The following is a 140,526-nucleotide window of genomic DNA, read 5'->3' as shown; positions in this document are numbered from 1 at the left end:
TCTCAGACTCAGTGTCCTCTTCTGCACATTGAGGGTACTAATGCTGACCTTACAGGATAGCAGGTGGCTTCCACGAAACGCTGGAGCGCGCAAGGCCCATCACGATCCTGGCACACGGTAGGTGCCCAGTTCATGAACCTGTCCCTCCAGTTCCTGGGCCACCCCTTGGGCCAGGCCCAGAGTGTGAATCATGAGCTTCAGTCACTGTATTCCACGGCTCCAAATTCATTCTCCGCCTCACAGTTGCCTTTAAAACAAAGCTTCCTTCCTCCTTGTCCCCCTAGGATGTACGGCTGTGGCCGAGATGGGCTTGCCTTTTAAACCTTGGTCTCAAGGTCTGTCCTTGGGACTGTAGGATTTCAGCCTGCTGTGGCAGGTGGGGACGGACCTGCCCATCTCGGGGTGCTGGAGCCCCTGACTGGAACAAGGGCAGAGCCTGGCCAGCATCTAACCCTCTGTGGGCGACCTTCAGCAAGTCACCACTTTTCTCAGGGTTCAGCGTTGTTGGTTGTGAAATGGATCAGAGAGGCCGACCCCCATCCACCCTGCCCCCATGTGATCGCAATGGTCTCAATAAGGGAAGCTTGGGGGAGGAGGGCAGGGCTCGGGAGCAGGGCCTGGGGGCCAGGATCACTCACGCAATCATTCCCTTCCATTTCTTGCTTATCTGGTCTTTCTGCCAGGATTTCCTTACAGAGTTCTTGGCTGCGAGCAACACAAAGCGACTCTGTCCGCCATAAGTAAAGGGGGGCATTTCTTGGCTCAGTCTCAGGGCTTACAGAGCGGACAAGAGAACTTTCAGGGGCTAAGGGGGCTACAGGGGCCTGGGCATCAAGGCCAATATGGTCAGGACTCCCGTGTCGCCATTGCCCCAGATATTAAGCTTCAAAGTCCCAGGCAGGAGTGGCCTCCTGACCAGACCAAAGTCTGGCCCTTTCAGCTTCTGCAGTGGGAAATAGGACCCTGCCCACTGGGGGCTGTACACAGAAGGATCCCTCCCAGCTAAGAAGGGGTTTGGGTGCTGGAGAGCCACCCCACCCCAACACACATATCCCCTACACCCCCGTTTTTTGCTGGTGAACTCCGACTCATCCCTCAAAACTCACTTCCACAGGTACTGGTCACCTCCTTTGCAGCGTTCCCCCCAGCCCCCTGCTTCCCTCCATCCAGCCCCAGTCACACAGGTGGCCATGTCCATGTCCGAGTCTGCTTCCCACACCGGATCTGCTGCCTTGAACCAGAGGTTGGTCAGCATGTTTCCAGCACTCGTTCTGTGCCAGGCTCATCCCCAACCCATGCTCTTTGCAGGAGTTATGCATTGAACCCCTAGGAGGTGGCTTCTGTTACCTTTCCCATTTTACAGATGGAGAAACCAAAGCACAGAGAAGCTAGGCAACTGTCCAAGATCACACAGCTGGTAGGGGGAAGACCTGGGATCCAAATCCAGCAAGCCTGGCCCGAAGGGCAGGGGAGTGAGGGGCTGTCCAGTCCCCCAGGGCTGACTCCATCCGGGTGGGATCTGGCACTTTGCTGCTCCTCCCCTCTCAGGTGTTTGAAGACAGTGACCTTCCTCCCCCAGAGTGGGTTAATCAAGTGAGTAGATAAAATGCCAATGTCCAAATGAAAAGCTCTACGTCACTCAATTCTTGAAGTTGTTCAGATAAAGAAGGCACACAGGTCTCAAACATTGGCATGCTTTATCTATTCATTTATTGGCTGCTGGGCTTGTGGCATCTTAGTTCCCAGGCGAGGGATGGAACCAGGGCCCTTGGCAGTAAAAGCGCGGAGTCCTAACCACTGGACCGCCAGGGAATTCCCGCTATTTCTAGAACTTAGAGGGAGAAAGTGCTGGAAGGAGTGGAAGGATTTTGTGCCCAGGGCCAGAGGGGCCACAGGAAGCCCCTCGCCTCTGTGAAGAAGAAAGTAAGAGCCTCAGCTGGTGCAGAGTGTCGGCCCCGCCCCGGCCCCAGGCTCCGCCCCTGCCACCCGGCCGCGCCCCGGCCCGCCCCGGTGCCAGGCCCCCGCCCACGCCCGGCCCCGCCCACAGGTCCCGGCCCCGCCTCGCAGACCCCGCCTTGGTGCCGGTGCTGGCGCCGCCGCCGCCGCAGCTCCTGCCCCCGAGCTTTCTAGGGCCCGCACGGCCCCCAGCTGCCCCAGCTGGATGCAGCTCCAGGCGCTCAGGGGAACTGTGCTGAGAACACGCCCTGTCTCGCTTTCCCGTGGGCATTTCCCAGGATTTCCTTGCACCTAAATCCTCCTCAGTGTCTGCTACCTGAGAGGGAGCACCTCTGCGAATGAGGGTGGGGACGCAGGCGCTCACCGAGGTCAGGTTTTCAGTCCGTAGATGTGCTCGGTAAGTGACACCTGCAGTCATTACAGGGATCCTCCCGCGGCGCTGTCCCCTCCCCATCAGCTCTCCTGGCTCTGCACAGAATCGGGGGTCTACTTCTCCCGGGTTCTCTCAGGGCTTTCCTGTTACACTGCCCCTCCCCTGGCCCACCCACCTCAGTCCCTCCACTTCAGCCCTGTGGCCCTGGGCAAGTCGCCGCACCTCTCTGATTCTCTCTGTGCTGGGACTTGTTGCCTTTTCAGGGCAAACGCCAGCATGGCTTAAGGGGCAACCAAATCCCCGGTGTCGTGGCATCTGCCAGCACTCTTGGCTGAGGGTCCCAGGGAAGTGTCTGTGGGGCCGTTACCTCGTCGGGGGCCGCAGTGTGAGGAGGGTGGAGAGGCTGACAGGATGGGAATCGCAAAAGGTCTGGGGGGGCTTCCTCCTGTGTGTGGAGCCCTGTCGGCGCCTTGCCAGAGCCTGCAAGGGGACCTCATACCTGGTCCCCCCACTGTTCTGGGCCTGGCAGCTGGCCACTCACGCCTCAGACCTGCTTCAGAGAGTGGCCCTCAGGCCCCCGGAGCTGCATTGCCCTGAACAGCTGGCACGCCTGGGGGTTGACGCCTGCCTCCCTGGGCACCTCCAGCCCAGCTGCTGCAGCGGGAGAGCCCAGCCCCTTGCCTGGAGCAGCACAAACTCAGAGGTGTGATGGCCACTGCAGAGCTCCCTGGGGTCGGGCCGTGGCCAGGACAGAAGTGCACCCTTGGTGGGCTTCTGCTGCTCTCTCCTGTTCTCCTTGCTCCATACTGGATTCTGCTGGGAGAACTTCCTTCCTGAAGCTCGGGCACCTGAATCCTTGCCTCAGGTTCTGCTTCTGGGAGAATCTGACTAGACAGCCTGCTGGCACTGGGTGCCTTGGGGGCATTTTAATCAGGCGAGTTTATTGGTTAGGATCGAGGTTTGGCGGCTTGTTAACAACACCAACAAAACCAAGCTAATGTTGGTTTAAACCAGAGAGACGATCATCTCTCTCTCTCCTGTAACAGTTTGAGGGTCAGTGGTCTGTAGCAAAAGGGCCGTTTCATGGAGCAGGGCCTAGGTTCCTTCCGTCCTGGGTGTTTGATGCCTTCATCCACGTGACCCGAGATGGTCCCCGGCACCAGCCCACGGGCGGCAGGACGGCGGGAGAGGTGGAGAGGTGACACATCCCTTCCCTTGAAAGGCACACGCATCATTGGCTCACATCCTGTTTCAGTCACATGGCCACCACGCTGCAAGGGAGGCTGGGAACTGTAGTCCATACAGGCAGCCCAGCACCCACCTAAGCTTCAGGGGCTCTATGGCCTGGGAAGAGGGGGATAGAAATGGGGGAAGTCTGTTTATTTTCAGCACACGTAAGGAGGACAGAATATTACTCTAAAGCTGGAACAAAATTCTTCCTTCAGAGATAATGGTCTCTGTTTAAGGAAATATGCTTAGGTTTCTGTGGCAGTAAAGGGGCTCCTGTTCGGGAGGGCCCGTGGGTGCAGGGGAGGTTAGGGCTTGTGCGGTGCAGCTGGGGCTGGGCAGGCAGAGGCAGGAAGGGGCCAGGAGGAGTGGCCTGTGGGAGGGGCCCCTCCCTGTGTAACCCACCAGCGTCCACTCTTGGGTGGAAGTGTGCCCCACTGCAGCCTGGGCGGGGCTTGTCCGCGGGCAGAGGGGAGAGTTGCAAAAGACAAAGCTGACCCGGGGACGTGAGAGACACAGGCCAGAGCAGGCTGGGTTTGAGGGCTTCTGGAGGATCTCAGGGAAAGCCGATTCCCCATGAGGGGCCAGGGTCAGGGCATCTTAACACGCTTCATACTCACGGCGTGTCGCATGAAGCTGATAAGGGCTCTGCTCATTTTCCACGTATGTTTGCAAAACTGGACTCCTGACAGACGTACAGACGTGCATCCTCGGTGCACCCAGCGTTAAGTCCACCAATTTCCGTTTTGGTGGCAGCCCAGCGGTCCATCGCCATGATGTCCATGCTTCGCCGACACGACCCCTGTCGCGGGACGTGGCCCCCAACGCCGAGCTTTCACCCCAGTAACTGCGCCGACGTGGACACCCTCGAGCAGGCAGGTCGGCTGGCGTTTCGGGCTTAGATGCTTTCCCCGGGCACGGTTCCCAGAAGAGAAGTGGGGCGGAGGGAACCGCATTTGCCTGTAAGGCCACGGCTTGGGCAGCCAAATGGCTTCCTGGCTGGGTCTTGCCAAGGGGCCCACCCGCCTGCAGAGCCCCGGGGACAGGGAGCCAGTTTGGTTTAATCTTTCTTTACCAGATTTTTAAAGTGCTATGTGTTCATTGTAGAAATTTTAGAAGATATTGAGCAATTTAAAAAGAAAATTTATCTATAATCCCATCTGCCAGAAGTATTTATGGCTAGCATTTTTTAGAATTCATTTTCACTGAGATACAATTGACATAGAACATTGTGTGAGTTTAAGGTGTACAGCTAGTATTTTGATTTATATCCTTCCAGCCTTTTTTTCTATATATAAGTTTTTATTGTGCAAAAATTTACATACATAACGCTTTTATTATGAAAGGGTCAAACGTATACAACATTAGGTTGAGTAATGAGCCTTCAGGCACCCAGCACCCTGTTTCAACGGTGATCAGCACACACCAGTCTGGTCTCATCTCTGCCCTCGCCACTTTTTCCCTCCCAAATTGTTGGGACAGTCGTCCTGTTCATCCCAGACATTGTGTAGTTTCATCCACAAATATTTCAGAGTGTATTTCTGAAAGGTTATGACTTAAAAGACAATATCATTGTTTAGAACTTCATATGTAACAACCATTCCTTAATATCAGCAAATATCCGGTCTAAGTTTACAATTGTCTCCTAAATGTCAAAATGAACAAAATATGGTTTGAATCAGGATCTGAATAAGGTCCCCACGTCACACTGCCTGATGTAGCTCCCAAGTATCTTTCATCTAAAGGCTCAGCCCCTGTTTTCTTCCTTGTAACTTACTTGTTGGGGAAGCTGTATTCCCGCAGTGGGAGGCGTGGTGTCCTACCGTCTCTGCTGTGTTAGCAGCTGATTCTCAGCGCCTGGATTCACTACTTTATTAGTGGTTGCAAACTGGTGACATCCTAATTCTACCATTCCTGCCTCATTTGTTAGCTGAAATGTTTCTTGGAGAGAAAGTTGCCCTCCCCAGTGTTTGGCTACCTGGTGGTGCAGTTTTTTTTTTTAAATTTTTTTTAAAAATTTATTTATTTATTTATTTATGGTTGTGTTAGGTCTTCATTTCTGTGTGAGAGCTTTCTCTAGTTGTGGCAAGCGGGGGCCACTCTTCATCGCGGTGCGCGGGCCTCTCACTATCGCGGCCTCTCTTGTTGCGGAGCACAGGCTCCAGACGCGCAGGCTCAGTAGTTGTGGCTCACGGGCCTAGTTGCTCCGCGGCATGTGGGATCTTCCCAGACCAGGGCTCGAACCCGTGTCCCCTGCATTGACAGGCAGACGCTCAACCACTGCGCCACCAGGGAAGCCCCAAGTGGTGCAGTTTTATAGAGGAAAGGCAGGATATATGCTTGCCTTGTCCCTGTAACAGTTTTCTGATTAAGTTGGTCTTCCAGTGGTGATCAGGTAGGGATTAAAAAAACAATTAGGAACACATGGATTTAAAGATATTTTATGTGTTTCAGCTGATTGTGATAATCACCCTTATTGAAGGTCTCTCCCCTGTATGTAACCATTAAAAAAAATGGTTTAGCCTTGGTGGCCATTGTAGTTGTGAAACACCGCTACGAGTTCTTGGACACACGTCTCATTGAAAAGTGTGGTCTCTGTCCCCGCCTTGACTCTGGGGAACTTGGGCCTGCTCCAGCCACCGGCAGCGTGTGGCTGATAGGCGCTGGGGGCCCGCAGGGCTGGGTGTACACGCCGCAGAGCCGCGCTCCGCGGAGACCCTGTGCTGGAGAGCCAGGTGTAGACACACGAGTCCAGAGTCCCCGCGAGCCCAGCCTCCAGGCCAGCCTGCCCTCCAGCTGGATGCCAGTGAGGGACCTCTGTCAACGCCGCGTGGAAAAGGACCCACGCGGCAGGCCCGCCTGGGCTCCTGACCACGAAATCGTTTACACAGTGAACTGATCGTCTGAGCCAGCCATGGGGTGGCGGTGGGGCAATAGGTCATCGGAACTCTCTCCCCCGAGCTTTGAACATTGGAACACGAGCTGACACCTACCGCGTGCGTCCCCCGCTACGCTCCCTCCGCCTCACTTTCCCTGGATGGCGGGCTCTGGCGGTCACTCCAGCTGTGGGGCTTCCTTTCTCAGCCAACCTGAAAATCTGTTTTCTATTAATAGGTGAGTTAAGACCGATCGATCAATATGTTTAGCCTCAGTTCTGCATGGTGTTTTATGTTACATTTACACCTACCCGTGCAAGACTTTTAAACAATTTGTCTTTCAGTGCGGTTTTTATTTTCTCTCTCTCTCACTGGACTTTATCTTTTTGGTACTTAGGAAAGGTTCCTATTTTTGTTGCAACTGTTACTTTTACAGTAATATCTGTACGCAATATTGGTCCTCTCTTTTATTTGTCTGTTGGTTTCCTACTATGAGCGATATTGAAACTTGCTACAGTCCTCTGCACACAGCATCTGATTTGAATTAATATCCTTTTACTCTCAGACTTTAACTACAAGGCAGTCAGTAAGCTTATTCTATTTTTTCCATGTTCTTCCCACTTTCCCTCAAATATACTCTATCTGGTGTGTCCATCACTGGTCTTAACTGTGTAAGTTCCTATGTGTTCTACCCATTTAGTACTCACAGTCAGACCTTAGGATTATGTTTCTCTGGTTGTCTTGCTTGTTTGAGACCTGTTTTCTGGTGGGTCCTCAGAGGGCATGTGGGAATAACGTCCCGGAGTTCTTGCCTGTTGATAACCGTTTACGACCTTTGTACTTGGAAGTCAGTTTGGCTGGACCTGCCCCACTCTGCTCCCGCCCTTGGTGTCTAGATGTACCCCTGGGGCTTCTGGCAGGAAGTGCTCATGTCGGAGAGTCTGACGACAACCTGATTTTCCTGGAAGTGACTTCAACTTTTTTTGCCTGAATTCCCAAAGGCAGCCATAGAATATGTTGTGGAATATGTCTCTCTGTTGGCTATTCTGGATCAGTTTTTCCAGATACCTGATGCTGTTTCAAGTTTTTATATATTTCAGGAAAGTTTTTTTCTTTTTTTTAATTACAGTGTTCAGCGTTCGACTAAACACTTGGACTCCTTCTTCGTGACTGGTGTTATACACGTTAGATCTTTGCCTGCTCTCTACGTAGTCACTTTCTCTTGAATCCTACTTCTCTCTCCCATTTTTTTATTGTTTAAAGATGTCCCTCCATTCTAACTTCTGATTCTCTTAGGCATTATCTCATAGTGTTTCGTTGTGTTGTACTCCTTCTACTGCAGTAGTCGTTCTGAAATGCGTTTTTTTCTTTTCTTCCTAATTCTTTCCTCAGTTCTAGCACATCTTTTCTGAGGTCTTCTCATGTTGATTTGTTATTCTTTTGTATCTTTTCGTACTTTTTTTTTGTTGACTCATGCAGAAATTTTAGGATACGTTCTTTTGTTTGTTTCTGGCTGTGGTTCTGTGGTGTGTGTCTCTGGAACGCCTTCATTATCCGTAGGGGCACTGCTTAGTTTTCTCATTTCTCCAGTAACTTGGTATGGGACTTAACCGTAATCTTCTCTGTTGTTCATTTTTATCTGAAATGCCTTTCGGAACTTTCAAGAGGAGGACTGGGTCAGCGTCATAATCTTTAGTTTCCTTTTCTGCTGTTTTCATGAAACGTTAAAAAAAAATGGTCTTGTATTCCCTCCTTCCTCCCTCCCTCCATCCCTTCCTTTCTTCCTGCTCTCCCCACTCCCGCACCTTTCAGTTCTAGTTTTTGGCCCCTCTTGTGTCTGTTCTGCCCATTTTGGACTCTGTTCTCAGCACCTCCTTCTCAGTGTAGGGCCCTGCCCTGGAGGGGAGTTTAGTTTGTGTTGAGAGTTGCAGGCCCGCCGTAGCTCCTTCATACATTGCCCGCTTACAAGCACACACACCTGGGCGTGTGCAGCGAGCCCCCCAGTTCCCAGGCTGCGTACACGGTCTCTCCACCTCCGTCACTGCTGTTGTGTTCTTCTTGGGAGGCAGAGCTGCGTCGGGAGGGCCCGGACCCCCCATCAGGCCACACCAGACCACGTGGGAGCCAACAGTGAACTTTTAGAGTGGGAAGCCTTTGAACTCTGGGGCTCATTCCACAGGCTTCCCTTTTCTGACTCACAGAGAAACCAGCACGGAGGAGAAATGCTACCACTGCAGACCCGTGGCGGGGGGCGCCGGCCTAGCTGAGTGTGGCCAGGCGGCCGGGACACTGACATCCGGGGCTGGAAAGACAGAGCCGCGTCCGCAGAGGCAAACCATTTGCAGACCAGCCTCCTATGAGGGTTGGGAAGGTGCACGGAACGGCTCCTGAGTTCCTAGTTCCCGGGGAGAAGTTGGAAAAGAAGGGGTTGGTAATGTTTCTTTGCTGCCCTCAGCTGCATTTGGCAAGGGTTACAGGAAGGAAATCAGCTCAGAAGGAATGGGAAGGTGTTGGGGTGAGTCAGAGGTTCAGGACAGAGCAGGGCTGGGACACTCGGGGGCCTCCTGGTTCCTGACAGTCAAGTGGGGTTTAAAAGGCTTTGGGCCAGAAACCCAGCAACATCTCTCGCTGGGTAAATGTTAGAGTGAGGAGTTGGCCTTCCCAGCTCTGTTTCAGATAGATTCAACCAGTAACTAGAGAAAGAGGCCCATAGATGATAAAGTGAAATTGCGTAGGTGAGAACTGTTTCTTGTGAAGAAGTTCAGGTGTAGTAACTGGCACGTGGGGCAGACCTGAGGCGAGTAGGTCAGAACCTGCTAGGTTTCCAAAGGGAGTGGAATTCCAATGAAATCCCATGCCTGGCCCGCAGAAGCCTCGGTGGCTGGAGACTTGAAATGGGATGAGGTGGCCTGGGGACTTTCACCCTCCCTGGAGACGGGGAGAGGGCTGAGCAGTGAGGAAAGTCACTCCGGATGCGGCCAAGAAGGGAAACGAGATAGGAGAGAAAGAGGAGCACCCCAAAAGGCAGAGCGAAGGGCCACAAGGACGCAGCTTGCGGCGCAGAGAGGGCTCAGGGCCTAACGCCTCAAGACGGGGCTGCACAAAGTGTGCCTGGTGGCTTTGAACTTGGGAGTGTCTTGATGGGCTCCAAATGGGAACCTTACTGTTGTTGTCTGATGCCTGTATCTCGTGTGTGCGTGTGGAGAGGGTCGATAACCCACTGTTTTAGTTCACGAGGCTCTGGAGTAAGAGGAGCCGTCCAGACAGTGGCCACTGCACGTCCCCAGAGATCCCTTGCTCTGAGCTGGAGGCCGTGCTGGACGGGACGAGGGGTGTGGTCTCTGTGTAGGAAGGAGGGAGCAGGCGTGTTCGGAGGATTACAGCAGAGGCCACGAGCATTCCCTGGGGGCCCGTGTTTCCGGTCTCCCTGGCCATTGGGTTGGGGCCACGTGACTTGCTTCGCCCACGGGCTCTGAGCAGACGTGACACGTGTTAGTTTCAGGATGACACGGGTGGGAGCTGGCGCGCCTCCCTCCTCCGCCTTTTGGACAGAAACCCTGCAGGTCCTGAACGAGACGGTGGAGGCTGCCCGGACACCAGCTGCAGTCAGCGCGCAGCGGAGAGCAGCCGCGGCCATCCGCTAGCTTGTTCTAGGCTGGGACGTGAGCTTGAGAAGCGTAGTTTGGCTCACCCACCAAGACTGTGGGGTTTTGTCACCCAGCGTATCCTAGTCTGTCCTAACCAACACAGATGTGTACTGGTTTTTTTCACACAAAATTGAGGCCTTACCAACCATGTTATTTTTTTTTAGTTAATCAATTATTAATTTATTTTTGGCTGCATCAGGTCTTCGTTGTTGGGTCTTCGCTGCTGCGCGCGGGCTTTCTCTAGTTGCAGTGAGCGGGGGCTACTCTTTGTTGCGGTGTGTGCGCTTCTCATTGTGGTGGCTTCTCTTGTTGTGCAGCACGGGTTCTAGGTGCGCGGGCTTCAGTAGTTGTGGCTCGCGGGCTCTAGAGCGCAGGCTCAGTAGTTGTGGCGCACGGGCTTAGTTGCTCCGCAGCATGTGGGATCTTCTCGGACCCGGGCTCGAACCCGTGTCCCCTGCACTGGCAGGCGGATTCTCAACCACTGCGCCACCAGGGAAGTCCCCAGCCGTGTTATTTTATAACATTCTTTTCAAAAAGGCTGTTAACAGTCTGCTTTATTGAGGCATAATTTATAGATAATAAAATCCACCAATTTTAAGTGACACCTTGATGAGATGGATAAGTGTCGGCAGCTGTATAATCGCCGCCTCGATCAAGGTAAGGAACAGCACTTCCTTCGTTCCCGAAATTCTCTCTGACCAACTGGCAGTCGACCTCCTGTCCCACCCCCGGCTCCTGGCAAACACTGGTTAGTTTCCTGACACTGTGGTTTTGCCTTTTCCAGAATGCTGTGTAAATGGAATCCCACTGTATGTAGCCTGTTATGTCTAGCTTCATTCACTTAACGTGATGCTTTTGAGATTTACCCGAAAGTCTGTTCCTTTTTGTTGCCAAGCAGCCCTCCACAGTATGCATGACTGCTCCCCAGCGGACAGGCAGTTGGGTTCTTTCCAGTTTGGGCTGCTGTGAGGAAAGCTGTTATGAACATTTGTGCCCAAGTTTTGTGTGGTTGTGTTTTCCTTTCTCGTGGGTAAATACCTAAGGGTAGAATTGCTGGGTGGTGTGGCAAATGCATATTTGACCCTAGAAGAAGCTGCCAGGCTGTGTTCCAAAGCGACTGCACCACATTGTTTCCCAATCAGCCGTCTATCAGAGCATAACCTGCTTCTAAAGTTAACTCATATATCAGCAGTATTTCCCTGAAATAAGATTTCAATGGTTTTGATAATTCAAACCATCGCCTGTTGTTTAGCATTTAGGGCACTTGCATTTTTCCTCATTACAGATATGATTGTGAAGGACCTCTATGTGATGTTGGTACACATCTCTGGTTATTTTCTAAGGCAAAAATTCCTAAAAGTGCGATTACTAGGTTAAAGGGTCTAAACTTTTCTTTCGACTTTTGGTATATATCAATGCGTATCGCCTTCTTAAACCATGGGACCAACTTCTATCGAGACCAGCAGTGTGGGAGAGTGTTCATCTTTTCTTAGCTGATTTGGAAATCAGCTTCATATAGTGGTGATGTTAATCTCTTCTGCCTTACATTGTGAATACTTTTCACAGTTTTTGTTTTGCCTTTATGACTCTGCTTCGGGCATATTTTATCCACAGACGTTTTTAACTGTTTTATCATCCAGCATGTCGGCCTATTCCTTTGGGGCTCTGTCTTTGGTGTGATGCTTGGAAAGTCCTTCCTCAGCTGAGGATTATAAAAACAGTTACCTAGATTCCCTTATTTTTTTTTTTTAAGAACTTCAATCTTTACATTTAGCACTGTATGTATTTATTTTTAACTGTGAAACCTATGAGACATACCAAAGAGTCTATGACACGAATGCAAGTTTAACAAATAATGGCAATAAAAATGCCTACCCCAAAAATAACCAGGAGAAAAAGAAGTGTCAGAAGAGATATCGCATTTGCTTTATTTATTTTATTTATGCAGAGGTTATAACTGAACAAAACTGAACTGTCTGTTGTTTAAGAACATGCCTGGCAAAAGTGTAAAGGAAAGCAAGGACGTGGTGAACACAGCGTCTAAAGGGTGGTTTCTTCTAAGGGATGGGGTGAAATCAGGCAGGGACGCTCAGGGCTTCACAGGGACTATGGTGTTCTATTTCTTCAGATGGTTTGGGCCCAGGGGGGCTCATCCTTGCATTCTGGTTTAACCTGGACAGTCATTTTATGTACCCTTCTGTATGTGTATATCCCACGTATCATTTAAAAGCTTTAAAATTGTGGTAAAATACATGTAACGTAATGCTGAGTATCTTAACCACTTTTAAGTGCATTTTTGAGTTCATTCCTGTTCAGTACATTCACTTGTCGTGCAGCCAGTCCCCGGAACTCTTTTCATGTTGCGAAGCTGAACTCTGTCTCCAGCATAAAACAACCCCTCACCCCCTGCCCCAGGCCCCGGCATCTGCCTTTCTGCTTCCTATCTCTATGAGTACAAGCATGATATTTGTATTTTTGTGATTGGCTTAATTTCATTTAGCATAATGTCCTCGAGATTCACCCATGTTGTAGCAGGATTTGCTTCCTTTTTTTTTTTTTTTTTAAGATTTGTTTGGTGTGGACTGTTTTTAAAGTCTTTATTGAATTTGTTACAACAGGGGTCCACAACCCCCGGACCATGGACCGGTACCGGTTTGTGGCCTGTTGGGAACCGGGCCACATAGCAGGAGGTGAGTGGTGGGCAAGTGAGCGAAGCTTCATCTGTGTTTATATCCGCTCCCAATCGCTCACATTACCGCCTGAGCTCCGCCTCCTGTCAAATCAGCGTCGGCATTAGATTCTCATAGGAGCACAAACCCTACTGTGAACTGCATGTGCGAGGGATCTAGGTTGCACACTCCTTACGAGGATCTAACGCCTGATGATCTGAGGTGGAGCTGAGGTGGTGATGTTGGCACTGGGGAGAGGCTGCAAATACAGATCATCATTAGCGGAGAGGTCTCAGGGCTCCCACTGATTCTGCATTATGGGGAGCTGTATAATTATTTCATTATATATTACAATGTAATAATAATAGAAATAAAATGCACAATAAATGTAATGTGCTTGAATCATCCCAAAACCACCCCCCTCCCCTCCACCACTCCCCCCCACCCAAACCCAGCCCTGGTCCGTGGAAAAACTGTCTTCCACGAAACTGGTCCCTGGTACCAAAAATGTTGGGGACTGCTGTGTTACAATATTGCTTCGGTTTTATGTTTTGGTTTTTTTGGTCAAGAGGCATGTGGGATCCTAGCTCCCCAACCAGAGATCGAACCTGCACCCCCTGCACTGGAAGGGGAAGTCTTAACCACTGGACCACCAGGGAAGTCCCAGGATTTGCTTCCTTTTAAAGGCTGAATAATATTCTGTTGTATGCATATACTACATTCTGTTGATCCATTCATTCATCAATGGGCTCCACATAGAATTTTAAAGAAATAAATAAAAATATGAACCGTTTGCGTCTACATTTGACCCCTTTAATTGACCAGGACTGTATTTGGGTAAATGGTGTGAGATACGGGTAGACGGCTCACTTTGAATTTCTCCACTTCTTCACAAACTTTAGTGTAAACATACACCACGTGTAGGGCATGGTGGAGATGCTAAGATAAAGCATCCATTCTTTTTTTTTTGGCCACACCAAGTGGCATGCGAGATCTTAGTTCCCCGACCAGGGATCGAACCCATGCCCCCAGCAGTGGAAGTGCGGAGTCTTAACTACCGGACCACCAGGGAAGTCCCAAAGCATCTATTCTTTCTTCACCAAATATTAATTGAGTGCCTACTACTCGCCAGGCACTTTTGTAGGGTCTGGGGGTACAGCTCCATGAGGATGGATAGTGACCCTGTCCTTGCTCTGCCGTGGGTTGGTGCCAAGTGCTGAAAGATGGGGACCAACCTATGGGTTACAGGAAGAAGGGGTCACTTCCTGCTTTGTGGGGGACGTTAAGAGAAGGTGGCCCTTGATCTGGGCCCTAAAACATGGCTGGGATTTGGAGAGAGTTGAGAAGAGGGACCTTTCACTTAGAAGGAACGACTTAGAGGCCTGGAAGTCGAATGCAGGTATTGTTTCATAGTTTATCAGTTAGAAAGTACTCAGCTGCAGGTGACAGAAATCCCCAACTACAGCTGCTTGAATAATAAACACATTGAATTATCTCATACAAAGAAAAGTTCAGAGGCAGCTAGTTCCAGTGGTCAGTGGAGGCCCAGTCTCCTTCCATCCTTCTGTTTTGCCCCCTGCCGTGTGTTGGCTTTTGTTCTGAGACTTGTTGCCTTATAGCTGCAAGAAGGCTGCCTCAGCTCCAGCCTTCACATCCTTTCACTACAGTCTTCAAAGGCTGCAGGCAAGGGGTGGGTAACCAATGTGTAAAGTGTCTGCTTCTCCCATGTCCATCCCTTTGTACCAGGAGGATCATCTTTCTCAGCCTTCCCTTCTGTCTCCCTGTTCAGTAGAAGAGACCAGCCGCTGGCTCTGGGGAATGGGCTTCTATGACTGGTTTAGACCCATCAGGATTCATCCTCTAGAGCTGAGGACTTTCTGGGAAGGTGGAAATGCTCTGGATCTGTGCTGCCCGGTGTGGTGGCCGTGGCCTCACGTCGCCACTGAGCACTAAGCTATGTAGCTAGTGAGACTGTGGAACTGAATTTTTATTAAATTTAACTTTAATTAATTTAACTTTAAAAAGCTATGTGTGGCTAGACGCTCCTGTAACGGCCAGCACAGCCGGAGTAAGGTCTGGGTTCAGGGATCCGGGGAGAAAGCTCTGAGAGGGTCAGCTAGGGGTCTGCTCGGGACGGCCTGTGAGCAGATGAGGATCGGGTGTGTGTGTGAAGGGTGAGGCCCCGCGGCTGCAGGCGCTTCCGTCTCCCCCCAGGCGGGGAGCTGGGGAAAACTCACCCATGGGTGGGTTGGCCGGTGCACTGGGCTCACAGCTTCCGGAACCTCCGGTCCCACCTCGAGCGCTGTAGAAAGTGCAGCTTCCCATCTGGCGTCTCCTCTGGCTCGGACTTGCAGCTTCTGGTCAATGTCCTGACCCCTCTTCAGGCATCCAGCTGAGGCCCTGCTGCAGAGCACACGCATTGACTCGGCAGCACAGTGCCCACGGCCCTCATCCTCTGCTGGATCACGCTCTGAATCTGTGTCACCGCAGGCCACGGTGTGGGGACCAGAGGAGCCGGGTGCACATGCTTCCAGGGAAACGCCACGTGGACCCGCGGGGGCGGGGCGACGCGAGCCCATTTCTCGGGGAGGAGAGGTGAGGTGGTCCCACTGGGCTGAAAGGCGGGGGGTGTCACCCGGCCTGGCTCCTGCAGAGCCTGCAAGGCCTCTGGAGTCAGAGCTGGAAGCAGCCGCAGACCCCAGCCCGTAAGCCAGGGAAAGTCAGTGGGAACATTGTGTGGGTGTGTTTTCAGCCTCGCTGGCCAGAGCCGGAGGTCGGCGTCTGCCCGGCCGTCAGGGAGGATGCATGGGCTCGGCGGTGGGCAGAGGCCTCGGGCTGCTGGGCCTCCCGAGAGAGTCGGGGGGCGGGGCGGCGTGCTGAGCCCAGAGGGTGGTGACGTGGCCAAGGTCGCGCTGTGTGTGGGGCGGAGCTGGGAGGTAAAGCGCCTGGGGGGTGGAGTCCTGGGCTCTGGAGTGAGGACTCAGCTCCAATCCCGGCTCTGCCTTGGGCTGGTTGCTTTACCTGCCTGGGCCTCAGTTTCCTCATCTGCAAAATGGTGTCACAGCACTGCCTCGGGGGTGGACGCGAGCCGGCCACGGCCCACGGCAAATACTCAAAAGCACTAACTTTTGTGCAGCCAGTTCTGTTCTGAGCACCTGCCGTGCCAGCCTGCGCAGGACAGCTCCCTTCCGGAGGGCGCGGCGCGGACGTCTGACCCCCGGTGGGCGGCTCCAGGCTGCGCTCCTTGCCGCGACCCTGCAGGCAAGGCTGGTTCCGGGGCCATTAGGGCAGCGCCGTTCTCCTCAGTCCTGAAGCCCACGGCTCCCGTTCTCCGCTGGGGCCCGGCCCCACCCCCTCGTCCCGCCCTGCCGATCACTGCCTCCGCTCCCTGGAGACCTCCCGGCCTGCCTGTGGTCTCGGGAGATGCTGAGTTTGGCTGCACATGCACTGATTCACTGTCTTGTCCACTCACTCATCCAGCACGCGTCCACCAGCCCCGCTGTGAGCAGGCTGTCGGTGGATGCGGCCCCGAACTCGACCTGCCCCGGGGGCGCAGGCTGGGAGGGCGAATAGATGGCAGAGAAACAAGGCATCCTAATCACAGCCACAGGAGGAGTGAGGCAGGGGCAGCTTTCCCAGGGTTTGCTGAGCCATCTGGGGCCCCCCAGGGGAGGTGACATGAAGTGGGCGGAGATGTGGACAGCAGTCCTGGCAGGGCAGGTGCAAAGCGCCTGTGGTGAGGAACAAGCAAGGTCTGTTGGAGGAATGGAGAGCGCAGCCCTCTGGACGTCCAGGCTGGCAGGGCCGGGGGTGACTGTGGTTAGAGTGCAGCAGCAGCAGGGCCTGGGGGTCCCCTCGGAGGACGGTGGTGTCCCTTTCCAATGGCTGACTTGGCTTGACCTGGGCCTGCAGTCTCTGTGGGGTCAGAGGGAGGCCCGAGGCTGCGTGGCTGGGAAGGGGCAGAGCCAGAGTGAGCCCAGGTCTGAAAGCCGCTGGGGCAGGTGTCTCCACAACACCAGGGCTAAGTGGACTCATTTTGTCAACCTTTTCTTCGTGGTTCTGCTTAAATGAAGTGTGTGAGCGTGTTCACGAGTCCGCCACGTGGCCACCGCCCGGCTCAGGCCCCGGCACCCCACAGGCAGCCCCACTCCGACGGCATCGCCGAGAACCGACTGGCCCGTTTGGAGGCATGTGTGCGGCTCTGCATCTGGGCTCCTCGCTGGGAACGCGTCTGCAGCGCTGGTCCACGTGACGGGTGCGCGTCGCCGCCGTGCTGTGTGCCGCCGTGTGGATGTGCACGGCGTGTTCATCCTTCCTCTTCTTGATGGGCTGCTTCCAGTTTAGGGTGATTCCGAATAAAGCAGCAAGAACGCTCTGCTCTGTACCTTCTAGTGGATTCATTTCCTGTGGGTTCACACCCAAGAGTGGATCTGCTGGGTCACAGGCGATGGGCATCTTTAGCAGATGCTGGCAGATGGCTTCCAAGGTGCTTATCCTAATTACACTCGTACCCACACTGCATGGAAGTTAACAAACCCATTGAGAAAGAAAGAAAGAACGTGCTCCAAGCCCCGATACGTAAAACAGATTGGAAGCTGGAGCAGGGTTCAAGGTGGGGGAGCCTGCACCTCGTGTGCCCGGCACCCCTGTGGATCCGAGGGTGCTCTGGGACCCAGTTTAAACCCCGGTTCCAGCCCAGCCCTTCCCAGCCCGGGCCGTGGGTAGGAGTCATGGGCACAGGCAGAGAGGGCAAGGCGTGTTAAAATACAGGTTCCAGAGCCCCATCCACACCGTGTTTGATTTGCAGTCTGAGGCGGGACCTCCCCCCCCAACCCCCCAGCGCCCCTGGACCTTACCCAGTGACTCACAATCTTGATTGGGTTTCAGATGGCTGGAATGAGTGGACACGGTGCCTGGGAAGTGCATTTTCCTGGAGAAGTGTAGTCAGAGCTGGTGCCTGAGTTTTACTTCCTCTAACTTACCTTAATTCAGGTCAAGTCCCTGCTGGGACCTGGCCTGTGCGGGGCTGGAGGACAGGGTGTGGACAGAGTGGCTTCCGCCCTCGAGAGGTTTCCATGCTGGCGGGAAAGATGCTGCTGAACTGACCATTTCAGCTCAGGGCCCGGGCCTGGGGGTGGGACACAGGGAGATGGATCCTGCCTGGAATCAGGGCCAAAGACGACATTAACGTGGCTGGGCTTTGAGGGTTGCACACAAGTTGGCCGTGGTCTGACAAGGAAAGAGGAAAGGGCGCACCAGGCAGAGGAAGCGACAGCTGCAAAGGCGTGGCAGGTGCAGAAAGTGTGGTCAGCCTGGTGCGGTCGGGGCTTCAGGTGCATGGGAGGCCCTGCCCGCCAGCGGGAAGCAAGGCAGGCTCTGAGCTCCCCTCCTCACCTTCCCGTTGCCCCCACGCAGGCCACAGCCAACTCTCAGATGGAGGAGAAGACCCCTCCTCGCGGGCCCAAAATCAGTGGGGAGGGGGCTGATGCTGGTCCTTGTACCCTTGTCTGCTGGGCCAAGCTGCCCTTTGACCAATGAACAGCCAGTGCAAAACGTCAGGAGGGCTGAGAAGGCGCACTTGGCGTGAGCTTTATCTGCAACAACACATCTTTATCAGTGAGCAGCCAAACTGCTGGCAGAACTGTCACAGCTGTCCATTCCCAGGGTGTGCACTCTTCATTCACTGGGGCTGCATCCCCTCAGTTCCTCGTGATGGGACAGTGGGTAGGATGCCCGCTTGCAGATGGAGATGAGGCCTGGAGATTTGGCCCACTGAAACCTCAGATCTCCTCACCTGAGAAATGAGGATATGATGTGTAGCAATCAGCTATTGCACTGTAACATACATCCCCTAAACGCAGGGGTACAAAATGACAGTGCTTTTATTTTGCTCACCATCTGTGGGTTGGTGATTTGCGTTGGGCTCGGCTGTTCTCCACTGGGCTTAGCCCACTGTTGGCCAACTCAGGTGGGGTGCCTGGGCCTCACTTCCAAGAGGCCCCCCGCCCTCCAGCAGGCCAGCCCGGGCCAGCTGACCAGAGGCAGAAAGCTGCAGGACCTTGGGAGACCTAGCTTTAGTCCTGGCCCGGTCTCACCTCTGCCTGTCCTACAGCTGCTGTAAAACTCAGGATTCAAGGCGATGGGAGACAGAGTCCATCTCCTGATGGCAGTCACTGCGATGAATGTGTGGCCATATTTGCAATTTACATGTGGTGAAAAGCCATCATGCATTCAGTCAGTAAACGTGTTCTGAGCTCTCAGGCCTTATGTTGGGTGTTGCTGGGGCCACAGAGAAATCAAACTCAGTTTCTGCTCTCCAGAAGCTCTGGTTTGATGGAAGAGGCAGACACAATCAGATGGGGGACTAGAAGTTAGGGTGCTAGAAGCTGATGGAAGTTTTGACCTGACAGAAATGAGGTCATGGAGGTGGGATGTGGGGAATAAGCTCTAACGGGCTTTATAAGATAAAAAGTGCTGATTTTGTGCTTGTTATTCACCACAGGTGTTGGTGAAGTTCTTGTCGGCTCGGGGCTATTAGCTGAGGCCCAGGCAGCTGAGGTCACTTAGCCTGAGGTCGGTCCTGGCCCAACCGGCTTTGACCCCAGTGATTCAGTAGGTGAGCCACTGAGCTCAGGTCCCAACACGCAGGTGTGGTGCGGCCTCCAGCCAGGCCTGCTCCCTAGCCCCGCTTGCTCTGGCTTTGCTGCTGACCTCTCCAGCTGACTCACAGCCTTCCTTTCCCTTCTGCTGTGTTTGTTGTGTCGGTCGTGCTGGGAAGGGGGTGAGGGAAGGTTCTCCCTGAGGACAGCTGCAGGCCCTTGGACAGGATGCTGGCGTCCGCTGCATGGAGGGGCCCCGCCAGCTGCGGCAGCAGCAATGATAGCGCCAGCGTCATTTGCTGGGCGCTGCCCTGGTCTCACCTCCCTTCCTGCTCACGACAGCATCCCACGCTAGGCGTTATTAAGCCCGTTTTGCAGATGAGGAGACCGAGGCAGAAAGGCAAAGAGCTTGCCCAAGGTCTCACAGTGAGTCAAGGTGTGGCCCTAGGAATGTCCGACTCGGCGGCCCTGCCCACCTCACTGACTGGCCTCAGAGGCCGGGACGTCAGGCCCAGCCAGACGCATCGTCTGTGTCACGGCCCTGAGCTCCCACGACAAGCTCTGCTGCGGGGCCGATGCCGCCAGCCACAGGGGGGACGGGAAGGCCACCCGTCACAGTCGTGTGGCTGGAAGCGGGGGGCCGGGGTGAGTCCCGAGTCCAAGCTGCCTGGCGGGGAAGCGTCCGGGCCCCAGGGCCTGTGGCTGGCGGGTGCTCGGGGAGCGGGGTCTCAGGGGCTGGAGAAGCCATGTTTCTCCTTGGGGAGGGTCCCCCCCGAGCCTCTGCTCCCTGAGGTCTCCTCTGCCTGGCCGGCAGGGCTCTGGCAGACACGAGACGGTGGGCACAGAGCCCCAGATGCGCTTGCGCAGAGGGCCCCGAGGGCCCTGGCTCTGTGGACGCCCGTCCTCCGCTCGGTCTCAGAGACGCCTGTCGTCAGCTGGGCTCTTGCGAAGGGCTCCGCGCGCTTTGCCTCACTCGGTCCTGGAGCGGGAGCTGCTGCCCCACGTCCCGTGGAGGAGAGAAGGGGCGCAGGACCCACCTCCCCAGCCGGCGAGAGGCCGGGCCGGGCGGGACCTGGGCCTTGCTCTTTTCCCCTCGGAGCCGTCCCTGCTGAGGCGCGGAGGCCTGGGGAGAGGACGGGTCTCACCCTGGTCCCCCGGTGCCTGAACGAGGAGCCGGGACCCGGCACGGTGACGGAGCGATGAGGACGAGCCCACGTCCTGGGCAAGCCCTCCGCCTCCCCGGGGACTCGGTTTCCCCACCTGTCAGACGGGACGCGCGGGGCATCTCCTCAGGATGCGGAGCGGTTTGAAGGTGAGGTGAGTTAAGACACATCAAGCATCTCAACAGCACCTGGCACGTGTGACGCCGGGTGAAGCCACTGTCACGGGCGTGTTCATAACTGGCCTGGCTGTGGTGCTCGGTGTTGGTTCCCACGGAAACCTGACGAGGCAGGGTACACCCTTCAGTTTACAAGCCTGCACCCAGGCGCAGGGTCGAGGCGATGGCCTGAGGCCCCTGAACCAGGAACGCGGGGACGTGGCCCCGTCACCCCAGCCCCGCCGGCGGCGGGTGTCCCCTCACCGCATTCCCTGGCCTCAACCGGCGCCGGCCCGGCGGGGACCGGACGTGTGCCTCGGACACTTTGGGGTGACACCCTGGTGGCCAGTGGGGCTGCCCAGCAGTGACTTTATGGGGGAGGGGCCCCCTCACGTTTCGCTGACCAGAAAACTAACAGCGGTGATAAACACGCGCGTGGCTCAAACGCTGCACCAGGCTCGTTCTCACAAGCACATGGGGCTGCTCTGCAGGGGGACAGTTCCACGGCTGGTGGGCAGCAGGGCTGGGCTTGAACCCTGGGCAGGGGGCTTGGAGGCTGTACCCCAACCACCCCCTGTGGGGCAGGTAGTTTTATCATCACACGTTTACTATTGGGGAAACTGAGGCACAGAGAGGTCTTGCGTCTTTCTCAAGGCTCCCCAGCCATGAGGTGGCTGGTGGAGGTTGCCCCAGGCCCCGGCCAGCCCCCTCGAGCCTGTCCGCTCACCCCTCCCTATCAGCTCGCTGGCCACTTCATGCGTTCATCTCAGGACCAGGCCAGCGTGTGTGACCTTCGGTGGAGGGTAACCTCCCCAGGCCTCAGTGTGCCCGTCTGAGAAGTGGCCTTGCAGCCCCACAGGGCAGGGGAGGATGGGGTCTCCAGGCCTCCCGCTGCACCCTCCTGGGCCCAGACCCACCTGGCCCTTCCCATCCTGCGGCTCCCTTGTCCCCCCTCCTCCCCCCGCCCCCCATTGCAAGCCCTTCTCTTCCCTTTGAACTGTCTGTCTTGCTGTGGAGGAAGCTATTCATAGCTGAGATGATGCAAAATTTATAAAGCATGGTTGGTAGGGCTGAATCCGCCCCCGGCACAGGCCACGCTGCCCGTCCCCTCCGGGCAGCTCTTTCTGCGTGTGTCCGTGTGTGAGCGTGTGTGTGCGTCCGTGTGTGCGCGTGAGGGCCGGCTCCCTCCCCCGCCCTCTCCCCCCAGCCCCCTTCCTTCCTGGCCTCCCCTCTCCGCCCAGCCCGCCTGAGTCTCTGCTCTTGGGGGGACTTGGGCTTAGCACAGCCAGTCTGCCTGGCGTGGAGCAGCCCAGCCTGTGGCCCCCATTGCACGTTCCAGCCTGACCCTCTGTCTCTTCACCTGAAGAACAGGGGTTGTGAGACTTAGACGTCTGACCCGCACCTGTGGAGCCAGTGCCATGAGGCAGGACTCATGCAGGCCTCCCTGCACCCCACAGCGTGGCTGCAATTATTACCCACGTTTACAGGTGGGGAGACTGAGGCAGGGAGCCACTGACTGTGGCAACTGGGTCCCGAGGGCGGAGGGCTGGGCAGTGGGGGAGCTGGGGTTTGAGCCCTCCCCTCTTGCGTCATCCCCGCTGCTGACCCCGTGAGGCTCCGGGAACAGAAAGGGCCTGGGGCTGGGAGCTCCGCAGATGGCTGGTGTCTGGTCCCTTCACAGACAGGTGGGCAAAGCCCCAGACGAGTGGGCAAAGCCCAGGGACGAGACGCCAGCTGACCAAGGACGCCGAGGGACGGCCGCTGTGGCTCAGATCTTGGCCACTGGGGGCGGGGTGCCCGTGGCCGCAGACATGGTCTGGGGCAGCTGGGAGCCTCGCCCCCCCAGGGCGGCCAGGCTCAGGTGCTGTGGCCCTTGCTGGTGGCGGTAACGTGGCAGCAGGCCTGCCCCAGACACGCGCACTTGTCCTCCCCGCAGTCCTGGAGCTGGTGTGTTCTCGTCTCCCCACAGGTGGAGAAACGGGGGCTCAGAGAGGGAAGGAACGTGCCCAAGGTCACACAGCCGGCAGGTGGCAGGAGGCACTTGCACCCGGGCGTCCGCTCACCGTGTCACCTGCTGTTGCTGCCACGGTCCTGCCGTGGCCCTGGTGGTTCCCCCCTTTTTATTGAGGTAAAAGTTACATGACATGAAATTACCCAAAGTGTACAGTTCAGTGGCATCGCGTATATACTCAGTGTCGTGCAAACGTCTCCACGCTCTAGTTGCAGAGCATTTTCGCTCTCCAGAAGGAGCAGCCTGTACCCGCCAGCAGTCGCCCGGCCCCGGGCAGCCTCTAGGCTGCTTTCTGTCTGTGGATTTGCCTGGTCTGGATGCTGCGTGTAAGGGGTCATGGTCTTTGTCCTTTGCGCTGTCTCAGTTGGCATAATGACCTCCAGGTTCATCCACATTGCAGCCTGGCCAGAACTTCATTCTTTCCGGGATGGAGTAATATTCCACGTGTGGACAGACCACCTTTTGTGTGTCCGTTCATCTGCTGACAGACACTTGGTTTGTGACCCCCTTTGGCCATTGTTGGCAGTGCCGTTCTCAACCTTCTCAGGTGGTTTTTTAAAAAAAATTTATTTATTTATTTTTGGCTGCATTGGGTCTCCGTTGCTGCGTGTGGGCTTTCTCTACTTGTGGTGAGCGGGGGCTACTCTTTGTTTCAGTGCGCGGGCTTCAGTAGTGTGGCATGCGAACTCAGCAGTTGTGGCTCGCGGGCTCTAGGGCGCAGGCTCAGTAGCTGTGGCGCACAGGCTTAGTTGCTCCGCAGCATGTGGGATCTTCCCAGACCAGGGCTCGAACCCGTGTCCCCTGTGTTAGCAGGCAGATTCTTAACCAATGCACCACCAGGGAAGTCCCTCTCAGATGGTTTTGTGTGAACACAGGATTCAGTTCTTTTGGGCAGAGACCTTGGAGGGGCGTTGCTGGGTCACGGTCCCTGGTGTTTGGAGGGTTCAACCTCCTTCTGTCCCCAGCAGGCTGCACTCTGCTCCTTCCTCCCTTATCCGGGGGACTGCGGCCGGGGACCCAGGGCTCTGAGGAACCAGGTCACAGACAGAGGTCGGGGACCATAGGGGAACAGGGTGTGGCCCAGTAACCAAGACCCACGAGACGCCCGAGTCCTGGCTCTCCCACTGTCACTGTGTGTCACGGGGCGGCCTTACCCCGGAGAAAGCCAAGCTGCAGGGCACTCACGGCCCATCTTCTTGGGGCATCGGCTTTCCTCGAAAATCCAGGGCAGGACGTGACACTTCCTGTGAGAACAAACCTCGGGCAGATTCTGCAGCGGAATGCCAGCCTCGCGTGGGTTTTTCATCATCAGTCAGAGGCATCCAAGAAACGTCAAGACACACGAGGGACAGGGCCCTGGCTGCTCAGTGGCCATGGTGTGATTGACACTCCGGACGGGCTCCCGGGATGCGCGTGTGGGAGGGGTCTCTGCATCCCCTTCCTCCTCCAAAGAGAGGCGTTGCCCAAGCTCACCTGGCCTCCCTGAAGCCTCAAGGTGGCAGGGAAGGAGACCCACCGGCACGGACACAGCCCCCCGCCTGCGGCGCCAGCGTGGTTGGGACCGTGGCGGTGACGTTCCTTCTTCCAGATCCCGGGCCCCACGCAGTGTGCAGCTCCCCCGACCCTTCTGATCAGCCGTGGACACTTGGTAAACATCGAGGTGACCAATGAGTCTGTCCCCCTGGCCTGGCCAAGGGAGCCCCTGGGTGCCCCTGAGGGCACTCCCCTCGCTGTGCAGGTGGGCAAACTGAGGCCTCCAGTGGGGTTACCCACTAAGGCTGAGGGGTGGGGATGGGCCTGGTGAGCAGCTCAGGATTCCGGGCAGGGGTTGTCCGCCCCGTGCTCGGTAGCCCTGAGCTGGTGTTCTCACTGGCGAGACAGACACAGTGAAATGCCAGGCAGAGGCGGGCACCGTGGGAATAACACCGGGAAACGGGAAGGCGAATAACACAGGGAAGGAAGGCCTCTCAGAGGAGGTACCACCTGAGTGGATACCTGAACACGGCGAGAGGTCTGGAGGAAGAGCTTTCCAGGAAGGGGAGGGCGAGTGCAAAGGCCCTGAGGTGGGCATGGTTGAGGAAGCTGCCCACGACCCGGCCCCGTGGCAGGGACGGGTGAGAACGAGGGCTCCAGGTGGCGTGGGGCCCAACTTCCAGGCCTGGGGGGGTCCGCCCTGCTGGTTTCCTCCATCTCGTGGACACCGGAGCCCTGCCCAGTGGGGCAGAGAGGGGCCTGATGCACCCATGGCTCCAGGCTCACCTCGACGGTCCTGGCGTTCCAGGGGTGACCCTACCTCAGAGAGGAGAGAACCAGCTTTGTGGAGGGCACGCACTCTCTCAGGGCCGCCAGTGAGGGGGTCAGGGCTGCGGACACCAGCTGCCAGACCTCTGATGATGTCACACCTGGTGGTGTCACTTTCGGTCTCTCCTGGACGGGGAGGGGCCAGGGCAAGTTCAGCGGGCAGGCTCAAGGGCGTCCTGAGGAGCCAGCCCCCGCCCCTTGCCCTGAGCGCGGCCCCCGGAGGCGCCTCATGCGTGCAGGGTGCATCCTGCAGCCCCAGCAGACACCCCCCGAGGCCCGGTGTCCAGGGCTGGGCGCTGCCCACCCAGCAGCTCGGCGGCTGGGAGGGAGACCCCGGCCCTCCAGTCTCTGGGCGAGAAGACTGGCTCAGCCAGCAGCCCTGCCTTGACCTCGTTCTCCTGCCCCCTCGGAAGCAGGCGTGCGGGGCTCCGGGCCCTGGACCCGGCACCCCTCCTCACTCTTGACGGACTCGGAGACTCGCAGCCCTCAGGCCTAACTTACTCCCTGAGCCCCGCCCATTTTTAGGGCCAGGTGTGTGGGGCTCAGAGGGTCTGTTTTGTGGCCTCAACTCTGCGTCCCAGGGCTTGTAACTGAGGCCAGCCCTCACTGGCAGGGACTTCTCACCCCAGCAGCTCCGGGAACCCTGAAGGGCCTGGCCCCTGAGCTCATAGGGTCCTGTTACGCACTCTGAGCAAGGCTGCCCAGAGAGGCTGAGCCACTTGCCTGGGGTCACATAGCACCTGCCCTTGCTGTGCTCTGCCTTCAGCCCCTCCCAGCCCCTCACTCCTTTCCTCTCCTCCTCTTTTCCCGGAAGCTCGGATCTTGGGGGCCAAGTGGGTCCCAAGCACTCAAATTGAATGTGCCCATTCTGCCTGGGGTCGCCCGGCAGGTGGGACCCCAGAGGCCGCGAGGCCGCCACCTCTGCGGGGCCGGGTCCTCAGAGGGCAGCGGCAGGACCCCGTCTGTGGAAGGAGGGGCGCGGTGTGGCGTGTGTGGGTGACTAGCCTTTCAAAGCTCCTCGCAGCGCCCGTCTGTCCCCCCACCAATTTCTCCGTGTGGTGGTGAGACTGGGAGATGTGGTGGGAGTGTGTTTCTGTGGGGCCGATTTGGTTGTGCGGGGACGGGGTGGGGCCGTCTCTGAGCCCAGAGCGGGGGCCGCTAACGTGCATGGTGCGACCGGCTTCAGGGACGGCAGCCTGGACGGTGGGCCAGTGGTGGGGCCTGAGCTGGGTCCTTCCCTGGTGTCCAGCCCCCTGGTAGGGACAGTGACGGCCAGATGTGGCCTTGTCCTGGAGGAGCCCGCAGGAGGGGCGTGTGTGCGGGGTCACGCACAGGACAGCACGCGACGCTGCTGGTGGCCCCTGCCCACGAAGCCCGGGCTGTGCTAGGGTAAGCTCGGGGGTGCCGTGGGGGCCCGGCTCAGCCTGGGGGGCCGTGAGCCTGCGGTAGGGCCTTTTTTTTTAAACATCTTTATTGGAGTACAATTGCTTTACGTTGTTGTGTTAGTTTCTGCTGTATAACTAAGTGAATCAGCTGTACGTATACATATATCCCCATATCCCCTCCCTCTTGTGTCTCCCTCCCACCCTCCCTACCCCACCCCTCCAGATGGTCACAAAGCACTGAGCTGCTCTCCCCATGCTGCGCGGCTGCTTCCCGCTAGCTCTCTGTTTTACGTTTGGTCGTGTATATGTGTCCACGCCCCTCGCTGGGGTAGGTCCTTTTACCCCCACCAGCCGTACACGTTCTCAAAGACACAGAGAAAACAAAGGGAAGATACCAAAGATCTGGGCCCAGGGCTAAGCTTGCCCTCCAGACACTTCTCTCTGCACCTGAGCACATCTTACTCTTCTCCTTCTGTGATACCTGCAGTCTGCCTTCCTGCTCACTGGCTGTGCGGGGCGCCGTCTACGCCGCTGGGTCCTTCTGTGCGGATGGCGGTCAAGGCTGCCACAGCCCTGCCGCACACATGCCAGACACTGTCCCCTCCTGCTGGACGTCGGGCCCTTTCCACCTCTTAGCCATTAAAACAAACCCCGAGTTTACAACTTCACGTGTCTTAATTATTTCTAGAGGGTTTGTGCACCGTTGTAAAATCCCTGGGTCAGTGGGTCAGCAGGTTTCATTTTTACACCGAGTTTGTAATGGACACATGGGGACGGAGTCTGCGGGAACAGCGTGGGTGCCTCCTCCAGCCCCCCACTTCTCCCTTCTAGAAGCAGCCACTGGGTTTCTCGTGTGTACTTCCGGAGGCTCCCATACACACGCGGCACTGATACAAAATCTTTTTTGTGGTTCTTATTTTGAACAGAAAAATAGCGTGTTTCGTGAATGCTGTTCCGCGCCTTATATTTTTCTTCACTTGTTACCTCTGGAAGCGTCTCCTGTCCCGGGCGATCGGCTCTGTAGCATTCTGTGCCTGAGGGCACCAGTGTTTGTCCCATCAGTGCCCTGCAGTGGATCCTGGCTGTCCAACCTTCTGTTCTTGCAAACAGGCTGCAGCAAGCATCTTTGCTCAGGTGTTTCACACATGTGCAAGGAAATTCACGAGCTGAAGTCTTCAGTGGGTCGGTGGTTTCTGGTGAGCTTGCCTAAGTGGCCCTCTGTGGCGGCCGTTTGACCAGCGATGAGTGTGGTGCCCACTTCCCCGTGCCCTGCTGAGGTCTTTGGAAATCTGCTGGTGAACATGGCACCTCAGGTAGACTGCATTTGGCTTGCACCTCTTAGAGCTGGCAGACTGGAAGGGGGTGGAGGGAGGGACCCCTGGGCGAGGCAGCCAGCCATCACACGGGGTGGCCCTCCGTGTCACGGGCAGGCAAATCCTCCTGAAAGACTGACTTCATCGGGCCCTTGAGATGGGGGGTTATTGCCCCAGGTGCAAAAGAGGCGGGGCCTCCCGACAGGTGAATCACTGCGGGCAAGGCAGGGAGGTGTGAATGGGAGGGTGGGTTTAGGGGGCAGTGAGGCTGTCAGCTGGGCAGCAGGGGACAAGGACAGCCCTGTGACAGCCTCGGTGTGGACGCGTGTCCTCTGGACGCTGGCGAGTCAAACAGGAGAGGGAGCAGGGAGGACCCAGGAAGAGTGGGCGGGGCGACCCTAGCCTACGAGGCCTTCGCAAACACTGGGCCCAGGGCGGAGGAAGGCAGATGTTTTATTCACGCCGGTGCAGAGCCATCCATCAGCGCCAAGCCGCCCAGCCCCGCCACCTCCATCATCCTGCCACCTCAGGCTATTTTGGGCTTGGCCTCGGCCTCGCCTTCCCCGTCATCGAGTCCCCTCTCCCTGCCTGGGGTGGGGGCACTCGTCCTGGCTCGAGGTGACAGGCCAGAAGCGTGGGTCCACTCCCGCCTAGCACTTGGGTAAACTGAGGTTCAGAGAGGCGTGAGGTGTCCACTAGTGCAGCCAAGGACCAGGGCCCTCATCTCCCCGCGCAGCCCCCGAGGCAGATGGGGCTCGCTCCTCCCATTTGACGGGGGAACTGGGGGACCTCAGGTGCTGTGCGACAGCCGCAGATCACACGGGGCGTCAAGAGCGAGAGACGAAGCTGGCGCTGTCCCCAGCCGTCACCGCTTTTCCCAGGCTCTGTGTGCCCAGCAAGCTCCCTCTGGGAGGGTCCCACTCCAGGGCTGCTCCCTCATTCGTTCCATAAACGCCCCCAAAGTTCTCCTCTGTGCCAGCCCCGTGCCGGCTGGCCACTGAGGCCACGGAGAGGGGCAGCTCTGGGGCACTGCTGGGGGCCGCACAACGTCCCACCCCATCTGCTCGCCACAATTGGTGAAATCCTAGAACCTCAGGGATCCTGGCCGAGCTCCCTCTAAGGACCAACTAGCTCCAGGCTCAGAGAGGGAGGAAATCCACCCAAGGTCACACAGCATGGCGCTGGCAGGGAGGGGAGAGAGCACATGCAATCTGTTCTTACTCTGTGCCCATGGTGTTGAGGCCACACGGCTGCCTGAACCTTGGTCGATCCTCACAGCAACCCCGGAGATCTCAGGGATGAGCCTGAGCCACCGCCAGAGCAGGGCACCCGGCCCTCCCAGCCTGGGGCTGAGGGGCCGGGAGAAGCAGAGACAAACGTACGTGCACTTGCTGCCACTTGGAGATGCTGTGAGCGGGCGGAGCGGCGGGAGCCGCGGAGCTGGCTGCGTTGCTGGGGCCCAGGCTTCCCACAGCGGGTCCCCCGGCTCCCAGGGCGGCCGCGGCAGTTACTGCACTCCAGCCGTGGGCGCACCACATTCCCACGTGGCTGGGGGAACGTCGGGAGCGCTCCCCCAGTGAGGTCCAGGGCCGAGACAGCCCCTGAGGTACCTCGGTTCAAGGGCTATGTCTCATCTGGGCATCTCAGGAGGCCAGTAAGGCTGGAGCCAAGTGGGTAGCAGATGAGGGGTGGCAGCGAGGTGGCCAGAGGGCTTGGGGCTGGCTCGTCAGGGTCTTGTCACCACACGTACGCCAGCTCCTGAGCGAGCCCAGGCAGAGGATGGGCGGGGTCCACCCTGCGCCGACCCTGGTGGGCCAGGCCTGGGGCGCCAGGCCTGGGGCGTCAGCCAGCACCCCGTGTTCTGCTTCTTTCCTTCCTGGCCCTGAGCACGCCTGAGCCATCCCGTTTTTCATGGCCACACTGGCATGTTTATGTCTCGTCTTCCCTGGGGAGTGTTGCTTCCAGGGTGACAGGGACGTTGTCCGATGTGCTCACCCCTCCGTGCCCAGAGCAGTGCCTGGCACATGGTAGGCGCTGGATAAACGCTGTTGAATGAAGGAATTGGATGAATGAATGATTGCCAGTTCTGTGCTCACTGACTTCTGCCCCCCAAACCCATTCCCTGTCAGTCTTCCCGGGTCTGTGACACTGGGCATCTATGGTGTACCAGTTCTTGTGCAAGGGGCTAGGGACCAAGTGGTGACAGAACAGCAGCCCCGCCCTCGTGGAGTTGACATTCAAGTTGGGGACTAATAAATACCAGGAAGAGACAGTGCCTTGAAAAGAAAAAGGCAGGAGAGAGGGGCCCATACTGCTGGGGTGGAGGGACTGCAGGTTAAAATCAAGTAGTCTGGGAAGGCCTCCCTGAGCAGGTCACAGCCGAGCAAGGACTAACAGGCGAAGGACTGAAGGAGAATCCATCTGGGGAAGAGCATTCCTGGCAGCGGGAACAGCAGGTGCAAAGGCCCTGAGATGGGATTTCACCGCTTGCTTCCGCTCGCCCCATGCCCCGCCCCTCAGGAAACCCCGCAGTTCCACCTGCTAAATTCCAATCCTGCTCCTGCCACCGTCGCTTGACTGGATGTGGCCAGTGGCTGCCTCGTGGCCTCCCTGGGCCACACTTGTCCGCTAACCTCCTCTTTGCATGGCAACTGGGCACATGACCAGTGTCTGGGAAATGTTGGGGTAACAGGGGCTATTTCCTGTCCTCAGGCCTCCGTCCCTGAGGAGAGATCACGGCGCCCAGGGCTCACATCTGGGTGGAGACTGTTTCAAACACAAGACCAAGGGTCTGTGGGAGCCCAGATGAGGTGCTGAGCCAACCCTGAAGGACTTCCTGGAGGAGGAGAGGGTGAGTGGTACAGGTTCTGGAAAGGGTGTCCCCTGCAGAAGAAACCACCTGAGCATGGCCCTGGAGGCGGGGGAATGGAGACCTGAAGGCTGAGCCAGGCTGGAGGGAGGTGGGGAAGAAAACAGGGCCCCCAGTGAGTCATCAGGCCTTCCTCTGGGGCCCCATTATGACTTTTAAGCACCCCAGGCACTTTTGCCTTCATGAGCCCCGTCCTCCATGAAAAACAATGAAAATTATATTCTATGACTGAATGGGTATAAAGATGAATATTAATCTGTTCATTGTCTACTCACCTGTTCATCCCTCCCTCCCTCCCTCCCTCTTGACCCACCTGCTCACCCCATCCAGTTGTCCATCCTTCCCTTACATACACTCACCTATCTGTTCGCTCATCCGTCCACATGTCCATCTGTTTTATCTCTCCATCATTTACTGCGTCAGTCTCTACATTCCTCTCTTGTCTCTAGAGATTTTTCCAGCATCCGACCCCAACCTTCCCAGCACAAACCCCCTGTTTACCTCCTACTGCCGACAGATCCAACCCAGACTTCAAGCTTAGCTGGGCTTCAAGGCCCCGCCAAGTTACCTCTTCTCTTCTCTCACCGCTCCCACCGTTGATCCTAGAAGCTTGTGGGCCCGAGGCACCGCAGCTACTGTGCCCAACGGGTAAGCTGTCCTCAGGTGTCCCCCTCTGGCCTGGGTTGGAAGCTGTTCCTGAGGGTCTGTGGCTGGGCTCCTGCAGCCCAGAGAGGAGGCGTGAGCCATGATCGCAGGGGCTGGAGGGGAGGGGATGAATGGAAACAGGTTCGTGCACCGGGCCTCGGGTTTCTCACTTGTAATGAGGGGGAGGAGGGCAGTGTCGTCCCCGCACATTCTAAGCTGATTTCTAGACTCCCTAGGCCGCCTGAGTACCAAGGTGGTGGAGGAGGGGGGGCTTGCTCTTCCCTTCCCTCCCTGCCACTTATCCACTTAACAGCCCAGGAGGGGAAGGCCTGCTTCTGGAGGGGGCATCTCAGCCCCATTAACACTCTTAACAGCCCCTGGGGAAGCAGCGGCCACCAGGTCGCAGTTGCTTGGCCATTAGCCCCATCCCAACCCTCACTCCAGCCTTAGGACCTGCACTTCCTGGCAGGGCTTCTGGCCCCTCACACCAACCCCTGCAGGCCTCAGAGGCCCGCACCTCTGGTCAAGGACCGGTCGGCCCGTACAGGGCTGTGGAGGACAAAGGCAAGCGAGAGCCTGGCAGGTGTGAGCCGGTGGCTGGACCCACGGAGCAGGTGGTGATGGCAGGTGGAGAGGTGTGGGTCGTGGGGCCAGCAACCCAGCACAAAGCCCCCTCTGTCCCTTTGCCAAGTAGGAGTTGTACGCGGTTCTCTGCTTTCTCCCCTCCAGCGTATGCGAAGTGCCTTTTATCCAGGAGCAGCTGTGTCAGGTCAGGCAGTCAGTCAACAGACGCCCACTGAGCTAACAGCCAACAAAGTTCTATCGCACCCTGCATGCGAGGACAAGACTTAGGCTCCCCTAATTACAGAATTCATTCATTCACCAACACATATTTATCGAGCACCCACTGTATGCCAGGCCCTGAGCACAGCAGTGAAAGAGACAAATATTCTGGGCCTGGGGGATGAAAAATGAACATGTGAAGGAACAAATGGGACAATTTTTGAGAGGAAAGTGCCATGCAGAATATAAAATGTGGTTTCACGTGAGACAAAGACGGGTGGCTTCTGTGGTCTGAGGACTTGCGGGGAGGCTCTTGAGGAGGGCACCTTGGAGCTGAGGCCTGGGTGGTGCGGAGCCTGGTGAGCGAAGAGCTAGGGGAAGAGTGCTACAGGCAGCAGCAACAGCACGTGCAAAGGTCCTGAGGTGGGGACGGAAACAAGGAAGCCAGTGAGAGGGAGAGAGAGAGGTGGGAGAGGGCACGGGGAGGACTGAGGGGACCCAGGAGTCTGGCTTCCTGTTACGCACAGGACAGCTGCTGGCCAGCTCAGAGCACGGGGGACACGCTCCAGCTCAGGTTTCCTGGGACCTGTCTGGCTGTACGTGGCTGGAAAGGGGCCAGCAGGGAGGCTGGGGGGTGGCTTCTGCCTGTGTCTTGGTGAGCCTCACGGGCTCCAGCCAGCAGGGAGAGCGGAGGGTGGGGATTGCTTGGACTTGCTTGGACTCCCAGTCATCAGGAATTAGAAGCCTCAGGAATCTTAGAATTAGACTCTCCCACTTAGGGCTAGAACGGGAAGCCTCGCAGCATCTTGGCCTTAGACGCTGGCAGGAAGCTCAGGGAGACCTGGTCCCTTGCCTTGTGGCCTCAGCCCCCTGGGCCCACCCCGACCAGCGTCCCTCACGGCAGGGGATGGGGGGGCGGTCCGTGGACCCGTGTCCCTCACGGCGGGGGGGCGGCCTGTGACCAGCGTCCCTCGTGGGAGGGCGGCCAGTGGCCCAGGCTGCCCGCGCTGAGCGCTTCGTGAATATTCCTTCAGCGGCTCCTCGTGAGGTCCTGGCGAGGTGCGGGCCGCTCTCCTGCCGGCTTCGTGGAGGAAGGAGCCGAGGCTCAGCGAGGGTCCGGATCCGGCCTCCGCCTGCCCGGCCGACCTCAGGGGACGGGCGGCAGAGCAGCGTGAGTGGGCTCGGTGGGAGGGTGGCCGCGTGCCTGCCCTGCCTCCGGGGTTGCGGGGGGCGGCAAGACGGTCTTGAAGGGAGGAGGAACGTCAAGTGGTGTCTAATTGGGATGCTCGAGGAGAAAAACTGTTACAAGTGCTCAATTATTTCACACCGAGCCCGCCGGTGCGAGCAGAGAGCCCCGGACGTTGGCAAAGCTGATGTGTGTGTGTGTGGGGGGGGGGCACGCTGGTGTTGGGGGTGGGAGGGATGGAGGTCCTTCCTTCTGGTTGCGAAGCCAGGAGGGTATTCCTGCCCCACAGTTCACTCCCTCATGAGCCTCTGATGGAGGAATTTCAGGCGTCATGGGGGACACTTTGGTGAGGATTCCAGACCCCTCTCTCCTTGACGGCGCTGGGTGGAAAGGGGGGCACCCTGGGGAGGACAGACCCCCGTTTATCTGTGTCTGGGTCACTACCAGCTTAACACCTTCCATGGCCCCCCAGCGCCCTCCCAATAAGGTCGCAGCTCCACCGGACTGGGTGGTCCTCACAGCCTCGCTCGGGCCCTGCCCGCTCCCTGCTCTGAGCCACTCTGATGCTTAACCAGGCCTGGGGGGTTCCTGCTGCCTGGACCTCCACCTGCCTTTCGTTCATAGCTGGAGAACTTGACGTCTTCCTTCCTGGCTTGGTTCAGCTTTTCTCCTCGGTAAACCGTCTTGTGTATTTCACCTGCTGGCAGGAGTCCCTGGTGTGTCCTTGGGTAAATCAACCCCTGCCAGGGCCTCGCTTACCTCATCTATTCAACTGGGGTGGGGGTTGGACTGAAAATTCGGAATACTGAAGTGCCTGTGCTGGGAAAGACAGGATCTCCAACCCACAGGCCCCGAGAAGGTTTCCACAGCGGTTGGCCAGAGCTCAGGCACCCTCAGGGGCTCTGCCCCCAACAGAGCCTGGCCCTTGGCAGGTGGTCAGGATGAGTGAGGCAAAGCTGAACATTATGGTTCCCATTTTACAATTAAATTTTAAATTTCAAACTAAGTTTTTAAAACATGATTTTGCCTTCACAAATATGTCTGGGAATGGAACAGTGGCTGGGAAATGGGAACCTGATGGAGAATCATTGCTGGGGGCTCTCAGGAGCCAGCCCCAGGGACCTCCATTTCTCCATCTGTGAAATGGGAACACCGATTGTCTCCTTAGTCCTGGGGCCAAGATGAGGCCTCCAGGGACCGCTGAGCTCTATTAAAGAGGCTCAGTGCTTCTGACAGTAGATGTAACGGTCTGGGGGCAGAATGTGTGAACAGCCCTGTGCCTCAGAGGCAGGGCTGGGGGCTCCTTGGAGTCCTTCCTCATATCCCTCCCTGGTCCACGATCCGCAGCCTGGGTGCAGCTGCTGGAGCAGCAGGAAAGGGGCGGGAGCAGGGTGCTGCTGGAGGAAAGCACACGCCCCCAGGGGCCCATGCAAGCTAACAGCTGCAGCGTGAGGCTGCCAGGGGCCCCGAGACCTGCAGCCCCGGGTGGGGGCATTGTGCCATGTTACAGGTGAGCAGTGGGGACCTCGGCTGTCAGGGAAGAGGAGGAGGGCAAGGAGGAAGAGCAGAGACCTTTATGCTCTCCCTTCCCTCCTTCCCTCCCTCCTTCCTTCCCTCCTTCCCTCCCTCCCTCCCTCCTTCCTTCCCTCCCTCCTTCCTTCCCTCCTTCCCTCCCTCCCTCCCTCCTTCCTTCCCTCCTTCCCTCCCTCCTTCCTTCCTTCCTTCCCTCCTTCCTTCCTTCCCTCCCTCCCTCCCTCCTTCCTTCCTTCCCTCCTTCCCTCCTTCCCTCCCCCCTCCCTCCCTTCCCCCTTCCTTCCTTCCTTCCCTCCCTCCGTCCTTCCTTCTCTCCTTCCTTCCCTCCCTCCCTTCCCCCTTCCTTCCTTCCTTCCTTCCCTCCCTCCTTCCTTCCTTCCCTCCTTCCTTCCCTCCCTCCCTCCCTCCCTTCCCCCTTCCTTCCTTCCCTCCTTCCTTCCTTCCCTCCTCCCTCCCTCCCTCCTGCCTTCCCTCCCTTCCCCCTTCCTTCCCTCCTTCCTTCCTTCCCTCCTGCCTTCCCTCCCTTCCCCCTTCCTTCCCTCCTTCCTTCCTTCCCTCCTTCCTTCCCTCCCTCCCTTCCTCCCTCCCGCCTGCCCTCCTTCCTTCCTTCCTTTCTTGTCTTGTTCACATCACCCCTTCTTCCCTCCCTTCTTTATTTCAGTAAACGTTCCCCAGCTCCTACTGTGCACCAGACAGCTTGCTGAGTGTTGGGGACAACTGGACAGACACAGGCTCTGCCCTTAGGGCCCTGCAGCTGGGTGGGGGGGAATGGGGAGAGGCAGATTCTCCAGCACCTTCCAGGAACTGTGGATGACAATCCACAGTCACAGCCACCAGCCCCCGTGAGTGTCCTGGGGGAGGAGCCAAGGGGCCTTGCCCGTCAGGCTCACTTGTTTGCTCCAGAGGCTTCTCCTGCCGCCCTCTTGGAACCTGAGTCAGCTCAGGTCACCCCTCAGCTCAAGACCTTCCCATAGCTCTGCCTCCCTCGGAGACAAAGGCAGAGGTTTCTCAAGGGTACAGAGGAGCCCCTCCCGAGCCCCCGCCCCTCTCAGCCCCTCTGCTCAGCCCCTGGGCTTCTGCAGCTCGCCTGGCGGGTCCCACCTCAGGGCCTTTGAACATGCTGCTCTCTCTCCGGTTATCCTCACGGCTCCTCTCTCACCTCCTTCTCAGTGAAACTTTTGTGGCCCAACCTAAAATTGCACCCCTGGCCCTGCTCTCTTTTTCTCCATAACGCTTGACATTCTAAGTCCTCACGCAGCTTGTTTATTCCCTGTCTCCTGCACTAGAGCCCCAGCTGCTCAAGGACAGGGGTTCTGTTTGTTTTGTTATTGCTCTGTCCCCAGCAGGTGACACAGTGCCTGACACACCATGGGTGCCCAACAACTGTGACTTGAATGAATGGATGGTTGATTGATTGATTGACTGATTGCCTCCAGGGCACCCTGCCTGCTCTAGTTGCCAGTCTGGGCTTAGCTGGAGAAGAGTGTGAAGGGCTGAGGGTGGGCAGTGGCCCTCCCTCCCCCTCTGCCCTCTTCCACCGTGTCAGCCCCAAGGCCTCCACTGGGTCCAGAAGGTGGAGACTCAGGTAAGTTTGAAGTGTGGGTCTGACTATGTCAGCAGTGAGTGGCAGAGAAAGGGTTTGTACTGGGAAGGTTGAGGTCAGATGGAGGTGAGAGATGAGTGAAAAAACTGATGCTCTAAATGATGAAGAAAGGAAACCGATGGAAAGGTAGGTGAATGAGGGGGCAGACGGATGGACAGATGGATGGGTAAATGGATAGATGAATGGATCAATAGGTGGCTGGATAGATGGATGGATGGATAGATGGACAAATGAGTTGATGGATGGACGGGCAAATGAATGGATGGATGGGTTGATCGATGAGTGGTTGGGTGGGTGAACAGATGGCTAGGAGGAGGATGCGTACGATGAAGATGAGAAGCAGCTGTCGTGTACCGAGTGATTCCTGTGTGCCCTGCCTGCATTTCACACAATCAGTCTCATTTAATTCCCATTACAACCTTGTGAGGGAGGCATTTATGTCCCCATGTTACAGACAAAAGTAACCGAGCCTCAGAGATGTGAAATGACTTACTAAGGCCTCACAGCTGAGGAGAAGTTGAGGCCAGATTGGTACCCAGGTTAGCTTAGCCTTAAGGGCCGCCTTGCTCTTGACGGGGTCACCACCACACAAGCGGGCACCCTCTGGGGACAGGCAGCCCATCTGGGCATCTCTGAAGCTCCCTCCAGCTGGCCTCTGGGGGAGGAAGTCTCTGTGAAGACCTGTTGGCTCCGGTCTGATGTTTACAGCGTCGTTTGGCCCCATAGGAGTGAGGTAGTGAGAGCAGCCCACCCGCAGCCAGGTTGTCACCCAGCGCCCTGCCTACAGGAAAGGGGGTGTGGGGGGGGGGGCGACAGGCGTGGTTCGCGGCAGACAAAGGGAGCCTGTTCCATCCGGCCCCGCCACCCCAGGGCCTGTGCTTCAGCCAGCCCCACAGCCTCGGAGCCCCGAGCCCCAGTGCCCAGTGGGTACAACAGGCATCCTACTGCCCAGCTCGCTCCCTGGGACGTTGGGAACATACTGTGAGCCGATGAACGTGAAGCGTGTGGTACGCAGTCGGTGCTCAGCTTCCACTGACGATGATTCCAACCAGTTCTGCCGTGTCCTTGCCGGGACCTCTGGCCAAGTCACTTCTCCCTGAGCCTGTTTCCTTCTCTTTAAAACAGGGGTGTGGATGCCTAGTTTGCAGCTTTATTAAGAAGATCCTATTCGTTGAACAAAGCTTTATTTCCCCAGGTAACTCTAGGTGCTGGGAATGCAGCAGTGGATAGAACAGACAAACGTTTTTGCCTTTGGGGCGAGATAACATAACAAATAAGTAAATTACACACCATATCGTGTGGGGTTTAGTGGTATAGAGAAAAGGAAAAGGAAAAGGGGTGGATGGAGCTGGGAGGGGTACAGTTTTAAGTAAACATCCAGAAAGGCATATCCCTGAGAAGAGACACATGAACAGAGACCTGAGGCTGGTGAAAAAGTGAGCCATGCGGAGATGTGGGGGAAGAGCATTCTGGTAAAGGAAGCAGCAAGTGCAAAGGCCTGGGGTGGGCAGGACCTGGTGTGTTCTAGGAATAGCAAGGAGGTGTGAGAGGAGGGGATAGGAAATAAGATCCGAGAGGTAGTGGAGGTCTTGAGGCTGTGGCTGAGATGGGAGACGTGGGAGGGTTTTGAACAGAGGGTTTCACAGGCTGCCAAGTCTGTGATGTGTGAGGAAAGGGCCATTTCTCCCCAGCAGAAGAGCCCCTCTCCGGGGCCTTTCAGAGGCTCAGCCCTGCCCTCCCGGCTCTCACCCCATCCTCTCACCTCCGGTGACCCCTGCGGAGGCCGCAGGAAGCTGGAGGCTGCCCCTGACCAGGGCTCAGGCGAGGGCTGGCATTAAGAGCCCACGAGTCCCGGGAGCCAGGTGGAGACAGCTCCTACATCAGCCCCTCACCTGAGACCCCAAGCCTGCAAGGAGGAGACTGCAGATGGGCAGGAGGGCAGGTGCCTGGAAGTGGCTGCCCAGCTCCATGCCTAACCCACATAACCCAGTGTCCCCTTCAGGAACTCTATCTTTTCCATTTGGAAATGGTTCGTGGTCCAGGTTTTTCCCGAGACAGAAACCCCTAAGGATGTGCATGTCACAGCCAGGCATAAACCAAAATGGTTTCTAAAGCAAAACGACAGAAATCCTTTCTCAGTCTCCCTCTGCCCTCCTCAGATGATGCTGGGGGTAGGGGTGTGCCCAGGCTTCAGAGCCCCTGAGACTGGCAAGGCTGAAAGGGGCCCCAGCCAGGCTGGGGGGCCCGGGTGGGGGGCAGTGCCTGCTTCAGCCAGCGTGAGCTATGTGCTGACACAAAGCCCTGAATTCCGCATCTTGCTTCCCTCAGTGCTCCCATTTTGTGCCTAAGCCCTGGCTCGACTGAAGGCCCGGGAGGGATCCCAGGACAATGGTGCCCCGGCTCTGGGCACTGACCTCGTGGCCATGCATGGGCAGGCTCAATCTCTGCACGCCCCACATCCTGCTACACACACACACACACAGACACACACAGACACACACACACACAGACACACACACACACAGACACACACACACACACAGACACACACACACACACACACACACACACACACACGAGACAAGTTGACCAGAGTCCCCGCCCAGACGTCTGAAGTCTGCTGCGCAAGGACAGAAGGGTCCTGGCTACTTGCACGCCTCTTGTAATAACGGCACTCACTACCCCTCGCGGCAGCCGTGTCCGGCTTTGAGCTGCTAGGGCCGCAGGAAAGCTTGCTCGCTCTTCTGCAGAAAGAACTCAGCAGAAAGAGGCTGAGCTTTGGCCTCCAAGAGACCCTGATTCCACACACACTGCCTGGCCCCACCACCAACCCTTTGTCCTTACTGTTCTCTCTGCCCCCAATGCCCTCCCCGCTCCCGTTCATACTGTAATGCTGGACCTTTAGGCACCCGAGGACTGGGGGGAACTTGGACCCTGAAACTTCATTCCTCGGGGAAGCGAGCAGTGCGGCTGTTCTGAGCATCGAGTCTGGAGTCAGCTACTTCGTGCCTGTGTGACGTTGGACTTCACATCTCTGTGCCTCGGTTTCCCTCAGCGTAAGATGGCCAAGATGCTCCAAGTGGGAGAATGGAGATGTGGGTGGAGAGGCTGCCTGGAGAATTCAGTGTATGGGACCCAGGGATGAGCTGAAACACCCTGAGGTCTCGGGGCGTCCCCAAGAGGCAGGGGTTTTGGGTCTCCACGTTCAGCTGAGCTGCCTGCGTTGGGAATTCGAGGAGAGGGCTGCTTTCTCCACACAATCCACCTGCTCCCTTCCAGAGCCCCTTATTGTGGACGGCTCCTGCATCTTCCCGGCCTCCGGATTGGGAGGGGCTTCCCCGCCCAGACCCTCGTCACTCTCCCTGCCTCGTCTTCTGAGAGCCAGTTTCAGGTGCTGGAGATGCTGGCTTTCCAGGGGCTTCTGGAGTAGCCAGAGGCATCAGGAGCCTCGGCCCAGATGCCGGGGAGGGACTGAGACCTGCAGCTGGGGAGGAGGGCTCCCCGGCGGCCTCGGAAATGGCGAGGCCAGGAGTGAATGTGTGAGGCCTCTTAGGGCACCCCCAGTGACAACACCCCCGCCCGGCCCCCAACCCCAGGGCTCAGACATCCCCTTCTTGGTCTGACCCCCTGCAGGGGCGTAGGGACATGGAGCTTGTGCAGATAGATGTACAAGGCCCAGATCAAGGAAGGGTGAGCTTGGGGCTCTGAGGCACGTGGCCACAGGCCTAGGACTGGAGTTGTGCAGTCTCGGCAGGAGTGTGGTCGGTGGGCCCAGCACCATCGTGGTGCCGTCCCTCTGGGGGCTTCTGGCCCATTCCTGTGCCTCGGACCCCTCCTCAGAATCTTGGCCTTAAATGCATCAAATAACACCCAGGATTCCAAAGGAGCCAGTTGTCACAGTGGCTAAAAAGCACATATGTGATATGGTACGATGTGTGCTTTTTTGTGAACGCATCGATGATAATGTTGAGTGGCAGATTTAATCCCAACCATAATTTGGGGCCAGAGATGAATGTAAATGACATTTGCAGAGGTCTGTAACACCAAGAGTGGGATATGAACGCATCTGTGACTTTTCTTGGTGATGAAGTCCTAGGCGCTGCTGCTGATACCAGCGTTTGCTGCCTCAATTTACAGTTGAAGGGAATGGTAAATTTCAGCTGTGCCTGGTAAAAATAGTGATACTCTTCCCATTCAAACACACGGGCCCCGAGTTCCATCCCTGACATTTCGCCTGCTCCCGCCCTCCCTGCCGGGAAGAGCAGCACCACCAGTAATGCCGCATTCAGTGATGGGCGGCGACAAGTGATGACCACTGGTCTTTATGGGGGCTTTGCACTGTGCCAGACACTGGGTGAGTGCTTTCCTGCATCTTATCCTCACCACAGCCCTGCAGGGCAGGCACTAGTATAGTCCCCATTGTGCAGAGGAAGAAACTGAGGCACAGAGAAGTTAAGTGACTCGCCCAAGGTCACACAGCTTGTAAGTGATGGTGTCAGGATTTTAACCCAAGCCTGTCTGACCCCGGGACCTGTGGTCGTTACTGAATCCTCTGTGTTCAGAGGGACATTCCCTGGGGCTGGGCTGGGCTCCGTGGATATGCAGCTGATTCTGTGTTTGTCCTCCCCATCCCTAGGCAGGCTAATGGACTTCAGACGGAGGCGATACGATTGTCCCCGTGCTGTGGACGGGCCGGCCTGCTGGGAGGGATTCCTCCAGCTCTGAACAGAGACCTGCACTGAACCTACTGCCAAGATGCCAGTAGGGGTGGCGCCCCGGGCCAAGGGAACAGGGGGGCAAAGGTGTGTCAGGACGCTATAGACCACCGGGGGACCGTGCACGTCCCTCAGACCAGCAGGTCCTCCTGGCCCCTGGCACTAGGCGAGGCTGTCCCCGAGGAGCTTCTGTGAGATTCAGGTCATCACAGAGTGCTTATTAATCCCACAGACAGGATGGGGTCGGGCAGCTCCTCAGGGAATCTGGAGTGGAAGAAGCCGGTCATGGGAAGGAGCGAAGGGGCGGGTTCAGGATGGCTTTCTGGACCAGCCTCCTGGGCAGCTGAGAGCCCCAGCGTGGGGAGTCTCCCTCTCCCCTCAGCCCTGGGCTATTTTTTAAATGAATTAATGTGGCGGGGAGGCACACGGAACCCTTGAAGGTGGTGTAAAGGCACAACAAACTCACAGAGAGCAGCTCGCCTCCCTCCCGTCCCCTAACCTCCCAATTCTCTTCTTGGGAGCCAGTTTCTGGTGTCTTTCCAGAAGATTCTATCCAACACCCTAGGGTGTGTGTGTGTGTGTACATATCCTGCTTAAATAAAATCCCAATGATGGCATTCAATCCCCTCTCTTCCGCATTGTGCTTTTTCACTATATCTTAAAGAATTTGCCTCGTTAGATCCATTTAACAAATATTTATTGAGCAGCTACTAAGTGCTGTCTTGTGGCCGACAGACCAGACCTCTGTCCTCACGGAGCCCAGTCGTCACTCCCCACAGCTGTGTGCCCGCCGCACGGGTGCCATGGTGTCCTCACCTCTCCAGGGAGCAGTGCAGAGTGCTGCTACTACAAGCGGGAACTTCTGAGGTACGTCTCGGTACCCGTGTGCAAGCACGTCGGTGGGATGAATTCCCAGCATCAAGGGATGTGTCTTCTTAACTTGGCCAGCTGTGGCCAGATCGTGGTTGAAATGTCAGGGCCTGGGCTGAGGCAGGGAGGTGACCCAGGCTGGAGGTGATGCCGATTCTGGCGGAGAGGGAGATACGGAAGCTGGAAGTGGGGCGTGTTGGGGGAGGGAAGAAGCCCCCTCTGGCCTCAAGGGGCCCCCGGTGTGAGGGGTAGGCGGGCTTGGAGGCTGTGGGTGCCCAGAGTAGGTGTGGGACCCGGCCTGGGAGGGCGGGGCGCCAGGGAGGCCGCAGGAGCCCCCACTGCGCTGGGCGTGTCCGAGCACTGTCCCCGGGAGAGCTGCGTCCTCTGTCCCCTCATCCAGTGAATCCCCCGAGGGCCTCCCAAGCACCAGGCACCGTACTTGGGCAGCACTGTACCCATTCTACAGCAGAGGAAACGGAGGCATGGATGGGGAAGGCAGGAGCCAAGGCCCCAGAAACCCAGTCTCCTCCTTCCCCCCACTCTGCGCCCCCCGTCCCTGAGAAGAGCCCAGGCTGTGGGTGCTCCTTAAATAGGAGCTTCCACCCAGACTGATCCCTGGAGCTGGACCTCAGGACACCAGGGAGCTTTGTCCACCCCGTCGCTTTATTACATTTACAAGATCACCTGAGTTAAAAAATGCTGACGTGATCAATGCTTTCTGCACAAAGTTAAAAAACAAATCAAAACCAGCCCTGAAGCCCACCTGTCCTAAGTGTGCAAACTACTCTCGCTACTCGGAGTGGAGGTTGAGCCCCTGCTGAGGTGTCCAGCGGGGAGAGCACAGGGGCAGGGACCCACCAGGTGGGCCGGAACCCAGAGCACTCAGGAAGCAGGTGTAGATATTTGCTTCCACACAGAAGTGAATGAGGGGGAAAGTCTCCAAACCTCCAGGTTTTTTGCTTTGCTGATGCAAATATATCTGTAGATTTTCCTTAACATAAATAGGATCGTGTAATAGGCCCTATTCTGCCTCTTGATTCTTTGCGAGGGGCTGCGAGGAAGGGGAGACAGGGTGTCTTGGCCAATTCACTCTCCGTTGTCAGGCCTTACAGATCTATTTCGGAGTCAGGCCCAATTCAGAGAAGAGACTGAGGCAGAGGGCTCCAGCCCTGCCCCCTTGTAGGATGGAGGGGTGAGGGGCTGGTCCTGGGAACAGAGGCCCCATCCGTGGCGATCTCGATGGGCAGGCCAGGGAAGAGGCGGGCAGTGCCCACCTGGGGTGGAGGGGCTGGTGATTGGCTGGATTATCCCAGTGGGGAGGCCTCCCTGGGGAAAGCTATTTTTAACTCTGAGAGCTGAAGCGACTTCCCTCTCTCCCTCTATTGCCCTTTATTCCTGTCATCCTGGGGCCTGCAGGCCATCCCCGTCCCTCTGGAGGAAGGGAGAAGGTGAACGGGAAGGGCAGCAGGTGGCCTCACCTGCACCAAGTCCTTTACCCCCACGGTTCTGCCAAAGAAGAGGAAAGAGAGGTTGGGGAAGTCTGCGGGGCTTTGTGGAGGCCTTGCCGGTCTTCTTACATCCACCAGCAACCCCTCGAGGGCATGGAGAGGAGTCTTAGAACCTACCTCAAAAATCTCTCAAGTTACAAAAGGGATTATTGCCGTTGCAAAACTCGAAGTTCAGGGGTGGATCTAAAGGGCCCCATAGGCCATGTCTGGAGTCTGTTTCTTGCACCCTCACCTCTGCTTTCCTCTGGGTGGGGGTCCTCTCAGGTGGGCTCAGCCCACGTTGGGGCAAAGGTGTCCCCAGCAGCCCCTGGGCATAGAGTTCCTTTCCCAGCTGATCCAGCCAAAGTCTTAGGGCCGGTTCTCCTTGGCTGGCTTCGATCACATGTCCACACCCCCAACCAATCACAGTAAAGCTCATAGCCAGGCCTGGGTCACCTGCATTCTGGGCCGGCTGTGGTCCCAGCCATCCCTCCAGCAAGCAGATGGTAGAGGGCATGGGTAGGTGTGGGTAAGGTTCTCAGGAGAGGGGCTTAAACAGTGGGAGAATGTGGACCACTGATGCCTCCAAAGTGGCCCAGCCAGGACAGCACCCGCCCAACGCACAGAAGGTATTGGATCGAGCGGCCTTCACCCCCGGTGCTGCCCCCTGGCCTCCAGACAGCTGCAGCTCCAGGGGCGCGGGGAGGAGGCCGCGTGCAGAGCCTGTGCAGGAGGGAAGCGTCAGCGGGCCAGCTCCAGGCTGAGATCGATGCCTGCTTCCTGACGGGGTGGGCGGGACTCAGTGTCCTGTTTCCAGGGCTGCCCTCCATTCCTGAAGTTCCGCTCTCCTCAGATCGATGCCTAGGGTCAGCCCGGGGCCTGCAGGTGCCTGGGGACGGGGAGCGCAGGGCCGGGAGCTCGCAGGCTGTCACTTTCTTGACCTCTCCCTGCCGTCATGTCTCCACAGCACCCCTGACAAAGGGCCTCGGCCTCGGCCTGCACACCTGTCATGTCTTCCCCAGGCAATCCCTTCCCACTGTTCTGGGGGCCCTGGGCTGTGAGCATGCTGGGCGGACGTTGCCCCTGCCCTCATACAGCTGACAGACCTTGGAGGAGACAGACAGTAAACGAGATGCCTGCCGCAGCAAGTGGCCAGCTGGGAAGAAAGTGAAACGGGGGATGGGAGACTGTGTGCAGGCCTCTCCAAGAGGGGCCCTGAGCTGCCCCCGAAGGAAGAACAGTCTGGGGAGAGATCCCAGCAGCAGAACCAAGCTGGTGGTGTCTGAGGCCTGGCTGGCTGGCCGGTGTGTTGGGAACAGGGGGGCTGAGGAGGGGGCACGCTGGGACTTTGGTTCTCAGTCGTGCCCTGGGAGGCCATGAGCCCATTTTATGTTGCGAGGGTCTCCTGCTGAGGAGGGAGAAACCCGGGCAGGCTCCTGGGAGGAGGCAGCCCTCAGGGCTGTGGAGCTGGGAGGGGTCTTGGGGGCATCGAGGCAGCAGCCTGACGGGTGGGGTGCCCAGTTTTCACATCTCAGTCAATGGTTAATTTATGCTGGTGTCATCATATTAAGATACAAGTATTACAGGAGCCGACAGCTCCTAGCGTGTGGCCACTCAGACCAGTGAACCCCAGCCTGCGGGGGCCCCCTACCCACCCCACCCCTGCTCCTCATGGCTTTGTGGCCTCGGGAGCAGCCTCCCGTCTCTGGGCCTCACGTTCCTCAAATGAAGGAGTGGTTCCAAATGGACCAGGGGCCCTTTGCCTCCTGGCCTGTGGCTCTGAGAATGCCCAGCTCAGCAAACGTTTTCTTGAACAGCTACTGTGTGCTCCGCCCAGGGCTGGGAGGGCCTGGGCCCCACCCTGGAGAGGAGGAGAGAATTTCAGGGTACGGGAAAGCTGGGCACATTCAGAGGGTGCTGGGAAGGGCCGTCTGTAGCCAGAACTCCTGCTGTGTGCAGGGCACCTACCTCCTCTGTCTTGCTGGCTTCTCATGCAGTCCTGGGAGGGGGGATATTTTACAGAGGAGGAAGTGGGACCTCACAGGGAACATGTCCAAGGTCCCTCTACCGGCCCTGCTTGGCCTTCCTCCACACCACAGGGAGGTGTGATGCCCCCCCACTGCTCTGGGCAGTGCCCTGGGAGGGCCGAGAGCCCTGTGCCCACAGACCGGAAGCCCTGGGCCCCTCTGTGCTCCAGTTCCTGCACTGGGATGAGGGAGAGTCCCCACCCCCCCGCCCCGGGAAGCTGGTTCCCCTTGTTGTCCAGCCAAGGACTGTGTGTCCAGGGAACATAGCGCCTGCTGGTGGGGTGCGTTCAGGGTTAGGAATTGAGTTCCCGCCCAGCTGGTAGGGAGGGAGGGAGGGATGCAGAGCCTGAAGGGCAGCAGCCGAAGGAGTTAGGCTCACACTTCTGCGGGACCTTCTTGCTGGGTGACCTTGGGGAAGATACTCGCTGTCTCTGTGAAATGGGTCTGATAGTGGCTCTGGGGGACGCTTGGGGCCCAGGGGGATGACCAGCTTGCCGCACGCTGGCCCTCTTGGTGAGCAGCTGGGTGAGGGCTCTGTGTGTGTGGGGGGGTGTTCCGGGGCTGAGGATGCCCTGGGTACACCCCCTTGTCCCAAGAGCTGCCAGAATCCTAGACCCAGTGTTGCCCCAAGGCACTCCCGTCCATTCCCCAGCTGAGACCATTTGCTGGAACCGTCTCCCAGCTGAGGGGCATCCCGGATCCCCTGGGGACCCTGGGTGGGGTCTCACAGGGTGGGTGCCTTGGGGCCCCTTCCTCCTACGGTGGAACCATGTCCTCTGTCTTCTGGGGAAGGGGGCAGGGGAGGGTGGCGAGCTGAGCCACTGCCCTCCTCGGTCACTGTGAGGGAGAGGGAGGAAAAGTTTCCTGAGAGCTTTTGGTCCCCTGGGAGCTGGTCTCTGAGGAGGAGAAAACGAGGACACCGTGTACCAGTCGGGCAGGACAGGTTGGGGGCATGGGGCTGGAATCTACTGGAATGCCCCTTCTCTCCGCCGCAGCCCCTCGCAGCCGTCAAGGCAAGGGGCAGGGGCTCTCATACTGGGGACAGATATGCCCCTGAACTTGTGAAATAGGGCCACTGTCGTGGGGACAATGAAGTGTCTTCGCGAGCGAGCGCCTGGCCAGCGTTCGGCATCTACCCAGCCGTGAGCCTGCTGAGGGCGTTAGGTGTGCTCTGTCCTCAGTTCTCACTGCAGCTGCAGGACGAAGGCGAGGAAAGTGAGGCACGGAGAGGCGAGGCGATCTGCCTCCACAGCTGGACAGAGGACCTGGTGTAGCTCCAGCCCTGGACAGCCTGGGGTGAGTTTTCCGGGTGGCCTCGGCCAGGCCGAACCCACCAGCTGCCTGGGGCCGGGAGCCTGGGGCCGGTGGGGACTGCAGGCCGCTCTGTCTGAGCCGTCAGCGATCTGGGCGGTGGCCAGAAAGCCATCCTCCTTGGTTAGAACCCTGCAGCCAGTCTCCCTGCTGTGCAGACACATAATTATATTTCACATTAAAGGGGAAGCTGGAGGCTGAGGGGGCCAGAGAGCCCTTTGAGGCTTGCGCTCTGAGCACAAACCTGCCTCCTTGGCCGAAATCCGTGGCCCCAGAGCTGAGCAAGGGGTCAGACTGGTGATAAAATGGGGTCTCCCTAGGCCAAGGCCCAGCTGGGCAGGTCTGTCTGCCGGGATGAAAGGCCTGGGCCCTGCCCAAGGCTGAGAGATCTGAGGCCCAGACAATAGGCCCCAGGAGGCTTGGAGGGCAGGGCTTGTGGGGACAGGCTGGGAAGAGGCAGAGGCAGGGGTGGCAAGAGAAGAGGGTCACATGGGGGTCAGGTCTGCAGAGAAAGAGGGCAGGGGGAGGAGCAGAAAGAGAAAGCAAGAGAGGAAAAAGCCAAGCAGAGCACAAGATGAGGAGAGAGATGCTATTAAAGAGGGGGAAACGCTTGTGTCCGAGTGTGCATGGCTGGGGCGCAACGGGAAAGGAGTCCATGGGAACGTACAAGCTGGGACCTGTGTGCACATGTGCCCTCCTGCAGCTATCCCCCTGGCACGTGCATGTATGAGTGTGTATTGCACCTGCAACCATCATGCATGTCACGGCATGCATTTTGCATGTGTGGATCCAGACGCCTGAGCTTGTGTACTCGGCTGTGTGCACACGTGTGTGTGCAAGATTTCCTTTCCTGTGTGTGCGCTCGCCATGCACCTGTGTGGGTCTCTGGGAGGACATGCCTCCCTGTGTGTGTGTGTGTGTGTGTGTGTGTGTGTGTAGTGTGTGCACGCGCGCGCGCGCTCCAGTGCGCAAGTGGCTGGCCGTGTGTCTGTGTGTGGAGGGGGGCCGGGGCCGGGGACGCCGGGCCAGGCCTGGGCTGGGTGGGCGGGGGCAGCGGCGGCGCGGCGCGGGGCGGGCGTTCTCTCGGCGGAGAGTTAGAGTTGTTGCCGAGCTGGGTTCTGGTGACAGCCGGGCGCGGAGCTGGGTGCGCGCCGAGCCTCAGCTTCCCGCCGCCTCCTCGCCCTCCATTCCGCTCTCCCCGCCTTCTCCGGGCCTTGCCGCTGCCACCGCCTTCCCGGGAACGGCAGCCGAGGGCGAGGGCGACGGGCCGGAGGGGCCGGAGCGGGCGTGGAGACGCGGGGCGCCTGGGCGTGGGGGAGCGCGCCCGGCCCAGCCCGGGATCAGATAACAGCCGGCGGGGGAGGGGGTGGGTCGGCCGCACGCGCCGCGGGACGGAGGGACGGACGCCAGCCGCGCCGACCGGAGCGTGCGCCCCGCGACCGGGGGCGCCGTCCAGGCGCGCGCCCCCGACCCGCGACCGGACCGGGGCGATTGGCGCCCCGCACCGACGCGCCCCTCAGCATGGAGCGCCCCCGGGGGCTGCCCTGAGGCGGCGGCGGCGATGCAGGCAGCGCGGCGGCTGCCGGGGCCAGGAACGGCCGCCCGGAGCTCGGAGGACGCGGAGCGCGCCGCGCCCGGGGCACTGACCGAGGTAAGCGCCGGGGGGCCCGGCTCCAGCTCCTCGCGGGCCCCCTTCCCGGCCGAGCGGGCACGAGGAGGTGCAGCAATTGGGAAGGTGGGGCGGCTGGGTCTGTTCGTCCTCTCGTTTTCTGCTTTTTTTTTTTTTTTCCCCCCCCTCCCTGGTGAGCGTTAGGAGGAAATGCTGACTGCGAGCTTTTCTCCTCTGCCATGTCTCCAACCACCGCCGCCAGGGAACTTTGCTCCTTGCTAACCTTCGTCCTGGGGGCGCTCCGGGAAACTTTGAGGCGCCCTCGGCCCCCCTCTGGACGCCTCGCACGAGGGGGCTCGGGAGGGAGCGTGGGGAGGCGCTTCCGCAGGCGGCGTCAGTCTTACGAGTGACCTTCCCCGGAGACCCCCCGACAGGGGCGGGGGTGCCGAGCGGGGCGCGGACTGCGGGCGGCCCGGAGAATACCCCCAGGCCCAAGGGCTGCGGGTCCTTGGAGTCGTCGGTCTTTCCCACCTCCTGCGCTCTATCGGAGTAGATATTCTGGAAACGGTGTGGTCCTCTGGCGAGTGAGCCAGCCGAGGAGTCCAGCCGCACCTTTTTTCGCTTGTAGAAGTCGGCCTTGATCGCTCAGGGGTGGTCGCTTGGCTGAGAGGCCCCGCGGGTTTCAGGGCCGGGGTCCCCTCACAGTGCTGACGTCTGCTCTGGATGTCCTGGGGCGCGGGGAGGGGCGCGGGGCGGGGGAACCAGCGGCAACTGGGTGGGGAGTTCCTGCGGGGCTTCAGATGGGATTTGAGGCCCCAGTGGGTGTCTGTGCTGCCTGTTCCGATGGAGTGTGCACATGTCACGTGAACATTTTAAAACCTGTGTTCAGAACCGGAGGTCACAGGCAGGTGTCTCTTTGGAGGTGGTCTTTGGTTCTGGGAGGTTCTCCTGCCTCCGCGCGGCCTGGATCTGCTGGGACCGGGGCCACCCTGCTCCCCGTTTCCCCAGCAGCTCTTCATCCGGGAGCCCTGCACCTCCTGGGACCTTTGCTCCTTTCTCCTGTGCTCCCCGTGCCCGGGACGGAGCCTGGAAGAAAGTGCTGGGGACCTCCAGCCCCCCATATCCGCGTCGCGGGGCCCGGGTCCGCAGGCTCCGTCTCCGGGGAGCGCAGAGGCGCCCACACGCCGCTGAAATCAGCAGCCGCCTCCTCGAAGGTGCGAACCCAGAAGGCGGTAGCCTCCAGCCTCCCCCTCGCCCGCTCCCGAGGTGCAGAGGACGGCCAGGCCCCGGCTGCCGCCCCATTCGGACCTCAGCCTCTGCTTGTGCTTCTCTGCAGCCCCTCATCGCAGGTCTCCGCCCTGGACCGCCACCACGTGGCTGGAGAGCGCCAGGGAGGGGAGAACCCGAGGAGCGGTGGGGGCGTGTGGTCTTTTTGCGGCCAACCCCTCCCCCCGTTGTGAGAAGAGCACCCTCCCCGCGCGCTGGGACCCCCAAAGAAACGCCTCGGCATGGTCCGCCCCTCAGCCTTCTGGAGGCCCCTCCCCTCCAGCTAGGGGGCCGGGTGTCAGCAGCTCCAGGAGGGGGCCTCGGAAGGGCTCCAGTCACGTGGGCCCCAGGCCCCTGAGGGAGAGCAGGGTGCAAGGGGGCAAGGGCTTGCTTGGGCACCCTTGAGGACAAGAAGGGGGCTCCAGTGTGCTGGACAACAGGGGAGGTCCCTCCTCTCTACGGGTGTACCGCTGAGCGCATATATTGGGCAGTCTATAGATGTTGGGTGTTGGCACACACCTGGCAGACCTGAATTTCCAGTCCCGGACTCCCTCCTTGTGCCCCCCTCTCCAGGTGAGGGCACAGCAGAGCCCCCTCCCAGCCCTGAAGCGGATGGACCTTCCCTCGGGCAAAGGGGCAGAGCCTAAGTTTGTCGGTCTATCCCTGGACCCCCTCCCCTGCCGTGTCAGACCCCCATCAGGCTTCAGGTTGCTTAGGAGGAGACCCCTCCTCGAGGTATGTGCCTGGTGGACGGATGTTTGGTGAACTGTGCTGTGCTGTGAGGAAAAGGTGCCCAGAGAGGGGCAGGATCTTGCCCAAAGCCACACAGCAAGTCAGGGGTTTGAGAAGAAACCTCCACCTAGCTCTCGCCAGGCCAGAGGGCTGCCCTGATAGGTTTCCTGCTACAGGGCCATGGTGTCCCTCCTCTCAAGTCTGCCCAGAGCAGGACAGGGTAACCCTGGTGGCCCTGAGGCAGTGCAATAATAGTGACAGCAGTGGTAACAGTAACAACACTAACAGTGACAGCAGCGCCCTGCAGTTATGCCGCACTGGGACCGGCTCTGCCTGTGGGCAGTTTCCTCTGGCCTGGCGAGGCCTCTGGTGCCCTGGGCCACGGCTGGCAGCACCAAGCCCGGCACCAGGAGGCCTTGGCACAGCGTCTAGGGTGGAAGCAACTGCACTGTCACTCCCAGCAACCTCAGTGGCCCTTGTCTGGCTCCAGGCCGGAGGCTGCTGGAGCCCCCTCGGGGCCCACCTGATGGCTCAGGCTCGCTGCTCCCAGCTCGGGCCGGGCCGTCCCTCCGACAGGTGCAACTGGCGCCTGTTGCTGGGTCCCTGCCGGGGCTTTTGCTGTGAGTGACGCCTGGGCACACCTGCCCCTGCCCTGGGGCTGCAGCTGGAGCCCTGTCTCGGGCTGGCATGGAGGAGAGGCTGGGAGAGAGGCGGCTCGTGGGCAGCAAGAGGGGTGGAGGCTGGCTGGCCACTGGGAAGGTGTGTGGGGTGTGGGCTCGGTCCATGGGATGGCTGCTGCAGGGGAGTTGGCAGTGGGGCAGGGAGACGGCCAGGGGAAGGCCAGAGATGAAAGAAGGCCAGCCTGAAACTGGGCCGCAGGCAGGGCAGGAGGCCCGGAGGCTTCAGAGGAGCCGTGGGGCTGGGGCTGGGGGTGGGGCTGGGCAGGCAGGAGGGTTTTCCAGAGGATCTGGGGCCGAGGGCAGAACTGGAGCCCTCGCTGGGCACTGGCTGAGGGCCCAGCACTCTGCCAGCTGATTTAATTTCCTAATGGTCTGCTAGTGCAGAGGATGGCAGTAGCTCCGCGAGGCCCAGGGAGGCTCTGGGAGAGACGGGAACGCGGCTCGGACCCAGAGCCCACCTTCCTGCATCCCACAGACAGCCTGCGCAGAGTGCATCCGTCTGCCAGGCTGTCTGTGGGGGCTGCCGCCCCACCAGGGCTGGTCCCCTACAGGCCCTGGTGCCTGCCTGCCATCCCAGCTTCCAGGTTGCTGTGTCCTCGGGACCTGGTTAAGGCCTGGCATGTAGTAGGTGCTCAGTAAATAATTGGTGGGTCTGTGTCTGGGCTGTTTTCTCTGCTGCTGAGGCCTCACTGGGGGCTGTGGTGGGCTGTGAGCTCCTGGGGTGGAGGCCCTGGTGCCCCGCTGCTCAGCTGTGGCCCCAGTGCAGTGTCCGGCATACAGAAGGTGCTTAATAAGTGGGTGTTGAGTAAATGGAGGCCTGGCCCTTGACCTAGCCCCTTCTCGCATTCTTTCGGGGGAGGCTTTAGGGCAGACAGCTAGGGTGAGCGAGGCCGGGGGTCTGACTGTGGCCCAGTCACTTCTTCTCTTGGGTCTCAGTTTATCATCTGTGAAGTGGGATCAGAGTGCCAGGTGGGGTGGCTTCTGAGAGCACCCAGCGTGGGAGAGTGGAAATGTGAGCCTCTGTGTGTGCCTTTGGGGGAGTCTCAACAGAAATGGGGTGCGGGAAGGAGGGCCTCCATGAAGGAGGGCATGTGAGCCTCTGCGATGCCAGAGCCTTGATATCTGCCATTCAGTCCAGCCTTCCCTTGGACAGGGGGGAAACTGAGGCCCAGAGAGGGTAGGCGAGGGTTCTATGGGAGGAGAGGGCCTCCCCCTCCTAGTGTGTCAGCTCTACCCCCTCCCCAACCCACTTCCTCCTCTCACCCCACCGATGTTCTGCATCTCGAGGCTTCCTGCCCAGCTGCTGAAGTGGCAGCTGCAAAGGCCGCGTGAGGCTGTGGGCGCCCTGGGGACCCTGGTCCAGCCCCTGCTTAGCCTTCAGCCCTGCAGCGCCGGCCATGTTTCCCTTGGCCTGGCCTCTAGGGTCTTGGGGTCTGGGCCCTCCTCACCCTGGTCCGCCGAGCCCGCAGTTTGGCCCTGTTGCCGCCTTCACTCCCCACTTCCGCCCAGGCCACCGGCCTCCCTCCCGCGGTGCCTCCGATGCACCAGGCCTCCTCTGCCTGGGCCTCTGCCCCGTCTGCCCCCAGCTGCCCTCTCCAGAGCTCCGCAGGGCCCTCCCCCATCGCTCTCAGCTCTTGCCCGAACGCCGCCTACTCCCCACGCCTCCCCTGGCTCCCTGGGCAACACGGCAGCCTCCCTTTCCCCACTTCCTTCTCCTGCTTTTCTCTCCGTGGAACTTAACGCCGTCTGCCACGTTATGTTTTCTCTTGTTTGTTGTCGGTCTCCCTTGGGTGCAGGGCAGGCTGTGTCTCCTGAGCTCCCCTCTGGGGCGGAGCCGGGCCCCCTCCAGCTCGCCTGGGGCTGTGGCCCCCACGTTGTGAGGGATGCCCCCGCTGTGGGAGGGGGCAGCCTGCGGCCCAAGAGGGACAGCCCCAGCCAGAGGTGGCAGCAAGGCGGGGGCCAGCGGTGGGGACCCTCTGCCCCCGAAGCCTCCTCACAGCTGCTTGCTGGCTTCCCCAGGAGAGCTGGGCCGATGTGGGGGGGGTGGTGGCATGTGGAGATAGCGAGGTACCGAGCTCTGTGTGTGTGCATGCACGCGTGTGTGTGTGTGTGCGTGTGTGCGTGAACGGCCGAGGTCACGGAGGGGCTGTGTGCCCCCCGCCCTGCCCACCTCCCTCTCCTTCCAGCTGCAGCCCAAGCCCCCTGAGCTGGCGGCTCCAGCCCTGCAATTCTCCGGCACTTAAGGCAAAAATAAATCGCTGCCAGCAGCTGGCGTTCTGGGAGGTAGCAGCCGCGCCACCCCCCTGCCCCCGACCCTGTGCCTGTGGGCTCTTGGTTCCAGGCCAAGCCGGGCCAGGGGGGGCCGAGGAGGACTGGGGGCCCCGCGGGGAGCTGGCTTCGTCCAGCCCCTTTGCAGGGCGAGAGGTTGGCCGGGCCCAGAGAGCGCGGGGCCTGGCTGGGTCGCGCGGAGAGCAGAGGTAGATAGACGCCGGCGACTCCCGAGGGGGCCGGGATCCGGGGCAGGTGAGGGGGCTCAAAGGTGGGGCTTCTCAGGGGCCTGGCCCGTGGCCTTGTGGAAGCAGGGTGTGGGCAGGGCCCTGGACCCCCTTGCACAGCGCCCTCGGGACCAGCCCCTGGACATGTCTTTTCTTGCTGGCCCCTCCCTTCCCTTCTCAGAGAGCCCTAGAGGTCTCTGCCTGGTGAATCTTAGTGACACTGGCCCTGAGGAGGTCAGAATTCAGCATTATTCATGCTTTTGACTATTGAGTCTGGAGCAGGTACCTTTGCTCTACCCTGTGCCTGGGGCTGGGGGCTGGGAACTGATGTCTGGATTGGGGGAGGGTAAAGAAACCAGTGAACAGACACTTAAGGAAGCATAGACTTTGTCATATTCTCTTGCTAATTATCACAGTTTTTAATGACAAGAGTGTTACAGGCTCACGGTAAAGCATCACACGATTGTAAGGACAGAAAATGAATTTCTTTTTCTCAAACCTTGTCTCCCGCTCACCCCCGCCCCAAAGCTTTATGCTTTTGAGGGGACTGTCATTAGAGAACATTTTAGATTGTCTGAGTGCTTAACAAACATGTGGATGCGGTTGTGCACACCTGCTAGCAGCTGCAGCGCCCTCTCTGTCTCTCTCCCCCTCCCTGTTTCCGTGTCTTCTCATCTTCCCGTCCCTGCCGTCCCTGCTGGTGCCCCAGGCCCCATACTCAGGGGCTTCGTCCTCTCTCCTTTGATGACTTGAGGGCTGAGTCAGAGTCTTGGGACCATAGCATCTTAGCTGTGGAGTCTAGGAAAGCACTCAGCCACCCAGGTTCCTGGGCGATGGGCTCTGAGTCATGGAGTTGTGGCCTCTTTGGGACAGAGAACCTGGAATTGCAGAATTGGCGTGTCTTAGTCCCGGGAGAGGCGCTGCATCTTTGCTGGGGTACCTCCTTCCTCAGACCCCTCGGGAAGCAGTTGGAGAATCCAGATCTCCTGGCTCTGTCCCCAGAAATTCTGGTTCCGAGGGCCTGGGGTGGGGCCTGGGGTGGAGCCTGGGAACCTGCACTTTTCAGTCTCCCCGGCAGTGTAGCCACCGCGGGGAGCTCACCCTGCTGCAGCCCAGCCCTTGACCCTGGGCTGGCCCCGTCCCCTCTGGCCTCAGGGACCGCCCGGCCCAGCGTGGACACGTACGAGGCTGAGGCCAGCGCTGTGCTTGAGCCCCGCAGGGAAGGCACTGGCCAGGCCGCTCGTCCGAGGTCCTCGGCAGGGGCAGGCCTCTGCTGGGGACTCGGTCCCCCCGACCCACCTCTGAGCTTCCTGTCGGGTGTCAGCACCGCCGCTCCTGTCACCTGGTTTGAGAGGCATCGGAAGGACCGTCCCCTCAGGCTCCACTGAGGGCCCCTGTGGAAAGGGTCTGAGAGGCTAAGTCTGAGAGGGTGTTAGTCACCCCTGTGCTGGTCCCGAGCCTCGGTCTTTGCACGTGTGAAGTGGACGTGAACCTCATGCCCCGCCTGGGCATCTGTTTTCTCATCCCTTTTCCACTTCAGCTCTGCGGTCAGGGCGGCCAGGGCAGCCTCCGCTCTCCCTGCCCGCGGCCCCTCTGCCACACAGGCCGGAGGCTAACCCGCGCCCATCACCTCGGCCTGCTGTGCCTCAAGCTGTCGGGAGCACCTGCCCGGCTGGGGCAGCCAAGTTCCCCCCACCCCCACCCCGGGCCCCGGGAGCCTTCAGGACCACTGGAGGGGCTGCCTCCAAAAGTCCCCGGACAGCCACGGAACGGCCCAGCCCCTCCCTCGGGGCTTCACAGCAGAGGAGACCCGAGCCACCCTCTTCCTTTCCTCTGCCGGCCCTGCCAGCTCGAGCCTTGCGGCACCTGTGGGGTCTGGCCCCAATCCTGCAGCAGATGCCCCAGCCCTGAGGCTCCAGAGCCAGGTGACCTGGCTCTGGGTCCTGTCCTGACCCAGCTGCCCTCCTGGTGGGCCTCAGGGGTCCCCCACTCACCCTGCCACGGATCAAGCACTGGTGGGTGGGGAGTGGAGGGGAAGCAGCCCCCCTGGGAGCTGTGACCCGAGCCTTTGGTCTCAGTCTCCTCCTCTGGGAACTGGGAACCCGAGGGGAGGTGGTTGAACAGACCCACACCCCCGACACGTCTGCACTGCCCTGCCAGGGGCAGCCGTCCTATGGGATGGTCCATCAGCCAGGTCCAGAGGAGGAAACAGAAGCGGGATGATTGGGAGCCGGTGGGGTCTGTACTACTTTCTTTCATACCAAGTCACTACAAACTGGGGGGCTTAAAACAAAACAGATTGTTGTCTCTCAGTTCTGGGGGCCAGAGTCCGAAATCAAGGTGTCGGCAGGGTTGCTTCCTCCGAGAATCCGCCCCGGGCCTCTCTCCCGGCCCCCGTGGCTGCTGTGACCCTTGGGGTTCCTTGGCACCCCTCCAGTCTGCACCTCTGTCTTCATGTGGCCTTCTCTCCCTGTGTCTTCTCTCCTCTCATGAGGACACTTGTCATTGGATTCAGGGCATCCTTATCCAGGATGGTCTCATCTCCACATCCTTAGTTATACCTGCAAAGACCCTTTATCTAAATAAACTCACATTCAGAGGTATTGGGTGGACATATATTTTGGGGGAGCCATCACTCAACCCATTACACATGGTCAACCTGGATATGCTGCCCTGTGTCTTGACTTTTTTAAGAAAAAAAAATTTTGTAGCAACATATCTTGGAGACACAAGCATATACGGTATGCTTGGTCTGTGCTACTTACCAGCTGTGTGTCCTTGGGCAGATTGCTTGACTGTTCTGTGTCTCAGTTTGCTCATCTGCAAAATGGAGGCATTAACGGTTCTTCCCCCCATCAGGCTGCTGGGAGCGATCAAAGGAAATGCACAGGAGAGGTGTAGTAGATGACCCCTTTGATTAGTACATCAATGAGCAGAACGGTTTTAAGGTCTGCCCAGTATTCCCTTCACTGGGCTGGATTTCTGTTTCGTGAGCCTGCTTCGTTCCGGGGCACCTCCAGCCCTTGGCTGTTATCGCATGTAACGCTGCTATGATCACCTGGGTACTGAGGTCCTCGTGCCAGCTCTGTCCAAGCAAAAAGTCCAGAAGCGGCCCTGCTGGGTCGGAGGACTCGTGCCTTTGTAGCTTTTTTTTTTTTTTTTTTTTTTAAACGGTACCTCCTTATTACTTTAAATTTTATTTATTTATTTATTTATTTATTTATGGCTGTGTTGGGTCTTCGTTTCTGTGCGAGGGCTTTCTCTAGTTGTGGCAAGTGGGGGCCACTCTTAATCGCGGTGCGCGGGCCTCTCACCATCGCGGCCTCTCTTGTTGTGGAGCACAGGCTCCAGACGCGCAGGCTCAGTAATTGTGGCTCACGGGCCTAGTTGCTCCGCGGCATGTGGGATCTTCCCAGACCAGGGCTCGAACCCGCGTCCCCTTCATTGGCAGGCAGACTCTCAACCACTGCGCCACCAGGGAAGCCCGCCTTTGTAGCTTTTAGAGCTGCCACCGCTGTGCCCTCCGGGGGTGGTCCCCGCCCCTTGGAGAGCTGAGCGTGCCTGGGTCCCACCGTGGCCTCCACTGCCTCTGTTTTAGAGCCAGTGGAGTGTTTCTTCCTGCTGAAACACCTTTCTGTCATTCCCTTCCTGGCAGCTGCCAGCTCCTGCAGAGCGGGTATTTCCCTGACCTTTGCCCTCCCCCAGGTTGAGGTCTTTGGGAGTTGGGTGGTGCTCCTGCCATATGCGGGGCCCTTTCTCATCCTGTTGGGTCCTCATGGCTAGCCCCAGGGATGGGGAGCAGCTGCCCTATTTCCAGATGCCAACACTGAGCCTCAGAGAGATCGCATAGCCCCAGCCCGTCGCCAGCAGTCCGTCTGCGCCTGGAGCCCGAGGGGCCTCCTCGGGTGTTGTGGTTTCCCTGAAAGCTTCCCTAGTGGCGCAGTGGTTAAGAATCTTCCTGTCAAGGTAGGAGACATGGGTTCGAGCCCTGGTCCGGGAAGATCCCACATGCTGTGGAGCAACTAAGCCCGTGCACCACAACTACTCAGCCTGCGCTCTAGAGGCTGCGAGCCACAGCAACTGAGCCCGTGTGCCACAACTACTGAAGCCCGTGCGCCTAGAGCCGGTGCTCTGCAACAGGAGAAGCCACCGCAATGAGAAGCCTCCGCACCGCAACGAAGAGTAGCCCCTGCTCACCGCAACTAGAGAAAACCTGTGCGCAGGAACGAAGACCCAGTGCAGCCAAAAATAAATAAATAACTAAATTTATTAAAAAAACAAAAAGAAACCCAGCCTTCTCCTCACTGGAGGGAGAGCGCTGGGTTTCACTCCTGCTGGCCCCCCTGTCCTGGCCCCATCCCTGGGCCGCCAGGCAGAGTCCCTCTGGAGATGGCTGGTGTGCTGACAAACCACTGTGATACCCTGGCCTGAGGCCACGTGCCCCGGGGGCCTGGGTGTCCTCGGCCCCCTCCCTTGGCTCCTGGCAACCGTCAGGATATTTTGGGGGCTTCAGCAAAATGCCCGCCTTGGTGGTGAATTCAGCAGCCCGTGGTGTCACTGGGTGCCTTTATTTCTCAGGAAGTGCCACGATGTTTCACTGAGACTTGGCACCCAAAACAATAATGAAAACGACTGTTTACTCGGCGTCTTCTGGTGCCAGGCGCTGCGCTCAGTGCTTTCCCGAACATCATCTCATTTAATTCTCAAAACGTACTGGCCGGGAGCGGAGCAGGGATTGAGAGATGGGGTCCTGAGGGAGGCAGGCGGCCAGACCGAGGAGCCGCACGGCTGGGCCCCCGGTGCCTCCAAAGGCACGGAGGCCTTTAAGAAGGGCTCTCCCTTGAGGGCAGGCCGAGACCTGGGCTGAGGATCTGGGAGGTGCGGTGTTGGGCATGAGCCAGGTTAGCGTGCATTTAAATGGGGCGCCCCCGTGCCCCCCTGCTGTGTGACTCCAGGCAACCAGCTTCACCTCTCTGAGCCTCACCTCCCTACTCTGAGAAATGGGGCCAAGTCTGTCCCGTTCAAACTGTGATTGTGTGTGCCCGGTGTTAGAACGGTTTCAGAAGTGTAGATGATGGAGGAGGGTTCTCAGAGTCCCGTCTACTTTACAGGTGGAGAGACTGAGGCCCCAAGGGGGGAGGGACTGAGTGACCTGCCACCCTCCATCCCCTGTGACCTCAGCCACAGGACGTGGGGCTGGTCCAGTCTCCCTCGTTTTCACCCTCACAGGACTAGGATAGAAAGACCATTATCTGAGTGCCCACTCTGTACTGGGAGGCTCATGCAAGGGAAAGGTTTAGGCCAAGGCCCTGCTAAAGTTCTCAGCGTGTGGGTCACGCCCCCTCTGTCCATTTCTTAGGCAGTGGTGGGGCTCACATCTGGCCGGGAGCCACCCCCACCCCCCTGTAGCTGCGTTGCTGGGCTTTCCACAGACCTGCACGCAAACCTTTGCTGCTTGGGGAGACAGCAGAGCGGCCGATTCACTCACCACTCGACTTTGGACCCGGGGGAAGTGCATCCACGTGGCCTGAGTGAAGTCTCTGCAGAAGTGGGGATGCTGGGGCTTGTGGAGCAGAGAAGGTGCCCCAGGGGAGGGGCTCTGGCCTGGCCCCGCAGGAGGCCTCCCAGGGTGAGTGTCCAGCCAGTGGACCTTAGAGAGCCCTTCAGAACCACCCCTGGTGCCCTGGTCCCCCACCACCTGCCTCCTGAGCCCACCCTATCCCTCCTGGACATGCAGGAAACCAGACTTAAAGGACGTGAGCTCCTGAGTCCAGTTGCAGCCTGCACTGCCCTGGGGCCTCATGGACCCCTCTCTTGCTTCCAAGCTTGGGGCTCTGGCCCCAGACCTCCCCCCTTTCCACCCAGAACCTGCCCTCTTGGTCCCGGGGCCCTGCCTCCTGAGACTCTCCAGGGTCCTGGAGTCTCAGCCGACAGTGTGGCCTCCTCATTACTGAGAAAGTCAAAGGAGAACCTTGCAGCTCCCACCTCCTGCCACCTGCATCCCCTCACCATGCCTCCATCCCTTTCCTGTGGATGGATTGTTGTCCCCCACGGCCACTTGGCCCCTCTGCCTTCACCTACCCAAGGCCATTGCTGTGGTGTCTCCCTCTCCCTGCTAGCCCCTTCCCTGCACCCTGCACCTGTTCCTTCCAAAGGAGATCACGGAGGGCCTGCCATGGGCTGGCACTTCCTCCAAGCACCAGGACACACCAGGGGACAAAACAAAGCCCTGCCGGCATCCATTTGCAGTAAAAACTCTCAGTAAACTAGGAATAGAGGGAAACTTTCTCAACTTGATAAAGGCACCTACAAAAATCCTGGAGCTGACATCATACTTAAAGATGAGAAACTTGGCTTTCCCACTAGGATCAGGAACAAGGCAAAGAAGTCCTCTCTCACCAGTGCTTTTCAACATCGTACTGGAAATCCTGGCTAATGAGATAAGACAAGAAAAGGAAATAAAAGGTATACATATTGGGGAGGAAGACACAAAACTGTCTCTATTCACGAATGACATGATCATCTATGTAGAAAATATGAAAGAATCGACAAGAAAACTCCAGGAACTACTAAGCAGTTATAGCAAGGTTGCAGGATACAAGGTTAATGTACAAAAGTCAATCACTTTCCTATATACCAGCAGTAAACAAGTGAAAAGTGAAATCTAAAATTAAAATCACAATACCATTTCTATTAGCACCCCCCCCCCCCAAATAAACCACCGACGTATAAATCCAACAAAACCCTGATGAATGAAATCAAAGAAAAACTAAATAAATGGAGAGATAGTCCATGTACATGGATAGGAAGACTCAATATTGTTAGACATCAGTTATTCCCAACTTGATCTATAGATTCAATGCATTCCCAATCAAAATCCCAGAAAGTTATTTTATGGATATTGACAAACTAATTCTAAAGTTTATATGGAGAGGCAAAGGACCCAAAACAGCCAACACAGTACTGAAGGAGAAGAACAAAGACACTAACTGACTTAAAGACTTACTATAGGGACTTCCCCGGTGGTGCAGTGGTTAAGAATCCACCTGCCAATACAAGGGACATGGGTTTGAGCCCTGGTCCAGGAAGATCCCACATGCCACGGAGCAAATAAGCCCATGCACCACAACTACTGAGCCTGCATGCCACAACTACTGAGCCCGCATGCCACAACTGCTGAAGCCCATGCGCCTAGAGCCCGTGCTCCGCAATAAGAGAAGCCACCGCAATGAGAAGCCCGCGCACCGCAACAAAGAGTAGCCCCCGCTCGCCGCAACTAGAGAAAGCCCGCGCACAGCAACGAAGACCCAGCACAGCCAAAAATAAATAAATTTTAAAAATAATAAATAAATTTATTTTTAAAAAAAGACTTACGATAAAGCTACAGTAATCAAGACGGTGTGGGGTTGGCAACAGAACAGACAGATCAATGGAGCAAAGTAGAGAGCCCAGAAATAGACACGCACAAATATAGTCAACAGATTGCTGACAAAGGAGCAAAGGCAACACAGGGGAGCAAGGATAGTCTTTCAACAAATGGTGCTGGAAGAACTGGACGTCCACACGCAAAGAAGTTAATCTAGACACAGACCACATACCCTTCACACGAATTAACTCAAAATGGATCATAAATGTAAATGTAAAACACAAAGCTATGAAATTCCTAGAAGATAGAGTAGGAGAAAACCTCGATGACCTTGGGTATGGTTATGCCTTTTTAGATACAATATCAAAGGCATGATCCATGAGAGAAATAAGTGACAAGCTGGACTTCATTAAATTTAAAAACTTCTGCTCTGGGAAAGACAATGTTGAGAGAATTAGAAGACAAGCTACAGACAGGGAGAAAATATTTGCAAAAGACACATCTGATCAAGGGCTGTTATCCAAAACAAAGAACTCTTGAAACTCAACAATAGAGAACAAATGACAGACAGACAATAGGAAAAAACGGGCCAAAGATGTGAACAGACACCTCAGCAAAGAAGATATACAGATGGCAAGTAAACATATGAAAAGATGCTCTAGGGACTTCCCTGGTGGGCCAGGGGTAAAGAATCCGCCTTCCAGTGCAGGGAACGTGGGTTTGATCCCTGGTCGGGGAACTAAGATCCCACATGCCACAACTACTGAGCTGCTTGTGCACATCAACAAGAGAGCCCGTGTGCCGCAAACTACAGAGCCTATGTGCTCTGGAGCCCGCGTGCCACAACTAGAGAGAGAAAAACCTGCACGCCACAACTAGAGAGAAGCCCACGTGCCACAAAGAGAGATCCTGCGTGCCCCAACGAAGATCCCGTGTGCCGCAACTAAGACCCAGTGTGGCCAAATAAATAAATATTAAAAAAAAAAGAAAAGATGCTCCACATCATTTGTCAGCAGGGAAATGTAAGTTAAAACAACAGTAAGATACCACTGCATCCCTTTAGAATGGCTGATGAGGACGTGGAGCTGCAGGAACTCTCATCACAGCTGATGGGAAGGCAAAATGGTGCAGTCGCTTTGGAAGACAGTTTGGCAGTTTCTTACAAGGCTAAACGTACTTTACCGTATGACCCAGCAACCCTAACTCTAACCCTTGGTATTTACCCAAGGAAGCTGAAAACTTATATCCACACCAAACGCTGCACGCAGATGTTTATAGCAGCTTTATTAGTTATTGCCAAAACTTGGAAGCAACCAAGATGTCCTTCAGTAGGTGATGGATAAATAAACCGTGGTCCGTCCTGACAATGCAGTGTCTTTCAGCGCTAAAAAGAAATGAGCTGTCAAGCCATGGAAACACATGGAAGAACCCTAAATGCATATGACTAAGTGAAAGAAGCCAGTCCTAAAGGGCTACCTGCTGTGTGATTCCAGCTATATGATATTCTGGAAAAGGCAGAACTATGGAAACAGCAGGCAGATCAGTGGTTGCCAGGGGTGGAGAACGGGAGATGGACAGGCGGAGCCCGGGATCTTTAGGGCAGTGAGCTGTTCTGTGTGGCACCGTTGTGTGGATACAAGTCTTTGTACATTTGTCCAAACCCACAGAAAGTGCAGCACCACGAGTGAGCCCTGAGATAAACTGTGGGCTTTGGGTGATGTTGACCTGTCGACGCAGGTTCACTGATGGCAGCAAAGGTCCCGCTGTATTGACGGATGTTGCCAATGCGGAGGCTGTGCACGTGCGGGGTCGGGGTACGTGGGAACTCTGTGCCCTCCCCTCAGTTTTGTTGTAAACCTAAAACTGCTCTAAAAACCACTCTTGAGAAAAAAAGAGAATCCCTGCCCTCACATGTCCATGGGCAACTGAGCATAGACTCCTGAATTAGCGAGCAGGGAACATGTGAGAGGGTAGGGCGGTCTGAGCAGAGACCCTCACGGGATTGGGGAGGAGCTGGGAGGGGGCCTGGGGGAGAGGCCGGGGTGGACGCGGCTCACCGGGCTCGAGGAATAGCAGCACGAGGGCAGCAGCGTGAGCCCGGAGGAGCTGGCCGGGGTCTGGCAGGCTGCACTTGGGCTCATGTCTCTTTCACGTGTCTCCTCATAAAAGTGGATCGCAGTGAACCAAGGTGATCTGTGTCGAGGGGCTGAGCCCCCCGGGCCCCGGGTCCCTGGGCGTGCTGTGGGAGTCACGCCACCCACTCGGGGTCCCGCAGGCCTGGCACACAGTAGGTGCTCAGTGTGTGCTCAGTGGAGGGGCACAGATGTGGACGTGTGTGTGCCCAGCAGGCATGGGCTCCCCGGGGAAGGGTGGGTCTGCCTGCTGCTGGGAGGACAGAAAGGCCGGCAGGGGACAGGAGCCCCTCCCTCTGCACCCCACAAAGGCTGCAGCTGCTCCGGGTGGGAGGCGGGGGCCCAGCTGATCCCGCACCCCCTAATCAGCCTGTCAGCGCCGAGGAGCCTGCAGGAGCTCCCATCAGGGCTGTGCCGGTGGCTGGATTCGGAGGGAGTCCCAGCCACCTGGCTCCCCGTGGTCTGGGGGCTGGTGCTGCAGGAGTGGAGGGTCTCGTGGACCCCCACCCTCCTTTCTGTGCCCCTCCTTACAGCACAGCATCGTCAGGGGGTGGAGCCCAAGCACGTGGGTTCAGAGGGTGGGCCTGGGGCCAGCCGTGTAGGTGGGGTCAGGCCATCTGAACGGCAGACCGTGTAGAGCGGTGTGGACGGTGCGGGGTGCTTGGCTGTGTGCGCTGCGGCCGTGCAGGACCCTGACTGTGTGGCAGGCGCGTGTCTGAGTGTGTAAGCGGGCATGAGGAGTGCGTGTGCTGTGACCAGTGAGGCGGGTATGACCGATGGCACAGGTGGGGAGGGCCGTGCCGCCGTGCGTGGGCAGCGCAGTGGGTTTGGCCCCCACCGCCCCGTGCTCTGTGTTTTGACCCTCGGTAACTTTTAGGTCCCCGTGTCTTTCGTTGTCTCCTGTCCCATCACTCTGCTCCCAGCGTCTCCCCGGCTCGTGGGTTCTATGGCTCTCCTGTCGCACCGCCCTGGCTGGAGGGAGAGTGTGGGCTCCGGGGTCTCAGGAAAGGACGTTCCTGGAAGCTCGTGCTGCTTCGGGCTTTGGTGGGTGTTGACACATTGCTTTCCTGTGGTGACCCCGGAAGGCGCCAGTACTCTCTTTACCCGCGTTTACAGAGGAAGGCATGAGGCTCAGAAAGGTTAAGGGATTTTCTGGGGCCCAAGGTGCTCCTCTGAGCCTCAGTCTAGGAGTCTGGCTGTGGCTGACGGGGCAGCCGTCAGAAGCCCAGCTTCAGGGCCCCATGCGGTCTGCCCCCGCGTCGCTGGCTACGCTCAGGGCTGGCCCTGCTCACCCCCGCCCCTGTGCCGCCCTTCCTTGTGGGCACAGAGTCTCTGCAACTCCCTGCCTTTGTGCAAGGCCTGGGGTGCCTTTTCTTCCTTGCTTATGGGGCCGTCACTGTCTGATGGCCATCAGTCTGGTGCTGGGACCTTGAATGCCCCTCTGGGGGCCTCAGACCCCTGTCTGGGTTGACCTGCCAGTAGGAGGTGGAGGCCTGAGTGGCGGGAGACTGGTGGACCCTGGGCCGTTAGGGCCCCTTCAGCCCTCCCTTCCATAGCTGATGGCTGAGTGCCCACTTGGCCAGGTGCCAGGCTTGTCCCTACCACCCATTATACAGATGAGGCTGCAGAGGCCGGGAGTGCAGCCCCCATGCACCTACTACTCCACCTTCCAGCTGCCATGCCGAGCACTGAGGGCCCTACGTTTGGGCCAGGACGTGGCTTCCCAAAGCTCGGGGCCGGGGGTGCCACCGAGGGTCAAGGGGACCATCCCCACCGAGGGTCAAGGGGACCATCCCCACCGAGGGTCAAGGGGACCATCCCCACCAAGAGTCAAGGGAGAGCCGTCCCCACTGCAGGGCATTGCCGGTCACTGGTGCTGGCCTCTCCTGCCACCCCACAGGTGGAACAGAGAAGGGGGTGGGGTCTGGGCTGCAACCCACATGGTCTCCAATGTTCAGAGGCCATCTTCCTGTGCCTCAATTTCCTCCGATGTCAAAGCAGGACTCTCATGAGGCTTAAATGAGAGCATCCAGGTAAAGTCCCTGGGTTCCAGGTAGGCGTGTGGCAGGTGCCCAGAGAGCTTGCGCACTCCTTGCCGACATCTGCCCTTGCTCGTGCCTGGCCCTGTGCCGGGTGACAGTCAGATCTAGGAGCTCAGGACTCCAGGCTGGGGGTGAGGGGATACGTCGTGTGGTCGCTCTTTGGGCCCCCGCGGCCAGGCCCGGGCCGAGGTGTCGCTCAGAGATGCCAGCTGCCCTGGCCTTGGAGTCGGGTGGGGTGAGGGGCTGTTTGGCTGTCAAGTGCTCGCTGAGGCCGGAGCACACCTGGACAGGCCCGTGGGGAAGGCAGGGACACCAGGGCTCAGAGCGGGGCTGCCAGGTGCGTGAGACACACAGCCAAGGAGTCAGAGTTGGAATTTGAACTCAGAACTGGCACCCCGCAAAGCCCGTGCAGCTCTGTGGTCCAGCGGGTGGGCTGCTTCGTGCTTTGCCAACGACGTGAAAGCCAACGGCCTGACCACTTGCTGAGGGGTTCTTGTGTGAAGGCCTTGTGCTGGGTACCACGTCTCGAATCCCCACCCCCCCCCCCCAGAGGGCCTGTTAGTGCCTGTCTCACAGATGAGGGCGCTGGGGAGCCGAGAGGTGGCCTCACTGCCCTCCGGAGCTCTAGCTGGCTCGGTTCCCAGGGTCTCAGGAGGAGCCAGGGTCGCGGGATGCCCGGGGGGTGGAGGTCGGCAGCGGGTTTCCAGCGTCCCCTGCTCGAATGCTGATGTGGCCGGGCGAGGGGGCCCCTGCTCTGTGACGGTGATGACCAGAGGTCAGCACTAGGATTCGAGGGCCCTTCACACTCGTCCCTGTGCTGGTAGCTGGGTCCTTGGAGGTACCAGGACCAGGCAAGCTGTCCTCCACTGGTGTCTGGAAGGTGGGCTGGGCGTTGAGGCAGGGCCGCCTCACAACGTGAAGGGGCCCCACGTGGCTTCTGCTTCAGGTAGCAGCGGGGACAGACTGCCCTGAGCCATTCTCATCCCCCTGGGGCTGTTCCCTGCACGCGTCCGGGGGGTCACGCAGGGCGTGGATTGGGGCACGTTATCAGTCAGGGTCACACATCTGGCTTCCGTTCCCGGCTGTGTGACCCTGGGCAAGTCACTTCAGCTCTCTGAGCCTCAGTTTCCTCATCTGTGAAACAGGAATCATAATGATGCCCACCTCAGAGGGCTGCTCTGGGACTCAGTTAGGGAGGTCAAATGCTGTGCAGTACAGGCCCAGGCTTTGGGGCGGCTTGGCTGGGTTTAGTCCCCAGCTCTGCATCCTACAGGCTGTGTGGTCTTGGCTAAGTCACTTCAGCTCTCCAAACCTCAGTTTCCTCATCTGTCAGATGGGGACAACAGCAGACTCTTCCTTACAGGGCTTTCTCAGGACACAGGGAGGCAGGTAGGGCAAAGCCCCTGTAGGTGTGAGTGCAGGTCCGGCCCAGGCTCTTGAGCAAGGGTGTGAGCACCTCGCACTTCTGCCTGATGCAGCCCGTGTCGGGGTTTCAGCTCCTGGCTGCTCGCGGGGTGCGGAGCACCGGCGGTTTCATCCCCGTGCACGCTGTCTGATGAGATATAAATAGCGTGCAATGTTTGCGAGCGAGATAGGGAAGCGTCTGGCCGGGCCCTCCCTCCCCACCCAGCAGAGGCAGCGAGGCTGGCAAGCTGGCCTCGGGGATGGGAAGGGGATAAGAGCTCGTGAATCAATCATCACATGATCTGGGCTAATGCACTGGCCACGAGGCAGCGCATGCAGTTAGTGCGTTCATTGTCCAGAGAGGGTGACTGTGGGCGGCTCGGCCCAGCGTCCCCTGGTTTGCAAAGCGCCTGGTGTCTAGGGTGCCCTCTTCCGGGGCTTGGTGAGTCTGCAGAGTGGGGCCCGCCCAGTCCCTGACTGCTGCCATCCCGGTGGGCTCCCTGGGACTCTGAAGGGACCCCCCACACCAGGGACTGTCCGCCCGCTGCTTCCTGGGACCCGTGTCCTGGCTGTGGCGGCCCTCGCTGGGTCGGGACAGGTGGGTGGGTTGCGGTGGGAGCCGTGAGCGGAGCCTGGGGCTGAGCCTCACCCTCACAACCCTCCAGCTCCTTCTCCTCTTTGTGTTCAGTGGTTTGATTTTTTTTTTTTCTTTTGAAGCAAGGCTGCCCCAGCTTAGCCAGTTACCAAGGTGACCAGACCATCTCCACCACCCCACGGCCACGGCCAGGGTTGGGTGAGGGACTTCGGTGCGTGCACACGCACGTAGCCTGAACATGTGTGCATGCCTGTGCCATACCTTGTGCACATGTGTGCGCACACACAGCTCCCACATACGCATACACATGTGCAAGAGCAGGCGCGCGGAGACTCGCCCCATGTGTCCAGCCTCGGCGTGACGTAGGCACAGATGCATTCCCGTGAGGACACAGCCCACGTGCCTTTGCGTGTGTTCCCGCGGGGGAGCAGGGACGCACAGACGTGCGCTGCCCGGTGTGAGCAGCAGGCCGCCGGCTTCGTACCTCGTGCCCTGGTCCCTGTGTGAGTGCCGCCTGCGGCTGCACAGCTGTGGGATGAAACGCAGCATCCAGACTCCAGGCCGCTGCAGCCCCGCCTCCCATGGCACTCCCCGCTGCTGCCCTTCCCTGGTCACCTCTCTGGGTCCACCTCCCAAGTAAACCACCTGCCCCCAAATCCTTGACTCAGAGCCTGTTTCTGGGGAAACAAAGTGAGGCCAGGTGTGTACGTACCACGACGCTCCTGGAATAACACGTACCCACACCCCAGGCCTTGTGTCCATGTGGGATGTGTGCACCCACGAGCATGTTTGTGTGCTGGACCTGACCCTGCGCCCTGTGCGTAGACTAACAGCTGTACTAGGCAGGCAGTAGAATTGGGCCCCTTTTACAGATGTGGAAACTGAGGCAGGCATTAGTCATGTAAACACGTGCCTTAGAGGTAGAGGAGGGCAAGCTGGAGCTGGCGGAGGTCGGGACCAGGTGTTGGGGGGTCCCACAGGCCCCCAGCCGCTGGTGGTGCTGGCGTGAAGGTGAAGGCGGGAGCAGCCTCACCATTCCCCCGGCTTCTGGCCACGCACCCCGGCCACTGGGTGCACACAACCTCTCCAGGACCCCCTGCCTGAGGACGGCGCAGCCCCAGGCGCTGACTGGCCTGTGGCCTTGGGGCACTGCATTCTCTCTCTGACCCTGTTGCTTCCTCTTCGGGCAGTGTCTCATAGGATTGTTGAGAGGCGCACACAGTTGGTGCTAAATAAAAGCTCCAGGTGTGAGGAAGCTTTTCCTGGGGCTCTCAGTGGCCACCCTTCCTGCTCTTGGGGCAGAGACCTGCTGCTCACACCCCCTGCACCAGGAACCGCGCCCCCCCGCCCCCGCCCCGCCGCAAATCTACCTCCTCTTCCTGGGCGCAGGCTCAGAGAGGGCTGGTGGCTCAAGCCAAGGTCACACAGCGCAGCAGGGCCTAATAGGATCCAGACACCAGGCCCCTGCCCCACCAGTCTTGGGCCCTCAGCAGCCCCTGCCTTCCCACAGCACCAGTTGGCCATGAGGGGGAGGCAGCCAGGTGGAAGGCTTCCTGTAGGAGGCGGTCCTGAGCCCCTTGGAGGGACTGTGGTTTCTCCTGGAGACACCAGGGCCAGACATGTGTGGTCAGTTCCCGGGTCTCTGTTCCCATGGCCCTGAATCTGGGTTCAGATGATTCCCACCCAGCTCTGGGTGTACCAGCTGTGTGGCCCTGGGCATGGCGCTCACCCTCTCTGAGCCCCGGTCTGTTGCGACTGTCCGAAGGAACCGCAGTGTGAGCTGAGGTAGCACGTGTCACAGTGTTCACGTGTACAGTTCAAGTTGTGGGGTTGGAAAAGCGTGTGTGGCATTGAGGCCACAAGCGTGGGAGGCCGCGGTGGGTCAGAAGGTCGGGCGCCCTCCAGCTTGGTGCTTTCCCACGCTGAGCCTCGGTCTCGTGCAAGGCGGGAGGCGGAAGCGTTTCCTCTGAAAGCCAGTTCTGGGATGTGGATTGTAATTGCCGCTGGCAGATGAGAAAGAGGCGGCTCGGCTGCCCCCATCGGCCTGACGGCCGTGTGTCCCAGGCAGGACGGCGCTCCCTCTGAGCGCTCCCTCCCCCGTCACCTTCTCTCCCTTCTGGCACCCTCGGCTCCAGCCCCACTGCCCTCCCTTGAGTCCCTTGAACACGTGGAGCAGTGTTCCAGCCTCAGGGCCTTTGTCCTTGCTGTTCCCACTTCTGGGAACACTGTTCCCACATTCTGTCCTCCTGAGGCCTCGAGTCAAATGTCACCTCCTCGGAAAGGTCTTCCTATGCCCACGCTGCCTCTGGAGTGACGCGGGTTCTTTTCTCCCCAGCGTGTTTTCTGTCTGCCTTGTCCCACTTGGATCTCGGCCCTGAGCACCGTGTGTGCACATAGCGGAGGCCCAGCAGGTGTCTGCTGAGCGAGTGAGTGCCGAGTGCGGGTCTGGTAAGCAGGTGGAGGCCCAGGCCTTGGCAGCGCCCCCGGGGCCGAGCTGTCAAGGGGACCCTGGGTGGAGTGGTGGGTCGTCCGGAAGCCCACCCTGTTTTCCCGGACTCCTGATTTCCGAGCACAGCCTCCAGCCCATGCCAGGGTGAACCCCAGCGCTCAGAGGTCTGTCAGGCCCTCCCAGCGAATCTTCTGTTCCCAAAATAAAGCCAGACTTACACAGTGAGGAGGGGAAGAGGAGGGAAGCTGAGAAAACAGCTGTCCCTGTGTTCCCCCAGCAAGCGGCCGGGGGTCAGGCCGTGCTCTGCCTGCCTTTGCCTGGAAGGCCTCATGCTGGGCCCAGCCTGCTGTGAAGCTAGGCAGCCCCTGGCTGGGAGGGCCCCTTAGGAAGGAGGTGGCTGGACGCAGAGGGACAGAGGCAGGACCCCTGGATGCTGGGCTTGGAACCGTGGCTCATAGCCTGGTGACTGTGGACACAGTGCTCTTTTCCATAACTTACTTCCTCCTTGGTCAGAGACGCTTGGGCCTTCTCACCTGGAACATTCTCAGATGCAGTGCCAGGCACTCGGCAGAAGCTAGGCATTTGGTGCCAGGGGTCCAAGAAAGATGTTGTGGGGACCTGGCAAGGAGCGGGAGGAGCTCCAGGGAAATCTTGGAAGGCTTCGTAGAGGAGGCATGCTTTGAGCTTGAAAGATGGAAGGCAGAGCGGGGCCTTCCATGGTGAGGGGCCAGCTCATGCTGAGGCTCTAGGTGTGGACATTCCTGAGACGTCACCCACTGAGGATCACAGGATCACACGATCATTCCTACTGTGCCCTTTTTTTTGTTGATTTATAAGAACCCTTTATATATTAAGTACGTCAATCCTTTTTATAACAAACATCTATCATTTACCTTTTATTTTGCTTATAATGAGTTTTGATAAGCAATGTCATAAATATTTTTATGTTGGCAAATTTTCCAGCCTTTTCTTTCATGGTCTTTCCTGTCCCAGGCTGTTTCTTGCCACTATCTCAGGTTCATGCTCTCCTCTGCACACTTAGAAAATGTCTGAGGCTTGAATTAAGTTGAAGCTTGAAAAATTACAGCTGTAAGAAAAATAGACACCCTGGTGCCTTTGCTCACTGGGTCCCTCCCATCCTCTCCATCTGGTCTCTCCTTCCTGCTTGGAGGTAAGGTCCAGTCCAGGCCCTCCAGGGACCTGTGGCCCCTCTTCAGAGTGAGTCAGGGGCTCAGAGATGTGATGAGGGGAGGGCGTGGGGGACCAGGACATTTCCAGCTCCTTGTACTAACTTGATGAAACCCCATCATGAACCCATAGACAGATAACATTATTAATCCCATCTCACAGGTGAGAAAACTGGACTCAGAGGGGTTATATGACTTGCCCAGGGTCACCCAGGAAGGGACAGAGACAAGATTTGAACGCAAGCTGTATTGCCCCAGAATTTATACTTTCTCTGGCACCCCAGTGCCCTTGGGGTCAAGTCCAAGCTCATTAAAATGACTCACAGGGCCTCTCCGAGCCTCCGCTTCTGCAGGCGTCAGTGCAATGCCTGTGCCCACAGGCACTCAGCACACCTCCGCCCTCACTGGTATTAGGGTGACAAGGGGTGCCCCTGCCTGTCTCTGTATACCCGCCTCAGCCCCAAATCCTTAGGATCCTGAGTGCTGGGACCGGAAGGGCCAGCCGCCTCGTTTGCAGGTAGGAACAGGGAGGCTCGGAGTTGGGCGGGGCTTGCCCGGGGCCCAGTGTGGGAAGAGCAGAGCCGATGTGCACCCTGACCCGTGGGACCCGGAGTGCCCTGAGCCGTGCTGTGGTCGGTCTCAGCCGGGCTCTCTCCAGGGAGGCCCTGCCCCCGACTGGGTCACACACCTCCCCTGGGCTCCAAGGGCTCTGACCGCGGCCCTGATCCTGCCTGTTGTGTCTGCTGCGTTACTCGCTGTCTTCCTGCTCGGTGGGGACGCCCCTTGCAGGCGGGCACTACTGGTCCATCGCCAAGTCCCTGGTGCCCTCAGGAAAGTTTTCCTGCCAGAGGGAGGCCCAGAGAGGGACAGGGGGCTACCCTAGGTCACACAGTGAGTTTGAGCAGAGCTGGGAGACCCAAGAAAACCCCAAGACCCTCCAGGTCCCACTTGCTCCTGGGACCCAAGGAAGCCCAGGGATGGGGCAGTGTCTGTAATGGCCACTGTAGCAAAGGGCCAGGGGTCTATGTCCTCTGCTGCTTCCAGGGGCCTGGGGCCAAGGACACCCTGTCTCTCTCCTGCCCCTACCCCCCCAGGGAAGGATGTTCTCAAGATAAAAATACCCTCGGAAACATTCCCTGGTGCCTGGCATGACCTGTCATCCGCCGTGGGGGCCAGAACTTCCTGCCCTGGCTTCACCTCGGGGCTCAGAGGGTGGACACCTGTCCCTCCCGGCCGCTTGGTGCAGCCTGTCCTTGTGGTCGGTGCGTGCAGCCTGTCTCCAGGCCATGGAATCTGAGGGGCCTGAGGGGCCGTGGTCACTGTGGTTGCTGTGGCCAGCGTTTACTGGGCACCCCTGCCGGCGATGACACCCGTGGCACAGAGGCGTGGGGCAGCCAGGCCCCTGCACCCGCAGAGCTCAGGCTCTCCCGCTTCGTTGCCTGTTGGACGCGTCCTGAGAGCATCACACCAGGCCGCACGGGGTCGGGGGGCGGGGTCCGGGATGCCCCAGCTTCCCGTCGTGTCGGGCATCCCGATGGTTGTCAGAGCAGGAAGACCCCTCAGAGAACACTGGGAGGGCTGGTGCTTACTGCGTGTCTGCTGCGCACCGGACGCTGGGACAGGGCCTCGGTCTACCTTCTTCACGGCCTCCCCAGGCAGGTGGGATCTACCCATTTTGCAGATGAGAAGCCTGAGGCCCAGGGAAGTTCCCACTGGGAGCTGGGGAGCGATCAGGCCTCGAATGCAGGGCTGGGAGCTCACTGGACCGTGGGCCCCGCCGCTCCAGGGGAGGCTGTGATGGTGGTGACGGAGCCATGGGGTGCTGGGCCTGTGCTCAGCGCACACCTCCCACCAAGTTGAATTTCACAGGTACATCCGTGGGGAGGCCGGGCAGGAAAGGGAAGTGCCTCGCCCCTGGCTGACAGGACGGCCCTGGGGGAGGAGCAGGGGGCCCCCCTCCCTTGCTGGGAGGCTGAGGAACGGTCTCACTGTCACATCCGGGCACCCCTGTCACCTGCAGACCTTGCCCCTGCTCCCGCCTCCCCTGTCCAGGACTGTGACCGCCACCCAGGAAAGCGTTTGGTGAACTCCAGAGGGTTGGGGTCACGTCTCGTGGGCCCTGGCCACTGCAGGGGCAGGGAGAGCGCCGGACGGGGTGTCGGATCCTGGGCTCCTGTCTCCAAGCTGCCACTCACTCCGTGGCTTTGTGACCTTGGGCAAGGCCCTTCTCTGATCTGAGCCCGCATTTCCTCCTGTGTAGGATGGAGCTGGTTTTGCTTCCCTCATAGGAGAAAGCCCCTTCCCGGAAGCAGGGAGCCAGAGGCTGAGAGGGCTTGGGGCAGGCGGGCTGAGTGACCACGGGAAGTGGGGAGGGCAGGTGCTCTACCTGCTTACCGCCCCCTTCCCTCCCCACGGCCCTGTGACACCTCCTCTGCTCAGAGTTCCAGCTCTCGGTGACCCGGCGCGAGTCACCTCACCTCCCTCAGCCTCAGTTTCCCCGTCTGTCCCTCAGGGTGGGCTGCGAAGGTTGGAATGACCGAAGCCGAGAGCCCAGCACACAGGGCCAGGCACAGTGGGCGTCCACTCCAGGGGAAGGACGAGAGTCAGTGACCCGGGAACAGGTCCTCGCCGTCGGGAGTCCAGCTGCGTGGTGGGGTCTGGGATGGAGCCTCCATTGGCTTCAGAGGGAAACGGCTGAGAGGGGCTACGGCAGGGCCGCTGGCTGCTGCTCTAGGAACAGTGAGGGTGGGGAAGCAGGGGCCGAGGACTGGGCGTCTTGAGGTGGGAGCCTGGAGTGAAGCGGGACCAGCCAGGCCACCGCCACCAGAGCGAGCAGAAGCCCTGAGCCGGGGAGGGACGCACCCACGGTCACACAGCCCGTGCGGGGCGGAGCTGCGACTGGAACCCAGGTCTGTGCGCTTCTAAACCCACGGCTGGCGCTGCCCCAGGAGGCTTGTGCTGTGGGCTGACTCACAGCAGTTCCCTTAGTCCCAGCCGGGAAATCCAGTGCCACTGTGGACCCCCGCCGGCGTCGGCTGCGAGAGGGCGGCCTGCATGGGGGCCGTGGCCAGGGGGGCAGGGGTGGCGGGGCATCTCGGGCTGGCTCACCTCCAAGGCTCCTGAGCCCCTTCCCGCTGCTCTCTGCCCCGACCTCGCGGCGCACTGCCGTGGAAGGTGGGGGCCGTCCGCCCACAGCGGGGCCCGTGGGGGGCGTGGGGAAGGCTCTGCAGGTGGCCAGGCGCGAGGCTGGGCCCCGAGGTCCTCCGTGACCTGAGGAGAGTCCCCGCATTGCCCACGCCTCTGCAACGGGAACAGCAGGGAGTCCAACTTCTTGGGGCTGTCGTGAGGCTTACCTGAGTTGACGTCCGTGAAGCAACTACCAAGTGTCTGGCATGCAGTGGGCACTCAGTAGCTACCAGCGGTCGTTTTCTCTGGGGGCCCGCCTTGTTCCGCCCTTCTCTGGTTCCGAGGGGTTGTTATGGACAGGCTCACGGGCTGTGAAGCTTTGGGGCATTGGGATGGGCTGGAGGCCCCCTCTACCTCCCCTGGGGTCCTGGGCAGAGCAAGCAGAAATGGGGGTTTGTGCGGAGGTTTGTGACCGATGAGCTCCCCCAAGGAGAATGGTAATTGTGCTCTGTTAACTTCAGGGTCTTCCAGCCGCTGAGTCCTCTCCAGCTGGTGCCTGGGACATGGCAGCCGCTGCTCGTGCAGCCTTGAAGACAGTCACTTGCCTGGTGAGCACCGTCACTTAGGAGACAGGATTCCAGAGGTAAGATTAAGGTCGCGGATATGCACCTGTCCACGCAGTCACCCGTCCAGCCGGACGCTCATCTGTGCCCCCTCCCACCCACTCATCTCTGTGTCCACCTACCCACCCACCCATCCACCCGCCTGTTTGACCTCTCACTCACCCGTTATCCATCCATTAGTTCCACACATCCCCCCATCCATCTAACTATCCACCCACCCACCCACCCACCCAACCCAGCCGCCATCTTTCCATCCATTCATCCCCCCAGCCATGCAGCCACCCACCTACCCATCCATCTATTCATCTGTCCGTCCACCCACCCATCCACCCGTTCACTCAATCTATCCATCCATCCATCCGTCCACTCATCCGTCCATTCACTCACCCGTCCGTCCGTCCGTCCATCCATCCATCCATCCATCCATCCATCCGCTCAATCCATCCATCTATTCATCTGTCCATCCACCCACCCATCCATCCGTCCACTCAATCTATCCATCCATCCATCCATCCACTCATCTGTTGATTCACTCACCCGTCCGTCCGTCCATCCATCCATCCATCCATCCATCCATCCATCCATCCATCCACTCAATCCATCCATCCATCCATCCACTCATCCATCCATCTATTCATCTGTCCATCCACCCACCCATCCATCCGTCCACTCAATCTATCCATCCATCCATCCATCCACTAATCCGTCCATTCACTCACCCATCCGTCCGTCCATCCATCCATCCATCCATCCATCCATCCACTCATCCATCCATCCATCCATCCACTCATCCATCCATCCATCCACTAATCCGTCCATTCACTCACCCATCCGTCCGTCCATCCATCCATCCATCCATCCATCCATCCACTCAATCCGTCCGTCCATCCATCCACTCATCCATCCATCTATTCATCCATTCACTAATCCACTCGCCCAGCTCATCTAACCATTTTTCACCCGCCTAAACGAACCATCCCTCTACTCACCCTCTATCCATCCATCCCCGTCCGTCAGCCCTGTTTATCCATCCACACGCTTGACCACCCACCTGTACATGTAACTGTCTCCCCATTCATTGATTCTTCCACCTCCTCATCCATCCCTCTGTTCAGCAGCTTAATCCCTCATCTTTGTCTGAACAGTGCGCATTCCCTGGGCGCCCCCACTGTGCCAGGCCTGCACCGGCCTCTCTGGGCCTCTGAGGTTGGCCAGAGGTGGGGCCCAGGCAAGGCCAACTCTCACACAAGGTGGAAAGTAGCTTCTGGTCCTAACAGGAGAAGCCCAGGGCCAGAGAATGTAAATGGCTTCATGAAAGCGGGGGGCTTCTGCTGATTCCTGACTGACAGGAGGATTTCCAGCATTCCCATTAGCTGTGACTTGGAGGTTGGCCCGCATGGGGCAAGGCTCACCACGGGAAAACCCTCAGGCGCCTCTTGCTGTGTAGATAGGAGTGGCCTGCACAGGACGTGTCTGTGGGCGAGGAGTGGGCGGGCAGCTTTGATCATTCCGGAGATAAAATACACAGGACCTGGGAAGGGAGTGGACTTGCTTGTGGCTGGGGTAACTGGGGAGGTGGTTGGACTGCCCAGTGAGCCCCTAGGGGTGGAGGAGGAGGGGGAGGGGGAGAAGGGGGAGGGTGAAAGAAGGAGACTCGGGGGGGAGGAGTGGAGGGAAGGGGGAGGAAGCTCTGGGGAAGAGGAGAAGCATGCCGGCCACGTGGTGCTGTGGGACACGGCCGGGGAGCTCGGGTTCAGGAGTCTGCGCTGTGGAGGCGCCCCCGAGGCCTGTGAGGAGGGCCCAGGAGCTGAGGGGCCTTGGGAGGCCGAGTAGAGCAGGTGCCCCGAATGTGCCCATCGTGGTAGGGAGCTGCTCCTGGGGCATTAACTCCCTGGCATGCCGGTGCATGGGCAGAGCAAGCTTTCGGGTGGGAAGACTGGTGTTGGTGGTTGGAAACCGGGCAGGTGGGCGTCGAAGTGGTGAGGGCCCGGGGCCAGTCAAGCACCGGCCATTCCCATCCCCAGCACAACGCGACACGTCTCTCCTCAGGTCTCCCAGGGGCCTCGCAGGGGCCTGGCCCAGAAGGCCTGCACAGTGTTGACCCCAAACGTTTGCAGGCCCTGGGTGACCGAGGCCGGCTGAATGTTTTGGGGGAGGGGGAGGGAATGTGTCTGGGAAAGGTGGGCGGGCACAGGAGATGGCCGTTGTCTCCCCAGAGTGTGAGAACGGACGTGTCGGCCCCCTAACCCTCCACCTCGTGTCCAGGCCAGCTCTTGGCTCTCCCCAGCCGGCCTCAGCCTCCTCACTGGACCCTGAGGGGCCAGCCTGTTCTCCCGTCCCCACCGGGAGTGCCCCCCCGCCTCTGCGCCGCAGTCCTTGGAGCCTGCCGCCCCGGAGCTGCCCGGTCTCGCTGCAGAGCACCTCCAGGCCTGGCCCGTGCCCCTCACTTCCTGTGCGACTGAGCAAGGGCGGCCTTCTCGGAGCCTCCGTCTTCCCGCCTGCAGATGAAGGATTGGATTTTGCAAGCTCTCGTGCTAAGTCTGCTGGGTAGTGGCTGGATAAGGATGCCGAGGCCGCCACAGGGTGCAGCGAGGGAACGCCCTGTGAGGGATCAGTACGTCTGCCTTGGGCACGGGCTGGGGAGGAGGTGTAGGCGGCTGCACGCTGGCTTTCCCTGAAACAAGTGATTTTTAAGGATTCTTCCGAGAGACCATGGACTTGGAAGGACTTGACCATGAGTAGTGAGTGCCCTGTCCCTGGATGTTCCAAGCAGGGCCTGAATGGCCACAGATCAGGGGTGCTGGTGAGGGTCTTACCTCTGCTTTCATGTGCTCAGACTGGGGTTATTTGTGTCTTATCACCACGTGGCATTGCAGGGACCCTGAGGACTGAGGCTTGGAATACAGTGTCATGTCCACAGTCTGGCCTTGGGGCCTAGGGGAGTGGGGGGTTGAGTTCTCTCCTACCCCCCGAGACTAGGAGCTCACTCCTGAAAGGCTGTGTGACCCTGGGTAAGTGACTCAAGCTTTCTGCGCTTCAGTTTCCTCATCCAGAAAGTCATAATAAGGGATTGCGTGAGCTACTTGAGCTCTCAGTGCCTGGCAGGTGCTAAGCACTTGATAAACACTGGTTACTCTGCTCATTCATCCCTATGAAGGGGTCCTGCCACCTGGGAGGCCCTCCGAGGGAGGGGGACATTGAGCTCCTCCTCAGTGCCCCCTCCATTGATCCGACTAGCCAGTGCTTTCTTGGCCTTGCCCTGGTCTCCTCCGGACGTTGCTGAAACCTGAGGCCCAGAGCCTCGGGGGACCTGGCATGGGGTGTCCCGCTCCATCCGGGGGCACTTCGCGATGACTCTTGGCCCGCAGGTCATGTGTTAGCTGCCTCCCTAAAAGCTCCCAGCCCAGACCCTGCTGGTGCGCCAAGCCTGCCGGGTGCCGGGAGGCTGTGTGCACAAGCGCTGCGGTCGGCGGGGCAGGGACGCGGGCCCTGGAGACGCCGGGCTCGGGACAGCTCCCCTTCCCCTCGGAGTCTCTGGGTCCAGCCTGCTGGGCCTGCCTCACTCCCAGTCTCCAGTGCTGAAGTCGCCTAGGCTGGCTCAGGTAGGGGACCCTAGTGCCTCTCTCCCCTTTCCCTCCCAGCAACGCCTGGGACCCCCACCGGCCAACCTGGGCGTCCGACCAACGTAGTCTTAATTATTGTCTTCACCATCTATCTCATCCTGGCCCACAAGGTGTTTTGTGACCTGGGACAAGTCTCAGCCTCAGTTTTCCCATCTATAAAATGGGGAGCCGGCCTCCTTGCTTGCTAAAGCCTCTTCCAGCAAAGCAGATCTAGTTTCCTTTCTATCTGCTCTGACTGTATGCGCCCGTTGAGCAGGAACCACGCGGGCCCGCACGTTGCTGGTTGAGAATCTTGTCCGTCATTTCTTTTTCTCTCTTTCTTTTTTTTGGTCACGCTACACGGCTTGCGGGATCTTAGTTCCCCGAGCAGGGATCACACCCGGGCCCCCTGCAGTGGAAGCGCAGAGCCCTAACCACTGGACCGCCAGGGAGGTCCCCCACATTTCTTAAACCGAGCCCTTAAAGACCACAGAGCCCTGTAGCCTTCTTGCCTTGGGTGTGTGGAGGGTCCCTGGACGTTTGGCGGGTTTGTGGTGCTGGGGCTGCTACCGTGGCTTCTCTTCTCGGCCTTTCTCTGTGGTGGTGTGTTCACCAAGCGCCCGCGAGGTACTCCCCCCACCCTTGGCATCTCATGCACGCATACGTATGCACACACGCGTGCACACGGGGCCGCCCGCTGTGTCTCTGCTCCTTGGCTTCAGGGGACTTCGCCCAGGTGACTTTGCTCCGAGTACCAGTTTCCAGCTCTGAGAAGTGGGGGAGTGGCTGCGAATGTGACCTGTTGGTTTCCGCTGTGGCTTTAGGAGGAAGACCAGTAGAAGAGGGGTTCCCAGGACCGTGCAGCACAGTCTGGGTGCGGCCCCGGCGCCCAGCCCGGGCAGAGGTGCCAGTGGTCACTGTGGCACGCCCACCTGTCTGCGAGCTGCCCAGCTGCTGGGAGCAGTGTGCCAGGCTGGGCTCCTCTGGCCTTTGAGCCCTGCGATTCTGTCCCCCGCAGGCCTCGAGCTGCTCACACAGACCTGCCCCCGGCGATCCGGTGGCCTGCTGCCGGCATCTGCGTGCCCCAGGCCTGGCCACCTCCCCCTGGAAGGCCCAGGAGTCTAGGGCTGGGCTGTCCTCCTGGCACAGTCTACGGGGTTCCCACCCGCACCGGCTCCTGGACCAGGCAGGGGCCGTGTCCACCACTACGGCCTGAGGCCTCAGTCCTCAGACCCAGCGGGAGGCTGTCGGCTGGAGCAGCCGTGGGGGAAGGATGGCAGCCTGAGCGGAGGCCGCCGCAGAGCCTGGGGTCCCCGCGGTGGGAGACCTTGTGTTAGACAGCAGTGGCCCTGAGCCCAGCTCTCCTGCCTCGTGGTTGTGTGGCTTTGCGGAAGCCGCTTGACCTCTCCGAGCCGCCATCCAGAGGGTCGAAGTAGCCACGGTAGCTGCGTCCTGGGCTTCTGAGAGGGTGACACAGGAGCGTTTGCTGCCACGTCTGGCCTGCCGTCCCTGTGGGTGGGTAAGCTGGTCCAGGCAGCAGGGAGCGCCCTGTGCCTGCCAGACCCGGGGACCCAGTGACACACCCTGGGAGGGGTCTGCAGCCTGGCTGGCCGTGAGTGTTTGGAAAGGAGGTCAGAGGTCACCCCGTCCCACAGACCAGGGCGGGTCCCAGTGCCGCCGCCTCCTCTCTCCTGGCCGGGCCGCCCTGGACCTTCTCTGGGGCCTCGGCGTCCCATCACACGTGAGCACTCTGACCTCGTCGTGCGACTGGTGGGGGTCGGGGGGCGTGGGGTCCATCCGTAGGGGGCGCAGGCCCACCTCTTCAGCGCCCTGCCATGCCATTCCCGCGGGGCACCCGACGCGCACGGCCAGACGGCCTCAGTGCCCGCGGGGCCAAGTGGTGTCGGGGTCTCCGGTCTGCAGATGCCTCAGCCGGGCACTGACAGGCCAGCCCAGAGCCAGCGGGGCACCGGGGGAGGGGTGGCCACCGGCCTGCGCGTCTGGGGCCTGGGTGCCTGCCCCCAGCCGTGAGACCGGGGAGTGGTACCGTGGAGCGTGCCCTGGGACCGCCCCGTGTGTGAGTGTGTGTGCCAGCCCGGTGCTCTGCCGAGTGGGCTGAGGACAGGGGTCTTCTGAGTGCTCCCCACCTGCTCTTGTTTAGCGCTGAGGAAGGCGGGGTGGCGGAGGCCCCCGGGCTGAGGTCCGTAGTCAGTGAGCCCCCTGGGTGCTGACTCGTGGGCCGCCTCCTAGCCACGTCTGGTGATGGGGTGGCCACGAGCATAGCACATGGGCAGCGAGAGTGGGCACCTGCGGGGAGAGCGTGAGCCTCAGGAGGATGGGTGGGGCCCGGCTTGAGGTGTCTGTCATGCCCAGGTCTAGGCCCTGGGGGTGAGACAGCAGCGAACAAACAGCAAGGCCCGTGCGCTCAGGGACTCACGGTCTCGTGGTGGGACGGTGGGTGCAGCCCCAGCGAGCCATTGCTGTTGTTATTACTACCGTTACGAGGTCAGAGGTCGGTGCAGTGGGATTACCATGGGGTCCTGGGTGGGGTGCACAGTTTTCCCAGGTGCAGGGAGGCCCTGAGACACCCTTGTGGCATAGAAGCCAGGGCCTGGGAGGAGGGTGTCCAGGTGGGCCTGGGGGCGAGCAAGGGCGAGACTGGAGGTGGGATCTGAGGGGCCCCAGCGGAGGATGGACTGACTCCTGGTGGCCGCCGTGGGCACTGGCACCGGGGTGGGAGTGGGGAGGCTGGCGAGGTGGCCAGCATGCTGCTCTTGGCGGTTGATGCCAGGGGCTGAGGCCGGGAGGTAGAAGAAGGGCCTGGATCCTGAATATCTTTGCAAGCAGAGCCCTTGGTGGGAGAAAGGGAAACTGAGGAAGAACCCAGGCTTCTCGTCTGGAGCAGCCGGGAGAGTGGAGGTGGCTGAGGAGCTGGCTGGGGTGGAAGGGAGGGCCAGGAGCTGCTTGTGGGTGAGGCCGGGTCGGGGCGGAGGCACAGGCGGGGTGGCCGCTGCCAGCCTCACTGCCAGCCCGCTGTCCCCTCTGTTGCAGGAGCTGTCCCGCCTGGAGCCGGCCCGGGGGCGAGCTGGGGTCCCACCGCCCCCGCCCCCGGGATGACCGCATCTGGCCGTGCCAACCCCTACAGCATCGTGTCGTCCGAGGAGGACGGGCTGCACCTGGTCACCATGTCGGGCGCCAACGGCTTCGGCAATGGCAAGGTGCACACTCGGCGCAGGTGCCGGAACCGCTTCGTCAAGAAGAACGGCCAGTGCAACATCGAGTTCGCCAACATGGACGAGAAGTCGCAGCGCTACCTGGCCGACATGTTCACCACCTGCGTGGACATCCGCTGGCGCTACATGCTGCTCATCTTCTCGCTGGCCTTCCTTGCCTCCTGGCTGCTGTTCGGCGTCATCTTCTGGGTCATCGCCGTGGCCCACGGGGACCTGGAGCCGGCCGAGGGCCGCGGCCGCACGCCCTGCGTGCTGCAGGTGCACGGCTTCATGGCGGCCTTCCTCTTCTCCATTGAGACGCAGACCACCATTGGCTACGGGCTGCGCTGCGTGACTGAGGAGTGCCCGGTGGCCGTGTTCATGGTGGTAGCACAGTCCATCGTGGGCTGCATCATCGACTCCTTCATGATCGGCGCCATCATGGCCAAGATGGCGCGGCCCAAGAAGCGCGCGCAGACGTTGCTGTTCAGCCACAACGCGGTAGTGGCGCTGCGGGACGGCAAGCTCTGCCTCATGTGGCGCGTGGGCAACCTGCGCAAGAGCCACATCGTGGAGGCCCACGTGCGGGCCCAGCTCATCAAGCCCCGGGTCACGGAGGAGGGCGAGTACATCCCGCTGGACCAGATCGACATCGACGTCGGCTTCGACAAGGGCCTGGACCGCATCTTCCTGGTGTCGCCCATCACCATCCTGCACGAGATCGACGAGGCCAGCCCGCTGTTTGGCATCAGCCGGCAGGACCTGGAGACGGACGACTTTGAGATTGTGGTCATCCTGGAGGGCATGGTGGAGGCTACGGCCATGACCACACAGGCCCGCAGCTCCTACCTGGCCAACGAGATCCTGTGGGGCCACCGCTTCGAGCCTGTCCTCTTCGAGGAGAAGAACCAGTACAAGATCGACTACTCGCACTTCCACAAGACATATGAGGTGCCGTCCACGCCCCGCTGCAGCGCCAAGGACCTGGTGGAGAACAAGTTCCTGCTGCCCAGCGCCAACTCCTTCTGCTACGAGAACGAGCTGGCCTTCCTGAGCCGCGACGAGGAGGACGAGGCGGACGGAGAGCAGGACGGCCACGGCCCCCAGGCCAGGCGCGACTTTGACAGACCCCAGGCCGGCACCGCCCTCGATCAGCGGCCCTACAGACGGGAGTCCGAGATCTGAGCCGCCAGCGGCCAAGGTGCAGCATCCGCCCCGCCGGGGAAAGGCCCCGAGTCCCGCGAGGGCCCCGGGCCAGAGCGGCATGGGCTTGGGCCCTGATTGCAGACTCAGTAGCGTTTTAGATGTTTTACATTTCTTCACAGCGGCCTGGGAATGTTGGTGGGAGAGCGGGTGGCCTGAGTGGCCTCTGAGGCCAGAGCAGGCCTGGGGGCGGGGAGGTGGCCTCCGGGTGGGGGGGAGGTGGCCGGGCCACAGGAGCTGGGGGCTTCTGCCTCAGGGGAGAGCCACAGCCTCTCCAGAAACGGCTCACCAGCTGCCCGGCCTCTGTGGGCGAAGGCCGGCAGGCTGCAGTGCACCTCGCTGGTTTTTAACTTGGGGAGAAACACCGGGTTTTGGCTTTCTCAACCTTAGTTTAAGACTGTTTACAAAAAAAAATTAACATGTGATTGAAAAAAAGTTTTATAATTTGAGGGGGGTGGGAAAGGACAATTAGAATTCCATTAGTCTGCCAGGATGCAAGTAGCTGGGTGGGGTTTCCAGAAGGTTCCCGAGGCTGGGCTGGCCTCTCTTCCATGAAGGCCGGGCACGTGGCCTGAGGGCAAGCACGGAGGTCAACCCCGCCTCCCCACCCCGTTGTGCTCTGCGCTCACGGGGTGAACTGGATTTCCTTTGTGATGGCAAAACCAAGACCTTGTTAATGATCATAACAAAAGCTTTTCAGTGTCACTGGGGTGGGAGTCAGGGCCGGGAAGAATCCAGTCTGAGCTTTTTAAGTTTGACTCTGTACCTCCTTTGAGGTGCATCTCAGGGCCAGGATGGGACCTGCCTGCGGTGGAAGGTCTGCTCCCCCCCCCCCACCCAGCCCCACCCACCCTCCACGACCCCAGCCCGCTGGATTCTCCCTCCTTTTCTGCCCCGTGGCCTCCACCCCCTTCCCCAGAGAGGGCCAGCTGGGGAACGTAGGGGTGGATGACTCCATGGGAAGGGGGGCCAGCTTCCCCGACTCCAAGGAAGTGTTTCAGCCCGTCCCCGCGGGGCCCCAGCATGAGTCGTGCCTTAGAGACCCTGGGGGTCTGGCTCCAGTTGTCACTGTTTTTATTGGACTCACCCATCCTCCCTGCTGCCCCCGGCTCCACCGTGGCCCTCTGTCTGCGGAGACCAGGCCGAGCCGGCACCCATCCCCACAAGGTGGGCAGCAGAGGTGAGCCTGGGTGGGGCCCAGCCAGGCTGTGCCCTGGCGCCGAACGCACAGGAATGTCCTAGGAGAGCCGTGGGCTGGTCAGCACCCACATCTGGGCACCTCGGTCGGGGAGCGGCTCGGGCCGCCTGATTTGTCACTGGCTCTTGCCTCTGCCAGCCCAAGAGCTGCCCAACGCAGGCTCGTTCCTGGCGAAGGAAACAGCTGTCAGGGCGGAGCCTGGGCCCCTCCCAGGACTGCTGAGAGCGCTGTCCTCGCAAATGACCAAGCCGGTCAGTCATTAGAGAGCCCCAGCCTGCCTATCCAGGCTGCCGCGGGCCAGCTCACCACCCGGAGATGCCAGGGCTCCGGCCCAAGTTAGGAGACAGAGGCCGAGTGCAGATGGGCGAGGGGCAAGGAGGGGCCAGGGGCTGCAGTGGGGGCTTCTGCCTCTGCCCTCCTCCAGCCCCTGCAACAGCGGGAGGCCTGGCCCTGAAGTCAGGGGCCGTGCAGGGTCCGGGCACCGGCTGTGTATTCCCACCCAGAGAGCCCCGCCCGGGCCTCAGACGCCACCCTAACTTCCGGTCAGGAAGAGTCAGAAGGGTCAGCCCGAGGCAGGCAGAGGCCTCGTTCCTCTCAGGATCTGCTGGACAGGCCTCTGTCCCTTCCTGGCCTGAGCCGCTGCTTCCTCAGCCTTAGTCCTGGGCGGTGATGTGGAGTCCCCGTGGTTGCCAGGTGGGTGGCAGGTGGCCCTGGTCGCTCGGGGCTGGCACATGGTCCTGTTGGGCCAGCCCTCCACTCACCCCACCAGGGCAGAGCCCCGGGGGCCCTGGGTCCCCCGAGGCCCTAGCTGTCTCGGGTGGCCCGGGGCGCCTCCTCTCGGGCCTGTCCCCCTCCCAGGCCCACGCTGGACGGCTCAGGCCGCAGACCCTGCAGGAGGGCCTCCCGAGCTGCCTTTCATCTCTCACCAAAGGCAGATGCTGCGTTTTCAAACTCCGCTGCCCTCTTTTTGCCTCCTCTGGGTTTATTTATTTATTTATTTATTTATTTATTTATTTATTGCTTGTGCTGAAGACCAAAATAGCCTCCCTCTTCAGTGCCCTTGAAGCGGGAGGGCGGATGGGGGGAGCCGTGTGTGCGGAGGCAGGCTCACGTGGTCCCTGGGGTGCGTGTGCCCGTGTGTGGGGCGTGGAACGTGCGAACCCGGTGAGTGTGCGCTGTGCCGTGTGTTGTGTGTGCGCCGAGCACGCGTGTGTGCTACGTGTGGCCTGTGTGCTGAGCGGGTGGGTGTACAAACCTGCTTCTGAGCCCGCCGCCCCCGGCAGTGGTATTTCCGGGAGGTTCCTCGACAGCCTGGACCCCGTGGTGCAGAGGCTGGAGCTGGCTGAGGCGCCCTCCGCCCTGAGACGCTGAGCTGCTTACGTGGGGCGGGGCCTGGGGACAAAATACGTGTGTGAGCACCGAGGCGTGAATTCCCGTGTGGAATCATCTCATCCGTGCGCCGGTAAAACGTGTGCAATTATGGCTTTTCCTGTAAGTGCCCGAGTGTACATGGGAGTGCTGTGCAGATGTGTGCCCGCGACGAGCTCCGTACACGTGAGAGCCTGGGCTGATGGTGTCTATACGTGATGTATACATGTGTGTAAACGCACACAGGCTCACACAGTTATGTGTGTACCTACCCAGAGGTCTGTTTGTGTGCTCGTTGTATACGCAGGCGTTGGTTTAAATGTTTACCAGGCTGTGGGGCTGGGCACGCAGTACTCAGGACGGACACCGGCCGTGGTCCCACCAGCCCTCTGCCCCGATTCTGTCCACGTGGGCAGGCGTGGAGCATGTGTGACAGGGTGAGGCTTCTGTGTACCCGGGCACAAGGTGACAGCTACACGTGTATGAGGACTTGGCCTCCAAAGGTGAGCGTTTGCACGCAGTTGCATGCAGGAGGCCCGTGTGCATTTGTCCACGAACGCACGTCCGTGTGTGTGCTGGGCTCCGTCAGCAGGGCTGTGCCTGCCTGCTGGGGGGGCGTGTGTGCGTTCGCGGACCCGCCCGGGTCCCGGAGGTCGTGTGTCGAGACGGGCGAGTGTCTCAGAGCGCGGCGCCCCCTGCCCCCCCGGACCTGCTGGTGCTGTACCACCCTGGGGTCCTGGCGGGGGCGGGGGGCCTGGCGGGAAGGAGGCCCCTGCACAGGTCAAATCGATGTCAAATCTATTTTAAATGGTGAAACTGGAGAATTTTCATGTTATTTTCAATACACAGCAGTATCTAAAGACGTAGGCCACAAGACTAGACCGCATTAAACCATTTTGATCTCTCGGAGTGCCACTGCGTGCAGACGTGTGTTTGAAAGGCCCCGCCTGGCGCGGCGGGTGCTGGTGCTCGTGCTGCCTTCACCCCCCCGCCGTGTCCTGGGCTGGGGGGGCTCCCCAGAGGCCGGCGGGGGAGGGGAGAGAGGACAGAACTGGCCTCCTCGAGGACCCCCGCGTGCTTTTCAGGCCGTCGCCCACGCCCTCACCTTCCCGCCCCCCGCCACCACTGTCCTCTCCACGCGGCCCGAGTGTGCCAGACCGCCCGCCTTGCCTGGACTCGCGCCCCTGCCTTGCCCTCCCCGGGCCCGTGCTCCCCTTTCCTTTCTTCTGCAAGGGTTTGATGAGGGCAGGGCAGGCGCGGTCTGGGCCCCCAGCTCGAGGCAGCCCTGCTTCTCACCGGCGGACAGGAAGCCGGGTGGCGTGCGGGCGCTGGGGTGGCTGAGGCTGGGGCGATGGGGCCGGAGGGCAGGCAGGTGCCGCCGTCGCGGAGAGCAGCGTGCACGTGCACAGCCCGTTCCGGGCAAAGGAGAGTGTCGTCGCCCCGAGGGCTCCGGTGGCTTCTGGAAGTAGCCCCCAGGGAGAGAGTCCTTCCCTTTGCCCAAACATTCCCTGAGTGGAGACCTCCTCTGTGTCAGTGAAGGACCGGGGCCCTCATGCCGTGGGGTCCAGATGACGTTCCAGACCACAGGATAAGAAGCCGGGTGATGGGCGGGGCTGGGGTGGTTGCGAGGGCTTCCTGGCAGATGTCCCGTGAGTCGGACCTGGAGATGGTTGGCTTTATGTGGGGCGGGGGCTTTCCTCCCCTGGCCCTGAAGCTTTCCCTGCGACCCCAGTGCCGGAGTCTAAGCCAGTTGTGGCCTCCCCCGCTCCCCTGAGAGCTATTTCCACAGCACTGACAGGTCCGGCCTCTGGGCAGGAGGACCTGGCCCCAGCCGGAGCTCAGGAGTCCCTCGGGGCCCGTCCTGGCTGGGACCCCGGGTCAGACGCCAGGCCACGCGCTTGCTCAGTGATCTGGAGTAGTGGCCTCCTTTCTCCTCCGGCCTCAGTCTCTCCATCAGTGGAAAAGGGTGTTCCTAACAATGGCCAGCTCCCAGACTTGTTGAAAAGAATGGAGGAGAGAAGCCCTTGGTGCAGCGAGTGCTTTGGACCCGTGCCCTCCTGTTTGAACACAGGTCTTCGGGTAAGGGTGACGCAGCCAGGACCCCCTCTGTGTGTGGCCGTCACCACTAGCTGCCTCTGCTCTTTCCTGCCTCCCTGAGGATGAGAGAATCCGCCTGAAAACCGGTACACGTGGGGCGGGCGGGGAATCAGGACCAGGGCCCGGGCTTCCTGTTCCGGAGGATGTCGGTTCAGGGTCAGTGAGGGACTTGCCCAAGGGCAATGGGAGGGTAGTTATCTGAGCTGGGGTCAGAGCTAGGCCTCAAGCCCCCAGCCCCCGCTGCGGACTTCACGGACTTCACGTCTGCTCCTTTGACCCAGATGCCTCCGCCCTCCCGGGCTGGAGGGATAACCTGGCCAGAGGGTCTGCCCCGGTTTATCCCCAGGTCCACCTTCTGCGACTTGGGAGGACGTCGGAAGTGGGCTTCTCTTCAGTGTCAAGGGGCCAAGGTCAGAGCGGTGGGGCCTCGAAGGACACCCCCATCCCCCCACAGCCCACCCTCCACCCAGGACCAGAGGGGTCTCAAAACCAGAATTAGGCCTTTTGACCCCGCTGCCTGAAACCCTCCCTGTCTTCCTTCCACACTGGAACTAGAGTCCCCGCTGTTTCTCCAGCCCTGGAATCTGCCCATCCTGCCCCCTCCCCTGCTCCAGGCACCCTGCCTCGCTTTAGCTCCTTGAGAGCACGTTTTGCCCCTACCCCAGGACCTTTGCAAGGGCTGGTCCCTCTGCCTGGATCCCTCTTCCCCCAGACCCGCCTCCCACCCTTCCCGGCCCCCGTGCAGAGGCTCCCCAAGGGCAGGGATGGCCGTGTCTCTCGTCCACTCCTGGGTGCCCAGTGCCAAGAGCCGGGCTAGGAGGTGCTCCCTGTGTATTCGTCTAACGGATGGTGGGTGGATGGAGGGCAGGCCCTGCGGGCTTCACCACCCAGAGAAGTGTCTTCAGGCCTCACCAACCTGCAGCCCCCCTTCACCTTCCCACTGACCCAGCTGGGCCAGAGCCCGGCCACCAGCCACGCTGAGGAGAGAGCAGCTCGGCCTGGGGCAGGAAGGGTGGAGAGCTTGGTGCTACAGGGGATTTGAGCCCACCGAGGGCTCTGGGCCCTACTTTCTTCCCTCTCAGTGCTGCCGAGAAAGCACAGAAGCGGGCCGTCCTTGCCCAAGCCTGGACCGGGGTCTTGAAGGCCTTCTGCCTCCTAAATGCTCATGACTGGCCATCTCTGGGCCTCAGTGTCCCTACGTGAGAAATGGGAGCTCCACCCATTCCTTCAACAAGTGTTTACGATTTGCCACTGTGTGCCAGGCAGGCATTGGCACCCTGGGAGGAAGCAGGGCAGGCCCAGCCCCTGACGTCAGTCTAGGGGCTCAGGGGACAGGCGTTCAACACGTGAGTCCCCAGAAGGAGGGCCTGCAATAGGGATTCGTGTGCGCGTGATTCACTGGGGGGTTGGGGGCAGGGAAGCAGCAGAAGCAGGAGAGGAGCTGAAGGGCCCAGGTGGGTCCAACTGACGGCCGGCTGGCCTGACCCTGGGCTCAGGAATGTGAGCTGTCCCACTTGCCGGCGGGGGCTGGGCTTTTGTACCCTCAGCAGCCAGCCTCTGGCTACTGCCACCCTGCCGAGCGGGGAGGTCCAGCCTCTCAGCCATTTCGGGCCAAGGTGGCTCCTGTTGGCCCAGAATGGTTCTCCAGGGAGGGGGCAGCTGAGAGCCATTAGCAGATGACACAGCACCTGGGCGCCCGGCTCATCCCGGTAAAGGGGTCCAGGTGGCGCACAAGCCGGGCCTGCTGCAGCAGTAGCGATGCAGCGCGGTCCCTGAGTGAGGGACACGAAAGGGTGCCGTGGGTAAAGCAAGGGGAGGCCTTGTTGCAGGGACCAAGCCGGGGGGTCCTCCAAGGAAGTGACATTTCCTCTGAGATCTGAAGGGTGGGTAGAGGTTTGCCAGGTATGTGGGGAGCAGCTTCCCAGAGAGAGAGAGAGACCAGCACTAGCAAAGGCCCTGGAGTAGGAGAGCTCAGGAAGAAGCAAAAGGAGCCGCTTGGCTGGGGCAGGGAAGGCCACCCAGGGCCCGTGGACCCCACGCAGGGCCCGGCCTCCTTCCCCAGCACCCAGCTTCCCTCAGGCCTCCCTGGCAGCCTTGCTGCACTGCCCTCCTCCTCCTGGAAAGTCAGCCTCTCCGGAGCGGGAGCTTTGGTTCTATCTTGTTCACGACAGAGCCCCAGCGCCCAGAACAGCCGGTGCCTGGCATCCTGTAGGGGCTCAGCTTTGGCTGCTCCCGCAAGATGTGAAAGAACCGCGGGAAGTAAGATGTCCGTATTTGTTCTTGGCCTGTCCTGCCAGGGGCCTGGGGCCTTGCCGCAGGGCTGGCCGGGGTGGGAGGGTCCAGGAGGCCTCCTCCGTGTCAGCCCAGGCCGTGAGGTGCCAGAGCGACACTGCCTGCAGACTTTAAAATTTTTCTATGTTGTGGTCTTCTTCTCAGAATAACATTTTGAAATGCACAAAATGAAATACCTCTGGTGGCAGAGGAGACCCATCCTCGTGCAAAGCAGTTACCAAAATACAAACGAAAAAATTTGTGGGATATTAATAACCACATTTCCTCGCTAACCGCTGATGCCAGCTTCCTGGTGGTGAGCACAGCCTCACTGTCGGGGGTCCCATAAAGTCACTGACGAAGAAACCCCCCCATTCTGCAGGCAGCCGAATCGCTTCCATCCATAATCGAAGAGGACGGCAAATTTCCATTTGAGGTGAGCAACACGGAGATGGACATGTTTCTCGTCCCAGTACATATGCCCCCGGGTTTTCCCCTGAGCCCTGGTGGGCGTGCGGGCCCGGGTTCAGGCCCTGCAGGCCCAGTGGTTTGGAGACAGGCTTGCTGCTGTCAGGCAGGACAGGGGAACTTTGCTGGCAGAGGCCCGAGAATAAATACCGTACGCTTTGTGGCCCTGAGGTCTCTGGAAGCGGCGTGGCTCTGTTGTAGCATGAAAGCAAACCCGTTAGTTATTAGTTACTGTGTTCAAATAAAACCTCATTTATGGACACTGACATCCGAATTTCATATATTTTTCACATGGTGCAAACTATGACTCTTCTTTTGATTCTGCCCCCACCCCACAATCATTAAAAAAATGCAAAAACCATTCTTAGCTAAAGGGCCATACAGAAACAGGCCGTGGGCTACATCAGAACCTCCCAGAGGGCTTCTTTAAACTCACAGCACCATGAGTTCTGATTCATCTGGCTGGTGGCAGTCCCCAAATGTGCATTTCTAACAAGTTCCCAGGTGATGTTAAGCAGTCATGGGGGCCTCACCTTGAGAACTGCTGTTTTTCTGCCTGGGGGAAGGAGCCCCAGAGGTTTGTGTGTTGACCCCCTGCTCTGGCTCTCTCACACGGTTATAACCCATTCCGGGCGTGAGTTTAGGTGGCCGGCGTTCCCTACAGAGGTGTCGAGCCGAGGTAGCCCCTCTCTGATGTTGGAGAGGAAAAAGATTGTTTTCCCGTCTATCCTCCTAGGTCCTTCAGCTGGTACCCTGCAAAGTGGATTGACAAAAGACAGATGAACAAGGGAAAAACAAGCAGAAGTTTATCAACATATCCATAGCACATACACATGGGAGAATTCAGTGATGAGTGGCTGACAAGGATGGTTAGAACTTAGAATGTCAACAACGCTTTACAGATGAGGAAACTGAGGCTCACGGAGAGGACAGAGCGGGCCGGCCCCTCAGTGCTCAAGCCAGACCTCTGCACCTCGTTTCTGATGCACCCTTTCTCTCCCTCACCTCCCACTCTAGTGCAATACCCTGACCTTTAAATTTTTAAAATTTGTTTTCAGCCCCAATACGTTTCTCCATCCCGCTGCCACCACCCGGTCCAGGCCACTGTCCTCACTGACTTGGATGATTGCAGTTATCTCCTCTCTGGTCCCCTGGGCCCCCTCGCCCTTCTCTACCTGCACAAAACTTTAGAGTCCCCTGGGCTTTGGGTCTGGGTGACCTGGGATCCCTGACCCTGATGGGTCCACTGGGGTGCTGCATGAAGGCTCCTCCAGCAGGCAGAGAGTTTGGCTGCACCAAAAGGAGCACACCAGTTGCCTGGATCCTGGCAGCATCCTCTCGGGGTGACCTGCCGGCCCCAAACCCTCCCTGAAACCTCAGTTTCTGACACATGAGGAATGAGGCTCTCTGAGGCCCTGGGTCAGGCCTGCACGCTGAAGGGCTCTTCCTTTCCCTTCCCGGATCGATGCTGCTTCAGTGCTGAGGCCTGGGGCTGTTCTTATTCCCTAGTGAGGCCCAGTGCAGAAAGTGAGCTGGAGCTTGGCGACCACAGCTCTGGGCCAGGGCAGGGCCCGAGGCTGTGTACTGTACAACCCCAGGGTGCCCTTCCCAACCTACTCAGCCGTGCACAGCCATGGCAACTGCTGAGGCCTCTTGCCTCTCCTTGCTGCCTGCGGGCTCCGTGGGGAGGGATCCACAGCATGTATGGCAAGTATGGTTTGGGATGCCCGGGGCCCAGATGGGAGCTGCTCCTGCAGACACCAGCAACGTTTTCTTGTGAACCTACTGGCCAGCTGGGAAGTGTTTGAAAGGGTGGTGGGGCCTCCTTCCATCACACACACATAACCACATACAGACCCACACATACACATGCACACACACCTAAAATGTACACAAACACATACACGCCCTAAACACACACACAACAGTGTACGTCGTATTACACAGTAGTGCAAAAGAGCAGCCCCTGATGCGTGCACCAACGTGAAGGGGCCTCACAGTCACAAACGGAGACGTGCTCGAGTTCTAGGATAGACATGACTCTGTGGGGATAGAAGTCAGGCTAGGGGTTGCCTGTGGGAGCAGGTGGGCCAGTAACTGAGTGTTGGGGGTAGAACGTGGCGGATTTGGGCTCAGAGAACAGGCAGCACCTGGATCTGGAGGGACGGCCCGACGAGGAGAGGTTTTGGGTCCACGTGTCCTGCCCAGCAAAGAACAGGTTTTTATCAATGTATGCATTGCACACACACACGGGACAGCTCAGTGAGGAAAAAAGATAGATAGATATGTACATAGATAGATAGACAGACAGACAGACAGAAAAAGCAGACACAGACACAGATAGGTAAAGTGACAGAACAAAAAACATACAGCCTGATAGATGGACCAAGAGATAGCATCAGAAGGATGGACACATAAACAGATATATTAACAAAAGGACAGACAGAAAGACAGATGGACGACACATAGAGAAAGATGGGCAGGAATATGGATCGAGAGATACAGGTGGACTAACAGACAAGTGAGGCAGACAGACAGACAGTAAAACTGACGGACAGGTAGACATGTACACACACATCTGTACATAGAGTCATACACACACACACACGTAGAGACAGAGAGAGATGCACAGCCAGTGGAACAGAGGGGCAGACAGCATTTTTTTCCTCTTTTTTTTTTTTTTTTCTGCCTTTGAAGAGTTCCTCTACTGGGGCCTCTGGGGACGAGGCCCTGTGTGGGGCACGGGGCCCGAGAAAGCCACTCCCACAAGAGGCACCATTATAAGCTGACTGTTAACTGGGAGCCTTGGATTCTGGGTGAAACGTTTTGATGACTTCGAATGATGTGAAGGGCAAAACAGGGTAGATCTGACATCTCGTATGGCATCAGAATGCTTTCTGCTCTTTGAATATTTGACTAAGGATATACATCAAGAATTGTCATATTTTTATTTTATTTGTGCTTGTTTTGTGTTTAAGAGGAAACATCCAGAAAAATTCTACCCTGAAGCCTTTTTCCTGGAATATATCTACTGGAACCAGCAGAGGGCAGGAAATCATTAGTCACCAGATGGTGTTGCTTGGTCTGTGGACAGTAAAGTCAAGGTTTTCTTGAGCACTTGGTTAATTAACTCCAGGAGCTGCGCACACCCATCTACCCTTAATGAACGTGCCGAGTCGTCAGTATTTATAGCGCTCAGCGTTTGTGCTCTTTCTCAGCAATGAGATATCAGAGGACACAGCTGTTCTTCAAAGCAGGGTGGAAAAGCAACAAATATCCACTCAGTATTAACTTTATGGATGGTCCAATGGGGTTATATTGGATAGACTAAATAAAAACCCAGAATGAATATCCTACTGAGATTACCAACTTTAAGCTTATTCTTTTTCCTCTATATTGCATTATTTACTAAATTCTGCATTCACAGAAATAAGTTGGCTGTTCAGAAAGAACGACTTTTGGAAGATAAGGAATCAAAGTGTATCTGAGCTCCTTACAATTGACGACCCCCCAGCAATGTGGTCTCTTCATCCAATTGCTGGCAACAATTAGACAGGTACTCATCAGTATTTACAGGTGACCTCTCACCCCTCCACCGCCCCCCCCCCCCATCATCTCTAATGTAATTTGCAATTATAAATGCATTCTTAAGTTTTTACGACTTTGGAATAAGTAGGGATAGGCTGATCTTATCATACGAATAAGATCAAGCATGTTTCTCTTTGAACACGGAAATCACGAAACAGAAGTATTCCCGTTAAAATTAGCTTAGAGTCAATAAAGTCTGCTGGAATCAACTGATGAATGTGAAGAGTTAAGAAACAAACAGGAGGACTCAAGCTAGAACAACGAGCAGACAATACGGTGCTTCAGGTAAAGGAAGGCACTCCGTGCCCTCTTAATGAACCTCACCCTGTCCCAAAGCTAGCCACACTTGTATTCTCTATTGGGCTTTGCCAGTTTCTGGACCTCCAAGCAATGCAAACACACATTAGGTACTTTTTTTATATCTAGCTTTTCCACTCAAGGTTATGTCTGTGAAACTCATCTATATTATTTCGTGCAGCAATCACTCATTTCATCATTGCTATGCACTATTGTTTGAATATATCAAAATATATGTATCTGTTCGATTACTGGCATAAAATTTTTAATTGTCTAATTTTTCTAGCTTTTGCGTACTTGCACGTCTTTTCTTGGACATAAGCCATAATCTCTGTCGGGCTGTGTCAGAGGGGGTACGTACGTATGCTCAGCTGTATAAATACTGCCAAGCAGTTTTCCAAAGTTGCTGTACTAATTTACACTCCCATCAGCGATGCTTATCTTGCCAGTTTTAAAATATTTTATTTAGTCTGTTTAATTTTAGTCATTCTGATGTGTGTGCTGTGTATGACATATTCATTTGAATTTCCTGAACAGTAATGTTGTAGGATTGGCTGTCCGAGGCTTCTAAGCCATTTGGATATCATCTTTTCTGAAGGGCTTTTTCAAACTTTTGATTATTTTTAATTGGGCTCTCTTTAAAAAGAAAATTGATTTGTAGCAGTTCTTTAGACGTTCTGGGTATGAATCCTCTATGGGATAAATGCATTGCAAATGCATCGTTCCCGTTTGTGTCTGTTGTTTTTACCTAAAGTTCTTAATCTTAACAAAGTCCAATTTAGCAATCTTTTACTTTATGGTTATTGCATTTTTTGGGTCCCATTGGAGAACGCTTTTCTGACACCAAATTCACAGATGCTGTAACAGAAAGAAGACGCACTCCTATGTTTTCTTCGAGAACCTCTGCAATCCCACCTTTCGCCTGGGCAGGACCTTCTCCAAGGTCTGCGTCCCGGCTCTGCCAGGTGACGGCCCTTCCCCAAGGGCATGGGCTCTGCGAGCCCGAGCCCTGTCCTTTGTTTCTGCGGCCTCGCGGGCGGCGTCAACTCCCCGAGTGTGGTCTTTCTTGTCTCGGGTCCCCGCTGCGTGCTTCTCCAGCTCCCTACGTGCCCTGGTCTCTGTTAGACTAACTGGTACAATTTCTGTTTTCCCAACTGGACAATGACGAAACGATTACTAACCTGGAAAATGTAAACTAAAGCTACTTGCACTTCTCGTTACCTGTCTGATGGGTAACAACTGAGAAGGTCAGCAATATCCAGGGGTGGTCAAACCATAGGTAAATATATATACTTCTACGCTATTTTGAGTACATATGAGTGCTAATTTTTGAGGAGCCATTTGGCGGTACATAGTAATATTACAATGTGTATGGATTTGACCCGTAAATTTTCCTTCATGCCACCCCTGCCTCTAGAGAAAGACGCTCACCTGAGTAGGAAGACTCTTACTGGCATGATCACCTACACGTGGTTTGGATGTAAATCGTCATAACAGGACAGTTGTCAAACTGGCACCTCCGATGTGCAACATGAGGTCGATCTATACGGCCCGAACAGGGCAGATAGGGTATGAAAGTGTTGATCTGTACAGAGAAGCATCTGGTATAGTTGTATAAAATTATGGCCCACAAATGATCTTGTCCTGCTGAGAGTTCCAGGCACTAAACTCTCAGTTCAGTAGAGGAGTGGTGCCCTAGGTCATCTGATGTTTGTAGGGGACCGGGGCTCTCGTGGGGGTGCTGCTGGACCAGGGGACCACCCAGCTGTGAGGCCCCTGCAGCACGGCCGCTGGCCAAGCCCGTAAATTCAACACTGCTCAGAATCTTTACTTGGTTGTTCTGGTCGTCCTAATCATGCCGTGAGCAAGTATGTCCCCGGGTAGTCTGAGGGCTGGGGCATGGGATAAGGAGGCTGCTGAAGGCCCAGCAGGCCGTGCACAGCGGCCTCCGTGGATAGCTGGCAACACGGAGAGGTTTGCCTCCCAGCGTGGTTGCCACGCTGCCGCTTCTGTGATTATGTCATTTTACAGAGCGAAGGGATTTTGCGGATGTCACTAAAGTTCCTGATCAATGACCTGTGGAGGGATAAGACCCCAGTGGGCCTAATCTCATCACACGAGCCCTTGCGAACTGACTGCTGTCTCTGGCTACAGGCACAAGGGCAAGTCCGGAGTGTCCGGAGCTCAGCTGAGAGGGAGCTGAGCTGTTAGGTGTAAGTGATTAAAGCCACGAGCCACAAATGGAAGCGCTAAAGCTTTAATCACTTACTGTGATGAACGACGCAAACATCTACAGCTGTTCCATTTTCCCCCAGGAAATGGTGCGCCTGTTGAGGGTTAGGCAGAGCAGAGCCGCGTGGGGGTCGTCTTACTGCAGGGGGGAGCTCAGCAAAAGGCTCTGTCGGTTCTACGGACCCAAGGCTGAGGGTGGGTGTGAGGGGGTGGGCTCGGAGTGGAAACGTCCTGGGTACCAAGTCAGAGTGGGGAAAGTGCCTTCAAGGTTTCCCCTCCTCCCCGAAGGAGGCCTCATAGAGGCGCCTGGAGAAGACCCCTGTCCGAGGCTTCAGATAAAGGGACCTGGGAATGGAGGTGCTGGGGCTAGAAATGTACATTTGTGAGGAGCACTGCCAGCCAGGGGGCCTGAGTCCTTGACTGTGGAGGGGAGCAAAATCTGTCATCCCAGAATGTGTCTCTCTGGATAAAGATTCATTTAGGCTGATTATTTTAAGAAACAGAAGACTCAGGAAGCGTTTTTTTTTTTTTTTTTTTTTTTTTTTTTACCTCCCTCTTAGCTGCCTGTAGAATTTAGATAAAGGGTCTGTTCCTGGAACAGAGCTGTCACCAGAGAAATCTGCAAAGAACGTGGGTTATGTGTGGTGGGGAAACTCAGCAGAGCCTGGAGACCAGAGTCCAGTCTGCGTCCCACTTTCTCTGCAGGGCCCAGGAAACAGCGATTTACTAAACATCTGCATGTCTGTCACCGGGTGAACTGTCTGCATTCCCTTTGAAGCCCCAAATCCCTACCCAACATCCTCTATGGTCTTTAGCTGAAGATGGTATTTAAGGTGAAGGTTTGGCCATTGGCGAGTTACTCAGTTTCCCTGGGTCTCTCCCATGTATACATGTTATTAAACTTTGTTTGATTTTCTCTTGTTAGTCTGCCTCATGTCAATTTAATTCTTATACCAACCAGAAGAATCTAGAAGCGTAAAGGAAAATCTTCCTCTCGGATGGCTGAGTATTTCATTATATTTCTCTATATATGTATATATACATATCTCACGTTTTCTTTATCCACTCATCCATCGATGGACACAGGTTGTTTCCATATCTTGGCTTTTGCGAGTAACGCGGCCATGAACGTGGGGCACAGATATCTCTTTGAGACACTGATTTCATTTCCTTTGGATACATACCCAGAAGTGGGATTGCTGGGTCATATGGTAGGTCTATTTCTAATTTTTTAAGGTACCTTCCTACTGTTTTCCACAGTGGCTTCACCAATTTACACTTCCACCAACAGTGCACAGGAGTTCCCTTTTCTCCCAAGTGAGCGTTTTCAATCTGGGGAGATCATCAGTGATGCCTCCACAGAACCTCCCTGCTGGTTCCTTCTGGGTCTGAGTACCAGACTTCCCAGCATCGCTGCCTTGGAAGAGACCCGTGGGCGAGAGGGAGCTTGTTCCACAGAGAGAAGCAAAGGCTGTGGGGATGGGGTGCAGGACCCGTGTGGGGAGAGGCAGGGAGGCAGCATCAGCTCCTTCAGCTGCAGCTCCTCGAAGGGCCCTGGAGGGTGCAGACACGGCCTGGTGCTGTCTTGAGAGCCGCATCTGAAGAGTCTGCCTTGAGGGGTTTACTCCATGCGGGTGGCTGCGGTCTCAGTGAAGTCTTGGGGACACTGGCGTCCATTGCAGGCCACTGGGAGAGCAGCCCTATGTCCCCCCTGCCCTGGCCCTATCTCCTCCATGCTGGTGGACACCCATCCTGGTCCCAGATGCACACCTACTCTGAAAACACCTGCTTCACATGCTTTCAAACTGGAAAACATCTGATTTGGACTTTCCTGGGTAAGTCAAAGTTTCTCTTTCATTTTTACCTACATTAGCCATTATTTCAACGAAGCATGTCCCTGTGGCTGGGGGACTGAGGTCTCTAAGAATAAAGGACCATAGTTTAAAGTTTTTTCCTCTTCTTCCCGTGCCCCCACCATGTGATCATGAACTTCTAGAAATAAGTTGGCAACTCATGTTGTGTGTCTTTTGCTGCATCCAGAGAGATGGTTGTATCCATGCTCTAGCACATGAGTAGATATGCATGTGTAGAACATTGCTTCCGGCTGTCACCTGCTAATAATTAACATCTAGTAAATGCTAGCTTTTTATTAAGTGGCTACAATGCACATGAGTCGATCTTTAGGATAATGAACGTGACAGGTGTTGTATGTTCTTTATCAAGACACTCTTTGCAACGCCTTTTAACATAAATGTGTTAAATTCTATAATTAATCTACCTAGACCTCGTTAGCGGGCTGACATTTTCAGTCAATAAAGGGCAGTGAAATGTGTCAAATCCCTTACTCGGACCCCACTTAGGAGCAGCTCCGTTAATTCAATGGTTCTTTATTGAGCACCTACTGTGTGGCAGCTTCTGTGTTTGGCTCTGGCCCTGGTTAGCTCCTGTTTAATAGATGCTTAGATGTAGTGATGAATGGAAAGGCCAAGTGGTCTTGGGGATGTTGAGCCCATGAATGAGTTCTTTTGTCTCCTACACTACCTTCCTGTGTTCACTGCTCTCAGGAAGCACATCTAGGTTTGGGGGGAGATGGGCGTTCCCCATGGAAACCTGGCCCCTACTTGAGGTCACCGTTGCCTGACATCAGAACCCCTGGCCCGTCCCCAGACTTGGTCCGCAATTGTCATGTAACTTGTCCTGCACGTGCAGAACCAGGCTCCTCTTCACATCTATTCTACAGTCTTTGTGTTCTTCTCATCTCAGTAGCACCGTTAACGTGAGCATCTTCTCTTTGTGTGCAAAGGTTCCAGAGCGTTCCTTTATTCATGCCATGCTGCTGGCTATTCCATTTTTTAAGCTATGATAAATAACATTAACCTTCTAAAAAATACATTCGGGTAGTATTCGGGATGAAGATATCATCTTAATAGGTATCAAATTGCTTCACCTGATTTTGCTTATCTTTTCCAAATAAAGGGTCCGTCATGTGGGCTCCTCTCCTTGTGGAAGAGCACACGCCTGGTCCAGGCAGGGAGGCGGGATGCTCTGCCCTCAGGGAGCCTGCAGTGTTGGAGGCGTCGGCTCCCTCTCTGACTCAGACACAAGGCCCCAGTGGCATCTGTCCCTCTCGGTTGTGAACCTCAGGAGATGGTCACCTGGCGTACCGGTGTGCAGCCTCCCTGAAATCAGACGCTTTGTCTGATGAGACAAACGAGGGCAAGGAACAGCAGGCCCTCGCGTACGTGCCTGTGACCAGGTGACGCCCGTGTGCAGCCGGCCCAGACATCCAGGAAGCCCTAACGAGCCACACCACATCCAGACGGTCACAGTAAGGCCGCCGCTTTGCTCCCAATGCGCTCACCAGGCACTTGTTCGCTGTGCCCTGTTACAAAAAGTTCAGCTGCAGCACGGCTTGGAGCACAGAGAATGGAAGGCAGGAGGCATTTGCTGTTGTAGGAGAGGCATGCTGGCAGCGGTGACCAGAGGAAGAGACCGGGAAACTGTGAGCAGAGGATCTGAGAAATCAAAAAGCCCAGCAGACAGGGCAGGTGGTGTCAGGGCTGCTTCCTTGGGTCCGAGAGCCGTTCTGGCACTGTTGTTCAGTGAGCTGTGGCCTGATCTTGCAGACATGCGTGGCATGGCCCCGGTGGGCAAGGGATTTCCCAGGCTCCGTGCCAGGTGCTTGGCAGCCGTGACTCAAGCTGGTGTCCTTCTCACTGTCCGAGGAACAAGGGCATCGGTGGTCTCTGCAAACTGCACCCCGGGTCTCCAGGTCTCCGGGGGCTTCAGCAGAGACGAGGCCTCCAATGCAGTGCTTTCACGGGGCCCCCTCCTCGGCAACCTTTGTGCACTTTGGAAATGGGCCTGACGTTAGCTAATTCAGCCTCATCAACGTTAATAGGATCAAATTGGGTTCTATCATATTATGTTAGTTGGCAGCAAATCAAAGTAGATATTTTTGAAAATCTGAGTTGACAGAGAAGGCTGCCCCCACAAGTAAGTTTTCCAGAAAATAAAGCCACGACTTACGGAGCAGCAAATCACAGCCCAGTGACTTGGCCTGGAGCCGAGAACCTCCTATAAACTCCCCTCCACGGCTCGGGTCACACTTCCTGCTGCCAGGTGGCGATCAACCCCAGGGCTGGCCTCCGTCCATGGCACGTACGCGGCCTGAGCGCAACCAGATGGGTCGCTGGCATGGAAGCTGGAATGGAGAACTAACAATCTCTGAGCCCAGATGTAATTTCTAAGGGGATCCAGCCCGCAGAGCAGCGCTACCTGGGTGTGTGGCTCTGACACAAAGAGACATCCGTGGTGCTGAAATGACCCCCTTGGCCTCCCGCTACCCCACCTCCTCCTGTCATAAATGGATGGCTAGAAATTCCAGTTCTAGGTGAGTGAGGGGTTATTAACCCTGGGAGGTGGAGGGCAGCAAACTGCCCCAGGTCCGACTTCTCCCCGCTCTGGCCCATCCCTGGCAACATCAAGTCATCTTTGGCCCCAACCTTCTGCTTCAGGACCAGAGGGAAGGAAACCACTTGAAAAAGCCAATCTCACAGGATCAGCATTTCTTTCCGAGACTCCAAGTCATGTCTGAGAAAGGAAAGATCACCTACAAGGCAAAGAGGGGCTCTCAGCTAGTGCTTCTCACCAGCCCTGGCTGGTGCTCCAGGGCTCCAGGTCCAGGCGGGAGGACTCATGGGGTCGGGGAGTGTAACCGAGCAGGATCCTATGGGGCCTTCCTGGGACGGACCCCTCCCCATGTCCTCTGCTGTAGCTCCTCCCTGAAGTACCTAGATGAGAGCATCTGAGGCACATTCCTGAGTTGTTTTACAGATGCTGAAACCCCCACCAAATGGAAGAAGTTAACTACTGATGACCATGAGCATGTAGCCCCCAGACCTACTGGAGTCTGAGAATCGATAATGTTCACCCCTGTGAGCCCGCCCTGCGACCTCATCATCAACCAATCAGAACTGTGCACAAGCTGCTCCCATACCCTGTGACTCCCCTCCCTCACTTGGCCTTTAAAAATGCCTCCCTGGGGCTTCCCTGGTGGCGCAGTGGTTAAGAATCCGCCTGCTAATGCAGGGGACACGGGTTCGAGTCCTGAGCCGGGAAGATCGCACATGACACGGAGCAACTAGGCCCGTGCGCCACAACTGCTGAGCCTGCACTCTGGAGCCCACGAGCCACAACTACTGAAGCCCGTGCACCTAGAGCCGGTGCAATGAGAGAAGCCACCGCAATGAGAAGCTCACGCAAGAAAACGAAGAGTAGCCCCCGCTCACGGTAACTAGAGAAAGCCCGTGCGCAGCAATGAAGACCCAACACAGCCAATAAATAAATAAATAAATTTATAAAAACATAAAAATAAAAATAAAAAAATTTTAAAAAGTAAAAATGCCTCCCTGAAACCCACTGGGGAGTTCCGGGGTTTTGAGCATTGGCTGCCTCGGCCTCCTTATCTGCTGCCTTACAATAAACACTGCAGGTTCCTTCACCACAGCCTGGTGTCACTGGATTGGCTTTGTTCTTGCACGGGTGAGCAGACACAAGTTTGGTTCGGTAACAGGAGGACAGCTGCTCCCAAAGGTCTAGGGCGTCTTCTGGTCGTTTCCGCCACTGGCTGATATTTTCTCAGCCCGTCACCCATCCAGGGTGCCAACCTGTTCACTAGAACGTGTGGGGTCGCTGGGCACTTTGGGACTGCGAGGGGGTGGTGTGGGAAGGGCACTCCCAGGCCTGTGTTCCTTAGAAAAGGTGTCCCCATGGTTATGGACCCCAGTCCTGGGTGCTCTGGGGCTGGGCTGGCTCTGGGTGTGGTCAGACGTCTGGGTCAGTGCTCAGCGCTCTGGTCAGTGCTGGGTCTGAGGTCAGTGGTCCCCTTCAATCCCCCTCCCAGGCACTCCTCTGTCCGATCACAGAGACTGGGGGTTTTCTGTCTCCCCAGTGACTGGCCCAGGGCTTGATCCATGATGCCTGCTCGGCTCCACACACCTGGAGGACCAGGGCCTGGGCAGAACCTGTGCCCCTGGGTGGTCAACGAGAATTCCTTGATCTACTGATGCATTAAGGAACTTCCCTGATCCTGGTGTGGAGGCTGAGGAGACACTTGCTGGGGGAGAAGGTCAGGCAAGCAGGGGAGGGATGGGGTCCAGCAGCTGGAAACGTCTGAGTCCTTGACACTTGGAGGGGCCCAGAGATGGCATCCCTCCCGGTAAGACCTGCACCCTCTCCTTCCAGCCCACTTTACCCCGCTTGGACCCACCTCTCAGAGGTCTTCATGGGAGGGTCCCCTTGGAGGTGGCCTTTGATGTATCACATGACCAGAGTGTCCCCTGGAGACACACGTGCTGGGTGAGGGGTCCCCCACCCCAACCCCAAACCAGGAGATGCGTGTGGTTCTTGGGACCGCCCTCCTCCAGGAGGGCATACTCAGTCAGGAACGAGTTCCTCTGTGGTCCAAAATGGCCCATGTGCGAGGGAGGTGCTTGGTGGGGGCTGCTGTCCACCAGTTCCCTGCTTTTCCATCCCTGCCTCTCCCAACAGGGGCCCTTATAGGAAAAGCGCCTCAGATTCTTCTCTTTCAATTTCACTCTTCTCTCCCTCATTTTGGAAGGTTCCGAAGCACATTCTCTTATTTCCTTGTAAAGCTGTTGTGTCAGAGTTTGAGACACCACCAGGAGACTTCTGGGCCCAGTGTTGCTGTGACTTCATCAAAAGGGGCTGGGTGGAAAATAGAACCACTGCAGGCCCCGCCGATGTCCCCACTGGGAATGAATCCCATCAGGGCACCAGGGCTCACAGACTGGGAACCCCTGCCCTCAGGACTGGCCTCCTTTCTTCCAACCAGCTGCTAGTCAGAGGCCCAGGCAGCCCCATCCTGGTTCCACCCCCCAGGGCCTGGATTCTGGGACAGCCTAGGGGTAATTCAAGACCCTCACGCTCCTTTATCTGGGGGCGAGAATGTCTTAAAAGCTGCATTTGGCTGATTTCGGAGGTCTGATTGTTTCTAGCCCATGTGGGTGGAAAGATGGGGTGTGATGTTCCTACCTCTGCAGGACCTTCCCAGCATGAAGATCTGTGCATTTCTCCAGCCAGTAAACTCCCGACACCATCCTCCCAGGAAGCCCAGATCCAGGATTACGAGGGCAGAGGCTCTCCCCTTGCTTACCTGTAACTTCCCACTCCCACAGCAAGGAGCCTGGCTCCCACCATCTGCCATTTCTGTATGCATTGTTCCTTTCTAGGTTACATGTGCAGAGGTTTCAGAATTGTTAGCTACTACACCCTGGAAAGAACTTCATAAAATAAAGCCCACTGTTTATGTCTGGTCCATTTTGCCTTTAGTCTACAGATTCCATTCATTTCCACAGGTAACTTAGGTCAGCACCTTTGCCCCCACCCTTGACAGTTTTTTCCATACATTTCTAATACAGTTAGATTCTGTCACATCGTGTATCCCATCCTGCAACACTCCTACACCCTAAATAACTAAATTTGAATAGATTATGATTGACCCCTTGAGCTATACAAATCTATGGATTTGGACAAATGCTTAGCAACAAGTATCCGTCCTAAAGTGTCACATGGAATACTTCAAACCCCCCAACACATGGTCTGCTTATCATCTATGTAGCTTTGCCTTTCCTAGAGTGTCTTAAATGGGGTCATACTCCGTGCAGCTTCTTCAGACTGGATTCTTTCACTTAGCAATATGCACTTAAGATTCATCCATGTCTTTCCGTGGGTTGATGGTTCATTTCTTTCTATTGCTGCGTCGTGTTCCATTGCATGTGCATGGGAGGAAAAACAATTTTCCCTCTACCTTTCTAGGTTCTTGGTTGAGATCCTCCATGTAATAAAAGATTAATAGGAGAAAAACAAACAGAATTTTAATAACACTCATACCTCTTGTATATATAGGAGATACCCAGGGAAACTGAGTAACTCCTTGAAATGGACCAAGCCATCACCTTAAATACCATCTTCAGCTAAAAACAAACAAAACAAGACTTTGGGGGAAGGGGAGAAGCCAGTTATGACAGGTTATCATGCAATGCACAGTAAACAAGGGTATGGTTACTATGCAGATTTAACTCAGGACTTCTCCACTGATGAGGGTTTCTTGAGATTTAATCATCCTTCTATTCTATTCTATTTAATCATCCTTCTATATAATCATCTTTCTACAGAGAGGGACACACCCTTGAAACGGAGATTTCCCTTACAAAAGTAAATGTCCCTCAAAAAGGGCAAACTCTACTCAGTTTTCTGAAATTCTTCAGGGTCATTTTATTATAAAAAACCAATCAGATCAAAATAATACCTATGCCTAAGAGCATTTTGGGGTGGCATATTCTGTTCCCCATGACATGGATGTACCCCAGTTTGCTTATGCATTTATCTATTGAAGGATATCCTGATTTCTTCCAGTTTTTAGCCATTATGAGTAGAGCTGTTATGCATAATTCCATCCTTGTTTGTGTTTAGATATAGTTTTTCAAAGCAGTTGCCTAAATACTGGAAGCACGATTGTTGCATCCCAAGGTAAGACTTGTTTAGTTTTGGAAAAAACTGCCAGACAGTCTTACAAATTAGCTGAACATGCATTCCACCAGTAAGCAGGGAGAGTTCCTGTTGTTCCTCACCCTGCAGTAACTGGTATTGTCATTTTCTTGGGGTTCAGCAGTTCTAATAGATGTACAGTGATATCTCATTGTTGTATTAATTCGTAATTCCCTAATGGTGTATGATATTGAGCATTTTAAAAATACTATCTGTATATCTTCTTTGTCCAGGTGTCTGTTCATATCTTTACCTATTTTTAGTGGGGTTGTTTGTGTTAGAGGTCTTTGTATATTTGAGACAAATCCTTTATTAGATATGTGTTTTCAAATATTTTTCTCCCAGCTTCTGGCTTGTCTTTTGATTTTCTGAATAAGGTCTTTCACAGAGTAGAAATCTTTAAGTTTATAAAGTCCATGCTATTACTTTCTCTTTTTTTGTCGATTTCCTTTTCGTGTTGTGTGTTAAAACTCAAAGCTCATGATCTACCTAACCAAACACAAGTTCATGTAGATTTTCTCCTATGTTTTCTTCTATAATTTTGAAGTTGTGCCTTTTAAATGTGTCTAAGAATAATTTTGAATGAGTTGGCATAAGTTGTAAAGTTCGTGTCTACCTCCATTTCATGTCATACGGTTTCCAGTTAACGGTTCCTTAACTATTTTTGGAGAAGTTATGGGACACAGTCTCCATTTCAGTGAAAGCCCAAAGTTGAATGGGTTCCGCAGCTCTGCCTGCAGGGAGCGCTGTGTCCCGTGAACTGTGAGGGACGCGCGTCCTGCAGTTCCTGCACTGACCACACGGTGGCGCTGAGCTGGGCCACTTCTGACCCACGGCGCATGCGTGTTCCCCCTCCCTGCCTGCAGCTGAGAGCAGTTGTGCCTCCTCAGGCACCGCCGAGGCTTCGGCTGGGACGCGCCGCTCAGCGTCTCTGCTGACAGGAACTCAGTCTCCTTAGGACTCGCTGGGCTTTTGGTTTCAGGACGACGCAGGGCTGTGTCCACGCTGACGGAAGCTGGGTTTCCTGAGGACCCAGGCGACGCCGGGAGGAAAGGGTGAGAAGAAGTGGGGAGAAGCTTCCTGTGGGCGGCGGACGGCTGAGGGGGTCCGTCTTCCTGCGACCCAGGAAGGGCTTGGTGTGGAAAGCTGGGTTTTTAGTCACTTCGGTGTGCTGTGTAGCCAGCATGGGGTATGGGGTGTCCAGTTTTCCCAGCACCATTTATTGTGGGGCCTGTCCTTCCCCTCGGTGTGTCCGTGGCCCCCTTGTCGTAACTTAACGGACCCCCCCACCCCCACCCCCCGTGTGGGTTGGATTCTGGGCTCTCTGTCCCGTCCCTCTGGACCGTGTGCCTGTTTTTGTGCCATTTCTGCCCCGTTTGGGGACTGTCGCTTCTCAGCAGAGTGTGAAGTCAGGGAGCGAGATGCCTCCAGCCCGGTCTCCTTCCTCAGGGTCGCTTTGGCCCTTCGGGGTCCTCTGCGGTTCCACACAAATGTTAGGAGGATTTGCTCTGTTTCTGTGAAAAATACCCTTGGAATTTCGGTAGGAGTTACGCTCACTGTGTACATTGCTTTGGGAAGCGTGGACATTTTAGCAATATGAATTCTTGCGTTCCATGAGCGCGGGATATTTTCCCGTTGATTTGTGTCTTCAGTTTCTTCACCAATGCCTTAAAGTTTTCAGTGTGCGGGTCTTTCACGTCCTTCGTCAAATTTCTTCTAGGTATTTTGTTCTTTTTGATGGAATTGTAAATAGCTTTTGTTTGTTTTCTCCCTCTTTCTGATGGTTCATGATTAGTGTTTAGAAATGCAGTTGATTTTCTGTGTATTGATTTTGTAACTTTACTGAGTTCATTTATTATTTCTAATAGTTTTTTGGTAGAATGAGGTAGAAAACTGGAACTCGAAAATCCCACTGTTTCTATCATATTTAGGTCATCCACAACACCAAAGACGCAGTGTCTCCTACTAGAATCTTCCCACAGTGCCTGTCAATCCCGTGTGGACTCCTATAAGGGCAGTTAGGTTCCTGACTTTGTGGGAAGTGGATCTGGGTTAAGGCTTGGCCTCTATAAGAAAGTGTGATATTTTCTCTGCCTTTCTGGTGTGGTCTTGACGTGGTGTTTTGGAAAGTTATTGACTTTGCAGTAACTCCAAACCTACGGAAACTTGTAATAGCAGAACAAGGTACTGTGTATCTGCACACTCAGATTACCCAGCCTTCCTTGCTTTACTGCTTTAGCCACTGAACACAAAATACTCCAGTGCATTTTACCCAAAACGGGGGCGCTCTTCCAGGGAACCAACACGTAACCTCCAAATGAGGAAATTATGATGGTTTCCGCATTGCGGTCCAGTCCATAGGCCCACTTCAACTTTCACCAGCTGCTCCAGCTCTAGGGCAATGTCTTTTCCCATTCTGATCCAGGTTTCTTTTTCTGGAACAATTACTGATACTTTCCCTCATTTTCACAACCTTGATGGATTTAAAGCACACAAGATGAGTATGATCTGGGTGGCTTTTCTGCATTGTAACATGTATCAGTACTTCATTTATTTTGTGTGTGTGTGATTAAATGTACCGGTCATTTACCATTTAAACTATTTTAAGTACACCGTTCTATGGCATTAACCACACTCACATTGTTGTACAAATATCCTCACCATCCACATTCAGATCTTTTCAGTTTTCACTGGTGAAGCTCTGTAGCCATTAAACACGAATTCCCCTCAGCCCCTGGCAACCACATTCTACTTTCTCTCTCTGAATTTGACTTTTCTGGGTACCTCATATAAGTGGAATCGTATCATTTTTGTCCTTTTGTGACGGAGTTATTTCACTTATCTTAATGACTTCAAGGTTCATATATGTTGTAGCACGTGTCAGAAGTTCCTTAATTTTTAAGGCCGAATGACATTCTTTTGTGTGTATACCACATTTAGTTTATCCACTCATCCATCAATGGACACTTGGATTGCTTCCACCTTTTGCTGTTGTGATTAATGCTGCTGTGAGTATGGGTGTACCCGTATCTCTTCCAATCCCTGCTTTTAGTCTTTTGGGTATATACCCTGATGTGGAATTGATGGATCATGTGTTAATTCTGTGTTTACCTTTTTGAGGAGCTGCCATACTATCTTCCACAGGGGCTGCACCATTTCACTTTATTCCTTTCACGGCAGAATAACATGGTGGTTTATGGATCAACCCCATTATGTTTATCCATTTACCCACTGATGGACGTTTGCATTGTTCCTTCCTTTTGGCTCTTGTGAACAGTGCGGCTAGCAATATATATGTACACCTGTTTTCGGTTCTTTGGGGTCTCTATCTAGAAGTGGAGGTGTTGAACTATATGGTAATTGTACATTCATATTGTAAACATAGGTTGCACCCTTTTCCATTTCCACAAGTCATGTTTAAAGGTTCCAATTTCTCTGCATTGTTGGCAACGTTTGTTATTTTTAATTCTCTTTATTATAACCATTTTAGAGTGTGCGAAGGAGTTATTGCATCGCGGTTTTAATTTGCATTTCCCTCCTGTCTTGTCATCTGCTTGTTGACCATTTTCATGTCTTGTGCAAAGAAGGGTCTATTTAAGTCCTTTGTCCATATTTAAAATTGGGTTGTTTGTTTTCGTTGATGAGTTATGAGAGTTCTTGATATACACTGGATAAATAAAGACTCATCAGATATATAATGTGGAAATATTTTCTTCCATTATGTGGGCTGTCTTTTTACTTTCTGCATTGCATCTGGTCATTGTCAAGCCACGGAGAGAGGCTTGACAGACAGGGCTGTGAGGGACAATTATGTTTGACTTGGCCAACACGTCAAATCGACTTGGCCGACACGTCACATTTCCTTCAAGCCTCCAGATCTGTGAGATAATAAATTTCTATTGCATATAGCTGCTCAGTGTGTGGTATTTCATATGGCAGCCCTAGAAAATAATAAAGATTTTGGTATCAGGAAGAGGAAGGCTGCTTAACACTTACCTACACATGTGGAAATATTTTTAGATTTGGGTAATGAAAAGAGGCTGGTGTTGGTGTGCTTAATAGGAAAAGCTCAGATAGACTGGAAGACCTGTTGGTAGAAAATGTACATTGATGGAGATTATGGTGAGGGATCAGAAATGAAAGAGGAAAGCTGAGAGAAAGCTTCTGTAATCTTAGAAGTATATATACAAGCATAAACAAATGAATGTTGGTGATATCTCAGATGGAAATGGAGAACATGCCACTGAAAACATGTGGAAAGGTGAATCTTGTAATGAAGTGGCAGAAAACTTTTCTGAATAGTATTAGGTTGCGTGTACAAATTAGAACTTGAGTGTGATGATTTTGGATGTTTAGCTGTAGAGATTTCTAAGCAAAGTATTGAAGGAGGTATGGCCTGATTTCTTCTTGATGCTTGCAGTTATGAGAAGAGAAAGTAAACTGAAGAGAAAATTGTTAAGAAAAGCAGAAAGAAATCCTGAAGTTTTGGAAACATCTCAGTCTATCCAGATAACCTGCTTTTGAAATAGAGCCAAGGGTGTGCCTGGAAAAACTTTTGCTGAAGGGTTGGTGCATGTGATTCATACAGTCAGCCATCTCAGCAGAACCAGGAATAGCTATGTGGTCATACAGGAAAGGCCTGTGGAGGATCCTCTTGTCTGAAGACCTGAATCTCATGAATTGCGTAGAAGGCCAAGAAGGGTTTTGAGAGTCTGACAGTAGCAGACACAATGCTGCTCTGGACTGAAATAACCAAATCGGATGAAGTAGAGAAAGATTGATTTGAGGACAGGGACAGACGGAGTGGCTCGCTTGGTTGCTACTGCCACCAGGTGTTCAGAGGGCACAGGCTGAGGTACCAGGGTCACAGACAGGTGGGCCCAGAGGACAGAGCATGCAGATGAAAGGGAGCAAAATTTGCCACCCCAGTGTGTCTCATTATCTTGAGGATTAAATTAAGGTCATTCTTTTTAAGAACAGAAGAGTCAGGAAGAAATTTTGACCTCCCCCTTAGCTACCTATAGAATTTTGATAGAGGACCTGTTACCAAAATAGAGCTGTCAGCAGAAATATGCGCAGAAAACATGGGCTAGGTGTGGTGGTGTGGGGGCCAGGAGACTCAGCAGGGCCTAGAGATCAGAGTCCACTCTGTGTCCCATTGTCTCCACTGGCCCAGCAAATATTTATTTATCAAACATCTGCTTTTCCATTTTCATGTGAATTGCCTTCTTCCCCTTTGAAGTCCCAAACCACTAACCCCAACCTCCTCTTTCGTCTTTAGCTTAAGATGATATTTAAGGTGAGTTACTCAGGTTTCCTGGGTCTCTCCCATGTATACATATTATTAAGTGTTTATTGGAATTTTTCCTTTTAATCTGTCTCATGTCAATTTAATTTTTAGACCAGCCAGAAGGACCTGGAAACGTAGAGGGAAATTTCTTCCTCCTTGATAGAGCCAGTACATTTTTTTTTCTTATCTTAAAATCCAATAGAATTTGCTCTGTTTCTTTCTGACTTGCTTGACACCTTGTTTACATCATTTTGCTTTTTTACTTTGGGAATGGGAAACTCTATCCTATGCCTGCCCCACCAGTGTAATTTGAAAGCAAAGAACTTGGGTTAAAGAACAACAAATTGTAAATCTTATAAAAATAGCAAGTGAGACTTTATTCAATACTACTGCAACACGAGGCAGACTGGACTGAACTCCAAATACAACAGGGACAAGTGGGGATTTATACCAACTGGCAGAGTGATGAGATGGAAACTCACTTACAGGAGGTAACAGAGGTCAGAGGATCTTCTTAAACTGGCCTAAGAGGTTCTTGCTAAATGCAGTCAAGGTCTTGTATCTCAAAGGTGGAAGATCAGGAATTTGATCACATATCAAGGGTGGAGAAATTCTCAGTAAATTGACTTAGCAGGAGTCTCACTAAAGGCAGGCCAAGGTTGAGGTCTCCTCAAGAAGAGAGCTCAGAGGAGCCTCACTAAAGTTCGATCAAGGACAGAGTCTTTGTCCATCCACCTTTCTGGCTCAAGATAAGAAGAGGCATTCTTCTTTCCTCTGTACAATAGAAGTCCATTTCTTGTTCAGTGGTCTTTTGATTGTTAAGGGCCTCCTATACTGTGTGTTGAGAGTTTATAGTAGAGGATATTGTTTGTATGGTGTGAGCCTTTAAACCTGCAATAAGGGGGATTATCAAGAGAGTAAAATAAAAGCAAAGATTAATGGTTGAGGCAGACTGAAATGACAATTTCTGAGTCCAGAGTGCAGCTAATCAAGAAAATTTCTAGACATTTGGCACAAAATATCTTTAGATGGTGGAGTGACAACATCAGTGCCAGTCTGATGGATTTCTTGGATGGATTTACTGAATGTTCCAGGTGGTGGCATAGACGTCAGAGAGATTTTGATAAGATTGTCTACAGTCATGGTATTTCCTGGAGCAGAGACTAAAAGGTGCAGACATTAGGTGAACTTCCTGAGGGGCCTACACAGCAGCAGCTCCAGGCACCAAGATTATTCGCATACCATCTTCTGAAGTTTCTTTGAAGTTTTTGTCAAGTTGTCCTGCATCAGCTCACACGGCTTCATTAGGTACCGGGTCGGGGGGGAGTGGGAAGATCAGCTATAGACAACTTAGAGTCACAGTGAGGATCTGGGTAGTCACGTTTTGGTTCTTCATGATGTGAATTGTGGAGGGTGGGATAAAATTTGGAACATTACTTTGGAGAGACGTAGCCAGATAGTGAAGGAAGCTACAAGAGGTGAGAATTTGTTAAGGACCAACTAAATATGAGAAATGGCAGGATCAAGACAAATTTACAGGTAGATAAATACCTTCTAAGAAAATTATCTGGGCTAGAATCTGATAACCCAAAAGGATTGGCTGTAGTTTTCTACTGAAACATAAAATTTCTCCATATAGTCACCCTACTTGTGATCAAACCTTAACAAAGTAAGGTTATCCTTTTTTACAAAATTCATCTGTTCTAATTAGATTTGCCTGATATTCACACATGTTCAGCAAGAATGATTACTGACCACATGAACATTTTAGTTTGTTTTGGTTGAATTTTCCATAAGGAATCTCAGGTTGTAGTCTTAAAAGCCTCTTGAGGTTTGGAAGACATGCCAAGAACTTACCACCAGACCTCATATGCAGTAGCTATAGATTTGGGTGAATTCCTCTCTTCTCTCATTATTATCTCTTCTATAAAATATTCTAAGGTTCCTGGTCCTATCAAGAAGTGCCTTTCCTTACTTTCCTGTAAGGCTGGGTACCACATGAGCCAGGATGCAGGCCAGTTACCCTGAGATGTCTTTGTAACCATTGGCAATAAAAATCAACCTTAGCGTCTTGAACTCTCAGGACACATCTGATTTTATACACATCACTCTAAAATATGACAGTCCAGTCAAAGCCTTGGTTACATGGCCAATATTTCCAAGTATGTTCTGTTATAAGGAGGGTAGATTCTGAATAAACCCATGCAAAAAATCAAATTCTGGCAAAAGTGGAGCATTACGAACTTAGAAGACATTTTAACAGTTTCTTATGGAGTTAAACATACACCTACCATGTGATTGAGGAGTGGGCTACAAAGTACTTACCCAACTGATTTAAAATTTTATGTTTGGACTTTTCTGGTGGCACAGTGGTTAAGAATCTGCCTGTCAATGCAGGGGACACGGGTTTGAGCCCTGGGCCGGGAGGATCCCACATGCTGCGGAGCAACTAAGCCTGTGCGCCACAACTACTGAGCCTGCGCTCTAGAGCCTGCGTGCCACAACTGCTGAGCCCGCACGTCACAACTGCTGAAGCCCACGTGCCTAGAGCCCGTGCTCCGCAACAAGAGAAGCCACTGCAATGAGAAGCCCACGCACCGCAACGAAGAGTAGCCCTCACTCGCCTCAACTAGAGAAAGCCTGCGCACAGCAACGAAGACCCATCATAGCCAATAAATAAATAAATAAATAAATAAAATGAAATTTTATGTTTACACAAATGCCTTCATGGGAATGCTTATATCAGCTTTATTTATTTGAACCATTTTCCAGTCTCTGAATTTTGCTCCTATGGTGATTGGTTTATGGAAAATTTCCAAAATAATTAGTGAATACTCATATCTATTGTGTAATTTCAATTACATAAACCCATTTTCTGAGGCACCTTCAACCTAAACATCTCTGTCACCTCCTCAGCCCCAGCACAGCCAACCTCTCCCTCGGGGTTTCTGACATACTCAGGAGGAGGTTTATCGCACTATGTGTCTTGCACAGTAATAGCACATGACTGTGACCTCAGATCTCAGACTGCTCAGCTCCATGTAGGCTGTGGACGTGTCCACACTCATGGTGATTGCCCTGGAACTTCTGGCCATACCTTGTTTCACCATCTTTGGGGTCAATATGTGCCATTCACTAAAGCCCTTGTCCAGAGGCCTTTTGAACCAAGCGCATAAAGCAGCTGGTGAAGGTGTGTCTGAAAGCCTTGCAGGAGACATTCACTGATGCCTTGGGCTTCTTTGCCTTAGTGCCAGACTGCAGCAGCTGGATGTGGGAGTGGACACCTGTGGAGAGGGGTCAGGAGTGGATGAAATCCACTTGACTTGTCCTGATACCCTCCCCAGCCCAGGGACTGGGAAGTTCCTTACACGTAGCCACTGCCACCAGGAAGAGGATCCTCCCGGTCCAGTCTGTGGCGAGGACTATGAGACTTCCGTAGAGGACGCTGTACGGTTGTTGGATGATGCTCTTAGGGCAAGACATACCCATATTTAACCTAGGATACCTCAACTTATTTGCCCACTGACGAGGCAGAATATTTCATATTCAGTGCCTGTCTAGCCAGGAAAAGATGGACATCCCATGGACCATGCTCAGTGGGATGCCAAAGGCCCAAGTCCTAATCCTTGTCTGAGAATATGTGTCCCCCATCACAACCTTGACCTCTGTGCAGACAGAGTTCTTCAAACTGAGAAAGAAGCCCCACACGACATGCCCCTCTTTTTGAGCCCACCTTTGAATGACAGGGAAACAACTTGAACATGTTCTGAGCTTTGATAACTAAATGTTACTCCTAGGGTCAGACTGTCTCCCCAAACTCTGCAACCATTGGATTAAAAAAATCCTGTTTTCCACTTCTAAGAATTAGGATATCTAGAAAGCCTACAAATTTACCTGTTAAACACAGTTCTCATTCCCTCATTGAGTTGGGTATGTGTTCCCAATAGAATCCAATATTAATCACACAGGAGTAAGCAGTCCTTAACAACTCTTAATTTAGATTTGTTTTAGCTGAAAAGAGAAGACTCAGTGCCTGAGAGGAAACCACTCCCCTGTTCCTTCTGCATCTTCTCCTGGGGCTGCAATCCTGTGCTGGGTGGGTCCTGAGCACCCCCAGTACCACCCTGCAGGGAAGGGTCCTGCCTGGTCTCACATTGTGTCTACCTCAGTATCTCTAGTCCAGTATTCAATGGCTGTGCCCTGCCTTCAGAATCCTTTTACAGTGACACCATATTCTTTCTACATCATCTCTTGAAATAGTGAATCGGCCTTACTAAACCCACATACTTTACAGGGAGACCCCAAGCAAGGATTTTATGAAACCACAAGGGAGCCCTTTCCCTGGAGGTGCCAGGTGCATTGATACAGTTGACAGTCGTGTGAGTCCAGAGTCTATCAGGGGCTTTGGGGGTTCCTCTCATTTCCTTTGGGCTCCTCTGGTTTAATATTCTGTCAGAGAACACCTGCACATAGAAGCCATGGATCTCAATGCACACATAACATCTAATATTCCAATAATACAGACACACACACACACACACACAGTGGCTAATTATCATAGTAATGTACTTGAAATTTCTTCTTTTCTATACCTAGCACATGGGCAGTACCCTCCATGCCCTGACACACACTGACCCTAGGCTTGAGTGTGTGACTTGCTTTGACAAACAAAAGCAAACACAGTAAAGTGGAGACTGGAGTGTGCAAGCACGTTGGGTTTGCCTGTTCTTGAAGAATCTGGACACTGCAGTTGCCCCATGGGAAGGGTACAGGCTTGCCCCGCATTGTCAGAAGTGGGGCACAGTCACAACATTTCTCACTCATAGTGCCTGCACCTGAGGGACCCCAGAGACCCCACCTGCAGGAAGGAAGACCTGAGAAGTCTGAGGAGGAAGGGGAGGATGAGGCAGCATCGTTGTCCACTGACTCAGGTGATGCTGTCCTACTGGGTCACCAGGTGGGTGGGGCAGTAGCGGGAAGATGAGCTGGGTCAGCTCCATGAGGGATGCCCTGGCCTTTGCAGGGCACCTCGTCACCAGAAGTTTCTCCGTCCTCGGGCTCAATCCTGCTGGTCATCGTTCCTCTGGACCGCCTGCCCTGTGGACCTAGGACCCCAGCATCTGACAGGTAGATAGATCCACTGCTTAATCACCCACAACCACGCCAGCTGTGGGAAACTTGCGTCGTCTTCTACGTCTGGTGGAACCCGGATTGTGATTACACCTGGATCCACCAAAAACTCCTGGAAGAGGAGGGAAACTTTGTCATAGAACACTAAGGAAAGAGAGGAAAACAGCCTGAGGCTGATGAGCGAGGATCCTGAGTTTGGTCTGTAAGCTGCAGGTGTCAGAGGCTTCGACCTGATCTCCTTTTCTGGACTTTGTCTCACTGTGGTCTCTGGGCATCCCTCAGTTCTCCTCCTTGGAGAGTCTGCGTCTTGTAGCACTTACAGCTTTCATCCACTGGTGTTACCCTGGAGCCTCGTTACTGTGGTAGCCGTCTGGGGGAGAGGGGTCTTATATATTCTTATGATTAAATCTCAGTGAGGCAGTTATCCCGTGTCTCTAATCTGTGATTCTCACAGGGTTTCTGCAGTGGTGTCAGGGTGGGACTTGTTCCCTTCTGATTACCCACCTGATTCACAAAAAATTATGACCAGGGAGCTTGACATTATTAGTTGCACGAAAATGTTTCCTAATTTTAGGGAGAAAGAAAATAGAGATATGTGACTCATGAATACTTAAAAAACTTTAAAAAAAGGCATTTCATAAATATGAACAGTATCAGAAATTCTCTTTCAAAAAGAAAATGAAACATTATGCATCTGTTATTTTTTTAACTTGTCAAAGTATGTTTTCTGCTAAAATATACTTAAAAACCTGTGTGTGTATGTGTCTGTGTGTTAAAATGTAGCCAGATTTGTTTTCATCAGGTATGGTGAGACACACGGACGTGGAAGTGATTGTCAGTTTACACTCACAGACACCTAGAAACAGGGGGCACACACCACACAGGGGCCACTCAGGGAGGCACTGGGGTTGGTCAGGAGACAGAAGAGGGGGCGGGACATGCACCAGAGACCTGATTGGGGTTTTGGAATGGATGAGGCAGGGTAGGTATGCTGAGTAAAATTAGCACTGGATAACTTGAACAATTTTGTCAGGCTCTTGGGCATGTGTGGTCCCTGGTTGTCAGAGACCTGGCCCTGGGGTGACCCAGGTCAGGAGGAATATGGAAAGGTGTGTGAGAGCTTGTAAGAGAGATAGAAAATAGAGATGTGCTCTGGATTGGTGGCTTGTACATCAGAGGTACACCTACAGGAAGGTGTCTGATATCTGCAGGAATTTGCAGCCCAGGAAGGGGCAGTCTGTGCAAGATCAAGGCCCCCCATATCAGAACATTGAGAGTACAGAAATTGGAAAATATAGTTGCTACAATTGTCCCTGTGGTGCTCTGGCTTCAAATTAAGGGAACTTTGGGTGAGTGGCTTGCAGAGAATATGGCAGAAGTCACTCTAAATGGACTAAAACATTTTACTGTGAGAATAGGAAGAACAAACACAAGTAAAAGTATGAAGATTGCTTGTAAACTGGCTCGTCACCAAGTCCCCACTTGTATGGCATTAGCCAGGAAAACAGATTTGAAGTTTTGGGGCTCTCTAAAAATACCTGGGCGGAGTTGTGAAGAGTATTAGAATATGCTCAGGTCAAGGAGACGGGTCCAGAAGTTACGCCCTTTGAGAGTATGAACTGTTAAGTAAGTTTATGCAAAGACAGTAGTATTTGTGTATAGCCAAGGCTGTAGTAGGAGCGGGTGGTCCTACTCCATAGGGGTCAAGGTGTTGACTGAAAGGAGGCCGGTGCTTCCTGGAGACAACATTTATGTACATTATTTTCTTTCTTTTTTAAACTTCTGCTCCCTGCATTCATTCATTCATTCATTCATTTATTTATTTATATTTTTGGCTGCATTGGGTCTTCGTTGCAGCGAGCGGGGGCTACTCTTTGCTGCGGTGCGCAGGCTTCTCATTGCGGTGGCTTCTCTTGTTGCAGAGCACGGGCTCTAGGTGCGCGGGCTTCAGTAGTTGTGGCTCGTGGGCTCTAGAGTGCAGCCTCATCCGTTATTTTCTTTCAATTAAGACTTTATTTTTTTGAGAGCAGTTTTAGGTTTACAGCATAATGGGGGGGGCAGTACAGAGCTATCCCATATACGTACTGACCCCCCACATGCACAGCCTCCGCCATCATCAGTACCCTCAGATGGCACATTTGTTACAGCTGATAAACTGTCATGACACATGGCAATTACCCGAAGTCCATAGCTTACCTTAGGGTTCACTCTTGTACATTTCACGGGACTTTACAAATGTATGACGTGTGTCCAGTATTAAGGAATCATGAGGAGCATTTCTCTGCCCTAAAAGTCCTCTGACTTCACCTGTTCATCCATCTTCCTCTTCCCGAACTCCACACAATCACTGCTCTTTTTACTGTCTCCATAGTTTTGTGTTTTCCAGAATATCACAAAGTTAAAAGCATACAATATGAAGCCTTTTCGGATTGGCTTCTTTTACTTAGTAATATGCATGTCTCTTCCATGTCTTTTCATTCTTTTATTGCCAGATAATATTCTATTGTTTGGATGCACCACAGTTTATTTATCTGTTCACTTACTGTAGGACATCTTGGTTGCTTCCAAGTTTTGCCAACCATGAATAAAGCTGATATAAACATTTGTGTGCAGGTTGTCACGTGGACCTATGTTTTCTATGTCTTTGGGTAAATACCAAGGTGTATGATTGCTGGGTCATATGGTAAGAGCATGTTTCCTTTCATAGAAACTGCTGAAATGTCTCCCAAAGTGGATGCACCGTCTTGCGTTACAACAAGCGGTGAATGAGTTCCTTTCCTTCTACAGCCTTGCTGGCATGTGGCGGGTAATTGCGATGTGTCATGACAGTTTATCAGCCTTGCCGGCATGTAGCATGGTCCAGGTTCCAGATTTTGGCTGTTTGAATAACTGTGTATAGTCATCACATCATGGTTTTACTTTGCATTTCCCTGATCACATGTGAAGCAGAGCTTCTTCTCATATGCTCATTTGCTACCTGTTTATCTCCGTTGGTGAAGTTTCTATTCAGGTCTTTGGCCCCTTTTTTTAAAAAAAATAAATTTATTTATTTTTAATTTTTTAAATTTTTGGCTGTGTTGGGTCTTTGTTGCTGTGCGCGGGCTTTCTCTGGTTGCGGTGAGTGGGGCTACTCCTTGATGCAGTGCGCAGGCTTCTCATTGCAGTGGCTTCTCTTGTTGCAGAGCACAGGCTCTGGGCATATGGGTTTCAGTAGTTGTGGCGCACGGGCTCAGTAGTTGTGGCATGCGAGCTCTAGAGCGCAGGCTTAGTAGTTGTGGCGCAGGGGCTTAGTTGCCCCGCGGCACCAGGGCTTGGACCCGTGTCCCCTGCATTGGCAGGTGGATTCTTAACCACTGCGCCACCAGGGAAGTCCCTTTGGCCCATTGTTTAATCAGGTTTTCTGTTTTCATATTGTTGAGTTTCAAGTGTTCTTTGTATAATTGGGTAACAGTATTTTACCAGATGAATCTGTTACAAATAATTTATCCTAGGCTGTGGCTTGTATTCTCATTGTCTTGACATTGTCTTCCACAGAGCAGAAGTTTTAAAATTTAATAGAATCCAGCTTATCAAAGATTTATTTTATGGATCCTAAAAAGTCATCATTCATTCTACCCCAAATCATCTAGTTTTTCTCCTGTGTTATCTCCTGGAGGTTTTAGAGTTTTGAATTTTACATTCAACTCTGTGAACCATTTTCAGTGAAGTTCTGTGAAGACTATAAGGTCTTTGCCAAGACCTATGCACTTTTTTGCATGTGGATATCCAGTTGTTCCATTTACTAAAAAGCCCCATTAATTTTCAGAATGGCACAGATAGGAGTAATCTCTTCCAGACTTTGCTTTAATCTTGGGAAAACGGGGGTGTACATTTCGGCAGAGAGCAAGGATTATACCAGGATTGTGGTCTAAGCAGAGGGTGAGCCCAGACACATAATAGAAATACCAATATCAAAAGAAGAAAAGCAGTAAAAGTTATGTGTTCATCATTTGTGTTTTAAGAGGGACCATCCACAGGCTTTACTGGGGCTCAGGATTTAGCATCCAGGATGAAGTCATCACCAATGGGAAGGTCTTGAGTTGGACGGGTATCATCTGGGATGTGGACTGGAGAACCTCCAAGTGAGTTCCTGCTGCAGTGGATGTGGGTCTCAGCATTTGCCATGTTGTCTGAAGTAATGTCTCTGTGGCAGAGTGGGCTTCCAATTATAATTTAATGAAAACAACTAGACCGTTACTAATTAGATCAGCCATCATCAGGATGATGTGAGCTGTGCTCGACCAGTCTCTGTTATTGTTGTTGTTTGCGGGCATATAGGGTCCTGTATCAAATGAGCCACCTGCCCTGTAGGACAGGTTATGGTTAGTGCTTCCAGGAGAGTATGCGCCCGAGATCTGGTGTCCAACCCTTTTGGTATGGGGAAAAGATAGTAAAATATATTAAAAAATAAATCAAGCCATGGGGAAAGGGAGAGAAACATTCAGGGGATTATGTGCCAGACTGGAATTGGGAAAGGAATTATTTGAGAGGAGCATTATGTTTCTAATAGCAAACATCTGTCTAGGACCTATCAGGGACATGATGGTTCTACTGAATGATATTCCAAGACCCTACATTGTGTGTATTGAAAATGAAATGTGTAGTTTAGTTACTATTAGTAAAGTCTATAACTCCAAAGGAAATAAGTAGTGCTCTAGTAAGGCATTGTAGGTCTTAGCATACATGGAAATATGTGTCATTTTGATTTACGTTTTAGGTATCTTTGAGGCAAGAGATTCCCAGATACTTTTACACCAAAGGGGACAATTTTTGGACAGTGGCCCAGTAGTTTATTATAAATGAGAAGATGGGGTTATTTGTTGTCCAGGGTATCCACTGCTAAGGCCACTGCACCTGCCCTGTCCCTGGGACTTGACCTCGTGCTCCTGAGTCCAGAGCACTCCTTGGTGTCCTGATTACACCCTGCAGCCCAGCCCCTCCTGTCTCCCTGCACGGAGGTTTGTGTCTGGGCTCACACTGATCTCCGTTTGTTGTGTCACTTACACAGTAATGCATGGTCCTGTCCACGGCTCTCGGGCTGTCCATTTGCAGATACAGCATGTTCCTGGCATTGTCTCTGGAGACCACAAATCAGTCCTTCACAGAGTCTGCGTAGTTAGTGCTACCAGTACCAGTATTCATGGATGAGACCCACTCCGGCCCCTTCCCTGGAGCCTGGCACACCCAGCTCATCCAGTAGCTACTGAAGGTGACTCCAGAGGCTGCACAGGAGAGTGTCAGAGACCCCCCAGGCTACACCAAGCCTCCCCCAGACTCCACCAGCTGGACCTCTGCAAACACAGAGACATCCTGGTCAGGAGACTGTCACACGTCCACTGATTCCCTCACTCATATCCCCTCACATCCTCAGTATCTCTTGTTCTCCATCAGTTACCTTGTAAAATAGCAACAAAGGCAAAGCAGCTCAGCCCAGACTCCACGGTGAGTTGTCTGTATTCAGTTCTTGCACAGCTGATGCCGAGGCAGGGCCATAACAGTGAGGTGTGGGGGTCCTCCGAAGGACGACTTGGGCTCGAAGATGCCCCAGCTGGTCCTTCCTTGGACTGAAGGACACTTGATGTCCCATCCGATCTTACTTCTCTCTCTATCACTCAGGGTCAGAGCTGCATCAGGACTGACATCACTCAGCATCACAAACATACTTTCCTAAAAACAAATTCCATGCAAATGGAATCCATTTTCGATGACTGCTTTTTAGGTGACCTGAAATAACTGAAAAAATACCTTAGCATAGTTATTGATAATATGAACCTGCTTCTTTAGGCAAATATAAAATATAAAATAACAATGGCAATGGTCAGTTTTATGTGTCAGCTAGCCTGGGCTCCCTCTCCAGTTATTCAGTCGATCCCTAATCCAGGTGTTACCCCGAAGCTATTTTGTAGATGTTGTTAAATTCTATCATCATTTTACTCTAATCTAGGAATATTATCCTAGATAACCTGGTTGGGCTTGATTCAATCACAACAGACCTGAAGAAGATGCAGTTCCACAGTGGACAGCAGCTTCATCTACTACTCGAGATTTCCAGCCTGGCCTTCCTGACGTCCGGCCCCATGAAGGTTGTATGTCTCCAACCGGCCACACAGCCTCCATCCTCCAGAGCTCGCAGCACAGCGGGGTGTCCATCAGGCTCTGCTGGAAGCCACAGGTCAGGGTGGTGACCCCACAATAGTTTGATCAGGACAAGTTCAAACTCCACATCCCGTTGTGTCTAAACAAACATCACTCCCTTGAGTACGTATGTCCACTTACCTTCCCCAGTGAGTGCACGTGCAGAGGACAGCAGGCACATCCTGGTCCGCAGCAAGTCTGAAAGTCCCATCACACCTTCCCAGGTGCCTGCAGGACCCACAGCCTGGGCCGCACCTGAGCTCCAGGTGGAGGGTCTGCCCCTGGGGTTTAGACCACAGAAGGGGCATGACCCCTTTTCAGAGAGTGGAAGGAGAAAGGGTTTGGGGACAGAAAGATGAAGGAGAAAGAAAGCTGATTCACAGAAGACACAGCCTGATCAATGTTCACTGTTCAGCATTGAGTCTGGTGAGAGGAGGGTTAGATTTAAAATCCATCAGCTTCTCTCAGGGACTGGCCTGGCCTTAGGCTCCGTCTGGCTGGGACCGGGACAGCAAAGACTGTCCTTGTGTAGGATTTCTGTTGAGGTCTGCTCTTCCAGTCTGATGGGAAACCAGCAACCAGCTCCCTCAGGCTCCCTCACATCCCTGCTCCTGGTGACCATCAGCAGTCATTACTGGCTCTGTAGGTGGGACTCTGCATTGGTGCACGTGAGACTGTATGCTCGTGTTAGAGCAGAAGTTTCTAATCAGAAATCTGTAGTTGACAAACAATTACAAACGTAGAGAGGGTCTACGAGAAATGGTGAGACGCAGAGGGAACCACAGGCTCTGGCAGGAAACCTCTACCTTCATCCGCACCTGCTTGTGTGGCTGGTCTCTGTGCTCAGTGGGTCCTGAGCATCCCCTGGTGGCCTCAGCCCTGCCTCATGGTCCTCAGTGAAACCTGCAGCCCAGCCCCTCCTGTCTCCCTGCAGGGAAGTTTCTGTCTGGGCTCACCCTGACCTCCCCTCCCTGTGTCCCTCGAACAGTCCACAGCCATGCCCTGGGTGGTCGCAGAGCTCAGCTGCAGGGAGAACTGGCTCCTGGACGTGTCTCTGGAGACGGGGAGTTAACTCCTAGGGGCTGGGGCTGGGGCTGAGTCGTCATTCTAGCATATTCCTGATGACCAGTGCAGCCCCTACCCCAAGGGCTGATGGATCCCAGCTCCAGCAATAACCACTGGTTGGGATGAGGAATCCAGAGACAGCACAGGTGAGGGAGAGGGTCTGCAAGGTGTAGTCCTGGGCCCAACTCCTGTACCTGCACCTGGGACAGGACACCTGGGCACAAGGAGAATCAGTCGCCGTCAGTCACCTGTGGCCACAACCATCCCCGCAGACCCGTGTCTGACACCTGCGACCCTCACTTTGGGGAGGTGTTACCAGGCGGAGGAGAAGAACCCACAGCCTCCTCTTCTTCCGGACCACAGCTCTGCCTTCCCCAGAGACCTCAGCCCTGTCTGCGGAGGGAGCTGTGAGCTCCCGCAGCCCAGGGGTGGACTTTACCCTCGAGCTTGAAGAGGAATTTTCATATTGGAAGCCTTGTCCTTAGAAGTGGGGAGGGACTGAAGAACTCCTTTTCTGTTATTTCTTATTATTGCTAACCAACATATAATCATTCTCCCCACTTTCTAAGGACTCAGATTGTTTTCTATCCATAATGGCCCTTTTCTCCTTTCTTTTCAGTTAGTTTTTGCAGGTGTTAAGTGGAAGAAATAGTCCTACTCTATTTTCTGATGTTTGAGAGCTGGCACCTTAAAGTTCACTCCTCTCTTCTTCCTCTGCCCACTGCTGGGAAATTTGGTAAGAAGCACAGCTTCTCCCTCCTTCGATGCAGGTGGGAGATCAAAACCACATGAGCCCCGCCTGTGAGCACAACACTTACCCTCCCACACCCAGGAACCACATTAAAAACCCTAATCCGTCTCCATTGCTGGTGCTATCAAACCATTTCTGATGTGCTTGAGAGGTCTGCCCTGCTCTCAACAGACACCTCAGTAATGGAGGTGATACATTTTCCAAATTCCTTTCACGTGTGCCTGTGGCATCATCAGACTGAGCTTCTATATCGAGCTTTGGTTGGGGATGGGTGTCACTGTGCATTGCCTTGATGTCCACTATTAATACTGCTGGTGCTGTGAGTGTGGTGTCGTGTCAGTAAGCACCACCACCAGGGCCTTCCTCCTCTCGCTTTGGGTGTGTGATGCCGGTGTTGCCTGATACCCATCATGCGCTTTAAGGCGCTGCTTGCTGGCTCGTTGTGCTCTGAGCTGTGCCGTGCACTGCCGCGTTGCTGACTGCAGCAGAGCCTCTTGTATGGATTCAGCCAACTTCCTTCAGAAGCTTTGATAATTAATTGGTATTTATGGACAGGAGTAAACAGTCGTAAGGGACTCTGCCTTCTGTGCATGGGAGTGTTTTCCTCCTATGGCAGCACATCTTCCTAATTCAGAGGTTTCAGGGTTAAGCATAGAATCATGAGGCAGAGATGGGCTGGGGGAGACTGCTCTAAGGAGAGGAAGCCCCAGACCCCGGCAGGGAACAGCCCTGAACCTCCATCTGTGCCTGCTCCCGCGATCAGCCTTGTGTTGGCAGCGCTGACCTCCCTCTGAGGCCCTGAGATCTCCTGGGAGACCCTGGCTGTTACCCGCAGCCCCCACACCTGCCCCTGCGAGGCTTGTGTCTGGCTCACCACGCACTCGGACTGCAGTGTCTTGGGCACAGCCATACCTGCCTGCACTCCTGGCCTTGGAACTGCACAGCTGTGAGAACACTTGCTTCTCGGTTGTGTCCCTGGAGATGCTGACTCAGGACTGGAGGTCATGCTGCCCTGAGTGTGCCCCTGAGACCAGGCCACAGCAGCTGCTCCAGCCCCTTCCCTGGGTGAATGTGGATCCACCACTGGGAATATTCTGAACCTGGGAACATGTAGATGACACAAGTGAGGCTGAGCCTCTCCATGGAGACCACCTCTCCCTCATGCCTTTGTACGATGTGGTTCTCAGCCTGGGTACCTGGGAAGAGAGAAAACTCCTGAGTCACACAGGCACATGGCCTCATCCCATCATCCCATTTCTGAAGGAAAAGTCTGATTCTCTTCAAGTGGTTTAAGATACGCAGTTAAGTCAGACTTCTCATCATGATGTGTAGGCAGGCAGAAGGGCTTGTGGCCTCCGGATTCTGAGGGGGGAATTAGTGCAAGTCTGTAGTACTGTACCTATGAAACTGGGCCTTAAGAAGGCATTTCATGCTGAAGAAAGCACCTTAATGGAAGACATAGGATGAAAAAACAAGTTAGAGTGCATTGTCAGCTAACAGGCACCGAAGGAGATTGTGAGATGTAATTTTACAGTAGAATGAAAACAGGCCCAGATAGAAGATGGGAGAAGAAGAAAGAAATGAGAAGCAAAAACGTAAAAGCCATATGTGTAAGCATAATTAAATGGTGAGTAGAGGGAAAAGAGTACATCATCTTGTACAGGGTATAAATAAAAAGCGTAGAATTAGCATTCGGAAGGTCAGTGGGAACTCGTTTGAGAGAGCAGAACTGTGGGCACTCAGAATGAAGCCCTGGGGCTGCACGGGGGGTACGGGGAGCATCATTAGATTTTATGGGTCAGGTATCCTCCTCCTATGCTCTGCGAAAGCCCTACTGTGGGAGTGAAAGAGCGTCTAACTCTCGCCCTATCAGAGGGGAAGATTGGCCGATGTGTTAGGTCCATCAGGGAGGAGCAGGCCCAGTTGGGATGGGGAGGAATACAGAACAGCAGGCAGACGGCAAGGAGTAAATGTCCTACCTTGGAAGTTCATCCCTGATCACTTTTGGTTTAAATGGCAGGACTGTGTTTGTAAATTAAAAGGGAAATATTCATAGTCTGGAGGACAATGAAATTTTTCTTCTGATCATGACCTGGTACTAGATTTTTTTCCTCCTCTCAAAACAAGTACAAACTTTCACAAGAGTGAAATATTTGTTCTCTCACATTGGGCACCAACAGAGAGAAGGGATCAGCACATGCATAGGAGGAACCTACCACGTCCAGGAAAGAACCACGGAAAAGGACAGAGGGAACGCCCCTGGGGCTCTCACGTGGTCAGGAGTGGTGTCTCTTCTCACCCGCTGGGGCAAGGAAAATAAAATCTGATGGTTAAGGGAGCGTTAGATGGTGCACTCTGAAGGGTTTCACAGAGCACTGAGGAACGATGACTCCTACTCTAGATGCTGACCCAGTAAGCCCTCAATTCCATGGTAGCACTCATGGACATAGCCCTCCGCTCTCCCACCTCAGCCCTGGCTGAGTTCATATCCAGACCCATCCACTGCCACGCCCTGGGACTGTTACCTAATCCCATTAGGAGACCCACCCAGCAACCTCTTTTTCTCTGTCACTGTCTCCTTTGTAGGAGGTGGCCACAGCAGATGGTGTAGACCTGGCTCCTCTGGGATCCTGCTTTTAACTCATTGGTAGATGTCCCTGAGCAAGGCCCCAAGGCTGGCAGAGGGCCGGGTCACCCTGGGGGCAGCCGTCTTGCTGCTTGGACTCTGGGCAGTACTGGCTCCAGTCCAGTGCTCTCAAGGCCGTCCCTCATGGCGCTACATCTCTTCGGAGTTGGTGATACCCAGGAAGGAGTTGCACCGAGGCAAGGGTGTTCAGACGCCGGGCTGGCTCTCCTACAGCCTGCGTTTTGGGGGCCAGAGGCACGTTATCCACATGCGGCGCAAGAATTTATTTTGGCCCGGACACCTGCTGCTGATGACTCAGGATGACCAAGGAGCCTTGCAGATGGACTACCCCTTCGTCCCTTCAGATTGTTACTACCTCGGCTACCTGGAGGAGATTCCTTTTTCCATGGTCACCGTGGACACGTGCTATGGGGGTCTTGAAGGTATTATGAAGTTGGATGACCTTGCATATGAAATCAAACCCCTCAAGGATTCAGAAAGGTTTGAACATGTGGTTTCTCAGATAGTGGCAGATGCCAATGCAACAGGACCTGCATATGGACCGGGACACAAGGAGGATAGACACCCACTGTTCCCTGAAGCAGATGTCAGTGTAGCCCCCAGGAGTGGTGCTAGGGTGTTTGCAGCACATAAGGGAATTATGAAAGGATTTGTTCAATATTCTAATTCAATGTATCATGTATACAACAATGTGTCTAAGTGTGTAGAAACCCTGGTACATATGTGTAGTATAGTGGACTCCTTTCAACAAGGTCTTGCTGTAAGGTTCTATCTAGTTGCAGTGGTACTATTTAATGAAAGAGATCCAACTGTCATGAATGACTATAGAGTACCAGGTGGTGCATATGCTCGTTATCATGCAAACAATTTCAGACTAATTACAGAAACCACTTCATCCTTGATAGTAATTCGTGATGGACCACGACCAGGTCAATTTGAGCCAGAGACCTATACTATGTGTACAGCTGATCGTAGTCTACTTTTCGTTGGTTATCTAGGCAGACATTATTTAATATTAGCTATTGTATCAACCCAACTCATTGGGAGAAGTTTTGGTCTGTGGTATGATGGTGATAACTGCTATTGCATGAGAAGGAGCACCTGCCTTATGGCAAAATACCCAGCCTTGACAGATGCCTTCAGTGACTGTTCCATTGGGCATTGGTGGAACATAGTAGGACTACGGGGCAGTTGTATATTTAACACAACGGTGAGCTACTTTAATGAAAGCCTGATAAAGATGCGTTGTGGAAACTATATAGTGGAGGATTGGGAGCAATGTGACTGTGGCTCCTTCAAGCAGTGTTACAGCAACAAATGCTGCGAGTATGACTGCATGTTGGAGGAAGGGGCTACTTGTAATGAAGGCCTATGCTGTACAAACTGTACCTACTCTGAACCTGGGACACTCTGCAGACCAATCCAGAATACATGTGATCTTCCAGAGTACTGTTTTGGAACAACCAGTCAATGCCCAGAAGATTTTTATATGCAGGATGGAACGCCCTGTACTGAAGAAGGCTACTGCTATCATGGAAACTGCACTGACCGCACAATGCACTGCAGAGAAATCTTTGGAAGACACGCTATTAACGCTCATGACGTCTGCTATACAATAAATAGAAAAGCCAATCGATTTGGACACTGTACAAGAAATGATAGGGTGTTGAACTATGCTGCTTGTGGAGAAGCAGACATAAGATGTGGAAGGCTGCAGTGTAGCAATGTCACTCATGTTCCCCGGTTGCAGGAACATGTTTCATTCCATCAGTCAAAGATCTCAGGGGTCTGGTGTTGGGGAGTAGGCAGTCACTATTCCCCAGAAACAACTGATGTTGGTCATGTGAGAAGTGGTACCCCCTGCGCTCCTGAGAGGTTCTGTCTCAATAGCGCCTGCAATGCTCGTATAGATGCAATAACTTATGACTGTCCCCCTAAGAAATGCAATCATAGAGGAATTTGCAACAATAGAAGGAATTGCCATTGCCATGTAGGCTGGGAGCCTCCACTGTGCTTAAAGAGAGGTCCTGGAGGGAGCATGGACAGCGGACCCAGTTCAAGAAGAATTCGCTCAGTAAAAACAAGCCAAGCATCGATCCTATATTTGAAACTGGTCTTTGGTCGCATTTATACCTTCATAGCTGCACTCCTCTTTGGTGTGGCCACCAATGTTAAAAATGTCAAGACCTCCAGAGTTAAGGAAGTGATAGTAGGTGATAAATAAATTATAAACCAGCCTCCCGACCCCTGTACAACCATTGGTAATATAGAAGTAATATCAATATATATGATGAAATCAGTAATAAGATGGCAAAGCTGAATATCATGTTCTAGAAGTCTGCAGGAGATGACGGGGGATTTCCGTACATCAGGGGCGGTCAAGAGGCATCGATGTTCTCACATCAGGTCTCTTTGATAGGTCACTGATCAGGGCTGTGAAATAAATCTTGAAAAACCACTTGTTGGTGCCCTCTAATATTTTGTAAACTCTAAGAGAGCAAATTGAGCTTGAGACTTTGGCCCGGAGAGAGACCTGAGTCAGCAGCTGGGTCTTGACCTGAGTTCACTGGTCCCAGTAATAACAAACATTTTCATGGGCTTCTTTAGGGGCAGATTCATAACATTTCTCCAAATTAGTGCTCTTGAACACTGGGGTTTTCTGCTTCCTCTATTTAATCTCTTCTTCTCTAAACCCAAAGTGGGTTCAGGGTAATAGAGGGCCCCTCCCAACCAGCACTGTCTGTCTCCTTCTGGGGTGGCTGTGGTCTGTGGGGTGAGAGTGATGTGGGCTCAATTCCCACCTAGCATAAACTAGGACACTCCGGAGAGCATATTTCCCAAGGTGGGACACGGAGATCAGGAGGCTGAATGTAGCATTCACTGAAATTCCATCAGAAAGTTAGGTAGAAATGCCTATCAGGGACTCTGGCATTCAGAGGGAGTCCTGTGAATGTTAATCCCTCCCTTCCTTCTTGCATCTACAGTTCAGTGCACTTTCAGTGAATGTAAGCTGAGTAATTCCTGATGAATAACAGACACTAGTCTTTATTTTATTTTTTATTTAACATCTTTGTTGGGGTATAATTGCTTCACAATGTTGTGTTAGTTTCTGCTGTATAACAAAGTGAATCAGCTGTACGTATACATATATCCCCATATCCCCTCCCTCTTGTGTCTCCCTCCCACCCTCCCTATCCCACCCCTCTAAGTGGTCACAAAGCACCGAGCTGATCTCCCTGTGCTATGCGGCTGCTTCCCACTAGCTAGCTATTTTACATTTGGTAGTGTATATATGTCCATGCCACTCTCTCACTTCGTCCCAACTTACCCTTCCCCCTCCCCGTGTCCTCAAGTCCATTCTCTATGTCTGCATCTTTATTCCTGTCCTGCCCCTAGGTTCTTCAGAACCATTTTTTTTTTTAGATTCCATATATATGCAGACACCAGTCTTTACCCCTGTGGGGAAGGAAAACCAGTCTCCTTCTGTATCTAAATAATGTTCAACTAAATATTATTTTATAATATGATGTAAAATTAATAAAGTAAAATGTATATAAGTAAAAAGAAGCATTTTTATTATAAATTAACACAAAATTATATTGACTTTTCCCCATGTAATACAGGTACATGACATAGAATTAAAAAGACAAAAATCTCCCACCAGCCGAAGAACTTACACTTCCCACATAGTCCACAGAAAACCACTTTTGGTCATAACATTTGTTTCCAGGGTTTTCCTAAATGCACTCAGTTATAACTGTGCTGCTTCTACACACACTTTTGAAACCCTACCCTCTCATCTTCAAGTGCATCTTGATGGCCTGTCTTTGAAACGCCTTCCAATTTCCAATGTTCCGTCTGCACTGAAGTCCTCCATTGTTCTCTCGCTGCCAGTGCGTTCCATTCTTTTATCGGTGAACATTAAAGAGAAATTTAAATGAGAGATCAGATGAATTCAGTACCCACCCACTTCCACACCCTTGATGTTAATTGTGTTGTTGATGCAGCACCACCCTCCTCCTGCCTTTTGCTCCTGCAGCCTTCGGAGCAGACCTCCCCACTGGCTTGTGTGTGTGTGTGTGTGTGTGGGGGGGGTCTCCCTACCGGGGATCATCGGCCCTCTCCCTGGGGCTCTTTTGCATTTCAAGCTCAGTGTTGGATGAACACCAAGTCCTGATCTCCTTTGAACTCTTTCCGTTGTCCCCTTTTCTTCTCTTTCTGACTTTTGGTCCTTACATCATGTCTCATGGTTTGGCTAACAGATTCAGACTGAAGTCCAGAGATGTGTCTGAAAATTTATGGAGGTTCTGAGTAATGTGACTTTCCTCCAGAGAGGAATGACCCCACCAACACCCGTAGATCACCTTGCTCCAGTTAGGGACTGAGCTACTTCAGGCTGGGTTCCAGGGTGTTTGAGGGCTGCTCTGTTGATGGTTTTCTCTCATTCACAGCCCAGCCTTCCAGGGGCTCCAGTGAGAGTCTCGGCCTTTTCTCCTCAGGAAGCAGTAAAGTCCAACGTCTGACCTAAACTCTAACCAGACTATAGAGCATTTGGCTTGGGCTGGCTTTTTACTTCCCTTTGAACCTCCTTTTATTTAAACTTTATTTATTTAAAATTAATTTTTATTGAGATAGAATTGACATATAACATCATATAAATGTTGGTGTACAAAGTGGTGATTGCATACATTTATACATTGTAACATGATTACCACCATAGCTTTAGCTAACACCTCTATCACCTCACATAATTATAATTTCTATTTTGTGGTGATAACACGATTTAGTCTCTTAGAAACTTTTAAGTTTACAATACAGTGTTGTTGACTATAATCACTGTTCTTGCCTTAGATCTCCAGGACTTGTGTACCTACAAGTTGCAAATTGTACCCTAAAACCTGTCTCCCCAATTCCCCCACCCCCTAGCCTCTCTTAGTCATAATTCTACTCTCTGTTTTTACATTTCATCTTTCTTTTACATTTCACATAGAAGTGGTATCATACAGGACTTCCATGGTGGTGCAGTGGTTAAGAATCTGCCTGCCAATGCAGGGGACATGGGTTTGAGGCCTGGACCGGGAAGATCCCACATGCTGCGGAGCAACTAAGCCCATGTGCCATAACTACTGAGCCTGCGCTCTAGAGCCCATGAACCACAGCTACTGAGCCCACGTGCCGCAACTACAGAAGCCAGTGTGCCTGGAGCCTGTGCTCTGCAACAAGAGAAGCCACTGCAATGAGAAGCCCGTGCACTGCAATGAAGAGTAGCCCCCGCTCGCTGCAACTAGAGAGAAAGCCCGCATGCAGCAACAAAGACCCAACGCAGCCAAAAAAAAAAAAAAAAAAAAAAGAAAAAGAAGTGGTATCATACAGTATTTGTCTTTCTCTCCACATCCTCACCAACACTTGTCATCACTTGTCTTCTTGATGGTGGCCATTCTAACGGGTGTGAGGTGATAGCTCCTTATGATTTTGAGTTACAATTCTCTGATGATTAGTGTCATGGAGCATTTTTATGCACCTGTTGGCCTTATGGATGTCTTCTTTGGAAACATGTCCATTCTGTTCCTCTGCCCTTTTTATAATTAATTGGTTTTGGTTTTTTGTGATTGAGTGCATGAGTCCCTTATATAATTTTGATATTAACTCCTTATCTGATATATGGTGTACAGATAATTTCTCACATTCCATAAGTTGCCTCTTCATATTCCTGATTGTTTCTTTGGCTGTGCAGAAGCTTTTTAGTTTGATGTAGTTTCCCTTGATCCTTTTGCTTTCATTGCTTATGCTTTTGGTGTCATAGCTAAAAAATCATTGGCAAGACCACTGTCAGAAGCTTCTTCCTTAGGTTGTCTTTTAGGAGTTTCATGGTGTCAGGGCTTATGTTCAAGTCTTTAATCCATTTGAGTTAATTTTTGTAAGTGATGTAAGTAGGGGTCCAATTTCCTTTTTCTACATGTGGTTATGTAGTTATCTCAACACCATATGTTTTAAAAAATATATTTTATGTATTTATTTATTTTTGGCTGCGTTGGGTCTTCGTTGCTGCATGGGGCTTTCTATAGTCGCGGCGAGCGGGGGCTACTCTTCATTGCGGTGCATAGGCTTCTCATTGCAGTGGTTTCTCTTCTTGCGGAGCATGGGCTCTAGGCACGCGGGCTTCCATAGTTGTGGCTGGTGGGCTCTAGAGCACAGCTCAGTAGTTGTGGCGCACAGGCTTAGTTGCTCCGTGGCATGTGGGATCTTCCTCGACCAGGGCTCCAACCCTGTGTCCCCTGCATTGGCAGGCAGATCCTTAACCACTGTGCCACCAGGGAAGCCCCTCTCAACACCATATGTTGAAGAGACTATTCCTTCCCCATGGATTGTTCTTGGCTCCCTTGACAAATGTTAGTTGACCGTATACCTGAGGGTGTGCTACTGGGCTCTCTTTTCTGACCCATTGGTCTATGTGTCAACTTGTATGCCATTACCATACTGTTTTAATTACTATAGCTTGGTAGTATATATTAAAATCAGTAATGCAGTGCCTCTGGCTTTATTTTTCTTTCTCATAATTGCAATGGCTATTTGTGGTCTTTTGTGGTACTGTACAAATTTGAGGGTTGTTTGTTCAATTTCTGTTTAAAAAAGGGATTGCATTGCATTTCTAAATTGCTTTGGGTAGTATGGACATCTTCATAATATTAACTTTTCCAATCCATGAGCACAAAATAACTTTTCATTTATTTGGGTCTTCAATTTCTTTCATCAATGTCTAATAGTATTTCAGTGCACAGATCTTTCATGTACTTGGTTAAATTTATTCCTAGGTATTTTATTCTTTCTGATGAAATTGTAAAAGCATTATTTTATTTTTTAATAAATAAATTTAATTAATTAATTTATTATTATTTTTGGCTGTGTTGGGTCTTTGTTGCTGCACACAGGCTTTCTCTAGTTGTAGTGAGCAGGGGTTACTCTTCGTTGCGGTGCACGGGCTTCTCATTGTGGTGGCTTCTCTTGTTGCAGAGCACGGGCTCTAGGCACACGGACTTAGTTGCTCTGCGGGATGTGGGATCTTCCCAGACCAGGGCTAGAACCCATGTCCCCTGCATTGGCAGGAGGATTCTTTTTTATTTATTTATTTATTTATTTATTTATTTATTTATTTTTGGCTGTGTTGTGTCTTCGGTTCGTGCGAGGGCTTTCTCCAGTTGCGGCAAGCGGGGGCCACTCTTCATCGCGGTGCGGGGACCGCTCTTCATCGCGGTGCGCGGGCCTTTCTCTATCGCGGCCCCTCCCGTCGCGGGGCACAGGCTCCAGACGCGCAGGCTCAGCAATTGTGGCTCACGGGCCCAGCTGCTCCGTGGCATGTGGGATCTTCCCAGACCAGGGCTCGAACCCGTGTCCCCTGCACTAGCAGGCAGACTCTCAACCACTGCGCCACCAGGGAAGCCCGGCAGGAGGATTCTTAACCACTGCGCCACCAGGGAAGCCCCCAAAGCATTGTTTTCTTAATTTTTAGTTCTAAAAGTTTGTTGTAAATGTATAAAAGTACAATTGATTTTTGTATATTAATTTTGTATTCTGCAAGTTCCCTGAAATTGTTTATTAGTTTTCACAACTTTTTGATGGGGCCTTCAGGGTTTTCTATAAATAATATCATGTCTTCTGCAAACAGAGACAGTCTTTCTTTTTCCTTTCTGATTTGGATATATTTTGTTTATTTTCTTGCCTAATTGCTCTGACTAAAACATCTGGTGCCCTGTCAAATAAAAGTGGTGAGACTGGGAATCCTTGTCTTGTTCCTCATCTTAGGAGAAACACTTTTAGCTTTTAGCCGTGGAGTATGATGTTAGCTTTGAGTTTATCAAATGTGCCTTGGTTATGTTGTGAAATATTCTCTCTGTACCCATTTTTAAAAATATTTATTTATTTATTTTTATTGTTTGGCCATGCTGTGCAGCTTGTGGGATCTCAGTTCCCCAACCCCAGGCCCTGGCAGTGAAAGCCCGGAATCCTAACCACTAGGCCACCAGGGAACTCCCTCTCTGTTCCCATTTTTAAAAGAGAGTTTACCCTGAGTGGATGTTGAATTTTGTCAAATGCTGTTTCTGCATCTATTGAGATGATCATATGGAATCACCGTCCCTGGAATAAATCCCACGTGATCATGGTGGATGGTCCATGCAATGACTTGGTGAATTCAGTTTGCTGAGAATTCATGCATCCATATTCATCAGCTTTATTGGTCTGTACTCTTTTTTTCTCAAGTAGTGTCCTTTGTGGTTTTGGTGTCAGAATAATGCTGCCCTCATAAAATTAGTAGAAATCATTCCCTCTTCTAGTTTTTAGAAGAGTTTGTGAAAAATTGGTATTAATTCTTTTTTAACTGTCAGGTAGAATTCATTAGTGAAGCCGTCTGGTCATGAAATTTTATTTGTTTTAAGGTTTTTGATCACTGATTCAATCTCTTCACTCATTATTGGTCTTTTCAGATTTTCTATTCCTTCATGAACCAATCTGGGTTGGGCCAAAAGTCAAGGAGTTTGTCAATTATTTTTTCTAGGGTATCCGCTCTGTTGGTGAGTTATTGTTGATAGTAACCTCTCATGATCTTTTGTATATCTGTGATATCAGTTGTAGTGTCTCCCCTTTTATGTCTACTTTATTTATTTTGAGTCCTCACTCTTGGTGGGTCTACCTAAAGGTTTGTCTATCTTCATTACCTTTTCCAAAAATACAGCGTTTAATTTCATTGTCTTTTTAATCTCGATTTCATTTATTTCCACTCAAATCTTTGTTACTTCCTTCCTTTTACTAATTTTGGGCTTAGTTTGCTCTTCTCTTTCTAGGCCTTGATGTGTAAAATTAGTTTGTTTCTTGAAGATCTTTCTTGTTTCTTAAAGTAGGTATTTATTGTTATAAACTTTCCTCTTAGAACTGCTTTTGCTGTGTCCCACAAGTTTTGGTATACTGAATTCCCATTTTTATTTGTCTGTAGATATTTTATAATCTCTCTTTTGCTGTCTTCTTTGACCCACTGGTGTTGTTCAATAGCATGTGTTTTAATCTCGAATATTTATGAATTTTCTACTTTTCTCTTTCTAATTGATTTCTAGTTTTGTACATTGTGGTCAGAAAAAAATGCTTGATGTCATTTCAGTCTTCTTAAGTTTATTAGGACTTGTTTTGTAGTCTAACATATGGTTATTCATCTTGGAGAATGTTCTTTGTGTGCCTGAGAAGAAAGCACATCCTGCGGTTTTGGGGTGCAGTGTTCTGTAAGGGTCTGTTACGTCCATCTGGTTTCACGTGTAGTTTAAGAGCATTGCTTTTTAAATTGATTTTCTGTCTAGATGATATGTCCATTCTTGAAGGTGGGGTATTGAAGTTCCCTACTGTTATTGTTTTGCTGCCAATTTCTCTTTTGAGATCTGTTAATATTTGCTTAATATCCTATGTTGGGTGCCTAAGTATTTACAAATGTTATATCATCTTTTTGGGTTGAGCCTTTTTTCATTATAGGCTGAACAGTCTCTTATTATAGTTTTAGGCGTAAAGCTTTTTTTTTGCCTGAAATAAACATGGCTACCCCTGCTTTCTTTTGGTTTCCATTTGCACAAAAGGAAATGCAAATGGAAATTCCTTCACTTTCAGTTTGTTTGTGTCTTTAGAGCTGAAGTGAGACTTTTATTGGCAGTGTATAGCCAGGTCTTGTTTTTAATCCATTCTGCCACTCAGTATCTTTGCATGAGAATTTAGCCCAAGTAAATTTAAAGTAATTATTGACAGGTAAAAACTTATATGGCCATTTCATTCACTGCTTTCTGGCTCTTTTGTACTGCCTTTGTTTCTTTCTTTTTTTTTAATCTATCTATCTGTCTATCTATCTATCCATCTATGTATCTGTCTATCTATTGGCTGCACCACCTGGCTTGTGGGCTCTTAGTTCCCCAAGCAGGGATTGAACCTGTGCCCTTGGCAGTGAAAATGCCAAGTCCTAACCACTGGACTGCCAGGGAATTCCCGTGTTTCTATCTTCCTTATTCTCTTCTGTTGTGATTTGATGATTTTTCTGTAGTGATATGCTTTGAGTTCTTTCTCTTTCTCTTCTGTGTATCGATTATAAGTTTTTGCTTCATGGTTCCTATCAGGCTTGTATAAAATAACTTACAACACTCTATCTTAAACTGACAACTTCCTAAATTCGAATGCATACTAGAGCTCTCCTTTTTTATTCTCTCTCCTACATTTTATGTTTTTTATATCAGAATTTACATCTTTCATCATGTATATTCACTAGTAGTTTATGCAATTATAGTTAATCTTATCACTTTTGTCTACAACCTCCACGCTAGATTTATAGGTGATTTAGCCACCAGCATTATAACATTAGAGTATTCTGAATTTATACATTTTCCTTTGCTGGTGAGATTTATATTTTTATGTTTTTCTGTTACTAATTAGCAGCTTTTGTTTTGGCTTGAAGCATTTTCTTTAAGAATTTTTGTAAAACTTCTCTGGTGCTGATGAACTCTTTTACATTTTGCTTGTCTCCAAAGCTCTTACTTCTGTTTCTAAGCTGAAGGACTACTTTTCTGGGTAGAGTATTCTTGGTTGGCAGGGTTTTTTTCTTTCATCACTTTGACTATATCATGCCACTCCTTTCAGGCCTTCAAACTTCCTGCTCAGTAATCTGCTGATTGTCTTATGGGGGTTCCCATGTACATAACATCTTGCTCTTCTCTTGTTGCTTTTAAATTTTGACAATTTAATTATAATTTGCTTCAGTGTGGGTCTCTTTGGATTCATCTTATTTGGAACTATCTGGGCTTCCTGGATCTAGATATCCCTTTTTTCTCCAGGTTAGGTAAGTTTTCAGCCAATTAAAAAAAAAAACTTTCTGTCCTCTTCTCCCTCTGTTCCCCTCTGGAACCTGTATAATGTGATTATTGCTCCACCTGATGATGGCTGTATGTCCCTCTAGCTAGCTTCACTCTTTCATATATTTTCACCTCTAATTGAGTATAATCCACTGCCCTGACTTTGAGTTCACTGATTCTTTCTTATGCTTCATCTAGTCTGTTGTTGAACCTCTTTACTGAATTCTTCAGTACAGTTATTGCATTCTATAGCTCTGTAGTTTTTGTTTGGTACTTTCTTATATTTTCTATCTCTTTGTTGAAATTCTCACTTTGTTCACACATTGTTCTCCTGACCTCAGTGAGCATCTTTATGACCATCATTTGGAACACTATCAGGTAAATCACCGATCTCCATTTTTTTAAGGTCTGTGTCTGGACTTTTATCCTGATCTTTCTTTTCTTTGGTACACAATCCTCTGTTTCTTCATTTTCCTTGACTCTCTGTGTTAGTCTGTGCAGTAGGTAAAACCCACCTTCCTGTCTTGAAGGAGTGGCCTTGTGGAGGAGACAGAGCTTATTGTTCAACCTGCCCTAGTTCGTGGTAAACTCTCAAACCTGTGTGATTGTCCAAGCTGTCATCTGTGTTCTCGGAGGCTCCTAGTAGTTGACAGTGTGCTAAGACTTGTCATTATCCCAGAGTGATGGATCTCAGTCAAGTCACTTAAAAGCAGACTTCTTGGCAGATGTATCTCTCTTCGTGGTATGGAGGCATCTTTACAACACAATTTTCTCCTATGCTTATAAATTTCTTTGCAAAAGGGGAAATGTATACTTTATTTTTAGTCAGGGTGAGTTCCCTGCATCAGTCTGTCCTCAAGCAGCTTCAGCTCAAAGTAAGCATCGTGCCGGAGCAGCATATTGTGGGATGGCATCCTCTGAATTCCTTTATTTCCCCCACATCAAACTTCCCAGGATGTTTCACACAGTAAAGTTTTAGTTGGTGTCTGTGGAGAGAAGAATCAGGTTAGTTGCTGAGAGTCAGAGGTCAGCAAAGGGAGATAAGTATTTCGATTTGAATGAGAATAAATAAGAAGAAAAGAACAACTCTAAATACAGTTTCCACATCCTCTTAAACCAAGCTCCTAGCCCTGGGAGTAGGTCCATACAATAAAATGTTTGACATTTATTTATCTCATGGAGACTTTTCATCTCTTTTCAAACATGTAAAGTAGACACGATTCGTCTTGTCTGATTCACATAGAAACAGTATTTATTGCCAGTTGTGACTGTTAATCTTATGTGTCAAATTGATTGGGCTGAAGGAGGCCCTGATAGATGGTAAAAGACTATTTTTTGGTGTGAGCATGTTTCCAGGAGAAGGTAGCATTGAATTAGCTGACTGAGTAGTGATGATCAAAAACACCCGTGTGTGTGGTCACTGTCAATTGATGTAGGCCTCGAAGAACAAAACAGGAGAGAAACGGAAAATCCTTTCTCTCTCCTGCTCCCAGACATTAGTACTCCTGGTTCTTGGACCTCCATATTCAGACTAGGACTTACACATTTGGCTCCCCTCGTTCTCTCCTGGAACGGAAACAGTTTTCCAGCTTGCAAATGGCAGATTTTAGGGCTCCAGCCTCCATAATTGCATGAACCAATGCCTGTCTGTCTATGTCTGTCTGTCTGTCTATCTATCTATCTATCTATCTATCTATCTATCTATCTATCATCATCATTATCTATCATATGTATGTATGTGTGTATAAGCTGTGTATGTATATATGTATTAATATGTATGTATGTGTGTATCTATATGTATGTATGTAAGATCTATTATCTATCTGTATGTATGTATCTATCATCTATGTATGTATGTATGTATCATCTGTATATTTGTATCTGTGTATTTATGTATGCATGTATGCATCTACCTATCTATCTACATTGGTTCTGTTTCTCTGGAGAACCCTGACTAATACATCAACAACTGCACAAGCTTGTCCTTACTGGGTAGGTAATGTATCTAGGGGACCGTGATTTTGGAGTATGACAGAAACTAAACAATTAAGTTCTAATTGGAGTGCTTCCAGTGTTTACATAGTGATATTGAACTTTTTTTCTGTTACCATAGAGATATTTAGGATCACTTTTTCCAAGTCGTAATCTCCCAAACTTGGAAATAAGGTTCTAAATGCTGAGGAGAGCTTGAAGTGGTGATACAGAGGTTGGTTTCTATGGAGTTGTCTTGTCTGAGACTTTTATGTGGCACCACTTTATTCAGGAAGAAGCCCAAGCTTATAATTGGCTGGCATTTATGGTGGAGTATCTGGTGACAGAAGGAGCCCAGTATCCGATTCTACATTGTCCTGACATCTAGGGAATTCTTTATACCCCTTGTCTCCACATAAGATGAAAAGACTGGTGTAAGATCAAAGTGGAAACTGAAATTCCCCAGGTCCGGGGCAATTCAGCCCTTTGTCACTGGTCATACTGGCATCCGCACACCTCCACTCCTATGTGCTCCCGCCAGTTTGTAAGGGCAGAACAAGTTGTGAAGCTCTGATCTGGAAGGACTGAAGTCCAGCTTTGGCAGCTCTCTTTCCCTTTCATACGCTTTCTGTCTCTCTTCATCTCTGTCTCTCTGTCTCTCTCTCTCTCTCTCTCTCTCTATACATACATGAATGCCACAGCCACTTTGACCTTCACCCCATATCTTAAATTCTCTTAAAGAAAATGATGGGGGCTTCCCTGGTGGCGCAGTGGTTGAGAATCTGCCTGCCAATGCAGGGGACACGGGTTCGAGCCCTGGTCTGGGATGATCCCACATGCCACGGAGCAACTAGGCCCGTGAGCCACAACTGCTGAGCCTGCGCGTCTGGAGCCTGTGCTCCGCAACAAGAGAGGCCGCGATAGTGAGAGGCCCGTGCACTGTGATGAAGAGTGGCCCCCACTTGCTGCAACTAGAGAAAGCCCTCGCACAGACACGAAGACCCAACACAGCCACAAACAAACAAACAAACAAACAAACAAATAAAAAAAATTAATTAAAAATAAAAGAAAATGATGACTCTTTTTTTTTCTTGGTATTGGGTCTGGAGTTCAGGCTTAATTATTGTTACCTGTATAGTTGGATAAATAATACTTAAAAATAATTATCTCCAAACTAGATTGTGACATAAATGGCGGGGAAATGGCATTAGTATTAAGTGTCTACCATGGGCATTTACATGTATTGACTCATTCAGTCCACCCCCAAAACTTTGTAAGTTATGTGTCACTGTTTCCATTTTATAACTGAAGAAACTTAACTTCAGAGGGGTTAATTAACTCACCAAAGGAAAAACAATAAATATGGTGCTGAGAATCCAAACCAAGATTAACATCTAGGATTCTGTGGCTCTAGAACTCATGTATTTTCTACCAAAATGTTAAAAAAAAAAAAGAAAAAGGGAGGAAGGGAAGGAAGGGAGAGGGAGAGGGGGAAAGAGAGAGAAAGAAAGAAAGACGGAAAAAGAGGGAGAGAGAGAGAAGGAAAGAGAAAAAAAATGGGTTCCCTGATAAGCTAATCAATTATGAAATTTTTAATTTCTTGTAGACTGCAGAATTAACATGTGTTTTCAGCATAATTAAAGGTAAAGGCTGAAACATTTTTGTTCAGCAGTAGGCCAAAAAAGACATAAGAGCTGCAAAACCTACATTTTGAAATCCTACCTTTTTTTTTTCAGTATCCCCCATTTGGACCTGACAAGTATAATAAAAAATACGGTTTAGATGACAGTTTGTTTGGAACCATATTGAAAAACATTTTATGTGAAAGAAATAAAAACAGGCCTCTCGGGAATTCCCTGGTGGTCCAGTGTTTAGGACTCCAGGCTTCCTCTGTGGGGGGCCGCGGGTTTGATCCCTGGTGGGAGAACTAAGATCCTGCATACCGTGTGGCAGCGTGGCAAAACAAAAACAAAAACAAAAACAAAGCCTCTGTCTTTTAAAAAAATTATTTATTTATTTATTTATGCTGTGCTGGGTCCTAGTTGTGGCACACGGGATCTTTTTTTTTTTCCACACACACACACTGTATTTTATTTTTACAAGAGATAAATAG

At 54.3% G+C, this 140,526-nt stretch overlaps 2 protein-coding genes and 1 pseudogene across 8 annotated transcripts; 2 read left to right on the top strand and 1 right to left on the bottom strand.

The window, feature by feature from the left end:
• The first annotated feature begins 48,094 nt into the window (after positions 1–48,094).
• KCNJ12 (potassium inwardly rectifying channel subfamily J member 12) lies at positions 48,095–112,515 on the top strand. 7 transcript variants are annotated; one of them, XR_009006327.1, is made up of 5 exons: positions 48,095–48,355; positions 74,309–74,430; positions 81,064–89,349; positions 89,527–89,797; positions 93,257–96,870. XR_009006327.1 is itself a non-coding variant. In XM_057536235.1 (4 exons), the coding sequence occupies exon 3, from the start codon at positions 81,126–81,128 to the stop codon at positions 82,407–82,409; it is 1,284 nt and encodes a 427-aa protein (XP_057392218.1). In that variant the 5' UTR covers positions 48,095–48,355; positions 74,309–74,430; positions 81,064–81,125; the 3' UTR covers positions 82,410–82,425; positions 112,205–112,515. The 7 variants fall into 7 exon arrangements, 2 of the variants coding, with proteins under 2 accessions (XP_057392218.1, XP_057392217.1); XR_009006326.1 differs by having other exon boundaries at positions 92,808–96,870; XR_009006324.1 differs by having other exon boundaries at positions 89,527–96,870.
• LOC103003187 (immunoglobulin heavy variable 1-8-like) lies at positions 112,257–120,169 on the bottom strand (annotated as a pseudogene).
• A 5,409-nt stretch (positions 120,170–125,578) lies between these two features.
• LOC103003745 (disintegrin and metalloproteinase domain-containing protein 21-like) lies at positions 125,579–128,557 on the top strand. The gene is made up of 2 exons (XM_007174224.1): positions 125,579–126,182; positions 126,540–128,557. Exons 1-2 carry the CDS (start codon positions 125,579–125,581, stop codon positions 127,796–127,798), a joined length of 1,863 nt encoding a protein of 620 aa, XP_007174286.1. The 3' UTR covers positions 127,799–128,557.
• The last annotated feature ends 11,969 nt before the right edge of the window (positions 128,558–140,526 follow it).

Source organism: Balaenoptera acutorostrata, chromosome 20, assembly GCF_949987535.1.
Source record: "Balaenoptera acutorostrata chromosome 20, mBalAcu1.1, whole genome shotgun sequence".
Classification (NCBI taxonomy): Eukaryota; Metazoa; Chordata; class Mammalia; order Artiodactyla; family Balaenopteridae; genus Balaenoptera; species Balaenoptera acutorostrata.
This window is presented reverse-complemented; position numbering and strand designations above follow the sequence as displayed.

Bases quoted from the DNA above. Each gene is read 5' to 3' on its own strand.
- KCNJ12 (XM_057536235.1), top strand. From the start codon at position 81,126: ATGACCGCATCTGGCCGTGCCAACCCCTACAGCATCGTGTCGTCCGAG.
- LOC103003745 (XM_007174224.1), top strand. From the start codon at position 125,579: ATGTCCCTGAGCAAGGCCCCAAGGCTGGCAGAGGGCCGGGTCACCCTG. The intron at 126,183-126,539 runs GTGCTAGGGTGT...CTATGTGTACAG, and splicing joins CAGTGTAGCCCCCAGGAGTG to CTGATCGTAGTCTACTTTTC.